The sequence below is a fragment of the Pituophis catenifer genome, unplaced genomic scaffold (assembly GCF_029215685.1).
Source record: "Pituophis catenifer annectens isolate HBS135680 unplaced genomic scaffold, rPitCat1.0.hap2 SCAF_1, whole genome shotgun sequence".
NCBI lineage: Eukaryota > Metazoa > Chordata > Lepidosauria > Squamata > Colubridae > Pituophis > Pituophis catenifer.
The window spans coordinates 124883670-125027848 of NW_027256881.1; the positions used below are offsets into that span (position 1 = coordinate 124883670).

At 38.5% G+C, this 144179-nt stretch overlaps 2 protein-coding genes across 6 annotated transcripts in view; one reads left to right on the plus strand and one right to left on the minus strand.

The window, feature by feature from the left end:
- Positions 1–3308: 3308 nt before the first annotated feature.
- On the minus strand, positions 3309–84603 carry LRRC1 (leucine rich repeat containing 1). The gene is made up of 14 exons (XM_070954801.1): positions 84236–84603; positions 58789–58906; positions 52152–52230; positions 49386–49475; positions 40757–40813; positions 39922–39985; positions 34801–34875; positions 33241–33385; positions 25767–25885; positions 23590–23673; positions 12514–12629; positions 9953–10125; positions 8659–8795; positions 3309–4477 (listed from the first exon to the last, which is right to left on the minus strand). The coding sequence occupies exons 1-14, from the start codon at positions 84392–84394 to the stop codon at positions 4319–4321; spliced, it is 1575 nt and encodes a 524-aa protein (XP_070810902.1). The 5' UTR covers positions 84395–84603; the 3' UTR covers positions 3309–4318.
- A 48571-nt stretch (positions 84604–133174) lies between these two features.
- KLHL31 (kelch like family member 31) overlaps positions 133175–144179 on the plus strand; it is a 19550-nt gene continuing 8545 nt past the window's right edge. For 4 of the 5 annotated variants that reach the window (XM_070932938.1, XM_070932940.1, XM_070932937.1 and 1 more), the window contains exons 1-2: positions 133175–133320; positions 137733–138936. In XM_070932938.1, coding sequence (XP_070789039.1) covers positions 137765–138936 — 1172 coding nt within the window. In that variant the 5' untranslated portion in view covers positions 133175–133320; positions 137733–137764. Of the gene's footprint in view, positions 133321–134188; positions 134325–137732; positions 138937–144179 lie in introns of those variants that run through there. The other variant, XM_070932939.1, reaches the window with a different exon arrangement.

Consider the following 144179-nt stretch of genomic DNA (forward strand, 5'->3'; position numbering starts at 1 on the left):
TGTGTATTATATTGTTTTGTGTTTTTAACTTTGTACACAACTCAGGGTCCGACACCCATGTCTATGTGAAATGGGTGGCAATATAAATTTACCAAATAAATAATTAATACCCTAGTACTTTCTAAAATAATAGTGGGAACTATGATCTGAATATGTCAGACATGGCTAGATTTATGTATTATACTAAGCCAAAGGTAAGCAAAATTTTTTTTAAAAAACTTTAGAGCTTAGACTTAATTCCTTTTTTTGGTATGGTTTCTAAAACAGGGGTCCCTAAACTTTCTGCCATCAAGTCTCCCTTTAGTGTAATCTTATTGTGCACATGTCCCTTACAAATCCAAACACTACAATGAACACAAATGAACAATGAAAACAATGCAATGAAAATTTAGGAAAGGTGGGTTTATTGCAACAATGTAACTAAAAGGATATTGACAACTCTCCTGGACTCCGCACTTCCCCAAGGATGCACCTCAACTTTGGGAAACTCTGATCTAGATCTCCTGAATCACAAAAATGTGTGTGTGTATGTGTGTGTGTGGATGTGGATGTGGATGTGGGGCCCAAGGACACAAGACATATCTTGTTCATACAAAGTCTTTCAAAAATTGCTTGGAACAGGGGTGAAATCTACTTACCTTCTCTACCGGTTTGGAAGTGCGCGTCACATGCGATTTTGGACCCTCTGCACATGTGCAAAGCCTTCTGCACATGTGCAGAAGGTAAAAAACAAGTTACTTCCTGGTTAAAACCAGGAAGTAACGATGTCCGGGCAGGTGGGCGGAGCCTCGCGCTGCCACTGCTACCGGTTCTCCAAACCACCCGTGACTACCAATTTGGCCGAAACGGTCCAAACCGGTAGCATTTCACCCCTGGCTTGGAAAAGGGTGGGTGATGGCCTGAGAATGCAGCATGGAATTACAGTAGGACCATATGTTCTCAGAGCAATTCTCCATTAGACAAATACTTGCTCCAACCCAGGCCTATTTTTAAGGAAACAGAATATACAATGTTGAATTCTTTTAAAAGAAATGCTTTTTAACCACTTGGATTCTGTTTGACCCTATATTTTCAATTTAATCTTTGTTAACTTGATTAAAAATACACATAATTTAAAGATATACAGTATATCATCCTAGATATGTGATTGAATAAGAAACTGGAATCTTGCTAGCACAGGAGCTACATATGAAAATTCTGACATTTGAGAACTGAGCTAAGTTCATAATCTTCTGAAGTAAATAGGTAAATAACCATCCAAATTAGTAAATAAGTCCCATAAAGCTGTATTTGGGAGTACTAGCATTAAGTAATATGAACCAAGTATTTCTTTTATAGAAAGAAAAATCAGTTCCTGTAATGAGCCTGTTGAACAGAAGCAGCGAAATATATATTTAAGCAACACCTCTAGTAGCAGAGGACTTAATATACAGGGTTAGTGACCATAATTGCACCTGGCAACTCAATCAATTAAGAAAAGCAGTTGGCAAGTGAAATAAATTGTGTTTATGATCAAACTTCAGCTTTCCTTTGCTTTACAGACCAAACATTCGGCTCGCGCATCCCTCCTGGCCAGCACCAGTGCCACAGCAGCAAGGGGAAGATGCACGCCCTGCCTGCTCTGCTGTCGCTGGTCAGAGGTGGGGCTTCACGCCACCGCCTCCTAGCCAGAGCACCACATTTGTTTGCTTGCTGGTCGCCTCTGAGAAGGGAGCTGTGCTCAGGCTCTCTAATTATGGTCATAAATTGAAGAGTACTTGTATATCCATCCCAAGAAAGAAAAGTTTGTATTTAATCACTAATTAAACTTTCTGTGAATCAAATAGCAAACTATGTTACTAATTCTTCAGGAATACATATTTGATATATTTCAAACCTAATGAGCATGATTTATACTTCAGGTGCAAGTTCTTAGAAAGCAAGTGTTTCATCTCCTTCTTGTAAGTTCCAAAGTGGCTTTCCTGAACAATGAAGAATAGCCATAATGGTGTCCTAAAGATGCACCTTTTGATATCAGGTAGTAGCTATAAGCAAACCAAGTGCAACGTGTAAATTGGTTTATAGTGAGGTTCTTCTGGCCACTTGTTTCTAACCCAGTTATGTCCTTTTCTTAAAACTTTTAAATGATGCCCCAATTTGCTTTTATCTGGCTTGATCATTTATTTAAATTCCTGCTTTTGAGGATGACCACACAGGAGTCCATTTAAATGAAGAAACTGATCACACAACTCAAAAATGTGCATTCATGGATTTTAGTCTCATTAAAATCAGCAAAGTATGAAGAAAAAACTGCTATATATGATTCATACTTATTAACAGGGAAGTCGCAAGTATTTGCAGCAAGCTCTTAAAACATCAAAAGACGCTTCTGCTCAAGAACATATGGAGCACTAAGCATATGCAGACCTGTTTATAGCTGTCTTGGTAAGTATATTTTTAATTCATCTAAATATTTTTAATTCATCTCTACTGGTCTCACAATGTTTTATAGACAAGATACCTCTACAGAAAAAAATGCATTTTGGTTTCCCTTAAGCAATTTGATAATATTTCTTTTACAATGAGGAAATTAAAGAAGAGGGAAGGAAAAAACCTGGAGCCATGTTCAGTTATTGGGATTTTTCTGTGTATTTTCCCTAAACTAAATTTACACTCAAGTACTACATTCACATACATACACACACACTCAAACACACACATTTTCCAGATACACTTCGTATATTGATGAATATTCACCTATTAAATAGGAGTTTGAGAATCAGATCATCTTTTATAATCTTTTGTAAAGTACCGTATACTATCTAGAGTTTTAGTGTATTGGGAACTGCATAGATTTACAAAAGCTATTCGGTTGCTTGTGGAATTTTCCATTCTTTTGGCCAATTCAGTAATTCAATAGTAAGCCAGTATTCACATGTCACAACCAAGCTATGAATCAAAATACAGTCACAAACTGAATTGTCAACTTATTCATTCTTTTTCCAAGTTATTAGACAATGAAAAATAACTTTATAGAAAACATTTATTCTATTTATGCCTGAAAATGTCAGTGTCTAGTAAGTTAAATGTAAACAACAAATTCCTAACTTCCCTAGGAACTTGTTGCTTACATTTTCAAACAAATTTGAGCCATGATTATAAACTTTATAACATAGGAGTTAGCCAAGAGCTTTGGTTCATTGAAACTCAAATGAATCAACATCCAACATAATATATTTTTTTCCCTAGTAAAATGAGAGTTATTGAGTCATATATGTTTCTTAAGGTATTTATTAGGTCTTATGTGTCTATAAAACCTTCAAATGTATGAGAATATCATGTCTGTATAGAAGATAACATTTGTTTCCACAACATAGGCACTAGTTGCTGTGTATTTTGTTCACTTTTTAAAACTTGTTTACAGATGGTATAGTTAAAGATGGGCAATGAAATTGTACTGACTGCAATGCTTTTGCAGCCAAAATTATTTTTCATAATTGTCAATGAATCATATTTATTATTTTATTTATTTATATCATAGGGAAGGCAGAGTTTGAGGATCTAGCATCATCACAATAGTAGGAAAAAAGATGCCTTTGACAACTTTTGTAAAGGAGAGTAAAAGTTAATTATTTGCAAGATAACACATTGAAAGAGACACCCTGGTTTTAACTGATCTCATTACATTTTCTGTTTAGCTTGATTTAGGCTGCATTAAGGCACATGCAATAGGACAATCATGTACATCTTTGGAATTAATCCAATAGAAATAGCAAAATCCACTTTTTTAAATTTTTCTTTCAAAAACATATTTGTTTTTTTGTTACGAAACTCCTATACAAAATTATAAAATTTACATCATCTGAGCTGCCCAGGAGGTAAAAGTATAACTTTTCCATATAACTAGTTCTTTTCATGATAAGTCAAACAGCCATATAAATAGTTCAGCCATGAAGGGATTTGAGGAGAATATCTTAGTAGAAAACCGACCGAGGTTCTATAATAGTGTATTTCCCTTATCCAAAACCCCAGAAACCAACAGCTTAACATTTATGGAAATGACAACAGTGGAAAGTCACTGACAGACAAATGGGAGACATGACAGCAAAGAACTTTGCTCAGTGCACTTGCGCTGCGTTCAAATGCTTGGAATGAAGTCAGGCACTTTTCTTCCTCCGAGAAGCACCTTCCCAAGAAATGACACAAGGATAAAGCGAGTTGGATCTCCGGTCAAAGACATATGAGGAGGGTTGAATGGATGGCATTTCCAGGATGCAACAGTAAATGTTTCGACAGCGGAGAGAAGACACAGGAGCAACAACCTGGAGGATGTGAGGCTCTACACAGAAGTGGTCACTCTGTCATTGGCATTATTGACCTCATTTTTGTTTGAATCCAGTCCTTTAGCAGCATTCAGATCATTCCGTAAATTCTCCACTGTCTTTTTCATGTTCTTTAATTCCCCAGGGTGTGGAGTGGCTCGCCTTAGGAGTGTCGGCTAAAAACAAACAGTGGAGTAAATGATTCCTTGTGTCTGCCTTCTTAAAACTGTATTTCTCTATTCATTAAAATGTTCACGTTTTAACAGCTAAAAGATCTATTAGTTAGGTGTATTGTGAAATAGAAACATAAGCAATCACCATTTTCATGCTGTAATAGCTGGGGTGAGAAATAAGAAGAAAAGTGTTACAGAGAAAACATCCAGCAAAGGTGCCTTGTAGTCTGCAAAGGTATTTGTGAGGCACCTGTCTGCAATTCCTTTAAGCAGCTGGAAAGGACAGGTGGTGTTTAAGGAGTTGCCTACAGATTCAACATGAACATCAAAGCAAGCTCAGAGGACCTTTGCCATGTCAAATCTGATGGGCTGCACAAACTTAGTATACAAAAAGCTGAAGTGCTGCTTTCTCGTCTACTAAGTTCATGAACTTCCTGTCATACAAATGCACAGGACTAACTTGTTATCACCACTGGTTATGGAGATTAATATTAACTTAATTGTTCTTAGATTAAATGTCTTGACTAGTTACTATCACTGAGTCCACCATTCCCAGTTTAAGTATTTATAAAGATGACAGTACTGCCACAGCTTTTTTTTCTAGCATATGGATTTCATACAGTTACCTATACTGTTTTCAAAAGAATATTCATATTCTCACCAAGAAGAAATAGAAAACTTCTTTTCTTGAACAACAGATTCTGCCACAAAAAAGATTGCAAACTCATTTGAAATATAAAAGTTTCAAAAAGAAATTGATGCCATAATATGGGAATCTGATGCTCCAGGAAAGTATATGAAGAGAAGAAGAAAACGGTGGTTCTTAATAACATTGCCCAACAGTGTATTATCCCATTGTAAAGCATTACTGGTCATCAGAAGGGAGCACAATCTGATATTCTGATTATTTTATTTAGGCTCTTTTAACAATAATTTGAGATCTGGGTCTCCAAAAATTATAGAGGATTATTCAATTCTATTCATGCTTAATCTGCCAATTATGCCAATGATATTTAAATCTGAAAAAGTGATGTGCATATAAATGTTGTGGATATATACTTAAGATGCTATGTACAATATTTCAAGATGCATCTGCTCTTCAGAACTCTATAACATGGCCTCTGGGAAATAAACCAGACATGTCAGTACCCATAGTTCCAAATTGTCATATGTGAATAGCCAGATCTACAGGCATACAAGAAATATACTGTAATATTTTGTCTCGGGCTTCAGGGCGGGTTACAGCACAGAAACGGCATTGATCACATTGGTTGCTGATCTCTGGAGGGCCCAGAACAGGGGACAGGGGTTGCTCCTCTGTCCTGGTCCTCCTAGATCTCTCAGCGGCTTTTGATACCATCGATCATGGTATCATGCTGTGTCGGCTAGAGGGGGTAGGAGTGGGGGGCACCGTGCTATGGTGGTTCTCCTCCTTCCTCTCTGACCGTACGCAGTTTGTGTTAACGGGGGGGGCAGAGGTCGACCTCGAGGTTCCTCACTTGTGGGGTGCCACAAGGGTCGGTCCTCTCGCCCCTTCTGTTCAACATTTATGTGAAGCCGCTGGGTGAGATCATCCGTGGCTTTGGGGTAAAGTGTCAATGACAGTATGCCAATGACACGCAGTTGTACATTTCAACCCCAGGCCACCCCAATGATGCCTTTGACGTGATGTCCTGCTGCCTGGAGGCCGTGCGGACCTGGATGGGGAGGAACAGGCTCAGATTCAACCCCTCCAAGACTGAGTGGCTGTAGCTCCTGACGGCCCGATATAGCCAGCTGACACCATCGCTGGCTATTGGGGATGAGATCTTACCCCCCTCAGAGAGGGCTCGCAACTTGGGCGTCCTCCTGGATTCACGGCTGTCCTTGGAGGATCATATGACGGCTGTGGCCAGGGGGGCTTTTTATCAGGTTCGCCTGATCTCCCAGTTGCATCCCTTTCTGGATCCATCCCGGCTGGGCTATTGTAATGCTCTCTATATGGGGGTCCCCTTGAGGAGCACCCGGAGACTCCAGCTGGTCCAGAATGCAGCCGCGCGAGTAATAATGGGGGCGACTCGTCGCTCCCATTTAACACCCATCTTGCACGAGCTGCACTGGCTCCCGGTGGTCTTCCGAGTGTGCTTCAAGGTGTTGATTACCACCTTTAAAGCGCTCCATGGCTTAGGACCTGGTTACTCCCACAGAGAGGGCCTCCTCAGGGTGCCGTCAGCCAAACAGTGTAGGCTGGTGACCCCCAGGGGGAGAGCCTTCTCTGTGGGGATCCCAGCCCTATGGAATGAACCGCCCCCGGACATACGAAGGATCCCTTCCATTGCGCTCTGAAGACCCTATTATTCTAGCAAGCTGGTCTGACAGGATAAAGGTTTTTTAAATTGGGTTTTGATAGGGGTTTTTAAATGATTTTAGTTGGATGTTTTAAATTTGGCCGAATGATTGAATTATTTTAATAAGCTTTTAATTTTTGTTGTATATTGTTTTTACCATGGCTGTTCACCGCCCTGAGTCCCTCGGGAGAAGGGCGGTATATAAATATAATAAACTAACTAACTACATAACTCTCGTAAGCCACCATAATTATGTAACCAAAAGATAAGACAACAACCTTATATTATTGTAAAATCCCTGAGATTACTGAAATACAAAATAATTTTCAGTGCCCCACAACATTATATGGTAGCAAATATTATATTTTTATCCATGTTTAAAAGAAAACCACCAAAAGAAAACCTGTTCTACCATTAATAGTCTTTTTATAATGCTAGTTAAAATTGCCCTGAAATGATTATGTGATTTCAGCAACCACTTGTTATAATTATACAAACAACAAAGATTGTTGTAAGTTGTATGTCTAAACAGCTTAGTGTTAATTATATATTGCTAATATATTTCATAAACTCTAAACATAGTGGTAATCTATATGGTGCTTAAAATTTTGACAAGTTTTAATGAAATTAAATGAATAAATTCTACAAACACTGATTGACAAGAGGATAGTATTTATATGAAAATGCACATTTTTAGTCAGCCTTATTGAATAGGGGTAAAGACTGAAGTAGGCAGAAATTGTTTTAAACAATTAATTTTCCTTTTTTATTATTTATGGTTTTATCATAAAAAGTAAAATACAAAACAGAAAATTTTTTTTTCTTTTTTGTTGTTTCAGGGTTGCTTGTTTTGTTTTGTTTTGTTTGTTTTTCTGTTTTGTATTTTACTTTTAATTTTTCAAATATTAATTAATCAGGGTAAGTATGTGTAGAATAATTTTTGACCTTTAATTAATTATAAAATTAAAATCATATCTCTAACTGAAAATATGGTGAATTTTCAAAGCAGGAACATTCCTATGTATATTTAAATTTATTTTAGGCTCATACTAGACTTTATTTCAGATGCTAGCTTGGTTTATACATTATGCTAAATTGTTTTCTTAACCATTGGTTGTGTTCCTATGACCGAGCTACATATGTTACAATTTTATAAACCATAAAGCCTGGTTCACACAACAAGATAAGCCAAAGTTTTGGCTTGGGTTTAGACCTAACAATATCTTATGTCTGTATGCCACAGAAACTCTTCTATCACCCAGTTTCATTTTGGAAGCATGATTGGTTGCTGCTTGACATTTGAACTTCCTTCAGAACAACTCTGAATGTGAGGGTGCACTGTTTGTGTTTCAACAGAGGTCTCATAAGAACAGTGACAGATGCTCCCACCGCACTCTCCTTCATTTAAACAGGATACCAAATTCTTCCTGGTAGCTCAAAGGTTCCAGGCATCAGTGCAAATGGTTATGAAATGAAGGAAGGACAATGGCAGGGACAGCAGAGAGGTGGATGGAATGGTGGTGGTGATGGTAGCCAATAGACCAGTGGAATTCTCCAAAAGGTGATTGCCTAAAACACAAAACTTTGCATCTTTCATAAGAATCCTCACCTCTCTTTTCGCTTTAGGAAAAATCAGATCCGCCTCCTCATCAAAGAAGCAAAAAGAAGAGAAAACTAGCACAAAGTCATGTGTTTAAAACAAAATGGCTTTGATTTTTAAAAAAAAAACAAAACCAGATTGGGATCACAAATTGTATGTCATGCAGTCTACTGCTGTTGTGAACATTATTCCAAGACTATCATCAGCCTATTATTCCAGCACCCATAATTTTGCATTTGCTTCCCGAGAAAACTCACCATCTCATTGTCTTCTTCATCTTTTTCATCATCCAAAAAGCGAATTGCACTGACTCTGTTTACTGCCCGTTCATTCCACGTTTCATCTGACATTTCATTTACCAAGTTCTCCAATGCGCCGCACCGGGGAAGGTTATCTGTTATGACAGCAGACAAGTAGAGACAGCAGATGTGTATGTCACAGATGTTAATGTCACTGTGTATTCAAGCTTGGATGCCAAGTTTTTATTGAAAACTATTTGAAAATAACATTCAACACTCACTTGAGATGCCAAGTCTATTAGATTATTTTTTCATTGGCTAAACTCTCCATGTTTAGTAACCTTTCGTTTCGCAAAACTTATTTTTAGTGAAATAAAAAAACATACATTTTCATGTTAATAAGCTCATTTTCTTTTGTTCAAATTATGCATATTTTCAGTGTAAGAAATGGTTAAAACTGATTAACCATCCAGTTCAAGGCATATATGTTTTGAACACTGAAACATTAAAAGATGGAAGCTAAACCATATGATGAACAATTGAGAGAACTAGATATGTCTAACGAAGAAAAGGACTAGGGGTGACATGTTAGCTGTACCAATACATGAGGGACAGCCACAGAGAATTAATTCTCCAAGGCACCTGGGGGTAGGACAAGAAGCAATGGGTGGATGCTCATTAAAGAGAAATCCCAACTAGAACTAAGCAGAAATTTCTTGACACTGAGAACAATCAATCAGTGGAATGACTGGACAGCCATTTGTCTAGAATGGTATAGGGTCTCCTACTTGAGCAGAGGTTGGACTAGAAGTCCTACAAAGTCCCTTACAACTCTTGTTATTCCGTATTCTGTATTCTAGTAGTAGTAGTAGTAGTAGTAGTAGTAGTAGTAGTAGTAGTAAAATGGCACCTGTATGTGGAATGTAGGTCAATGGAAAGGGGTTTAGGGGTGTTCGATAGATATACATCTCATTTCTTCAAAACCAAGTAATTTACCAGTTTGATGTTAACAAACAAAGAACAAAGAATATAATGAAGAAAATATATTCGTACTCTTGCTTAAAGGAAGTAGGAGAGATCTGAGGCCTTTGTTCCTTTAATAAAAGAACCTCCTCTTTATTTGTTGGTGTCTTCAATACTATGTAATTATACCTAATATTTTCCACAACATTAGCACCTTTCATAATTTGTACATTTAATTTTTTGTACATATGTCCACACTGCTTGTTACCAAGGGGGACTGACTCCCCCACCCCCCTCCTTAGGCAGACAAAAGCCATCTTTGCTTCCCATGTTCTCAAAGAATGTTTACCTTGGCAACTAGGCTCAGAAGGCATTTGAGGAAGTAAAACACATGTTAAGATTTTTTCTCCCATTTCAGGGTCTGTGTCTGTCTGGAAGGTAAGCAAAGGCTGAGACTGGTTATCAGACAACCACAAAGCTTTCAGTTTCAAGCTAGTCAGCGACATGGGAAGGTGTATCAACCTAGCAAAGAAAACAAGGAATTGGTTGAAGATTTCTTATCCAACTCTGCAGAACAAAGCAAAGCATTAAAGAAGTTTGCAGCATATTTATTGTTTGTGCTACAAAGAAAATAACCCACTATCCCCCTTTGGAAAGAAAAGAGAATATATTTCAAGGTTCATGTTATAATATACACAATAGAGTCCCCTGGCAAATATACCCCTTGCAGTGTCATAGAAATTTAGCTACATAGTGATGCTAATGTCTATAAGGTATCAGGTGTTCCAAGTTAAATACAGATGTACTACATTGTTCAGAATAAATAAGAAACATACTGTGTGCCCAGGAAAGAACTTGGCATTTAGATATCACATTGTTTAGCCCCAAACATTGTATTTCTTTAGATGCAGGATTATTTTTCTACCCCTTAATTGGCCCCCAATTCATATTTCATGCATTTTGTACATTGTTATTGCAAGAATTTGAATTAGTGGAGAATAGAAAAAAGTAAAAGTATGTATTAAATGCTGTTTGATTAGACCCAAACAGTGCAGGTGCAAAGAACTGAACTGCTTCAAGCCCAATGACTAAAGCTTATCCTATTCTTATAACAGTAGAACATCCCACTATCTATCACAATCAAAAGGCAAAGACTCCCTCAAGTCAAGCTCAACTTCTGGCCACTATATGGTCATGTCAGTGAAGTTCTCTTGGCAGAAAAGAAGAGCTTTGCCTTTGTTTTCTTCTGGGATGTCTTCCTCCCCAACTTTCAAATCTCATCTAGGGCCTTGGCATTTGTAACAAAAATGTCTTCTAAGTACTAAGCAAATTCAACCATTCTTAAATTTTCCAAACTCCATCCAGATCTACTGGATACTGCTATGTTTTATCTGTTTCAATGTACAGACCTCCAAATAGTTGTTGTGACAAAACCTAGACCCACTTAGCTGATGTCAAAAGCTAAACCCAGGTGGAGTAGTGGTTAAAGTATAGTATTGCAGGCAAACTCTGCCCACAGCCTAGAATTTGATCCTGATGGGACTCAAGGTTGACTCCTACCTTCCATCATTCTGAGGTTGGTAAAATGTGGAGCCAGTTTGTTGGGGGCAACATACATCGTAAACAGACATGGTATTCAGCAGGTTCTGACCAGTTCTGGAGAACCGGTAGCAGAAATTTTGAGTAATGTGGAGAACTGGTAAATACGCTCTGACTGGCCCCGCCCCCATCTATTCTCTGCCTCCCGAGTCCCACCTGATCAGGAGGAAATGGGGATTTTGCAGTAACCTTCCCCTGGAGTGGGGAGGGAATGGAGATTTTACAGTATCCTTCCCCTGCCACGCCCACCAAGCCATGCCCACAGAACCGGTAGTAAAAAATTTTGAATCCCACCACTGATCGTAAACCACCCAGAGAGTGTTATAAAGCACTATGGGGCGGTATATAAGTCTAAATGCTATTGCTAATACTAAATGTTAAACCGGTTAATACTTGGGGCCGAGAATACCACAAAATATTAGAGCCTTGGTGGCGCAGCAGACTAAAGTGCTATTAAGTAGCATCAGCTGCCTGCAATTACTGCAAGTTCAAATCTCACCAGGCTCAAGGTTGACTCAGCCTTCCATCCTTCCGAGGTAGGTAAAATGAGGACCCGGATTGTGGGGGCAATAAGCTGACTTTGTATAAACAAGAACACCACTTAGGGGGGGCCGAAAGAACCTACTAAGCAGGTATATACCAAAGTATGAAGGCTATTGCTTAACGCACTGTAAGCCACCCTGAGTCTCCGGAGAAGGGCGGCATATAAATCAAATCAATAAATAAATAAATAAGTAAAATGCTAGAGCTGTACACTAGATTTAGGGGTTTTGTTTTTTTTTAAAAAAAAATTGAAGACATTTGGTCACATGAGGTCCCTGATATTACTGCAATAGTTATGGTTTTTAAAACTTGGAATACTTATTTTTCTTCTCCATAGGAAAAATGTGCATCTGTTTTTAAAAATACAATTAGAACAGAACCCTTGGAAGGTACAGAAGGGAGCCTCAGAAGGAATTTATCTGAACAGGAAAGGTGATGGACTGAACAGCTAAGGACCATAACTTCTTTTCCATTGGCAGTGAATAAGAGAGAGACTCACTACATCCCTAGTCTAAAAGATTTCCCCAGGGATAAAAGGAGTTATGCTTTTCTGTGTTTTTGAGAATACAATTTTTATTACCATTCTGCGTGGCTATCAATAATCCAGTGAATTTGATTCACCAGTCAACATTGCTTTGACTTAACTGGGACCAGCCTTTAACACCAGATTACAAAGTATTTGCCCCCCAACCCACCATTTCCCAAGTAAGAATATTAAGAAATCTGTCGGTTCAAATCCACTACAAAATGAATTCAGAGCAAACTTGCCTGTTTCCAGCTACATCAAGAACATGAAGCTCTGTGGCATGTGATATCTCCGGTGGAATCCTAGATAATTGATTGTCCCGTACTGAAAATACATTTAAGCTGCAACACCCACCAATCTGTTTTATATAAAGAAAAGGAGATTGAATTACTGCTGCAGTTTGAAGTATCAGGTAAATCATGTAAACTGAGTACATACTGTAGTAAATTATTACAAATGAAAGCAATACTTGGTAATTAGGATTATTATGTTTGTGCAACATTTTACTTAACAAGAATCTTAGGAGACCTTAAAACAAGAATCGCAAGATCAAGTTGCAGATATGGAGAAGAATGGACCACATTATAATGAGTAACAAAAGGATTTAAAAACACAAATTAGGCAGTGTGGTATAGCAATTAAAGGGGTTATACTAGGACTGGAAAGGTTCTTAATTCTTAGTCAGGATAGCTCAAGGGGGAAAATGGGTTATCATCCTCTCTCAGCTCAGATTATTAAATAAATGTTGTTGTTATAAGGATAAAATTAAGGAAGATCCTTTTGTACACTGATCTGAGCTCAAAGAAAAGTAGGAAATGAATCTAGCAAATAAGTAAATACATATTATGGTTCCACTGCTTACATTCAAGTAAGAAAAGATGCTATGTATTAGTATCATTAAGTTGGTCTGATATAATTGTAAAATAATTACAATGAGGCGGTAACCCTATACATTTAGTCAGAAAAAAGCTATTGAACTCAATATACTTCTAACATACTGTACATAATATTGTACTCTAAAAGTATTATTTATTAGAGCTCTGAGGCAATCTGGACTTAAATGGGGAAAGGTGACTTAGGAGGTGGGGGAGCATATTATCAGTTAGGAACTTTAAAAAAAACACCCCTGCTTATTTTTGTGGAAGAACTATGATGGCACTTAGATGAGATTCCCCTCTCAGTGGTTTTCAGGTTAATATTACACTTTCTGAGTTGCCTCTGAGGGGTGAGGTTAGGGGAAACCATATTGTGACCATTCCACTGTTTCCTAACTGGGCAATTCTAATTAGTTATTATGAAGGGGGTGGCATGTGAATTTTGCTTCTCAAGTTGGCAAAAGGGCTGAAAGTTATTAAAATAGGGCAGAGATGAAGAGAGTCCCACCTTCACAAAGGAATCAAGCATTCCTCCCTTCTTAGTTTAATATGTACATGAAGCCACTAAGAGAGGTCATCTACTAGCATACTATAAAGTATCATTAGTGTGTAGGTAACATCTAGTTGAATATTTCTACTTGAAGCTGAATTGGAGTTGCAGTAGCAGACCTGACCAGTGCTTGGAAGATGTAGAGTTCAGTAAGGGGGGGGGGACACAGGCTTAAATTGAATGCAAGTAAGATGGACAGCCTGTTAATTCAGAAGTGAGCTCGTTCCAGGATGTTAACTACTTCCATTTGGATGAAGATGTAATCCCCCTGAGAGAGCAGCCCTACAATCCAGTCATGTCCCTAGACTCACACTTGGAAGAACAGGTGGGAATTGTTGCCAGATAGGCTTTCATCTATTTATTATAATTGGTGCACCAGGTGTGACCTTCTCTAGAACAGGAGATATTACTTTGACCCTGTCTTCTCTTAGCCGGAGTACTATAATTCACTACAGATTAATTTGATAACAGGTCAGACCCATGATTTTCCTAATATATTTTTGTTATGGAGGTTGCACCAGCTACTGGTCTGTTTCCAATTCAAGGTGCTAATTATTAATAAAATGCTTTATGACTTTAGATCTAATTATCTTCAAGACCACTTGTGGGTAAACTCTGCCTGCCCCATAAGAATAAACAGAAGGTGACTGATGGAAGCCTCTGCCTATCCTGAAATTTAAGAGGAGGTTCTTGGAGGTTACTACATATAGGTTGAAAAACATTTAATTTTAATTTATTGTGATAAATCAATGTCTTCAGCTTGAAATTTAATGTAGCTAACATTAGGCATGTTGAACTCATAACAACATAAACTCCTAATTCCACAGCTGAAAATTTACAAAACGGCTCACCCCTGGTGGTGAGATTGTCCCTTTTTTTTTTTTTTTAGAATTTTAGAAGCTTGCTTTTTTTTTTTAAGTGGATTTCAGAACAGAAGAAATTTGTCCCCAGAACAAGAGGGTGTCCTAGGAATATATTAGAGATAGTGACACAATTCATTTTGTTTCATTTGTAAGTTGATTAGAGCCAATTAGACTAAAGCAATGTGGAAATCAGTAATAAATGTCTTGGCATGTGTAAGCTCAGGAAAAAAAAATTGCTTCTTTAAGGCAAATTTTCTGCACATTCCAGATTCTCTTTTCCCTTTACAATCCAGGTCACTGCACTGCTCTAATAATTGTAGATCTTGTAATAATTATTCTGCCATTGTTTCATATTCAGCTCCCAAATCCCATTTTTCTTCCCATGTGTAAATGTAGATCAAATGTTAAGAGGTGCCACTTCAGTATTAAAATACAATAGACAAACCTATTCACCCAAGGCAAAGCCTTTGCCTCTTCAGTTCACTCTGCTCATAGTATAAGTATTTAAAATACAAAGACATACATTTCCTGCATGTTTGCCATCTGCATTGTGCTTTAATTGAAGACACTTCAATTAATGATTTAAGGCAAACGGAGTTCTTGGACTTTTATATAATACTTAATACCCCAAATCTCCAACCTAACTGCAAACAACAGTCTTTTTTTTTTTTTTTTAAGAGAAGGGGGAAAAATACCTAACTTACTAGGTCTGGTCTAAATTGTACCAAATCAAATTGATCTATTAATAAGTCAGCAATTCTAAAGTTTTATTTTAACAAGTAATTCTTTTAGAAAATCACTACCAAAATACAAAAATTGTGTTTATTCTAGGTTACTATGTATAGATTGAAGAATATTTTTAATTTATCGTGATGTCTTCTGTCTTCTGTTTGAAATTTAAGATAGCTAATAATATGCATGTTGAATGGAGAACCACAGAATTTCCTAAATCCACAGCTGAAAATCTAATTTAAGATGACTAGCATGCTATGACAAATGTAATCACATTTCCCCTTATAAGATGCACAATATGGATGACATTTCTATCAAATGCCCACTTGAATGGATAAAGAAATTCTACCATTATTTGCCACAAATGGTAAATATCAGTTTAAAAAGGAACTGAACTCCTTAAAATTGGGCACAATTCTTTTATCAGCAAGCCATTTTAAAGTCACCTTTAAGTTGTGATTATCAAAATAAAAATACATTGCTGTAGTTAAATCCAATTAAATCCAATTCTAAATTCCTGAATAAATCCTAGCTCTTGAAGACAATTCAACTAAACCTATTTTGAGCTATTACCTTTATAAATGAAATTCTTTTCAATAGCCATTCTAAGCACTACACTTTTCATCACAGTTTAACATTTATGTAAAATGTTACCAACAAATATTTTCATATTTCCTTCCATTATGAAAGCGTATACTTTCCTATTTTCATGCAAGGAGTCAATAATGGGAGCAACAGCAAGATCATTGTATACTTTTAAAGTCATAGACTACTATTAAAAGTGAGAAACCATGCACTAAATTTCTGGAAGTGCTCTGTCGGTTTGCAGGAGCTAAAGTGCTGCAACAAAAATATTGTACTAGTCTAACTAAAATACATGTAAAAAATGTTTAAAAACTGCACACAATTATCGTGGTTAGTGAATGTTAGATGATTCCTTGTTGTGCACAAGGAGTGGTTTGCTTTGAATAGCTGTGCCTGAGGGACATAAGCAGAATGAACTTGGCCATGCAGCCTCTTTGAAAGCATCCTCTCTCTTAAGCTGGGAAATTCAAGATTTGGGGGCAATGAAAGTGCAGTGGTGGAGCCAGCCAGTTTGAATCATCATGCATTGAAAGCAGTCAGATGAAGGGAGCTGGTGAAACTGTGGGCTGAACAGTACTTACAGTGACAAGAATTACCTGACTCAAATTTCCAAGCAGCTAACAATTAAGAAAAACACAAGATACAATTGTTTGATTTAACAAAGAGCACTGTACTGTAAACACAGACTGCACAATGCCATTCACACACGCACACACACACACAACGACAAGAGAACACAGCATTTTCAGTAATTTAAGTTTTACAAAATGAAGTGAAGGTGTACCTCCCCTAATGCTATAAAGATGCCAGCCACGTATCATTCAGTAATTCTCAATATATTAAAAGTTAGTCTTGACACAATTATATACCAATCCAAAATGCTATACTGTTACCTAACTTTGGGTCAGACTCGGCCAGTTCCCCAAATTAAGTCTGCATGCATTCTGCAGAGTTTCTAAGTACTTACCACTTGCTTACAGTAAGTAGCTGTTTGGCACCCTTTTTTTACAAATGGATATAATAAAGTGACATACAGACATGGCTTAAGGATTTTTTAATATTATATGAAATTTAGCTAAATAGAGCAGAACAATCACCAGATATTTAGTACCTGCATACACCTGGTGCATTCTGAACATCAGCAAATTGACATACTAAAATCCTAACTGTTAAGTATGGGTACAAACTAAATGATACATTATTATGCAGTTCTGCCTAGTTACTGTATTATTAAAGTCCCAAAAGTAAAGCTTCAACATTGGACTGTAAGCCTCTGTTGTAACATATTTCTCTCTCTTTTTACAAAACAAATTTTAATTGTTAATATATTTACAGAACACTTGGCAGGACAAATAAATGCCAAGTGCAACAAAATTTTGATCCCAATATGCAAGAAATTTACTTGGCGCTATGAGGTGAAGAGTTAGGATTTTGAAAATGGGCGAAACAATTCTTTTAAATTCATTTTGTAACTTTGAATTCGAAATGGTTCTGAAAATAATTCATCTAATTGCAAGAATAGTTTGAGCTCTGTGACAATCACAATTAGGGCAAAGAGAAGAACCAGCTTGGTCTAGTGGTGAAGACATCAGACTAGAAACCAGGAGACTGTGAGTTCTAATCCCACCTTAGCCATGAAAGCCCGCTAGATGACTTCGGGACAGTCACTCTCTCTCAGCCCAGTTCACCCAGGTTTTGGTTGTAGGGAAAGTAGGAGATTAGATATGTTTGCTGCCTTCAGTTACTTACAAAAATAATAAAGGCAGGATAAAAAAAATCTAATACATCAGGAGAGGGAGCAAGAATATATAAAGCGAGCCATTAAGGGAAACAGAAAACAAACTTGTAGACATAAAGCAGAAATCAAAGACCAAGCATTATGACTTTCATTATCACTGTACAGCACATCAGAAAGTATCTTATGAAAAGCAATTCCGACTCTTATCAACTGCTCAGCAGAGTGATAAAATAAGGAACTGCACATTTGTATGAAATGAAATGAAATCACTTTCTACTGAGATTTCAAACAGGCAGAAATAAAATAAATTGATATTCCTTTATGGAATGTAACTGCCTGCCTGAATTCTACCCCAAAGTCAGTGCTCATCATTTCTAGTTAGAGCAGAGGTGGGGAACTATGGCCCTTTTATGACTTGTGGATTTCAACTCCCGGAATTCCATAGTTGGCCCAGGAATTCTGGGAATTGAAGATCACAAGTCATAAAAGGGCCATAGTTCCCCACCCCTGAGTTAGAACAACCTAAACATGCCATATACTGGATCTCTTTGGTCTGGAGTTTTACCAGATGTCTATCTCAATACTTTTACAGTTGCAAAAATTCACATTTGTTATTTTGTCTTATTTTTGAAAATAGCACTGATGACTATGATTAAGAATAAAAAAGCCTGAATAGCTGGTTTATATAACACCAGACATATAAATGGGATTTCAAACTCTGAGACAGCCAGTTATGACATAAAATTATATTTAGAATAGCATTTTAAAAGGGATCTGTCTAGTGAATAAAATTTGACTTTTAACACAATTAGTGAAGCATTTGCAGTGACCAAACGAATAACATAATGTCACATGGGGTGGGTGTTTGTGACATCCCATGACAAAGCCGAAAGGCTCACAAATGGAATAGGCTTATATTATTACCAGCTGCTGCAATGCTTCCTTGGTGCCTGTTCTGGAGCCCAGCAGATTAGGTAAAAAAAAAAAATCACCTATGGGTCACGTTTTCAGGTAGTCCTTGACTTACGATGACAATTGAGCCTGAAATTTCTGTTGCTAAGTGAGACAGTTAAGTGAAGGGCGGCATATAAATCAAATTAAAAAAAAAAGTGAATTTTCTCTCATTTTACAACTTTCCTTGCCACAGCTATCAAGTCAGAAGATGACAAAAGATGATCATATATTACCCCCCCAGACGCTGCAACTATCATAAACATATGCCAGTTACCAAGCATCTGGATTTTGATCATGTGACCATGGGGATGCTGCACTAGGGGATGCTTTTTCGAAAGATGGTCATAGGTCACTTTTTTCAGTGCCATTTGAACAGTCACTAAATGAATGGTTGTAAATCAAGGACTACCTGTAAATAAAACCAACTTATCAGATACAAAGTGGTGTATAGCATATGTACATAAGGTTGGTATTACTCATTATTTTGTATACTCCTTTTTCAACAAAACAATTATCTGACTCCTCATACAGTTATCCTTTGCATTATAAGATATCAACCAATCTCATCTATCTAGTTATTCTGTAAGTTTTGGTGTGAATGTTTTATCTTTGGCTACTCCAGAAAAGTATCAGTGGGAGCCTATTTTTCTGATAGTTTCATAAATATACAAGAAAGGAAAAAGTGGAAAAAATCCATTCAGTCTGGCTTGATCATCTATATGGTGCTCATCTTTTATGTCAAAGATTATTCTAGTTCTGTTATATTCTAACACTTTTGATACAACTGATCTTGGAAGAACAGGAAATATTACTTCCATCTTCCCAAACATTTTTTTTTTACCCATGATGTATTGTGGAATAAGGCACATCTCATCAAATCATACCATATGCTTTATTGATGAGTGGATCTTCTACCATTTTTGCGTATGTAAATGTTTACTAATGTTATATTCTTCTCTTTCTGTCACTTAAGTATGAGCCAGCAATGTGCTGAAGCTGCCAAAAAGACCAATGTAGTCCTAGACTTCATCAACAGAGGGATATTATCAAGATCATGTAAAGTTTTAGTGCCGCTTTATAAATCCTTGGTAAGATCACACTTGGAATACTGTGTCCAGTTCTAGTTACTACGATACCCAAAAAAATGTTGAGACTCTGGAAAGAGTGCAGAGAAGAACAACAAAGATTTTTAGGGACTGGAGGCTAAACCATATGGTTGTGGGGAACTGGGTATGTCTAGTCTAACAAAGGGAAGGACTAAAGGTGACATGATAGCAGTCTCCCAATATCTGAAGGGCTGTCACAGGAGGAAGGGTCAACCTATTCTCCAAATCACCTGAGGGCAAGAAATAACAGATGAAAGCTTATCAAAGAGAGATCCAACCTAGAACTAAACAGAAATTTCCTGACAGTTAGAATAATTAACCAGTGGAACAGCTTGCCTCCAGAAGTTGTGGGTGCTCCATCACTGGAGGTTTTTAAGAAGAGATTGGACAACATTTGTCTGAAATAGTATAGCTTCCTGTTTGAGCAGTGGGGAGGACTAGAAGATCTCCAAGTTCCTTCCCAGCTCTGTTATTCTATTACTTCTCCCTCCATGATGTTTCTCAGTTAACAACTAAAGGCATTCATTGTGTCAACAAAAGACTAAAACTACTTAAACTAGACAGACTTCTATAATCATGTCTCATCTGTGTTCAGCTAAGAGGACAATTTGTTTTGCTCTATCTAATTAAAAGAAAATATTGTTCTGCTTTCAGTAAATTATTCTCTTGTAATAGAATCATTGCTGGTGTATTTATAGGATTATATCCTACTGGTCAGATTCTCAGATTTATTCCACATTATTAACACTTCGTTTTGCCGGAATAAATTATCCAGGCAGATCAGATATAGATTACTGTCTAAATTATGAGAGAAATGGAATTACTACACTATATAGAGTAAAAATTTATTTATAAAAGCCAAGATAAAAGTATGGGTCCTTAATACATAAAACTGTTTAATATTCTTACCAACTCAGAGGTTTCTCTGATCAGTATATGTTCATTGCCTCATACCTATGCTGGATCTTAGACAGTTAAGAGATGGAAGGGCATACAAAACCCTCACACAAGAGTAATACATAGCAAATCTTACAATGTCTCAACCTTCAAATGGAACAACTTCTGACTCTCCTTTCACCTTGAAAGGCAAGCAGAGACTATAAAAGAGTTTTAGGGAACATATACAGCAATATCGCATCCACCCAAATAATAATTATATACTGCTTTAAGCCTTTTAAGTAGGACAAAACTGATTTCCAAAACCAACATCCTTGCTGCTATTGGTTTACAGAGTTTATATTCCTGCCTGTTGCTGATTACCCACCATCCCTTCTCTTTTCCCTGAATAAGTCTTTCTTCCCTGAAAGCAATACATTAAATCTTTTCTGATCGTTTGACTTTCACACCATGTGCTGCTTTTCTTATTTATAGCACATGCTCATATTTTGTTTCAAGCAAGTGACAGAAATCAAACAACCACATCAGAAACAACATTCACCAGCAGAAGTATTTCTATTTGATGTTTTTATCCTTCAGTCGCTTGAGGCTGTAACCAAGAGAACCAAGTTGGCCAAATGCATGTGGGGGAAATGCTTCTTGGACTGAAGAATGGCAACTATTTTAGGAGACCAACTGGATTCAATTGAGAAGTACTGTAGTTTTTACGAATTCATCCTTCACCCTGAAGTCCTCAGCTCTCCTCTAAGGATGGACTGAAGACTTCAAGCTTGAACACTGCTTTGAGTGATTCATTGTCAAAATAAAAATGCATATTTAGTGAGTTTTGGTCCAATTATGAAACAAGCTAGGCTGGTTTGGTCTAAGTATGAAAGAGCACCCTGAGTGGAATTGTTTTTAAGTGTTCTGTGATTTGATTGGAAGGTTCCTTGTTTCTTGCAAGTGAATGTTTTTTTACTTTTTTTCCCCCGGGCTATTACAGTAAGGATAGGACATGTCTTTGTTGTTACTGGCTTAGGCTGGAGAGAGGAGGGGAAATGTTCTGGAGTTAAGCAGAAGGCATTTAAGGAATGCCTGATACAATGAAGGAGACTTTTTAGATCTGATTTTTTTCCCTACCTATCATGTCATTGTTTTGACTACCTAGCAAGGTAAGTCTCTGTTTCTCTGCTGAAGCTGGACTTCACATGTGTCAACACAGCTGCTTTGCCATATCAAAGCCAGGAGGAAATCATATCAGCATAAATTGTGCTACCCGCAAAGTGGCCCTCAACACACTTTGCTATGTTGTGCTTCTGCCCCATGCAGTTCCATCACATAACCCTGTAAAAACAGTGGTTGGTAGCTTTTTAAGGAAAAATGTGAACATTACCAACTGGAAAAAGTCACCATTAACAGTCATACAGAGTATGGGCTAGGATAGTCTTGTTAGATCCAGGTGCTCCATCCAATCAATTTTTATTTCTATTGTTTTGCTCTTCAAAGACTGTTGACCTGTCAACCTAATGCCTGTAGAGAGCAGCAGAGTGTTTGTCTCTCTTAAAAGCCATGTATGCGTGCCTAGATTTCCATAAATGATTTTAGAAGTGGGAGTTCAAGAAACAAGATTGCCAAGATATATATATATAATGGTAAATTTGCAATGAGCCTGTAAAAACAAAGGTAGATGGAGGCAGTCTATATTCCCGACTGCCCTCAGGGTTAGGATTAGGCTGACATGATGCTAAGAAGAGGTTTACTTTAAAAACATTTCTGAAAGAAGCCCCAATTGTGTGAATAAGCCGACTTCAATTCATTTTATTTACCAGGATGCATCTTGTCCTGTAGATAATTAACTTGAAAGAGGTGTGTGAGAAAGTGAGGTCTCTGTGTTCTTTCTTTCAAGCCAGATTAGTAACCTCTCCTTAGTGTTCCTTTCAATTAGCAAACCTCTCAGGCAAAGCAGAAGGCTACACTTTTGAGTTTTTAAATTGGGGGATGGCACAATAGGTGGAGAATGATCCTAATCATTCCATGATCATTCCAATGAATGATCATAAACTTCAAAAAAGTTATTTTTTCTCTATTTTTTCCACAAACACTACACTAGTAGTCACACTTTTCATGAGCTACTGTGCCGTCTATTCTTCTGATCATAGGGTGATACGAAAGAAGCAAGATATTTTGAGGGGGTGATCCCATTGTTTCCTATGGCTCAAACACTCAAAACATTTCAAGATGTCTTTCCATAAAATAAGAAACTGGGTCAGGTTGTGTTCTGGAAAAATACAGACAGTTCAATGTGTTTAAGCCATTAGTATTTATATTCCTGTGTAATGTTCAGTTAATCTTAGCGCTGGTTATGCTTAATGAGTTCGAACTTAGTACAGAAACTATAACTTCCATGATATCAACTTAAAACTTAAGAAAAAATCTTGTGCTGATTCATTTTCAGCAGTGTATCCTTACTGAATTAAAAATCAAGCAGTTTCAGACATCTAAGAGGTAATATTATTAACACGATTTGCTATAATTATCTAAGAACCTGCAGTCTTGAGTTATACTTCTACATAGTAATTTTAGTTTTAATAAGCTAAATACTCCTAATAGCTAGAGACATTCAACAGTATTTTGACAAAGCATCCCAAATTTAACTGCAGATTATCTTTTAGAACATTGCTGTGGGAGAATGACCTGGCCTTCAATTATTCTTAAAACTTGAGATAATATTTCAGATTTCCACCTACAGGGTGAAAAGATGTTGACACAAATAACAGCTGTCCTCCTCTTTTATCTGAGAAGCCCAAGGCTAGGAGGTAAAGTCTTAATTATTTTGGTTAATCTCCAAACAAATATCAGTCACAGTACATTCACCAGTAAATGGAAAGGTCTAGTTTCAGTCCAATGTGATCACTATTCCACACACAAATTTATTTACATCTATATTCTTTGATTATTCATAGCTCTGATTCTATTCTTTCTGAATAAAAAATACATACTTCATTTCTCCCAGTGTAAATAGTAATAAACATTAATTACCTCTTTAGGTAAAGATATAAGTTTGTTTCGGTCAACATTCAATATATTCAGCTTCTTTAGTTTTCCAATGCTCTTTGGCAAAGTCTGAAATGAAACAATGTCAGCAATTAATATTATTGGCATTTCAAAGTAAATTGTGGAAAGCAAGCAATGAGCTAATTAATATGCTAAAACTTTTTAAGAATTCATCTTTAAACAGAATGATGAACAGATGATGGCCAGAAACTTTACTAAGAGAAGTTCTAACAAAATAACAATGAATTTCAGATGTCTGAGATTTTAAAAGTTCAAAGGATGTATGATCAGTATTCTCATCTGTACCGATCTACACCTCAGGATTTTTGGTACAATTGCAAAACCCTAGTGAGTAACCGAGATAAGAAATATTTATTTTAAAAGAGGGTCACATCTAGTTTGGGGCAATTTCTCACTATTTCAGAAGCCTCTTATTCTAGATGGTGATGATCCTCATTGTCCAATTAATATTTTTGATGTTTCAGAGATCGATGGTGAAGGCTACCTATGCTTTTTCTCCACTCGCAGGAAACAAGAAAAATTAAGGCAATTCACATAGTAAGAAAGAGATCCATGGTTATTGTACTCATAAAAACATATTATGGCAGATTACATAGGATTACTACTGTGGTTCTTTCCCTCTCTTAAAGTATTTGCTTATTCTGGAACAGTGGCTAGCAAATTAGTCTCAAGCTGGAGCAATGTATAATAGAGAGAGAACAAACTACAGCCTTTATTTTACTATTACATCTTGTTCTAGCACACTGCAAAGCAAACATCTGGTGTTCCATTCTTACTCCTCCCATTCCTCACCTTTGCAGGTTTTCATTCCTTCTTCCCCATTTGTTAGACAAATTATTCCATAACCCTATCCTACAAAGGGGATAAAATTACTTCTTAACTCTATCACTGACCTGGAACCAGCAAAATCTGCTGCAGCAAATGAAAAGCCAATTTGCTGATATGGTTAGGAAAGGTCCATCAATATTAAACAAAAAAAAAATAGGGAACATACACAGGTGCAAATGACAATCTGGCAATTGACAGAAAGACTTCTGATGAATAAGAATAATTGAAAGCCACTCAAGCAAACTGAGAGCCCAAAATTGAAACTCAATCTCTGCATCTCCCACTATTACTTCAAATCAAATATTATAGCTTTATTGTTCCTATTAGAACTGAATTATACTTTTTTGAAATAATTTTAAAATATAGAAAAGAATTTTACCATATCTTGGACAAGACAGATGAGTTTATGATACACACACATACACATATCTGTCCCTTAAACCTCTGTAAATTGGAGAATCCTACAAAATCATTCAGGTTGACTAAACTTCAGTGCTGGCATGTAAGAAACCAGGAATGTGAAATTCACTGAGATTGGAATGTTTGATTCCCATTCCAGCTCATGCTGTTTGACCACAGCCAGTAAATTACTTCTATCAAGATTTTTTTTTTATTTTAGATTAATTTTTCTTCAATCCCAATGCTTCTGAAACCAGTCAGTTTTTAAAACATATTGTCAATTTTAATTAAGGTCTTTTTCATTTCCCTCCAAAATCAGCTGGCACAAATTTTTCCTCTCTTCAGTTATTTTTTCCTATCAGCTTAATGGGATTTCCTCCTGGAAAAGCTGTTGCAAAACTCAGCTAATCTTTATTATTTAAATTACTAAATATTTATTAAATTTCATAAATTACATTAAAAAGCACTAGAATATTTGGGTTTGAGAGAGGTGATTGGAGAAAGCCAAAACATAATTTAGCATGTCAGCATCCTACTACATTCTGTACAAGATCATCCTCTATTAGATCTTATACTTAATTATTGCGTTTTTCATAAATTTGGTTTCTCCTCTACAATGCTAATCTTTGCTGAATAATTTGTTATTACAACCAAATTCAAGTGAAACTTGTTTTGAAATGGATGTCATGCTTGTCTCTCTGTCTCATTCACTGTTCAGCTGATGTTTTGCTAGACTATAACTTCATGGTATTCAACACTGTACTTAAAATGAATCCTGATGAATAGCAATTCAGTTATTTTGTACTTCACTGTAATTGTCATAAGGTCTTAAAATAAAGATTCTGCAGTTAAAGTAAATCAAGCATGCCATCCTCATTTAATGTCAACATTTGAAGAGCTAACAGCATACTTACCAACAGCTGATTTTCTGTAAGAACTAATTCTGTAAGACATTCACAGTTTCCAACAGCTTCTGTTAATTGAGTAAGCCTGTTCTGGTCAACCTTCAAGATGGATAGCTTTTTTAACTTTCCTGTGGACACAAAAATGAGCCTTTTAAAAAGCTGTAGACAAAACAAAACTAGTGGTCCTAATTGCAGCAAATATCAATTATTTAAGGAGAAAACAATCTTAACTAATTATCCAGAATATTCAGATATCCTTGAAAAACTGAGTTTTTAAAAACCTTTTTAGCTAGCTATTCAGAAGTCTGAATATCTTTCAAAAGATATTCAAAAGATAACCTTTCAAATAGATTTTTACAAGTTAAAAAACATCGAAGTTTCTATGAATTTTAAAGTTTTTATAGGCCACCAGTCATCCTGATTGGAAATTGTAGAAACTGTAACCAAATATTGTCCAAAAGTCATAAGCTTATGAAAAGCCTGCCCAACTGGTATTTTAGCTGAAAGATTAAAGACAAAAGTGATTATTTGAGACATTATACCCATACCCTTTGAGTTCATCTTGGTGAAAGTCTTCTGATAAAGCTATGAGGTAGATGCAGTAAGACAACTGTAGCCCTTCAAGGCAGATGTGGCTAGGAAACCATTGCCATATAGGTCAGTATTACTTTTATTGAAAAGCTATATAGTCTGAATATACTTCCCTCTTCTCTCCCTTTTATTTTTATGACAACTAGAAAGGGTTTAGTCTGAGATGTTTACTCAAGGTACATTCCTGCCCTGGACTCAGTCCTCTTTTATCTGATTATTGACTTCCTCCTGTCCCTCCAGGCTAGTCCCTTTGTCTACAGACAATATTGTCTACAGACAATAACTACTTTCCTCAAGGAGCCTCATCTAGTGTTCTCTTTGGGTTCTTTTAGACACCAGTCAAAAATAAGGTTATTCAACCAGGCTTTTAAATTTGAAATGTGCCTTCTCTTCTGGTTAACCAAAAGGCAACACATGGACATCCAGATGCTGTTAGAGCAGAATTCCTATCATATTTCAACATTGATTCTGCTGGCTAGATTGATGGGAGGGTTCAACCATCTTTGGGAAGGATCTCTGGGAAGGTAGCACCTGCCTACTATAAAAAGAAAGCCATGCTCTAACAAGTGGACAACAGAAGTACATTTCTGACAGAAAAGCAAGGAAGACATCCTTAAGCAAGTAATCTATGGCTACTTAAGAGGAGAAATTTCAGGGGCATACTGCAAAAGATGTCAAAAATGATCATAAATACCAAAAGATTGCTCAATTTTGGCTACCAATACGTATTCAACAATTCAATATTCAAAAGCAATATTCACAAAATATTATTTGTTGCACATTTTATCACTGATCCACGTACTAAAGAAGAATGTATTTTCAGGAGCAACAGTGATAGCATCAAGTGAGAACTCCAGATAAAACCTCTTTGTCTCTCTTGGGGTTTGCAAAACAGTATGATGCCTAGATAATTGTATGGCCACATTACCTTCTTGAGAGGAAGGGTGGGATCAAAACACAAAATCCAAAATGGATTAGGATCTGAGTTCTTATGGGCAATGACCCCCAAGTAGTTGCAAACAAAGTGGGAGAAGGTGAAAATAATTAGAAGCTTGCTCATACAAAACCCAGAGCTACAATTCACTGGTGAGAACTTTAGCTAAGCCTGAATTCTTTTTATCATCTTCCTCTTATTCTAGAATCTGCTGCTGGATTCTGTGGGCAAGTTTGGATAAGGGTGATGCCAACAAATCAGGGCAAAGAAGCTCCATAGAACTAAGTGACCAGGAATCATTCTTCTTGCCCTGTGCCCACAAGCAAAAGCTTCTTAAAGCCAAGAGGAGTTTCAGCTGGCAGGGACAGCTGCTCTTCCCTCCTGTTTAGGCCGACTCACTGCCTGGAATCACACCTGTTGCAAAAACCATCCTAGGGTTTTGGGTTATTGTTTCCCAGGGCACAGGCTTATCTGGAGCAGGAACCCAGAAAAAGCTATACTGCAAAGCTCAGAAGAGTGACCTCCATCCTCATAAGGTTGGATCCGTGGCTGAGTTATCCACAGTTGCTCCATCCAGCAGGCTCCTGCTGGGCCAGCAGCCCCGAAAATCAGGGGACAGTACATAGTACTTGGACAAAAGGATGTTTCCCAGGTTTCCCTCCGCACTCAGCAAAATAGGGGTGTATTCACATCAGCATACCATCATGAGTGGATGTTGGACCAATAGGTGACAGCCATACTTAACTATGAGCAACAGCAAATGGGGACTGCTGATTCATCTTCCCCCATTCCAATTTTGCAGAGAGTCGTCACAATCCAAATACTCTTGACTGCAGTTTCATATCCTGAGGTCAAGTACAGCTCTTTTGGAGTCCACACCACGTTGTGTGGACACAACAAATCTTTCAGGTTGCCATCAGCAGTACAGGTAGTTCTCGACTTACGACCACAATTGGGACGGGAATCCCATCGTAAGTTGTTGTGGTCACAAGTTGAGTCAAACCCATTTTTAAAAAACATTTTTACCACAATCGTTAAGCAAATCACCATACTCATAAAGCGAACCCAGTTCGGTACTTTTGGTGGAAATCAGCACAAAAAGCTGCAAATCGTGATTACATGGCTCAGGACACTGAACCTGTCATAAATGCAAGCTGGGCACCAAGCTCCCGAATTGTGATCATGTGACACTCTCTCTCTCTCTCTCTCTCTCTCTCTCTCTCTCTCTCTCTCTCTGTGTGTGTGTGTGTGTGTGTGTGTGTGTGTGTGTGTGTGATGGCCATAAGTGCGAGGATGGATCGCAAGTTATTTTTTTCTGAGACTGTTTTAACTTTGAATTATTAAATGAACAGTTTTAAGTCCAGAACTACCTATCTAGAGGAAATCCATCTGCTGAGCTGGCTGGAAACATAAATAATGACTCGGGATGCAAAAGAGGGGAACCACCAGATTTCGTCACAAGGAAAGCCACGATAACCTTAGGATAGGATGGAGGGAGTCTCACGTTCATCTCTCTGCTTTGCACTTCCCTGCAATAAGCTAGTTCTCAGATCTTTTCCTCTCTTGCAACTGTAGCTAACGCCAGATCACACTGGGAAATCTCCTCATCCCATCACAGGACTTGCTTGTTTTTACTCCCAGACCAAGTATTGATTAATCTGATTCTGATCCTTCCTTGATGAAACCAACAGGTATGAAAATCCGTGGCATTTTTCAGGGAGAACTGGTCAGAGAACTGTTTCAGAGTGTCATCAGAGTTGAATGGGAACTTGTAATCATATTCCCTTCCCTGAGGTCAAGAGTAATGTAAGCAGTTTTGATGGTTGGAATACGCAAGGTATACTTTTGGACAGACACTAACAATCACAGGTTTGAAAATAGGGGCAGACTGACCTTGAAGATAAGGAGCTGGTTAGCAAGGCATGACAGATGCAGGATGCAGGCTACAGTCCAGGCAGCCCTATTTATATACGGTGTGCTTTTTAAACACACAGTAAAAGCTCTATTGTGTCTGCTGCCTTCCAAAGGTTGAGGGAGGAGGCATACCAATGGCTACAAAGACATTCACTTAAGAACAGAGATGACTCATAGCCAGGGTAATGGTAAGGGGGTAAGGTACAGAGTGAGGAACCCACACTAAGTCAATAATGGCCATCTCACTACTATCAAGAAGAAGCTCATTTGTTGTTTTTTTAGGTGAGGAGGAATCACAAAAATCCATTTATCATTTTACGGGATAAAGCATCCACAAAATTTGAGAACTCCCAGGTAAGGATAATAATAACTGAATGACAACCCCCAAGGATATGAATCTAGTAAGGCAATTGGACTAGAGTCACTAGACCCTTTTCAGTTCTCTAAAAATCCATATCCAGTATCAGAGTTCTCTCTGGTGCTGGATATGGGTATGAACAAGAGGGAAGATTTTAATGTCATCCCACCAAAATACAAGCTTCCTGCTGAAAACAAATCACATGTCTTCTCTTTGCAAGTGATCCAATTCAATGCTAAAAATTGGGGAACATTTGCATGGGCATATTTAATTTACCTGTGCTTTATTGTGTAATTTATTTACACAAGCCTTGATGCATTTGTTATTGTCTTTATTCCTGTTTTACTAACTTCCTGTAGGAAAGCACTTCATATTTCTCATGCGTTGCTGTGTCAGACCTGCTTCCAATGCAGTTGCTGCTTGAAATGCATGTATTAATAAATGTAATATAGTATTTCCATATGTATAACATAGCCAAATTGTATATACATTTATGCAAAGTATAACTGTAGTAGGCAGAAATTGAAATACCATGTATATTTAATAATTTGTATTTACAGCACAAGTGGATGTCGCAAGCATTACAGTGCTGTAATCTGGAGATAACTGGGAAATCACACTATTTCAAATTGTTTGTAGTGTCTTTTTTAAAAAAATTCTACTAATGTACATGTATTTGCACAGCTGTGCAGGAATACAGTATATAAATAGTGTGGTGGTTCGCAACTGCTCAGCTAGAGAAAAAAAATAGCCTTAAAATAAAATATTTAAAAATATTCTCTGTCTGCAAACATCAATAAGACATTTGGAATCAAAGGAGTAAAATAGGAAAAAAAATGCAAAACTGATTTTAAGCTTTTAAAACGATTCACCTGGGTGAAAGTTATACTGTCGTTCGGCTGGAACATATATAACGTGCAATCCATGGAAACAACAAATAGTAGTGGGTGGGTGCATATTTAAAGTATTCTATCAAGGGAACAATAGCATCAGGAGAATGTGTTTGGAAGTACTATTTGAGAAAATCAAACCCCACAGTTCTAGGATAAAATATTTGTGTCAATTACTTCATTATTTATTTTTGCTTTTAGCTGTAAGACACTTTACAGAGTTCCACTGTGGAAATGAAAAACATGATGCACAAAAGGCCACAAATGCCAAATCTAAGCCCAAACAGAAAATCAAAACTTTCTCTGCAAGATTTCTAAAGAAATGAATAGGAAATGTAAGAAAGCAACCAGCAAAAAATTAAACCTGCAATTGAACTGGCATGCATTAATATAAGCTTATTGAAGACTATACAATACATCTAAGATCCTGGAGTTGCCCAGATACAGTAAGATTGCAACTCTTAGAATGTCTGTGAATTTTTATGGAATATCTAAAAGGATATTATTTCTACAGAGGAGACAGGTTTGTGTACATTCCAGTGGAAATTTCTGTTCCTATATGTACATTTCCATTTGTATGGAAATCTCTGTAGAATGCTGCAGTCGGTGGCTTCATCACAAAAATATCTCCAAGCAAACCTAAGAACATTTATTAAACATTGCAGGGCAGGTAAAACATTGATCTTCTGCACCGAAGGACATTATCTATTATTTCTGACAGATAATCATATCTGTCAGATCTGATTCATACATTCACAGAATCATCTGATTTTTACGGTCACCAATCACTGAGAGATATACTAATAAAAATGCAGGTGTCCCTATTACCTTCATAATAAACATTTGAAAATCAAATCTAAGTCTAAGTATATTGATACCATCCATCAATATATCATACACATGGGTACTACACTCAGAAGGACACAATTAAGGTGGCAGTTTTTTTTTAATGCTGTGAATAACTCAGAGAACCATGTGGAGCTTAATTAATGGAACCTAACTTATTCATGCATCTCAAGTTGTCCCCTCAGCAATGGGCAATGTATTTAAGCTAATTTCAACATGTAACCAGTTGCAGTAAAACTGCTGATTAGCTGCTTGTAAGTCATATCAAGAGCAGGAAAACAAGCAACCAGGATGTTTAGCAAGTGGGAGGGAAAATAAGGATAAAGAGGAAGAGATTTGAGCAGGATAGACAGGATAAAACAATCAAAATAATGTGTGCAATGTATGTAAATAGAGATGTTTCTGTTGGGAAAATCACATGTCAGCAATCTCCTGTTTAATTATTATTATTATTATTAATATACATATACAGTACACTGCTGCTCCATGAAGCTTAGATTCAACACATTAAGAGTGGGGAATTAAGTATCTTTAACCCTGGTTGACATTTTGAAAATAACATCAATATTTCTTTGTACAAAGAATGACCATCTATAAATATTCATTTGGGAAAATGCCAAAAATGTGCTTGATTACTCTGTGGTATGCCAGCATAAAAATGAAATGAATTGCTAAAGTCTGGGATTCAATAATAGTGGAAGTGTGCCTCTGTGTGTGAGTGTGTGTGGTGAGAGAGATGGGGGAGGCGGGAAAGGCCTGTATAAAACACTTAAAAAGACATTTTGCAGGGAGTGTTAAGGTGAATAAAGAACCTCACATGAAGCAGCCATAGGACTTGCAAAGCTCAGAAAATTGCTCAGAAAGCTGCCTCTAGATGTCTCAGTTTGTGTGGGTATGCACAGAACGTATCTGAGACCACCAGTGAAGCAATGTGGCACTGTGTACATATAGAGGCAGCAAAAGCGTTTGGAGCACTCCACTCTTGCTAATGATGCTGTTATTTCAACCATTAAACTTAAGAGGTGCTTCCTGGGTGCCAAAGTGAGTTGAAAAGCCCGTGTTTCAAATGCCTTCTACAGCCCTAGTAATATATATGTCATCTGGAGAGTAGGTATGAGAATGATATAATCAGCAGATTTAAGATCACACTGTGGATGGGGGAAAGCCTGAGGAAAACACATGGGCAGAACCAGACATCACTGCAAATATCAGGTTGTCTCATGTCAATATCTTCCCACTCTGTAAATGTGCAATGCAATCTACTTCATGATACATCACCGTCATCATAGAGTGAACATTTTTCACTCTTGCCCTTGGCAAGCCATAATGTGTTGAAACAGTGTAATTAACATCTGTAGGCAAATGAAATGATATTGCAAAGTGGCACGCAACTGCTTTCAGATTCATTTTTAATTATGGCTTCATTCAGGTGTAATACCAAATGTGTGTGAGCTTCAGACTCGTGTTCTTTTTTCACTGGCCATAAAATGACCCCAAACAAACCAATATGAACTTGGGATTGTTTTTCATCAATTATACCTTATTAACCGCAATGTATTGGGTTCAGACCCAACTGCCAAACTGTGATCATAAACAGAGGAGAAATCTCTGATAGACAAAGGCATTCATGACTCCTGTGCTGAGACTTTCATAAGCTAATTCACAATTAAATCATGATCTAATAGAGGAATAGCAGTCACAGATCCCTAAAGGAGGCTCCGATGCTGCATATAACAATCCAGGATCATAGGTTGCCCAATGATGCCTCAATGTTATGTACAAATACAACCAATATTTGCCCTTATTTGCACTAGCATCAAAAAAGCAAAACATGTTCCTAACAAAAATAGTAATAATGCACATTAGACAACATGCATTTGGTGTCAATCAACTTCATACTTGGATTAAATATTCTAATGTTTATTGTTGAAAAGAAAAGATTTCACGCACCTACACCATCTGGTAACATTTCAAGGATATTCTGAGAGATGAGGAGGTCAGTTAAAGAGGCCAGGCCATTTATCTCTTCAGGTAGCTTTTCCAGTTTGTTTTCAGAGATATCCAGACACAGCAGGTTTTTCAGGTTTCCTATTTCCTACAAAACAAAAGACAAAGTCATGCCGCAACATGCCAATGCCCAGAGATCTGACATTTGTCCAATTACAACATTCCTAAGGACAAGACTACAAATCCTCCCTGCTGGATGATAGCACACTTGTGATGATATCACAAGTAAATCACCAGTAAAATCTGTATATGTGACACCTAGCATGGGCCAATAATCTGTTAGTATATTTTCAGACTTTGAGAGTACATTAAACCGACACCCAACTCTTAGTACTGGCTCAAGGTTCAACAGTTCAATCTAAAAAGGTGAAGTACATGAATTCAATGTCTGCTTTCTATTGACCTGAACAAATGTCAGGACTCATTCAAGGATAGCATACATATATTATGCTTTCATTTGTTTTACAAGTTTTATCCAAGCAACATTTTAAATATTTATTTCCCTGATTTATATACAAATCCTGCTACTAGATCATTGAAACATGTTTTGACTGCAGTTAGCAGTCATCTGTCTCAGCACTCCTTCTGCTAAATCAACACAGAGGAAGGCGCCACTCTGCACCTGCTCTGTTGAACATTTAATCCCTTTGTAGGACAAGGTTAAAAACAAGTAACCAAACCTACCCCTTTATGACAGAGGCTAACGAATAGGTTGTGGACAACTATGTCCCCTTTACAACCTGCGGACTGAACATTTGTCTGAAATAGTATAGAGTTTCCTGCCTGAGCCAGGGGTTGGACTAGAAGATGGTGAAGGTCCCTTCCAACTCTATTATTCTGTTAACTTCTGGGAGTTGAAATCCACAGGTTGTAAAGTTGCCATTTGTTGCCTACCCCTGCTAAAGAAAGTAAGTTTCTGCATGCTCCCTTTCTAATTTCCAAGGCAGAAAACTCCTAGAGTTGGGCACTCTGTTTCATTATTATCAGTTCTTCAAAATATCTGTTTATAAACCTTCCCTGAGGTATTTCAAAGGTGCTAAGTCAGGAGGGCAATCTTATCAGTACAAATCTGTATGCTCACAAATCTTCCCCTAAAATTGGATGCATTCTGAAGAAACTTTTTGGCATTCAATCATATATTTAATTCTGTGAATATTTCACAGACACAGACCTTAATATTTAGCTGTTCCACTGTCGCCAAGTTCTCTACTGCTCAGGGAAAAATATGTTATCTTACTTCCAAGTAAACAAGCGTGTTGCTTTCATAAACAATACTTTGCCAGAGGAAGAACCAGCATAATGTCCTTGCCCCAAAACAACTTCGTCAGCTTCAAAATGGAGACACAGATAATAAAGATGAAGAGGTGCTAACATACTGAGAATAAACATATAATGAAAAAAAATTTTTTTTTTCTAAAATAACAGCATACTAAGTTTAAAATGTTTTTATTTCATTAAGCAGGTGAGTTTAGTTGCAAAAATCCAGGAAGTATCTATTCTTACCTGAGGTATTTCTGCCAACTGATTTCCATCTAACCAGAGGTCTTTAAGGTTATAAAGTGCACCTATAGTTCCTGGCTGCAATATATAAAAAATAGGATTAGCATTAAACAATATAGCAGAATTACCCATAAAGAAATCCAACTTCATTTTATTTCATCCTAAATAGCCAATTTTTTTTTCTGCAAATAAATAAAGTTAAGCACAAAAAATGATCATTGCCATTCCCCGTTAGCTATCCCCTGGGTCCTTATTAGATTAGGGACAGGAAACGTGATGCCTTTTGGAATACTGAATGACATTCCTGAGTGTTAGCCTAATTAATCTAAGGTAATCAATTGTACAAATCCTTCCATGCTGCTGGCAGTTCAAAACTTCAAGGAGGTGAAGGAAAGGTGTGGCGTAGCCTACTATGGTTTCTTGACTTCTGTGTTGACTTCTGATAACTTTACACCTACTATGGCTTCGTTCAATCAGAAAAGTCAGCTATTTCCCATAACTACAACATACTTAGCCCAAACTATGGAAAGAATCCTTGTCCCTTTTTCAAACGGTAAGATAATTTAAGCAGGATATTAAGGAAAGAGACCCTCTGCAAGGAAAAGGGAATTAAAGCTTATTTGGAAAACCTAAAGGAGGTTGAGGAGGCAGCTCTTCCCAGTAATGAAGAAGCAGCAATGGAGGAAGAAAGCACTGTCCACTGTCCACAAACATGATATGGACACAATTAATGAAACAACTTTAAAAAGAATTGGAGACAGACTGGGATAAACACACCGTGGAAGTAACTAAAGACATAGCAGATATATCTGAGCAAAAAAATAAACAATTTATGGAAATGTCACAGCAAGTAGCAGATATAGTTTAAGTAATCAACAAAGCTTATGATATGGCTTCAAGTAATAATCTAGAGATAAGCAAGGCTTAAAAGAGTATTTCTGAAATAAAGACTGAATTAGCAGATTTACAGGATTGTTAACAGGAGACATAATTTAAGGATCAAAGGAGTGTCAAAGAAAACTGGAACAACCCTTTTGGCTGCTTATCTCATTTCTAAAATTAATGACCTGAGCTCTGGCTTGAACCTAAGGGATAAAGCTATTGAATGTGCTCGTTGGGTTTATTCTCTTAGGAACACACAAAAACCTAGAGACATCTTGGTCATATTTGTAAATTCAACATAGAAGATAAAATTATAAGAAAATCACATGAACTGGAGGAGATTAAATGGGACAATGAGAAAACATCCTTCTTCCAAGACATCAATGAAGAAAGGAGTTTAAACTACTGATAGAAAAAAGTATGCAGGACAAGTTTCATTATGAGTTGGGGATTTCCTTTTATGTTACATAATTATTTTAAAGTCATAAAGAAGAAACATTATTTATTTTCCATTGATTATGCTATAATCATGCAGAAAATTATACACATGGAAAAAAATTAATTAAAATATTATCTTTGAAGTCTTAAAAAATTGTTTTTACAGATTTGGTTTAGAACAAAGTATCTTCTTAACTGAAGAAACACCTATTTTATTTCAAATGTTTGCAGAACTCAGAGGGAAAACTGCAGATATGGAGAAAGAGTTGGGTATCATTTATTTTTTTTCTTTTCAGTTCTTTTAATTTTCAAATCTACAGAGTAAATTGAACTACTGTTATTAGGAAACTAACCTAAGTATATATTTAGTTGCCAGCTACATTTTGTGGATATTAAGGACCAGCCTCTATTCTTTTTCATTCTTGTACAGGTTGATTTCCAGTGGTACAGTGGTGGGAGGGAATGAGAAACCTGGATATTTCCTGCCCAGATTTTTTTTTAAATTAACCTCTTCCTTGGGCGTTTCTTTTTTAAAATGTTAATTTATAAGGGTTTATTTATAGCACTACTCATTAACCATCTTGAAACCCTGTCTTGGAGGATAGGCAAGATACATAGCAATATTAGTTGCTTGTACACATTGAACTGTAAAATATTTGTATTTGCTTTTTTAAAAAAATTGCCTAACCTATATTGTGCTGTGTCAAAGCTAGGTAAAAATCGAAGCCAATGGCAGCACTATCTCAAGCTATATGGCACCAAAGCTATAGCAATAAGAACTTAGAGAGAAATAATTTAAAAGGTAAAGTCTCATTTGAGTCAAACTTGACCCTTGGTGACTTCATGAATATGACTATATAATTTTCTTGGCAGCAATGCAGAAGCAATTTACCACTGCATTCTTCCAGGATGTTTTTTTATTTCCTGGTCTAGTATACAACTCTGATAATACCCCAGAAGCTCTTTCAAATATTAACCATGCCTGACCCTGTTTAGTATCCGTAAATATTTGCAAGAGGAATTTTTCTTGTACATAGTTCCTTTGCTCTTACCACTGAAGATAACAAGGAGCAAAAACTCCAAAGCGCAAGTGGTTTAAAGTTGATTTTAAAGTGAAGTATCACATATGACAACACCCAGCAACCTTGGCTGATATAGACTAGAAAGTTAAAAAAATAGCAATAGAACACAGTGAAAAACAACTTCCATAACATTGCCAAAAAAAAAAAAAAAAAAAACTCAACAACCCTATATGGTTATTCTATGTATAGTTGTGGCCAGAAACCAAGAACAAGTCAAAGGAACTTTTTGCAAGTGTTCATAAACAGAAAAAGTGGAAATACAGTATTGGACAACAAAAACTCAATATATATGTGAAGGGTATTTTCAAAAGTGTAACGGTAGTCCTCAACTTACAACCAATAGTTTAGAGACTGTTCGAAGTTACAACAGCACTGAAAAAAATGACTTAAACTGTTTTTGTCACTTAATGACTATTGTAGCATCCCCATAGTCTCATGATCAAAATTTGGACACTTGGCAGCTGGCTCATATTTATGACGGTTGCAGTGTCCTGGGCTCATGTGATCACCTTTTGCTACTTTCTGACAAGCAAAGTCAATGGGGAAGCCAGATTCACTTAACAACAGTGTAACTAAGTTAACAACTGCAGTGATCCACTTAACAACTCTCCCAAGAAAGATCAAAAAATGGGGCAAAACTCACTTAACAACTGTCTCACTTAAGCAACAGAAATTTTGGACTCAGATGTGGTCGTAAATTGAGGAGTGAGTTGCTCTTCCAGTGTTCAATTTAACAAACTAGCAACAATGACCTTTTCTTCAACTCTCCTAGTTTTGTTGGTGAAATAAGCAAAAGCTCTTTTATTGTGCAATTGTAGAACAAGAACTCACCAGCACAAACAAGTTACTGGAATTGTTTCAATATGAACTGACATGACAATGGAAGCATACATGGGTACAGGAATGTTTCCTGCTGCGATCACATTATAAGAATGGAGAGTATTTTTTTTTTCATTCACAACACTAGTGTGAATTACCAGTGTGGAGAAGCAGCTCACTACTATCCTTGCTGAACATGGGAATTTATTGGCTGAACAAGAGCAAAGCGATGACTTCATCAAGAAGAAACTATATAAAAAGTATTTACAAGAATGGCTATTTTAATAAAAGACATGAATTATTATTCTTCCAGAGTTTCTACATACTTGGGTCAATTACACCCTATCTGTATAACAAAAGTTTCAAAAGCAGTATAAGCAATGTTAATTGCACATTCTTTCAAATTGGGTTTAACTTTTTTTTCTCTTTTCCAAAGAAAATAAAGGATCACACATATAAGGGAAAAAATACATAAAAGAATTTCAGAAAAATTGCTCCAGAGTATAATTTTAAAGCAACACATCCAACTATGTTTCTTTTCAATTTAGGAAAGATGTCTGGTGACATTCCTTGCTTCAGAGAGAGGCAGAATGCAAATGCCTTTCCCAAAAAGAAGGGATGGCTCTTTGGAAGCCCTGGTCTGCCTTATTCATAAAAGCTGCTGACTCATGGCCTAGTGAATCAGAGTTTTTACCCAGGCCAAATAACAGCATAAAGAACTACACCCATGTGATCCAGGTAATTCCAAGGAAGTCTTCCCTCTCCTGCCTCAAGAGGTTCCTTCTTTCTCTTCGTTTGAAGCGAAGTCAGTTCTCCATCTGGCTCTTCCAGCAAAGTAACCCCAAATCAGCTATTTGGCACATTTAAATACATAGCATATTAACATCCCTTATGGTTTTTTTCCCCTTAACTCAAAAGCAAGCACCCCAAATGGACCTGGGATCAAGTGGAAACATGGGATTTAATCCTTCCCTTTGACACATGGAAGGACGTCAGACATGTCCTATGGGTCAATAAAAGTCATTTTTCTACCACGGGCATTAATGGAACTTTTTAAAAAATTAATTATCTCTGAGTCCATACAAGGAAAAGGCACGATTGCATTGATGGCTGGAAGGAATAATCCTAATTTGTTCATGTTGCAATCCCAATCTAGATCAAAATCCTCAGCCTTTCCTGGAGAAAAACAAGGGAGTGAGATCCATGGGAATTGGCAGAAATGACAAAAACTGACTAATTGGGGAAAGACAAAAGCCTATCTGGTTTTGTTTTCATTTGGAGACCACTTGTGGACTTCTTTCTTGAGAAACATAAAAATGAAATTTTGATTTTAGGATTTGATTACTAGATTTGTTATTATAAAAATGTCACATTTTTATGTTCTTATTGTTACATATTTTCTGTATTTTTTATGCTTATGTTTAAACTTAGAGTAAGAGATTTTTCATTGAATAATTTTTAATGTCTTGATTGTTTAATCTGTATATTTTGTGTTTTTGGTTTAATTTCAATTAAGAGTTTACTGTGCTAAAGAAAGTCATCTCCCTTTTCATTCTTCCCCTTTTTCCCCCTTTTATCCTCTCCTTCCTAGTTTTTCTTTTTATTATTTTGTATAACTTTTTGAGATTATTTAAATACATTTTAAAAAGCAACAAAATCCTCAGTCTTTCCTTTTGAATTAAAAAAAGAAAAAAAACAGTAACAAAAATATACACACAGAAAGCTGCATGCTGTAACTTAACATGTTTAAGGTAGCCAAGAAACAAGCCAAGATAGTTTTGATGAACTGCTAGAAAAAAACAAATTACACACAATCAAGTCAACTCTGCAGCCTACTTTTGATATCTTACAACTGAGAGTTTAGGAAGTTGTGTACTGAATTTTCAACATGTGCAGTGCTTACCAAATTATAAAGTTCATTATTTCCTAAATCTAGTTCTTCTAGTCTCTGCAACTGGGCAACTGACCTGAAAAACCAAGAACAATATAATTTTAAAAGATCATAAAGACAAAGTTTAGCATTGGAATTAGATTAGGACATTCTTAATATGATCTAAATACTATTAAAACACTTGTGTCTGTAACCTTTAATTGGGAGAAATGGTGCATCATAGGGAAAAATCTCTTGAACCAAGGTACTTCAATCAAATGAGCTAACTTACAGAATGTGTCCAAAATCTAGGACCCATGACTCTCATGGAACTGAAATTCAGGAAATTTTATAAAACATATTATGACATAAAATTATCATAAAGTATTTTATGACATAACCAAAATGTCAAAAATCATTTCCTGTGACCAACTCCTGATGCTTGACTGTGCTATACAGATCAATGTGGGTTATTTTCAAGGCAGATACATCTCTAAATATCTCCCTGAATTTCTAAGGGCTTTTCAAATGCATTAGAAGCTCTGCCATTGTTGAAGCCATTGAGGAATCTAGTAAGGAAAGAATGACCCAAGAGGTCATGGGTTGTCTAGTTTTCCCTAGCATTACATCAATTAGTGTTAATAAAGACATTCATTGAGTGATTGATCTTGTGTCATCAAGTCATTTTTTACTCCTAACAAACCACATAGATTTTCTCCATGATGAAATAAAGACATTACTCTTCAGTAATATCTATTTCCTGCTAAAAGATTTATTCTATTCTTTAATTTCATTTCCATATTCAGGGAACAAGAGATTCTCAATTCATGCTGTCCATGCATACAAAACAAACAGAAGAAATACTTACTCAGGTAAATATGTTAACAGATTCTCCCTTAATTCCAGTGACGCCAGGTTATAGAGGCTAGAGAGACAGAATAAATATGATTAACCTTTTGTGACTTTAAAAAGTGCTACAAAAGGAAACAAAAAGTAGGTGTTGTAAATAGAACGTCCCAAGCATTTCCTTAAAGTCTAAGTAAGCAAGTAAATATATTACCTAAGCTGATTTTCGCATAAATTGAAACCTGCACCAAGCAATATTTCTGATCAGGTAAGCCAAGCAGCAAGAAGCAGAAATGATGGGAACAATATGCTCAGAGACACCAGAATTTTTAGATGGTAGAAGACGGTCCTCCACTTTGTTCTTCTGGACTGACAAATTACAACCCTATGGGTTAGATCAGACAAACAAGCTCTACATGGGCCTAAAACTACATTTATTAACATTGGCAACAGAATCTTGCAAGTATGACTGTGCTTCCCCTCTTCCTTCTTTTAAATTAATGTAAATGGGGTGGTGGTGCCTGTTTGAGACATTTTCAGAATTCTCCCTTCTCATTTGGGATTAAGCAATGTTCATCTACTTGTTGCTTTGATAACAGATCTCCCTTCTTTCCATCAATGTCATTCTCTTTACCCTCTACAGATCACTTAGCGGGGCTGTGCCACTATGCTTTCATCACTCCAAGTGCCCTACCTGCCATGAAAGAGGCCAGATCACTACGCTCCTCGGAAGTGCCCAATTTTCTTTATTCAAAAAAATTGCTGTAAAATTAGCTAAAAGTCAAGTTTCACACATCCCAGGAAGCACGTGTAAAAGAAGGTGAATCAGTGCAAGAAAGCAGGAAGTTTGTGTGTCTCATTCTCAAAGCAGTAAATACAGTGAAAGAGATGAATCTGTATGTTAACTGAGAGGATAGCTAAAATCCGGGGAATTCATATATAAAGGGTGTGTGTGTGTGTGTGTGTGCGCGTGTGCACGCGCGCGAATGCACGTGCCTCTGTGTCTGCGTAGAGTCCTCACATTTACATACTGTACATTACAGTATCCCCACACTCATATGTTAAAAATTCAGGAGCATGGCAACCAATGTGTATTCATGACGGTTGCAGCATCCCAAGATCATGTAATCACCAGTTCTAGCCGGCTTACAACAAGCAAAGTCAATGGGGGAAGGCTGGATTGAATTAATGACCACGTGATTCATTCAACGACAACAGTGATTTACCTAACTAACATGGCACAAAAGTTGTAAAATAGAGTGCAACAGATTGAACAACCACCTCACTTAATGATGGAAGATCCAATCTCAACTGTGGTAGTTAAGTCATGGACTACCTGTATGTTATCAAACGTATTCCACATACCTGTACATTTTGTGGTGTTTAAGTGTATATCAAATAATTACATACATATATGCATAATAAAAAAGAGTGCTTCTACAGAAGATAAATTATATGCTTTTTTTACCTAATACTTTCAAGACAATATAAACTATTTTCCTCAGTAGTATGTTCACTGCAATCTGAATGTATAGTAATTTTATTTATTGGCTTGATCGTTAATATTTCAGGGATTAGTCACAGAACGATCAATTAAAAGGATTCTATTCATAGCATTTCATAATGGAGTTCTCACTGTAAATGACCTTATATGGGTAAGTTTTTCATTGTCACCTCTTCATAATACAGTAAAAGTCTATATCACCATAGTAACATTTTCCCTCTCTGGGCTTTATTTAGGACTAAATGGAGCACAAAGAATTGGATATTTTCCCCAATGCTATAATCTGCTTTAATCCTTCAATTTCAAAATAAAAATAGCAATATATCCGCATTTTCTAAAACATAGCTGCTTTTGCCTTGGTAATGGATTCCAGAAAAAAATGCCACAGTAATCATTTGTAAAAAGTTCTAGAGAACTTAAAAGAATAGCCATATGCTAGAGCCACATTTGTCAGGTGACAAAATTTTGCTTTAGTTGGCAGATATGTATATACAGGGGGGAAAAAAATACTAGCATTAAACTGTAGCTAGTGAAGTATAAAATGAAAGAAAAATGAGCTTATCTGTCACAGTGCATGTGTTTGAACTCTTGGATAAGTATTAGCAAGCATACTAGTTTCTTACTATGCAAAATTGAATTATAAACTTTTAACACAGTAATTGCAACTTGCTAATAAAATCTAACTTAGCCATTTTGGTCAGGGTCTCCCTTTGGCGCTTTTATCATTTAAAATGCCAAATTGTTTAGACCTGTCATTTTCTGAGTGGTTCCCTGTTGATTTTATTTCACTTACTCTAATACAGGCATTCCTCAGGTTAAGAATGCTGTATTTAAGGATAACCCCTAGATATGAACCAGGCTGCAAATTACTAAAAATGGCGGATGGCCCATTTGTAAATAAGGGTTCCAACTTTAATACAAATTTGAGTTAAATACTGAGTTAGGAACAGAACTTGTTCTTAATCTAGGGATTGATACATTGCTATCTGCATTATTACCAAGCAAACTGCAGGTTGGTAGGTGACATTTTGCCCCAGTCCTGCTCCAGTGCTACCCTTCTTTAATAGTTGGGTAAAGAATACTCTTTTCTCTTTTCTCAATTCTCTGAGTCAGTATGCAACACTTTTAAGCAGATCCACCTTCTTACTCACCAAGTAAAATAACTCGGAGGGTTTTGGCTATGAAATTCCTTCTCTTATAGAACCTCCCAGAATTCAGATATGCGAGATCTCAATCTTAATCAATGCAACTACAGGTTGTCCTCACCTTAGGACCACAATTGAGCCCAAAATTTATATTGCTAAAAAAAGATATTTGTTAAATGAGTTTTGCCCTATTTTATTATCTTTCTTGCCATATCACTGCAGTTATTTAGTAACATGGATGTTAGGTGAATCTGGTTTCCCCATTAACTTTGCTAGTCAGAGGGTTGCAAAAGGGGATCACATGATCTTGGGACGCTGCAACTATCATTTAATATGAGTCAGTTGCCAACAATCTGAATGTTGATCGCAGGGCCACAGGGATGCTGCAACTTTCATAAGTGGGAAAAATGGTCATAAATCACTTTTTTCAGTGAGGTCGTAACTTTGAACTGTCACTAAATGAACTGTAGTAAATTGAAGACCACCTGTATTGCCTATTGATTGGGCTGTAGAATTATGGATTTATAATCCTGGCCTATTCTAGAAATGTATCAGGTCAGAAATAAGACCAATATATGTGCACTATCGTGGAAAAAGAGTTTTTCAGCCAAATCTCAGAAACCATATGTTTTAGGAATGTTTAAATATTCCATACAAGCTAATAGCCACATCAACATAAAGAGAAGATGCAATTTCTTAAATAAATAAGTTTGTTGCTTTCTTCCTTGAGTATTCCAGATGTCACTTCTGGTTTGAAGTAAAGAACCTATCAGGAGCCTTAGGGAATACATTCCAAAGCAAGTTGGCTCAGTTTTAAATTAGAGCCATGCTTAAACACAGCAGTTTTTCATTCACATGTGAATTTGTAAAGTAATTTTGGCTATGCATTAGAGCTGTTAACTAGTAATTACACATGTTATGTATACATCTAATTGAACAGCCATTTCCAGGTTCTGGAAAATGTTGCAGTTGCAAAATGCAATTTGGTTTCTCAGCATTCCAAAAACAGATTAAGCAATAAAATAAATATATTAAATCACAGATCTCACACTAACAGTAAAATGTGGATAGTGCTCAGACGGCCATATCAGGAATTCTAAATATGTGTTCTCCTTATTCATGCAGAGGAAATGGGTTGCTTTTGGGTTGTCCCTTTCTGTATGTACATAGAAAGTAATTCAGCTGAGGCTCCTTGTGATTTAGAATCCTGAAAACTAGGCTTCTAAGTTACACACAAAGCACCTAGAGCAGGGGTGTCAAACTCGCGGACCGCAGGCTGGTTGTGCCATGTGCTGGTCCCGTCCCTGCCCTGTTTAGCGAAGGGGGGGGAGTCCTGATATGTCTTGTGACAACGCCGTGACAATCAAGTTTGACACCCCTGACCTAGAGTAAGAAGAAGAAAAAATCAATCCTGCTGCCGTGTGCCCTCTACAAATGGAAGGCAACAGAGAGAGGGTGATAGAGGAATAAAGTTAGCACATTTATCCCAGCTCTGCTTCCTTCTATGTCAAGACTTTATCACCCTGGTAAATTCTTTTTTGGCTATAAGTCCTATAGTTTGGCTGTATTCATTTAGGATTGCAGTATTGTTGGGTCATGTGATCACTTTCTTGCTGATTTTCGACAAGTAAAGTCAATGGGGGAAGCCAGAATCATTTAATGGCTAGGTAATTCATTTAACAACTGCAGTGGTTACTAACCAACTATTGGGGAAAAAAGTAGTAAAATCGGCTACACTTCACTTACTGTAACAACCACCCTGCTTAGCGATGGAAATTCTGGTCCCAATTGTGGTCGTAAGTCAAGGACTACCTGTACAGTATACGATCAGAGAGTATCCTTGAAACTAGAATCTTGGTGGCACAATGGTTAGAATGCAGTAATGTAGTACTACTTCTGCTGATTGCCAGCAGTTCGGCAATTCGATTCTCACCGGCTCAAGGTTGACTCAGCTTTCCATCCTTCCAAGGTCGGTAAAATGAGGACCCAGACTGTTGGGGACAATATGCTGACTCTGTAAACTGCTTAGAGAAGGCTGTAAAGTACTTTGGAGTGGTATATAAGTCTAAGTGCGATTGCTATTGCTATCCAGAGAGAACACCACAATCTTGTGGAGTTCTTTATATTAATAGCAATTTTATACTACAGGATGAGGAGAGACAGTACCTCTTATTTACAGTATAAGAAAGACGAACTTGAGCACACTGCAATTCTGGGGAAGCTGCAAAAGCCTGCCTGCAGACCGACCTTCTTCAAACATCAGCAGTATTTTTTACTGATTATTGGAGAAGACCACCAAAAGAGTCTCTCGCGATAGGTAGTCCTCAACCTACAACTACAAGTGATGCAATGAAATGAGCTGTGCCCAATTTGAACAACCCTTTTGCTGCCAAGTATTAAGCAAATCACTCTGGTCACTAAGCATACCATGCAATTGTTAAGCAAATCTGGCTTCCTCTATTGGTTTATTTGTTAGAAACCCCCTAGCAAAGGTTATAATGGTGATCACGTAACCCCAGGATGCTGCAACCATCGTAAAATACATGCCGGTTGCCAAAATGTCTAGATTTTCACTATCTGACTGCAAGGATGCTGCAATGGTTGTTAAGAGCAAGAACCGACACCATCATAACTTTCAATGGTTGTGAGAGAAATAGAATTATTTCTGTAAAGAATAAACCAAGACAAACCATCAGACAAACAAACCAGATCTCAACGTTTAATTTTCCCACTTTTAAACACCTTGAAATCTGATTATGCAAGCAGTTTCAAGATGTTAAATGATTGGGGGAGTGGGGGTTGAAAACAGATCCTTCTCATTTAATTTTAATTCAATTTTCTTAGTGAATGGATAGGAACTATAGCTATACAACTTAAATATTATACTATATGAAATGTATTTTGAGTACATGCCATAAAGAATTATTCTGCCTTTTCAGGACTGAGTACTTACTTATATGTTTGTTTTCAGCTATAAACTGTATTGCTCCATGAATATATTTCAAGCATAATTTTATACCTGATGACCAACCAAAATGTTACTTCCCTAGGTAATGACATACACAGGCAACACTAAGTGATAGCAAAATTGCAAAGTAAACTTGAAGAAAAGAGGGGAAAATACTTTTTTTTCAATCTGAGATTGAATATCAAAACTCTTGAGCTAGTACGTGGGCTTAACAGATTGCATATTATAAAAAAAGAGAACATTTAGAAAAGAGAAAAACAAGTGTGGGTATTTTTTCAAGTATGATTTTATATTCTTTTCTTCTCACCTATGAAGTCTAATTTTACAGCGGTACATCCTGTTCAATAATCTACAAGCTCCATGCAATAAAAATTGAAAATTGAAGAAAATTATCTTGACTTTAAAAAAAAAAATGCCACTTTTATTTCTGAAAGATATATTGATTTTAAATGGTAGCTAGCTGTATTTCACCCTGCAGATCCTCATTTCTATTCCAGTCAAAAGGTGGTTTAACTTCAAACAAATCCTCACCAGGAATTATAGAATGAAATGCTTAGGAAAAGATTCCATCCTCCGGGATTTTCAGTTTTCTTTTAAAACCAAAGTCTATCAATGTGAATTAGAAATAAACTGGGGGATTGAAAAGTATTTATGCCAAATGAAGAGAACCTTGTTTTGTACCTTGTTGTTATCTGCATATCTGCCCATCAGATATGCGAGAAACAGTTTCATATGTTCAATTTTTGGCATGCAGTTTTGATCACTCCACCATCTTGTGCGGAAGTGTTTATTAACCCGCCCAACCCCAATTTCACAGAAATCCTAATTTGTCACATTCTTACTCTGTAGGTTATCCTCTCACTTCAGCAGTGAAAATGAAGAATACATGAGAGTGAGAAAGAGGAAGGTCTGAGATAACCAAGATAAGGTAAAGGTAAAGGTTCCCCTCACATACATGTGCTAGTTGTTCCTGACTCTAGGGGATGGTGCTCATCTCTGTTTCTAAACCAAAAAGCCAGCGTTGTCCGAAGACGTCTCCACGGTCATGTGGCCGGCATGACTAAATGCCAAAAGTTCACGGAATACTGTTACCTTCCCACCAAAGGTGGTCCCTATTTTTATACTTGCATTTTTTACATGCTTTCGAACTGCTAGGTTGGCAGAAGCTGGGACAAGTAATGGGAGCTCACTCCATTACGCGGCGCTAGGGATTCAAACCACTGAACTGCCAACCTTTCCATCGACAAGCTCAGTGTCTTAGCAACCGAGCCACCGCGTCCCTGTATAACCAAGATACAGTATCCTTGTTTTTGCTTTTTCCTTCTTTTTTTTAATTATTCTCTGGATCTCAAAATTTAACCACTCATCTCATTCAATGGATTAGGCAGCATAAAATAATTGTACTAAAGAAACAAACAAACAAACAAACAAACAAACAAACAAACAAACAAACATGCTTTCCCTGGGTTCACAGTCTCATTATCCAATGAACTATAACCCCTGCAATTAAAAAATGTCACTCTGAGTACATCCAAATTATTGGAGATTAGGAATTTTAACACAGAACAGTAAAACTGACAGCAAAATTGAACAAAATCATCATCAAAAGTTTAATAAAAGTTTAATATTATTGTTAAGAAACACTAAGGTTCAGAGATACACATTTAACAGACTGGCATATCAGAGTTTTTTGTTTTTTTTTAATGAGCCAGACGTCTTTGGTGTCAATTTGTAAAGCATCTGTCGGAATCCTGACATTTGGGATATATTAGACATTTATTAATCACACGTTGAGTTCTATCTTGCTCCTGCCCCTCAAACTGGAATACCGAAGACGTTACTATATTCAGTTGGACAATGTTATATTTCCCTGTCTATACTGGATTCTCAAATGTTGAATTTGGTACTTTCAAAACTGCTCAAGTGATGTCAAATATTCTGTCCATCAGAAACAATCACAATTTGGAAGGAGACCCTGCTTTTATGTCTCATAAGGAATAGTATTGCAAGAATAAGTGAATAGAAATTCATGCTCCACACAAGCTCGAGAAATTCATGCTGACTGCTACAAGTTATCTAACTTCAAACATATTGGCCAAAAGAAAGAGCTCTGCAAAATGTTAGAAAGATGTTCTCCACAAAGAAAGTTGCACTATCTTAGCAATATGGCATTGTCTGGAATACTTGCAGAGACTGTCTTTGGTTGGCACTACTTCAGTTAGTACCACCAGCAAATGAAATAGCTATGCATGCACCTACATGCTGACAAAGTCTGAAGCAGCCACATATGTGTTAATATTATATGGAAAAGTTATTTGCATGTACTAACATACTTTGCAAAGTGTCCATTCTGAATGCTATTTAAGGTACAATTTAAAATTTTCAAAAGGAAACAGCTGAAACAGCAAGGAAAAATCGGTGACGGAACTATTTCTACCAAGCATCAACAAACATGAACATACAGAAAGAGACCAACATGTAAATTGAGGACCCAGATTGTGGGGGCAATTAGCTGACTTTGTATAAATATACCAAAGTATGAAGGCTATTGCTTAACGCACTGTAAGCCACCCTGAGTCTCCGGAGAAGGGTGGCATATAAATCAAATAAATAAATAAATAAATAAATTATATGCAGAAGAATTGTAAGTTTATATTTTCATGCAAGACATGTTATCTGCATCATGTCATTTTGACATTTCCCATATTTTACTGTTTATGCTTATATGTTTTACATATGTTTATTAAAGGGCAGTATTCTTTCATTAAATATATAGAAAAGAATAGATTTAAAACCATCCTCGGGCAAAAGGAAAAGGATTCTAGACTGAAATAGTGTTTGATGCCATTCATAAGTTGAAGCTGAAATGGAGATTCCTTGTGACATTTTTAGTAGACCCACTACTCCAGTTGCAAGTGATCCAGGATATTAATAATGCCCTTGGTCTGGATATTCATGAGGATCTAAATTTATATCTAAAGTCCATCTGTGACACATTTTAGGTTTCAAACATTCTGTAAGTAAAAAAGCTTACTTTCCAATATTTTCAGGTAATGCTTGAAGAGAGATGTCATTCGCAGAGAGACATGTTAAATTCTGTAATTCAGGAAAGCTTTCAGGCAACCTATAGAGAAAAAGTAAAACTTATCCTTGAGAATGACAAAGGGTAAATTCAGTTCTCCAGAAGGAAAGCTGGCATTATTAACATTTCAAGTTTATTTACTGGAAATAGTATATTTGGTTTTACAAAGCAGGAAGCAAACACTCCTGGAGACATGAATAGAATAAAAACCATGTATCCACAGCAAGCCTTAATACTCTAGATTGTATTCATAATATGAAAGAACATGCTTCGTTTATCAATAATACTTGTGGATATATGATTTTAGAATTAACTGGGTCTTTGGAAAGCTATTGTTGTTTCCAACGTTCCATTCCTTCCCTTCTCTTCCCTTTATCCTGCCTTTATTATTTTTATAAATAACTCAAGGCATTAAACATGAATAATATTCGTTCCTCCTCCTTTTCCCCTCACAATAACAACCCTGTGACATGAGTTGGCCCACAGTCACGCAGGTAGCTTGCATGCCTAAGGTGAGATTAGAACCTGAGGTCAGCTTAGACCAGACCAAAGAAGAGAGTCACTCTTCTTTATAACTATTTTTCCAAAACAATATAACAGTGATGGCTAACCTTTCCTCTTCGGGTGCCAAAAATGTGCATCTGTGCGATAGCGTGTGCCAGCATCCATAATGCAATGCGCATGCCCCCGCACATGTGCGCGCACACACACACACACACACACATGCCCCCCTGCGACTCCCACCCCCCACATGGGCCCGTTTCCGCACTTCCGGAACACACTCCTCCCCCCCACGCATGCGCATGTGACCCACCACATGTGCATGTGACATGAGCTGGGCAGCGGCTCGCGTGCCAGCAGAGAGGGATCCGCGTGCCAGCTGTGGCACGCGTGCCATAGGTTTGCCATCCCGGCAATATAAGCAAGGATATTGATGGAATCTGGAGCTTATTTGAGGGGAGGAGTGAAAAGGCTGGCTAGCCTTGAATTGCTGATGGGAAGGAAGTGACTGAAAGGTGATCTGCCCTAAAGCCTTGCTGTATTTATCTAGTAATTTCTGCAGTGCTTGCATCATTCTAGTGAGATTGCTGTCAATATACAAGTAGCCATGAAACACATCGCTCTGATCAATTCCTGGTCTCATTTCTGGTTCTTCATGCCTGGCAGATATTCTCTCCAAACCTATATAGTAAAGGTTGGTAAGACACTATACAGAACAAGTTATTTTTTTAAAGTAAATCACTACTTCACTGAAATACAGCAGAGCTATGGCAGTGAATCTCAACAGACTAACCCAAGTCAATAAATTAAACATTTATTGGTCTTTCGTGTGATGACAGTGGTCACTCTATGTAAGAGCTCATTTTAAAACAGGGACTCCTGCATATTAAATACCAACTTTCAGAGCAAAGATGGACAACTATTTGATGACCAGGATTTGCAATTCAAGATGGCAGAGAGAAAAGTAAGCCAAATAGATGGGGCAATTATGCAAAATGTACTGAGCCACCTCAGGCTTTAAAAACATTTCTATTAAAGTTCTCAGAGAAAGAACTTTGATTTAAGTATGCTAAACCTTTTTTCAAAGGCACATAACTATTTTAGTGAGTGTCCTACCTAAAACATTGAAATGGGTTTTTGGTAAGTATACCCTGAAACTGACAGTGTGATCAGAAGGGGGTTCGGAGACGGTGAAAAAAACAAGGAATTGGTGGCCACAGGTTGTCTGCATTGGCTATAACATCTTATGAAACAGTGAATTGCAACTGCTTTCTTTCCACATGAGATATTATCTCCAAGGAGCCAATTTATCAGCCCTGTTCTTGGTACTTAACAGGAAGCAATTAACTGGTTAAGATGGATAGAATAGGAAACATTTTAACTTGTCTGGGCTACACCGTTTGTCTCAATCAGAAAACTTTTAATGAGTGGGAGGCAATGAAGCACCACATTGAATCAGTGCTACAGTGGCATCTGCCAGCCAATTTTCTTTTCTGAGTTTGCTCTCCAGGACAATTAGCAAGTATAGTCATCTCTCATATCCATTCAAAGCAGCAAATGTAGCATTTCATATGGGGTTGGGTTTTTGGTTGGGTTTTGTTGTTGTTGTTGTTGTTGTTGTTGTTGTTGTTGTTGTTGTTGTTGTTGTTTTGGAAACTGCATGGTCAAATTAATAATTAAATACTGAGGCATCTTATTATCTTTTGCTCAGAAGTATCCCCCAGAACTACCGTACAATTATATAAATGTGCTAATCAGGTATTAAATAATAGTCCTGAGACATCTATCAAGCTTCCCTACAACATCTGAAGCTGCTTAAGAATTTTTCCGGATTCTATATCATTGGTGAGTTCCAACCAGCTACTGCAGATCGCAGGTATCTGTTTGTAAGTCATATGTGTCCTCAGATGTGAGTAGTGTGAAATTTCCCCCTTTTTTTCTTTATTGCTATGCTTATCAAAGTTGAGGTTATATTGATCCCTTAATTCATGTTTTCCTTTTGTTGTTGAGTTTAGTACCAACACAATTTTTAACATGTCTGTATACCTTTTAATTCTTCTTGGGGCAACGGCAATTTCATTTAACTATAAACACCAATTTTTCTTTAGTAGAATCAAATCTATTATTTGAAGAAGATATATAAAATTGAAAAAGACAATTTTACACTTTTAAAAAAGTTTGGAAAGGATTCACAGATCTATAAATTACAAAAATTACCTTGTAAGAGGGTTTCCACTGAAGTCTGCTACCTGTAATGATTTGCAAAACGAGATGCTTTCAGGGATTTCAGGAATATCTGTAGAAGAGAAAATCAGATATTAATTATCTGATTAATATTAATTATCTCCTGCAATCAGAAAATCAAATGTTTAAGGGCCATATTCGTGGATCCAAAAAGAGTCCCTACCACAATGCTTAAGCTCAAGACCGGCATGCCCAAAGTAGAAATTGTTTCAACTCCTACCCTCAAAACAATGCTATAGAGCACTGCACACCAGAACAACTAGACACAAGAACAGTTTTTTCCTGAACACCATCAATCTGCTAAACAAATAATCCCCTCAACACTGTCAAACTAGTTACTAAGTCTGCATTAATATTAATCTTCTCATCGTTCCCATCATCCATCTCCTTCCACTTATGACTGTATGAATGTAACTTTGTTGCTTGTATCCTTACAATTTATATTGATATTGTTTCCTGATTGCTTATTTGTACCCTATGACTATCATTAAGTGTTATACCTTATGATTCTTGATGAACGTATCTTTTCTTTTATGTACACTGAGAGCATATGCACCAAGTCAAATTCCTTGTGTGTCCAATCACACTTGGCCAATAAAAAATTCTATTCTATTCTATTCTAGAAGTAAGAGCATGGCAGTTAGTAATTATACTATATATTGGTTGAAGACAACTCTCTTTCTTAATAGCCTGGTTCCACTGATTCTGAAACATGATTACTTGTCACTATGGGTGTTAGCAGTGAATCAGAGATTAAGATGCTCCAAGTTTACTATAGACCTATTTCTCTCTTCTGCTTTTGACCAGGGAAAAAAAGGCAGTCCCGCAAAAAAGTTGAATGATACTAAATACCAAATTAAGGTCTTTCCTGTAAGAGTACAATGCTAATACCAAAAAGCAATCCACAAGCTACCTACAGGTACTAACTTTTCCCAGGTTGAATAAGGACTTTTTGGAAGCCAGTAATAAATAGGCTTACCTTTGGAGGGCAAATTCACCAAATGCTCACTAACACAGGAGTCCCAACCCCCAATCCGTGGACTGGCACCGGTTCACAGCATGCCAGAAACCAGTTCACACAAACAAGCTAAGCCCCAACTAAGGGATGCAGGCAGCACATGAAACCATACCCCCTCCGGTCCATGGAAAAATCTCTCTCCATGGAACTGGACCCTAGTACCCAAAAGGTTGGAGGCCGCTTCACTAACAGAACAGAACCTACCCATGTGATTCTGGGGAAATAGAAAACACCTAACATTTATTGTTTCATGGCAACTGTATAGGGATCTGGACCTAAATTACATACTACCTCTGCTTTGATGTCTCTCAGGAAGGAGAGAAGAACATTATATGAACTATCTTCTTTCAGTCTCCAACCTTCCTTTCACCCACAGAGTAGCCAAATTCCGTGAGACCACAGTGAAAGCGCAGCAACACTTAAATTGCCAGACTTTTATTAATTCTATTTCATTAATTTTATCCTTCTGGTTTTATTTTCTTTACTACGCTGTTCTTTAATTGTAATAATAAACTTGACTTAATAATGACAAATTAATCATGACTTTTACAAAATAGCATTTATAGGAAAGAGATGAAATAGGCTTGATAAATGGAAGTCAAGCTTTAACCAAAAAAAAGCATACTATTGTCTTTAGGATTTGGCAGTATAGGGTAGTCCACCTCAGGAGTCATTAAGCAGTCCCAACTGGTCATTAAGTGAACCAATGGTTTGCTATGGGTATAATTTTGCCAAAAACCAAAAGTGCCAGTTTTTGCAAAACCTCTGTAAAACATGGTCACATGACCATGCAAACAGCTGTAAATGTGGCTGTGTAGCTGAGTGCCCAAGCTTTGGTCATGTGAGCATGGAAGGGGTCCAATTGTCAGAACTTTGAATCTGGGTCGTATGGATCAAAGTTATGATCTGGGTTAATCATAATCATAACTTCAAACATTTACCAGTTGTAAGTCAAAGACTAGCTGTATCAGGTTTAATATATGAGTATTACGAATTCCATACATCAATCATAGAGGAACATAGCTAGTTTATTTGTATGACATTAGTCATAGGCCTGATTCACATATCACATTAAGCTGAGGTTGCTTTAATCATGATTTATTGAATGAACTGAGTTGGTTTAGGCAGTGTCTTAAATCATGAGTGGCTTGTTACATATGGTATGGATCTAGCCATAGTGAGCACATACAAGTGGTATTAAGAAAAAAATCAGCTTTTACATGGGTCTAAAACAGTGGTGTCAAACTCACATCGTCCCAGCAGTGTTGCATGATGTATCAGGACTTTTTTCCCCTTCGCTAAACTGGGCATGGGCAGCGTGTGACGCATCCGGCCCGTGGGCCACAAGTTTGACAGCCCTGGTCTAAAGTATTCCAAGAATTTCATATGTATTAATTTGACAATCTTTTGACAACCTTATAGTAACGTATCCTATTACCAACACTGCAGCAAAGAAATCAGGGTCTATGTTGTGACCACAAAGAAAGAAATCCCCCACAACATAGTTTCATTTATATCATTTGCATCCTGATTACTTATTTTTATATTTAAAAAAAAAACAATTATATAAGCCAATATAATATATAATAAATATATATTATTATTATTATAATAATATAATTATATTATAATATAATATATTATATTATATATTATAATAAATAAATATATATAATAAATATATATTTGGGTTTTCTGATTTGGTGGTCATATAAATCTAATAAAGAAATAAAATAAATGAATTTAAAACTCTTCATCTGTATTTAGAATTTTCACTCCCAGAGAACACAGATTCTGAACACTGTCAACTTGTCCTAACAAGAATTTTTAACACCTTATTCTCAATTAACAACTATAATTTTAAGGAAAATAAACGTATCAGGATTGAATTTTTGGCAAACTCTTCCAAAAGCCAATAGTTGGGGATGATAGTGGTACTAAGTAGAGTAATAGGGGAAATGTCCTCTTTAATATGGATCAAATAGTCTGATGTGCACCTGTTTATAAAATTCTGTTCTACAGCTAACCAGGTCAAAGAACATTTATTTAATGGTGCTAGTTAATCGATCTCTTGAATGTACAGGACCCTTTCTGTCCTACACACCACAGAATGCTCTTATTTATACATGTGACCGACCAGATGCTTTGGCAGTGGATACCCTGGCACTGCTAAACCGTAAGGCTATAAAGCATAAGCTCTATGACGCAGGATGGTGTAAACAGGCACTCCATCAACTGAAAGTTAGCATAGCTAACAGGAAAAATGCCATGCAAGCAGGATTATAAATACGAGGACACACATTTCTCTCCATACACTTAATGCTAAAAGAATCACAGCTAAAATGTGAACTGCAATCAGAGCTGAAAACCTACCTATAGTGCAGCATGGGAGTCAAATAAGACAGTCAGTCTGACATTACTACCTCATGCTACCTCACAAAAATCCCACAAAATTGAATATGGCATGTGAAACCCCCGTTATCTGAACCAAAGTAGGGAAGAACATGGTTGGAACAATTCCACTGTGTTTTATCCAACATGCTTTCTTGACTTCCTGTGAAGTTTCTGTAAGCAAAACCTAAACCATACCGTACCCAGGTGGAAATTCCATTTTTTTCCCCTCTCGCATAGATTTAACCCCGGCATAAATTTATACTTAAGGCTTTAGATAACTTGTAAAGTAAAATTGCATGATGGCTCACCAGGAGTGTTGTAATTCTTTATCATCCTAACCAATGAAAGCAGAGAATGGGAACAGGAAAAAGAAGGGAAGAAAAATTCCCTTTGCTATTATCAGCAGAGATAGTGTTCTATCTCTAGATGGTACAAGCTTGTAGAATTATTAGTAATTACTAATATCCGCTATTAAAAAGTGCTGTTTCATGGTATTCTGCACAAAACATTTAGTTAATGCTTTGATTGTTTTCAAAATGAGTGTGCCTGTATGTATATATAGTTAGATCTGTATCTTCACATACATATTCTATTAAGATATATTCCACACCCTTAATTATGCTACCTGAAATACCTGTAAATGAAGAAGTAGTTTTAATTAAATACAAATAACTTAGAAGTAAAGAAAGTTCCTAAGAAATATCATATACTTTGATATTTCCAACATTTACACTGAAAAATAAAACTATGAAGCTTGATTGCATTTTAGCAATCAAGAAACTTAGGTAATTCTAAGTACTAAGACAGCAAGCAACACACAAAGAAGTTCATAATGAAATAGCTGATAAGTGAAATATTACACTATAGCCACAATTTAAAAATGCCTAAAATAGGAAAAACTTACAGCAGAAAAAACAAGAATAACAATTATAGCAAATGCTCAACACAAAGCACATTACTCATCAATGTTTAAAATGTCCTCCTTTAGCCTCTTCAGTAAAATATCTACAATACTTTTTTAAAAAAAAATGGCAGTGGGATCACCCAATTGGATCGTTTCATTATAACTAGAATACACATATCACTATATCCACAACAGCTAGCAAAACCTACTTCCAGCTCTTATAAAACCAGAATTTTGGTCAGGTAGTTTCCAAATTTAGACCCTTGAAAAGAAAAGGACCTAAAGAAAGTGTCAGATTAGTTATAAAGATCAAAGCTAATTATTTTATTGATCAGGAAAGGATATGCAATAGCTATCCTTATATAATGGGTATAGGAAGGATTGTTCATGTTAGGCCTAAGGAAGACAACTTCTTTTAAAATAAACATTTTTTTCTCACGGTTCTAATTGTTGCCTGCTACTCTTTGGGCAGGGCTAAATTGAGCAAATGATGGAAAACTAATTCTTAAGAGTCTTCTTCCTTTAACTGCATCGTCTCTTCTATCTTCCCTATGCAGCAGACTGCAGGGAAAGAGCTAATGTTTATCAAGTTACTGAATGATCGAAGTTTTTTTTTTTTCAAATTAAGCCAAGAAAGACAGTTAGATGTAGCGGCTGAAGTCCTGGAATAGGACTTGAAAGAATACAAGTTTACGTCTGTCTTCTGCCAGGGAAATTCTCTGGGTGACTTTAAGCCAGCCAATTACACTCAAGCTCATCTGCCCTATGAAGTTGTTACTATGGGGATCAAATAAAGAGAGAATTCTGCATGAGAGCAGAATTCCATGAGCTCCTGGACAAAAGGTGGGAAAGAAATCTAATAAACAAATGACAATAAGAGGCACATGTGATCTAGGACCACAGTTTGTATGCCCAAGTGATGAATAAATACTTCTGAACTCAAAGTGCAAAGGAGAACATTGAAGCAAAATAAAAACAGGCATGTAAAATTTGGTGGGTACATGTCAGGACAAAAGAGCAAAGATGCTGGGTCACAGTAAAGAATTTTAAAAGCAGTTTCTTCCTTTCAGAGATTTCCAAGAGGTAGGCCTTCATTTATAACTTTTATGCTTGTGACAACAAGGTTGTGGAGGGCACCAATATCAAATGAAATGCTAATCGTTAGCTTGTAGATTGCAATTGTTATTTAAAAAAATAGGAGAAGGTTACTAGCTTCCATTGTTGCTTTAAATTATCATGTTCTAATCTTACACCCTCTAAATATACGAGATATCAGCCTTTAATGTGGAAGTACTATATGAAGGGGAAATCTGGTTTAAATAATACCTGGCTAGGCTTTTGGTTATACAATTCTCAGGAATATATTTAGCAACTGTGAATGTTTTAAAATGATCCCAACAAAATTTATCGGCCAATTTTTTTCTCAAAAGTATTCATGGAAAACATACTGTTTGTACAACTTTCTTAGACATGATGCTCTGGGGGAACATGACAATGAAAATAATATTAATTAACGTCTTTTGGGATCAAGGTATGTTCAACAGCATATTTCTTCCATTTGCTGGTTCTTAACCTCATATCAAGCTTTAATTAAAAAAAACCCTTTCAAACTATGAGTTCCCCTATCCCATACTGTCTACAAAAATCAATTAAAATAAGCTTTCCCCCTTTCTTATACAATAATATGCAAAATAATGCAAAATCTAGACAATGACTGGGTTTATGCATCATGCTTGGCAGTGTTTACTAAATAATTCACAGGTGGCTGAGTTGTAACAAGATACTATTCCCCCCTTCCCCCCCCCAAAAAAAAAAACCCACAACGGCCTTGTTAATACCATACACCAAGTAAAAACTAAAAAAATCCCATTATGCAAAGTGTGAATCCAGGCATTTGATGAAAACACTGCATGAAGCTTGTCCAGTCCTGCAAAGTAACTGCTGTTGCTCAAATAACGTGGATATGTTGCAAACTCTGCATGCCGCAGTTAGGCCAGCATAAAAAAGGCAATCATAATGCAGAGCTTGGGCCAGTCTTAAGATCTATTCAAACAAAGGAAGGATGGACAGAACCAATTTCATGCCAAGCTAACATGGGACCTTATTACGTTAGGCAGGCCCTTCATTTGCTTTTCATTTGGACATTAATATTTTGTTTTTCCAAGTCAGTCATGAAGAGTAAGAAGAGATACATAATTGCCAACTAATTCTACAGTGCAATAATTAAGGCTGACTCATTTTCAACCGTGCTGTAAAAAAAGCCCTAATAGAGATTTACACATATTCATGCTTACCATTTCGAGACAAATCAAGTTCTACCAGCTGCATGAAGTTTGCTATCTCTGGCGGAAGTCGCTGGATTTCATTATCGCTAAGCCCAAGTTTTCGTAATTTTATAAGTTGAAAAAAAGGCTGAAAAAGAGAACAATTTTCCATTCAATACATGCAAAAAAAATAATAGGTAATTTTGGTGCTTTGTACAAAGAAGGGGTTTTTTAATAAGGATGGAGAAGAGTGTCCAACACTGATGAACATTTAGCATTATCCTGTTACTTGAGTTTGTCATAATCAGCCCATGTTTCAGCATGAGAGGAAACAAATCAATTCAAGATCAATGTGAGACAATATTATAGATTTTACTTTGGTATCATTATCCCATGACCTTTTGTATAGTCGCATATATCATTGAAATCTGATGGACCCCAGGGAATTTTTTAAAAATTTTGCCAGGGACCTAGCTAACGTGTGCGTTCATATCATCATTTATTTTCATCTCTCTGTATGCATATGTTCTCACAGATGAGCTTCAGGATAATTAAAGTCCACCTCCATAAAGCAATGGATTTCCTACAGTATATGTTTAAAACGGAAGGTAATGTTCATAGTTCTTCCATAATGAATATATGGCATTGAAAAAGTACTCAGCAAAGTGAGAAAACAAAACTAAAGAGAAGTTAGTTAAATAGCAGTCTAAACAGGGATAAACGTGTACTCTGCTTCACTACCCATACCTGTCAAGATACCATTTATACATCTATCTCCCTATCATCTTGTTCTGTTCGATCTGATAAGTCAGCAGTCTTTGGTCCAGGGGTGAAATGCTCCCAGTTCGGACCGGATCACCTGATCCAGTAGCAATGGCAATGGGTGGTTCAGAGAACCGGTAGCAAAAATCCCTGCCCCCTATCATGCCCAGTTGAGCCGCGCAATCATCAAGAGGCTTTTTTTTATTATTTTTAAAAGCATTTTTCTACAACCTCTTCAGCCAAAGAGGTTGTAGAAATAATGTTTTTAAAGGAAAAAAAGCCTCTGATGATCAGGCAACACAGCTGGGATTGTCAAAGGCTTTTAAAAGAAAAAAAAGCCTCTGACGATCAGGCAACTCAGCTAGGATCGTCAGAGGCTTTTAAAAGCATTTTTTATAACCTCTTCGGCCAAAGTGGTTGTAGAAAAAATGGTTTTAAAAGTAAAAAAAAAAAAAAGTTGGCCATGTCCACCCAGTCACATTACCCACCATCGCCACCAAGCCACGCCCACAGAATCAGTAGTAACAAATTTTACATTTCACCACTGCTTTGGTCCCATCATTAAAACAGGGTCATCATCTAATGGGATCCAAGAAGAATGCCTCCTCTGTCGCTATTCCTCACCTTTGGAACGGCATTCCCCATAATACTCACATGTCTGCCACTCTTGCCTTAATTTAAAAAGTCTTTAAAATTTGGCCTTTCACCCACAACCTACTGGAGTTCTTGAAGGGCTCTGATCCTATGGGAGACCATTTGCATTCTCCGTTATCACCTGATGGCTTTATCTCTTTTTATACCAATACTTTATACTGCCCAGAATATATTTTTTTAATTGGGCCTCTTTACAACTCAATAAATACATTAAATAAAGTAAATGGCACTTACACTATCTCAAGTTGCCAAAAAAAAAAACAAAAAAACTGGCAAACTGATCTAGAAGCAGATGTTATATTGCCTGCCTTTCTTAAAGCCTTCCCACAGTCAATTCAGTATGTCTGTGTTGCTTACACAATTTTATGACATTCATATTTAGACTATCATTGAGATAAGGTATTTTATCTGTGCATTGTGTGAGCGCACACATGCACAATAAAATCTAACAAAGATACAGATCACACAGTTGATCTCTGGATTTTATTCAAGTGATTCAGGTCTACTTTCACCACCTATTGCTTGAAATTATATGGTACATTGTTCAAGTATTACAGCCCACACAGGGAGCACCATGTAGCTTTAATAATACAAGCGTGAGCTCATCTACCCACAATGAATAGGGTACTCATCACACAGAGTGTAAGAATCACAGAACCAGACGGTAGACCTTTATTTGTCATTTTTCTCATGCATCATTTGTCTTAAAGAATTTCCTGTACAGGGTGCTAATAGGGACCAGTTGAGTTCTCTATTAATGAAAAACAAACCACACTAACCTAAAGAGCACTTTTAGACAGAAGCATTATATCTGTTAATATTAGTATTTCTACAAAATTATGACTCTCATAGCCTGATTTTAGGAGTACCCAATGGCATGAAGAAAAGCATTAGTGCACAACCAACAATCTGCAAACTTAAAGCTCATCAAGAGTTTACAACTAAAATTATAGTACCTGCCAACAGCAAATCCCATGTTGCCTCTGCGTAAAAGACATATTCTTGTCTCTCTATGAATGTCTCTCTTAGAGAGATAGAGAAAGATAACATAATGTGGGACAGGTCGCCAAATTTTATTTCAAATAAGCTGAGACATAAAGGGAAAAAAATAGTAAAGATAAAAAGATAGAAAAAAGAATATAATAAAAAAGAAAATATGTAAAGAAGTGACTTCCCCCTTCATCACACGTATAAGCAATTTTAGTCACTTATCACCTTTTCTTAAAATGCAATAAATGATATCTTCTTCCCATATCCTATTTCTTATCTATAAACAAACCATTGTCATTTCAGTCCTGATGTCAGCAAAAGTCCATTAAGGGTTACCAATGATAACACTATGTATATTTTACCTCTGATCAAATAAAGCAACTTTATATTTCTTCCTTCTACTTCTTCTTTTTTAGTTCCTTCAAATAATGTTCGAAAAACCTCCCAACTTTGATTTGGAGCCACCCAGAGTTTGTTATAAGATGGGTATCTATATAAATGTTTTCCAGATCACTCTCTTGGTTTATTATTTGTATATCCTTTTAATTATTAAGACTTTTGTAGATCACTCTTGTGGCCTGTCATTTTTCCATTATTATAATCTTTAGTTCTTTCTAGTATCCAATTCTTAAGTCTTATCTTATTATGTTTGCTTAAAAAAGGAATTCAAAATAAAATAATTTTTGCATTCTTGCAATTAATTCCAAAATCTTATTTCAAATTTATTTCAACCCTTCGTCCATTTGTAACTTTCTAAAATCAAAGTTTTAATCAACACAGACCATTTAAAATTGTCCGCAAAATTTTAAAAAGATATTCTCAAGTCTTATAACAGTATCATTATTGCATCTACCAGTTATCTGTTAATCATGGAATTTTCCCCCTATTTGCTAAAAGAGACATTTCAGGATCTTCATACCATTCAGTAAACTTTAGTAAATACAATGCATTACCAAACTCTGAACCCAAAGATATTGTTTTAAATAATATCTCAACCTTTAATTTTAGAGAGTTAAAAAATCAGTATGAAACAGTGCTGTAATTATTAATAAAAAGGACAATAATTATAAAAGAAAAAAACAGCTCAACAGTTGAATCATCTATCAGTCTACAAGGGAAGGATGGAAACACTTGAACTACCAATTATATATTCTTACAGTACAAACAAAACTTAATTCTAGTACTAACCAAAGGAACAAGTCACTACTAATCTTAATAAGACAAGAAAAACATCCTGTCAATCATTTGCTATCTGTATTCTCAAGTATGAGATCCAACATCAGTTTATGGCTTCATATAAGCAAGCAAACTAGAGCCTTGGTTCAAATGTGCTTTTTCCCTCCTTAAATGTGCTAAATCCTTGCCTCTAACCTGATTTGCGGCAAAATATAATTTCAATCTTGGATTGCAGGTTAAATTGATGTAATTATCAGAAACAGAAACTAGATAACTGGCATCCATGAAAGAAAATAAAGTATACAATATGTGGCTTAATGCTACCTGTTTCATAGCTTGATACTACCTCAGAAATTTTCTAGATTTGCCTAGTAGTAAGTAAAAGTTTTTGTGAATTATAATTTTATTGTTGCAGTTGGAATTGTTAGAAAGAGGTCAGTCAAGAAAGGAAAACAATGTGCATTTATTTTCAAATGTGCCTAAATGTAACGCAGGTATGCAATATCCTAAAATCATCAGCCCTACTAGCTCCGCAATTTCCTTATGCAGAATTTTAGGGATGCTTCAACACCACCACAGTTTCCAGTTTCAGTCCTTCAAGGGGGCTCAGCTATCCTGTGATTGTCTTTGCTGCTGATCCTTTAATTGCTGATGGCATTATGAGCTGATCAGTGTTCCCTCTAGCTGAGAAATCAAGGAATCAAGGAACTACTGCGCCACCAGAACTCTTATTCTATTCAATTTGTTCCCAGCAATAAAACAGGCATAGCAAAATAGGCATTTTTAAAAGTTGAGGATTAATTTAATTTTTCACTTATCAGAAATTAAACAAGCCGTGCCCCATTGGATTATCTTTTCAAATGATTTTATCTGAACAGAGAAACACAATGACAGGGGGGAGAAGGGGCGCAAAAAAGCAGTGGGAGCAGGAGTGACCTCTGACCTTCCTACTGGCTTCACATTGAGTTTCCTTGTGGGAAACTGGCAAGGAGTATCAGAAAACTCCCTCACTCCCTCGAATTCCTGCCAGCTTCCCCATTCACTGCTGGGAAGGCATTAGGAAGTTGCAAGTGCAAGGCCAGCAGACAGGTAACTGGCTACCGTCAGGTGGGAGAGTGAATGAAGGGGTGCTTGATGGTGCAGGCCATGAATGGTATGTGCAAATATGTGAGAGATGCTGCATGGGTTAGGAAAGTATGCATCAGAGATGCTGTGCAGGTCAGGGAGGGCCTTATTACTCTATTTTCAATTCTATGTAACTGAATGAAAGTTTTGTAATATGTTAGAAATTCATTAATGCAAACATATATTTATTCTTACTACACAATAGAGAAATCTTCCTCTTGATAGTTCTTTAAAGTAGGGGGGGAAAGTCCTAATTCTTAGAAATATTTCCTATGTTTTTTGTCTCTTGGCTCAAAGCTCAAACTATTTTTGTTTCTTTAATCTCAAGTGGTTGAAACCACAAAATACAGACCAGTCACAGCAGTATTCTCAGCATGCCAGTCTGAAGACTGATCAGCACAACTCCCTAAAATTGAAGGTCTTGGAAGATGGAAATTTCTTGTCTTGGGCTGATCCTGTTTCTGATCTGTAAACCCAGACAACTGAATTATTTAAGAAATTATGGTTAGCTGTGTGAGCCAGGTTAAAGGAAGCATGATTAGCTTCTTGACAGAATAGTTACGAAATGAGATTTTTGTAGATATAATTGTGGAAAAACTGTAATTTAAGACTTTACATTAACCATTGCACAAAACTCTGCTCATTGCCCAAATGCTTAGGCATTAACACTGCATAATAACAATGAATTGCATATTACAATTCAGCTATAAATACATGCTCAAAGAAAAAACTTGGCAAGAATTAAGCCAAAAAGGCAATTCCCAACTACAAAATCAGATTAAGCCTCCATCAAGTAAAGCTCAGATCCTGGTGACTTCATAGTTATAGCCCTCCAGTTTGTTTAACAAAAATGCAAAAGTAGTTTCCTAACTTTTAAACTTTCCATCCTAGTAATTCCCAGTCACATCTTCCATAAAAGTACAAGTCAGATCTATTTTTGCTTTCCAAAATTAATTGTGTCTAGATATTCTAACCCAATCTCAAAAATTATATCTAAATAAAGAAAACAATACTGTTATTCAAGGAGTAAAGAGAAGAAAACAATGAAATAGGAATTTCTCAGAGACGTTTAAAGGGAAAGAAGGGAGGGAGGGAAGGAGGGAGGGAGGAAGGAAGGAAGGAAGGAAGGAAGGAAGGAAGGAATTCCAAATATTCCTATCTTGAAAATAGAATCAACAAAAGTCAGCTAGATGCTAAAACCTAAACACCTTTGCACCAGCAATAAACATTAGGACAACTATTAATATAAGGCTGAACAATAGCTTAATTGATTTATATGATTTAAAAGGCCTTCCATTAAAAGTCTTCCAGTGACTCTGGGCAGTGCATGCAGTCAAAACCATCACCACCGTGTAACTATGATGCTTAAGGTTGAAACAATAAACTCCCAAACTGCATTCCCAGGAGAGCTACCCTAACTTCCTTGCCCAAATGCCTAGGGCAGGGACCTCCAATCTTGGCAACTTTAAGACTTGTGGACTTCAACTCCCACAATTCCTCAGCCAGCTTTGCTAACAGAATCAGGTCCATCTAGATTTCAGGAGGGATGCTGTTGCACAGGGCAAGTGCTGCACCAAAAAAGGCACAATTCATGGGTTCTTCAGGATGGCCCTGTTTGATGGAAAGGGCCTGAAATATGCCTCCCTGCTAAGTCTGGTGGGATGAGCAGAAACAATGAGAGATCAGCAGCCCCTTCAATCATTCTTGGATGCCTTTAGGGAGCCAGTGAAGTTTGCAAAGCATCAATTACCCTGGTGCTGCATTTTTGGACCAAGGCTTCCCAATCCAGAAACAGGCAGACATAGTGCACAGGACAAACCTATGCAACTGCCACAGCTGTCACCTGCTCTTCGAGTGAGTTCAGGAGAACCTCAAAATTGCACACCAACTCTCACCCAAATGCAGGAAAAAGCTAAAGCAGTTTGACATTTTAGCCATTCTAAAACCATCTACTGCAATATTAGGCAGGGAATGCACTTGTTTCAGTACTTATGAAATTTTTCCATATCTTTTTCAGGGATCTTTTCTTTTGTGTTACAAAACTAAAAGTACAGGTAGTCTTCGACTTACAACAGTTCACTTAGTGACTGTTTGAAGTTACAACGGCACTGAAAAAGTGACTTATGACCATTTTTCACACTTATGACTACTGCAGTATCCCCATGGTCATGTGATCAAAATTCAGCCGCTTGGGAACTAACTCACATTTATGAACATTGCAGTGTCCCAGGGTCATGTGATCACATTTTGTGATGACGAAAACCAGATTCACTTAACAGCCGTGTCACTAATTTAACAACCGGTGATTCAGTTAACAACTGTGGCAAGAAAGGTCGTAAAATGGGACAAAATTTACTTAACAAATGTTTCATTTAGCAACAAAAATTTTGGGCTCAATTGTGGTTGTAAATTGAGGACTACCTGTACAGTATTGTTGTGGTCCGCCAGCAGCCTGCGGAGCTGGCAGCGGAATTGGACAGTGAGGAGGCTGGGGAGGAACATGGGCCAGTCCTGGAGTCTGGGGAAGGCCCAGACAAGGGCTCTGCATCGGAGGCAGAGATGGGGCCAGGGCCATCTGGGAGTGATGTGCGGACTCCGGAGCCTCCAGAGTCAGAGAGCAGAGAGGCAGAGGAACAGGAGAAGCCTGTTCCTAGTGCGCACATGCACAGAGCTGCCAGAAGGCACAAATAGTTAAAACAAAGGGCCTGGAGATGATTAGCCCATCCCATAAGGCTTAAAAGAGGAGCAAAGGCACGTGGGCACTTTGCAGGAAAGCAACATTGTTAATTCTGTTCCCAGTCGGCATCTCTGTTTGATTCTGGAATCCGTGTGGCTTTGCCAAGTAGGTCTTTGGCAGAATGTCAAGGGAGATAAAGGTTGGTGATTATCCCGAAAGACTTCTCCCAAAGGACTTTTTGCAACTAATTGGGACTCAGCTGTGAATGTACGTAATTCACAGCTGTTGCAATAAAAGAGGTTTTTGGGACTACTCGTGTGTTTTAATAACTCAGGAAGCCTAGGTCACAACAAGTATACTGATTTCAAGCATTAACTTTTTCATTGCAAGGAAAAGTATTGTCCATACTTTTTAGTATAATATAGTTTTCTTTAAAATGAATATCTGCAGCGTAAACAGAAATCTTCTTTTTCACTATTTTCTGTTTAGGGATGGGAAAAGTTGGGAAATGTATGAAAAGCCTCCTTTCACTGGAGCTAAGAAAGAAAAAGTTCAATAATGTTCTTTTCCTGAGGATGAGGATATGTTCCCATTACCAAGAAATTGAGAGCAGAAAAACAGAGATTCTAACATGAAAGCTCAGGAACAGCAGAAGAGGTGAAAATGGTATTTCTATCACTAGAGCCGAGTGCAGAAAATGCCTTTTCTTGGCCCAGATCCCATGTATTTCCTGTAGAAACAAACTACTGAGGTTATTGGTGCTTTCTGAGCTTGGTTGTTTTCTTGCAGACATTTCATTACCCAACTAGGTAATATCATCAGTGGAGCTTGCACTCTTAGGACCCTGCAGTTCAACCCTGAGCCACAAATGTTCTTTTCTATGGTCTAAACTACTTGGCATCTCACCCTGATGCTTTTGGAAGTGGTGCTATAAATTGGATATTTCCAAAATTACTCCAGCATATAAATTTTCTGGAATTTATCACAACAACAAAAATCCACTATGAGATAGAAGGAGCGCTCTCAAATAATCTTTAACATTCACAAAATTTGATGCAAACAGTTGTCTTATTGTGGAGATTCTTTTACACTTACACACACACACAAAATGTGTATTTTTTATTTATTAATTAATCAAATTTATACGACCACCATCTCACAAAAGGTGACCCTGAGCAGCATTCAATAAATCTATATCTATATGATCCTGATCTAAAGTATCTGGAACTTCTCTTAGGGATATTTGCCTCCCCTGTTTCCAAATCCCATGCACAGCTCTATCAAGAAGCAGATATTCTTGTCCAAACCCAAAGAATTCCCTGTTTCTTCCCTAGAACTGGTTATTCTCCAAGGGTTCTGTACTGCTACATTGGAATATTTTGTCTGATCCAGAATAGTATTTTATTTGGCTTCAGCAGGCTATGAATGATCCATTTCACGCTTCCTTACAGCTCTATGGAGCATCTAGTCAACTTTTTGAGCTATCAGTTGGGACTTGTAAAATGTCATTTGTTCAGTCATCCAAATAGATTTTGAGATGTAAACTACTGTTAAAAAGGGATTTGAGCCACTTAGAGAAATACATAATATGAACATTTTACTGGTAGGTTATTTGATCAAAATAACCGCATTTCTGAAGCAGAAATGATGATACTGTGTACTGTATCAGATACGAACATAAATGAGGTATTTCTCCTATGTGAGAGTATGGAACATGTTTTAAAATGCTGGCTGTATCTGCAGCTTTTATAAAAGACACTGTTGTAAATAAACTAATCGGGAATCTCGTTCAAATTAATCACTTCTTTTTAAAAAAACATCGATTAAATTAAGTGATTATTGCAAAACACTGCAGCCTTACTGTCAATTTATTAGGACTTGAATTAAACTGTCTTAACTATATAGTTTATACACAAAACTAAAACTCAGTGGGGGGAATCTAGTATAAACCAAAATCTGCTCCAGAAGGTCTGTCAATTTTACAGAATAATTTATTGGTATATAGAGAGCAGGAAGGAAACAGAGCCATCAATTACCTAACAGAACAGTGGTGGGTTGCTCCCAGTGCGCACCAGTTCGCAAGAACCGGTAGTAAAAAAATTTAGTAGTTCGGAGAACCGGTAATAAGATTGGCTGGCCATGCCCCCGAACTGGCCCCTGGCCCAGTCGCCGCTTGCTTACCCCGCCCACCTCATCAGAGGCTTTTTTTTTTAACTTTTAAAAGCATTTTTTCTACAGCTGAAAAAATGCTTTTAAAAGTTTTTTAAAAAGCCTCTGATGATCGCGCAGCCCAGCTGGGATCGCCAGAGGCTTTTAAAAGGATTTTTTTTTCCTACAAGAGATTGTAGGGAAAAAAATCCCTTTAAAAGCCTCTGGCGATCCCAGCAGATTTGGCTGATCGTCAGAGGCTTCTAAAAGCAACTTTTTTCTGCAACCTCTTAAGGTTGTAGAAAAAATGCTTTTAAAAGTAAAAGTAAAAAAAAAAAAAAAAAGTTGGCCATGCCCACCGTCACATTACCCCCCAAGCCACGCCCACAAAATAAGCCATGCCCACAGAACCGGTAGTAAAATATTTTAAAACCCACCCCTGTAACAGAAGCTCTTCTTACTTTGAAAAACAAATCAGTAACTTGGGAACTGTAGACATATTCTTAATAAGGTAAGGAGGGTAAATGTGGAGCTAGTCCATTTTAAAAAGGAAATCAAGTCATTTTCTTTAGCTTTGTGTTTGGATTCACCATGCTAGTTGGCTCCCATTTAAATAAAGGAAAAATAAAGGGCTATTTCTATTTTTGATGGACATAAAAAGAAAATTTCAAAAACCACCCCTAACAATACAAAATGTTTGAACTTTTCTATTCTCTATATCAAGCTGTTGGGTTAGAATTCACCAGCTCATTGAACAGAAATAATCTACAGCGGGTTAGATGTGAGATTTGGTTATGCCTCACAAAGGAAGCTGGTGCGTTTAATACATATGTGTGACGAAAATATATTTTTGCTTCTTAGGAGCCAGCTAATTCTTTATAGAACTAAACAAAATATTACAGCAGAGTTTTTCCATCCACATCCAAGCATCCAATGTATACACAAAGAGAGTTCACAAGGTCAAATCAACTTATCCTTTAGCACACATAGAAACAAAAAGATTGTTTTATCAACTTTTTCCACTCAGACAAAGAACACTAAGGTGGAGTAAAGATTTTTCACCCTGTCATTATTGCAACATTCCAAGATAATCAGTGCAAAATCTTTTTTTAAAAAGCTTAGACTGATAAAAGCTTATGGGAAAACTTACCAATGTAAGTGTCTCCTTAGGGAAAAATAAAAGGAAGAATCCCTTCTTCCTTCACATTTTCTATTTATTAAACTAAATTGACACTGTACCAGTGCAGTGGTTAACACACCAAGCTAAAAACTGGGAGAGTGTGGGTTCCAGTCCCATTTTAGGCATGAAAGTCGGCTGGGTGACTTTGGGCCAGTCACACTCTCTCAGCACATCCCACCTCATAGAGTGGTTGTTATGAGGAAAATAGGAGGAGGGAGGAGTATTAGGTATGTTCATCACCTTGAGTTACCTAAAAAGTAATAAACAAAAAATATTTAAAAATCTAAATAAGATACAATATGGTTTATTTGGCTATGGCTTAGGTGTGAAACAGCTAACTCCTGAAGGAGCTAACGTGATTCAACAAACCATGGCCAAACCATGATTTAGAAATATGAAACCATACCATTTAAACATACCAATGTGGGCTATTCCAGTACCACTCAGCATATTTTTTTTCCTATCATTTTCATATTTCTCTTTGCTACAACTCTTACACTATAGTAAAGGTGACTGGACTCATCCTTTACAGCAAGTAAATCTCGTTTGTTTAACTTTGACTTAGCATCCTGTGTGAACCTATCTAATTGTGGTTTATTTAATGAATCATTTCCTACCATGATCCATAAATCAGATCTGTCTGAAACCATTTCATAAAACAGTTCCCTAATAACAAAAGAAGGTCTGATAATACTTTACACTGACATGAAACAAACATTGCCTACATAATTTGAAGATACTCTAAGAACTTCTACATCAGGGGTGTCAAACTCACATTGTCACGGCGGCATCATCTGATGTATTGGGACTGTTTTCCCCTGCGCTAAACTGGGTGTGCGTGTGGCCAGCGTGTGACTCATCCGGCCCATGGGCCGGGAGTTTGACAACCCTGTTCTACATCAAAAGATTTTGCATAATAGCTATATAATCTTATACAACAGCTTATACCAGCTGCCATACATGGCAATTTAAAGGGATTCCTACATGTAGACTAGCCTTTGGATATGGGGGGTTCACATTGGACTCTTGGTTGTATTTGGTATCAACAATTATGGTACCCTTCTAAATGTATGGTGATTGGTGGGGGCAGCATAGTGTTGCAGTGGTTATCCTTTTTTCTCCATGATTACTTTTTCCATCAGTTCAGGGGCCGGGGAAGGCCAAATCCAAAAGTCCCTCAGGACTTGACACTCTCACCTCTCCTGGGTAAGATCATCCAACCACACAGGTCAGGCTGATGACACACTGTTACATATCTCATCCCTGTCCTGAACAAGCAATGTATCTGTAAGGTTACTTCAGTGCCTGGAGCCCATTAGGGGTTGGAAGGAGAGAAGTTCAACCCTAGTTGAAGACCAAGTGCATGGTTTTCATGGACGACCAATCCCAAAGTTTTTTTTAACCTTAGTTCTTGAGGGGATATCACTTCCCTAGACTGAACTGCTTTGCAACTCAGGGGTTTTTCTGGACTCACTCAAGGAGCTGGTGGAAAACCACTGTGCCGATTCATGTCGTGTGGCAGTTGTACTCTTTCCTGGATCAAGATGCCCTATTTATAGTCAGTGATGTCTTGGTTACCTTATGTATGGGCTACCATAATGTGCTCTATATGATTGCCCTTAAAGACAAGTCAGAAGGTACAGCTGTTCCAGAATGCAGCTGCACAAGCAGTAATGGGCATACCTCAGTACACCCATTTAACCTTTCTGCTACAGAAGCTGTGCCCTTGACTTATTGATGCAAATCAAAGTGTTGGTCATCATGTATAAAGCCATATATCAGTGATGGCTAACCTTTTTGTTGTCGTGTGCCAAAATCAGGGGGAGCCGGGGGGTTGCGCACACACATGCCCACACCCATAATTCAATGTGCCCCACTTGCCACGCATGCGTGCACAAACCACCCATGCTCCCCACGCTTTTGGCATATGATGGCATGTTGGGCACGGTAGGCCCGTTTTGCACCCTCCCCAGGCTCCAGAGGCTTTCTTGGAGCCTGAAGAGGGTGAAAATGGCTTTCCCCACCCCCCTGGAGGCCCTCCGGTGGCCGGAAACAGCCTATTTCCTGACTTCCAGTGGGTCTGGAAGGCCCGAAAATCAGCTGGCCAGCATGCTCATGCTCACTGCAGCTGAGCTAGAGCAACACTTGCATGCCCACCAATATGGCTCCGCGTGCCACCTGTGGCACGCGTGCCATAGGTTCACCATCATGGCCATATGTGACATAGGATCTGGATATTTGCAGGACTGTCTATCTCCAATTATTTCTTCCCATTAAAAAGTTGCAAAAGAGTTTGGCATGCCCTTAGATCCCAACTTAAAGAGTGTCCTCTGGGTAAGACCAAGAAGTTATACCTTCTCTGCTATTGCACATACCTTTTGGAACATTTGATCTGAGATCCACACAGCCCTGACCTTGCCAACTTTCAAAAAAGCCCTGACTGGCTCTTTCATCAGGCAATGTGCCAGGGCATTATATAAACCCATTACTAAATCTATGTGGATTGTTCTTAATGATTGTGGTTCTCCACCCCCACAATGGCACAGATGTGTCCACATTGTATTATTGTGTATATTGTTGTCTTAATCCTTGTAAGCAGCCCACAGTCTTGCACAAGTGAGTAGCTGGAGAAACTGAAATAATAAGAGTAAACAAACTTAAAGCGCAGACTACGATTATAAAAACAAAGCAAATTATCCCAGGTTAAACCATAAAATAATAATAAAATATACTTCAAAAGTGAACACAACAACAACATAGAAAGAGTTCAGTTTTAATATCACTAGACAACCTGTGCACCATGGGTTTATCATTTCAGAGTTATTTCCTTACCTAACAGAAAAACCAAATGACCACAGGTGGACAAAAAAGCAGTGGGAGCAGAAGCATTTTTCAATTTCTTGCCAGCTTCCCCACTGAATTTCCTTGTGGGAAGCTGGCATGAAGTTTCAGAAACCTTCCTTCCCTCCTTCCTTCCTTCCTTCCCTCCTTCCCTCCCTCCCTCCCTCCATATGTGGGGTGCATAGGAGAGGGAGTACAAATTGGGAGTGTGTGCAGGGGGAAGTATGGACCAGGAGAGGTAACCTGAGTTCCTTCCTCCCTATTCCATCTTCTCTTCCCTTTCCTTCTCAGCAGTCAGGCAAGTGGCTGCTGTTGGGTGGGGATCAGACCAGAATGAGGAACTGCGAGACTGCAAAATTGCTATGGGTCATTCAAATTGAGTATCCCGTGACTGCAATAGCAGCCATTAACACTGAAGCAGCCACAACTTTCCCAAATTTCCTTTCCTCAGAGTCATGGGTTCTGGATTTTGAGCACAATCTGAAAGTTAGGCCATTTGAGATTCCGTGGTTGAAAAACTGTTGTCCTAATGTGCATCATTTTGCCCAGTTGAAGGTCATGATTTGGTAATGCATAAATTCTGAACACTTAAGTACTTTTAATGAAATCTTACTAGCCACCCTATTTAGCAACAATCATTCCATATCTTTAACAGCAACATGATCTAGAAGTGTTGTAGTTTGGATATGGGTATCGGGTAACCTGAGGTAACAGTTCACATGCAGCCTTTGGATTCACATTCTGTGGGTCTCAGAAAACTTTAGCAACTTATGACTTGCTAAAAATGGGGGGGGGCGTACATTTCTGCCATTTTGTAAAGGAAAAAAATGCAAGATATAGCAAATTTGATATGGGCAAATTTGCATTTAAAACAAAGGGGGGGTTCTAACTCAAACTATTCTTAGAAAATAGAAATGTGGTGTGGATGATTAGAGCCCAATAATTTTTGGAAATGTACCCTCAAACGGAGAATGTAACTTTGAGTGGCAGAAAAACATCTTAGCAATTTGCTTTTTGACAAATCACTCTTGGTTGACTGACCATGCCGATCACAATACGGATTTGTGAGCAGGTAGGCTCATCCCGCCCCCTCCCCCCAGAGCACATATTTTGTACTTGTGCTCAAATTCCTAAAGATGTTTTCTGCCCCTGTATACGAATTCCTGTAGCTAAAATTTCTTACTATTACAACTACCTTTGTTGCAGTAGGCTTTAGTTGGTGAACCTCATGACTTAAGTTTTAAGAACAATAGATCTTCCAAGATGGAACTCACCTCATCCTTGACATTAAAAGAGCACAAATAAAGCATTCACGATATTGAGGTGTATCCCATCTGTCTTCAGACAGATCTTCTGATAAGGTTAGCAAAGTACAAAGTGGAAAGAAGAGTGAAATAAACAGCACCTAACAGAATGAACCCAGCTAATGCCAGCCTCAGTTCTGTTGTCATCAAATTAGTTTCTGCAACTATCCCCACAAAAGCTTTTCAGCATTGTGACCTAAAACTCCCCCAAGAGGCCTATTTTGAATTATTCTTCATTGCTACTGCAAAGTAGAAAAAGAAAGAAGGAAGAAGTCAGCAAAAACAAGGTGCTTATGTTGCAGACACTTTAAAATAACAGCAAGGTCTTCTTTTCATGCAATGAATAATGTATTACAACGATGTTTTTTTTATTATTTTTCTCTGGATAGGGATTTGTTTCCCCTCCATTTTATGTAGAATGAGCAGAAGAACAGGAAAGATTAAAGAACATCTGCTGTGAAAATCTCGTCAGATCACAGCAGAGAAAAGCTTTCACTTCCAGCTGCTGCAGTGAAAACCTATAATCAGACATTACTGGATGTTACTGTATCTCAGGCTAATTTAACTGCAAACAGGGGAGCACAGTTCTTTGACTGTGACTGGAGATGTGTTAAACAAGACATGCTCCACATAACCAGATTTACACAGATAAAATATCTATCTTGTATTAGAAACAGTTGCCACTGGGTTTGGGGCATGATTAATACAGTGTGTATTGCAGCCCAGTGGATTCATTTAACCTCTATATCTGAATTTACTGCCCAATTCTAAATTCCTCAGAAGAGAGATTTACTGTCTTTTCTGAGGAACTTTACTATTCAGAGAAAGCAGATTTGTGTTGGACCTCATGAAAAACTACTGTATTTCACCCAAGCAACTAAAAACCTTGAGTAAAAAAATGGGAGTGTTCCTTGAATCCCTGCAGATATTAGCCATACGTGCTGGAGAGTAAGGAAATAGTATTCCAGTATATTAGGATTGCACCAAGTTCATAATGTTGCAATCCAGCCTGCTACCCTTCCCATTTTTTAATGTTTTTCTACTGGCAAATAACGTAGTCAAAAAAGCACCAGCAGTACAACTTCTAGGATAGAAAATATTGAACAATGTCATTTAAAATGAAAGTACCGGTATATCTTTTAAATAATGTAAATCACATTGAGAAAGTGCGCTGTTTATTTAAAAAAAAAAATCTGAAAGGTTTTTTTAAACTTCATTTGTAACAGATAAATATAGAGATATTCAATGAGAATGTGGTTTCCTAATCATGGTATTTTGTAGGAAGACATGTTTCAAATTATGTCTTCAATAATAAGCCACCAAAACATGCATTAAAATGTAGGATTAAGCAGATGTTTTGCCTTAAGTAGCAAGTAATCATAAAAAATGGGCAATAATGAGTAGTATTTGTCATTAAGCAATTACAGTTAAGCAGAGAGAGGCAGTAACTGTGATAGTTACTGTTGCTATTTTAAAGCCAATTCAATCAAGCTCTTCTAAGATTAAACTTGAACAGAATATGAGATCCAAATTGCTGCCAAAAAGGGGAAAACAAGAGGCCAGCACTGATTCTTTTTCCATAACACTAAACTCCCTGCTGTTGTTGATAAAAATTTGATTTGAATGTGGTAAACCTGTGCCCCAAGTACAAGTTTACCACATAGATGAAACCAGGGCATGATTTGCCTATTTTATAAATTATCATGTTATATGCATCTATATCATGATTCATAGCTTAGTGTGTTATGAATATAATCAACAAACTTTTTTTAATAAATTTTAGTTTAACATACTACTTGTTATAAAAGAATAGACTAGATTCTCAGAGATCACACCACAAAAATGCTGTTCAACTTATACAACCTGCCTATAGATTTATGTTATTGTATTATAACTTGTAGTAATGCTCCTTAACTCATTATCTTAGTATGCCAAAGACTTTCCATGTTATAACAATTTATTGTGGGAAATGCACAGAATAGCTACCGTATTTTTCGGACTATAAGATTTTGAAGAGGTAAGCAAGAAAAAAAAGTTTTTGCCTTCCCCAGCTCCCAGGGGCACTTTGCAGGCCTCCCAAAGCCTCTGCATGCCCCGTTTTTTAAAAAAATGGGCCCGTTTTCGCAAAAACTGGGGCATTTTTGCCCTCCCCAGCCCACAAGAGCACTCTGCAGGCCTCCCAAGGACTCTGTGCACCCTGTTTTTGTGAAAAAGGGGACACACGGGGTGGGGCTTCAGGAGGCCAAAAATGGCTGTATTCAGTGTATAAGACACACCAACATTTCCACCCTCTTTTGTGGGGAGGAGTGTGTCTTATACTCCAAAAAGTACAGTAACTAGTTCAGTACTGTTTCTGAAAGGAGCTTGCACCTATTGATGTTTTCCTATTGATTGTAGTCTTCCAATATTTGAAAGGCTGTCACAAAGAAGAGAGGGGCAACCTATTCTCCAAAGCACCTGAGAGCAAGGCAAGAAATAATGGATGGAAACTTATCAACCTAGAATTAAGGAGAAATTTCCTGACAGTAAGAACAATTAATCAATAGAATGACTTGTGGGAACTCCAATGCTGGAGGTTTTAAAGAACAGCCATTTACACAAAATGATATAGGGCCATGATGGCGAACCTATGGCATGCGTGTCACAGGTGGCATGCAGAGCCCTTTCTGCAGGCACGCCAGCCGTTGGCCCAGCCCAGCTCCATCGCAAATGCGTGCACCTCCCATTGGCCAGCTGGTCTTCGGGTCTCTGCTGAGCATGCACGGGGGCAGGGCCTTCCCCAATCTCTGCAGGTTCCACCCTCTGCAGATGCTTCTCCATGGCAGGAAAGCAGGAGAAAGCTAGGATGCGATAGGGGGAGAAAAGATCAGAGGAGGCACGGAAGGCAGGAAGGGAGGAGGCACTCAGTGGGGGGAGAAACTCTGGAGATTGTGGAAGGCAGGAGGCAGCTAGGATTCAATGTGGGGAGAAATTTGGAGATCGTGGAAGGCAGGAGGCAGTTACGATTTGATGGAGGAGAAACTTTATTATATTATAGGGTCTCCTGCTTGGGCAGGGGGTTGGACTAGAAGACCTCTAAGGTCCCTTCCAACTCTGTTATTCTGTAGTTGGAGAACTGCAGTAGTAGTAGTAACCACTCTTAAGACACTAGTTTCACAGTGAAAAGCTATCATAAAAAATTGAAAATTAATAATAGGACAGCAAAATCCAAAGGTTAATCAAATTTCTGAAGACCTCAATTTCTATCTGGCTTAATGTCAGAAGTGCATTCATACTGTTTTGATAATGTTAGAAAAACTACCTATTATTAAACATTTTTTCTCCTTTAAATGACATGTTTCAGGAAAGCCTAAAAAACAATCTGTTACAAATAATGCATAGTTAATCCATAATTGCTTTGCCACTGCAGTGTAAAACTCAGTTTTAAATAATGTAGCAATATCAAATACCTACATTAATTATCTTTAAGATAACTTAGTTCAAAAATAACAGACTATGGTAGAAAGTTATTGCTAAATGGAATTTATTTTAGGGTGCTGCAATTGAGAAACAGATCTATATTAAAATACAAACATTAAAACAAAATATTTAAGAAGACTTAAATTTGTTAATCTTACAGAAATTCAAAAGTTCCCATGAAAGTTTACTATTTTATCATCACAAAATCTCTTCAGATATAATGTGACACAGAGGCATTCAAAACTCTAGATTAAAATGGAAAGTATTTGTTGTGCACTTATTCCCACATAAAGACCTGTGCGGGGTATACTAAGTGTGCTTTCCACAGTAATAGCAGCACATTATTTTATCACAATAGTAACAAATTACCTCATGTTTATGATGGGAGCAAAGCTGAACATGCTAACATCCTGTAAGATGAACAGAAGCCAAAAGGTGATTAATCACCTGTAAAAACATAAAATAACTGGCCAAATTTCCTTTATCACATGACCCTGTTTCCGGGACTGAGAAGTATCTCACAAACTAATTTGGCAGTATTCTGATTTACACATCACTGATTTTCAGAAAAAAACATTATAGGCTGGATTGATTCCACCTAAGCCAACCTATGCTTCAAATTGGGCTTGTTGTGTTCCTAAATTACACTAGTTCAAAGGCAAAGCAACCATAATAAGCTGATATATATATATATATATATATATATATATATATATATATATATATATATATGAACCTACTCAATAATCTCCATGGAAATGTCTATTGCCAAAAAGTGTGTGAGATGGTGGGAATTGTTGTAAATGTCTCTAGAAGATGTGAGGTGGGGACTAGCTGGTCTAGAATATTGACCAAAGCTATCAGATCTATCCTTACAAGCTGGCTGAATATCCAGGAAAAATACAACAGATACTGAGCTCTTTAGAGGAAATTATTTATCTATTACAGTACATAATTAATTATAATACTCTAGTTTCACATAAGTAAGGCCTTAGTCATAACTCATAGTACAGTATCTGTTACATATTTTAGTGGCTTGAAGTCTTGCCATGACTTAAACCTGCTGTTCCAGAGAATCTAGATATTTCAAAAGAGACTGCTGAAACAACAAGGTAGTCACTCCATTAATAAAACCTGCTCAGCAAAAGTGCATTCTGCCTTTATTAATTAGAAAATATAAAGAAGAAGAAATTGTTAAAAAATAAGCATAAGAGAAAATTTTGGTGGTGGTGTTTAATATTTTAAGTCACTGGCCTGCTTTGCATTTCACACTAAGCTATGGTTTAATCGTGTTTTAACAATCCACAGTTGGTTAGATTCATTAAACTGAAACTAAAACTAGATTATAGCTATAATCAGTTGTATAACTCCAACACAAAGTAGGAGAGCCAAACAAATTCAATTCATATTCAATATCTAAGAAAAGTTGGAAGAACTGGCTTACTAAATCAGGGGTGTCAAAGTCATGGCCTGCGGGCCAGATGCATCACGCACTGGCCACGCCTACCCCCGTTTAGCGAAGGGGGGGAAAGTTGTGATATGTCATGTGACGATAACGTGACATGAGTTTGATACCCCTGTTCTAAATGATCCTGAATTATATATGATCCTTAGGAACTCAGCTAATGGCTAGTGAAGAGGATTGCTGTAAGGAATGCTTCAAAAGCTTCTTCTTTTACATTTTTGCCAAAGAGTTCATAGGTATTGTACTGTTTCCAAATGCAATACTGTAAAATCTCAATTCAAGGGAGATCCCTTGACTCTATGGGTTTTTATTGTACTTCATTAGAAAATACAAAATTAATGGATTTGGGTTATAATACAAAATTTGCTCTTAGGGACTTGTTATGGTGGGACATCAAAGAGAACTATTACTATATTATTGCTAATTTGTTAACAAGGAAAGAATGAATGGGTTCATGATACATACATAAATAAATAAGTAAAGTATTATTTGTTAAATTTGTTTGCTGCCTATATCACTGTAGGGCTACTCTAGGCAGCTTTTAACAATAAAAATGTAGAAATAAACAGAAGTATAAACATAACAATAGCAAAGTAATGGAACAATAGAATAAGCAATGAAAAAGAAAACCATGAGAATATAGTGATATGAGAATAAAAGATGGACAGGTGGAGAGTAGAGAGCAAGGGAGGGGAAGGGAGAGGAAGAGTCTGCCATCAATCCAGCAGTCACCTCTGCTGTGGTACTCCCTGACTGGATCCTCAATTGGTCCCTTCTGCCAGGCCAATTGGCAGAGTCAGGTCTTCAAGCTCTTACAGAAGGATAGGAGGTTTTGAGGCAGATCTCACCTTGAAGGGGATGTTACAAAGGGCGGGAACTAACACAGAGAAGACTCTAATGAATAATGGATGCATTAATGACAACCACCTGCTCTATGCTAGTTTTCAGTTTACACACTGAAGACGACATAAAAAGATCATACCAGGAAGACAAGATCAAGAACACAATTTCAAAAGAAATTACTATCCCCAACAGATGCTTAGTTAACTGAACAAATTATTGTTTTACTCCACCAGAATAGAGAAAAGTGTTGGCAGAGGAGATGAAACGCAAACTGTGACAAACCAAAATGAAGGTGTAACAGCAACAGTTATCACAGTATGCAAATCCCCTGTGCCGGTGCTTAGAATGTTTTATGAATACTTTTTAAATGGAATTACACTGATTGGGTTTTTTTAAAATATTTTCCAGATGGATAATGTGTTTGGATTAAGAGTTGGAATGTGATTTAGATTCAATTATCTCCACCACTCTGGAATCACTTTCAATTTTTGACAATTTATCATAAATGTCTGCAAGAAGGGAATAATAGTGAACTGGGCAAGGTGACTTTTGATAAGAGAAATAAAAATAAGGAATGTATCACATTTCTAGGGTCAATCAAGCTATTTACTAAAACTGCATTTTGTGGTAACTATAATGAAGAGGAGCTACCGTGCTATGTTTCCCTTCTCTAAGCATCCATAAAGGTCAAGAATGGTTTATCTTTGCTTTCTGCCTGTTTAGCATTCAGTTCTCAAGTTCACTCCCAACTTTGTTTCTATGAAGGATGGAGTACTTAAAAAAAAAACCAATCTAGACTTCACATTAAAGTCTGCTTTATTTATTTTTGTTAAATTGTCAGCATAGGTGATACCTACATGTGTAGATTTCTACATACATCAGTTTCCGCTTGTTTCAGATGCCTTTATTATTAGGATTTCATAAATGGTGGAAGTTTATTTAAATAGTTTTTTTGAGAAAGAGAGAGCTTTCAACATACATGCATCTCTACACAAAATCTCGCTGCCTCACTTAATATATTTTTTTCTTGCCTCATGAACAACATATTAATAGAATCCACATCAGAGTTAGCACAAATACACATTTCCAGGCATGGAACCTTATTCTAATTTGCTATCCAACTGCAAAACACAATCAATTCAGAATATTAAGTGCAATGTTTGCACATCCCCCTTCTCATATTGCAAGGGAAAAAAACTTGAGTAAAAATTTGGTAACTATATATTTTAATTGCTAGTTGTCCTCTTGCAGAAATAGATCCACAGAATAAATCACCACAAATCACTAAACCCCTGCCAAAGTGCTGTAAAAATAGCAAGGGGGAAAAAAACCTCAACATCCAACATATTATTTTTGATTTGTCAGATTTGTTTCTGCTTTTATTCTAGTAAATATGTATCCAGATACCCTCAATGTTTTGATAAAACTAGCCATGTCTAAGTAATTTTTTTTTCCTAAGTATAATGGTAGCTGCATAAAGATGAGAAGGTTTTAGGAGTGCTGATTCAGCATGTGTATCTGTAAATGACAATGTCTGGACAAAATTCCTAATGGCACATACTAGCTAAAAGAACAAGTATAGGACTACAATGTAGGGTACCTGTTCTTTAAGTTACATTTAATTTTTGCCGGTCAAATGGCAATTTTGCCCTCAAAAAGTTGCTGTTTGGACATTGACCAGACAAATATCATTATTCCCCTGATCATTTGATTTGTCTGTTTAGAAGTCAGGCCACATTTGAGCTAACATGGTCTGCTTCATAACTGGCTTAACCTAATATAATACTGATTTTTATTTTGTTTTTTGCCAAAATTAAGTTACTGAAATAACTCTAGCACTGCCTTATAAAAACTATCTGCTCATCTATAGTTCACAAAATCTATAGGCCACAAAACTGTGGATACAATACATTAAATCTTCTATTAGAAGGAATAATTTTAAAAATACAACACAAAATTGGAAAGACAAACAATAGCTAAGCTGCAATTTTATTTTCAGACCCCTTATCTAATAAACAGTTCATTTTCACACTTAAGATGGAAATAAATTTATATCATTTGCCATTTTTTCCTATAGATGGTAATGGATCTGGATATTCCTGCTTTCACAGATAACCCTTTGGGAAACTGATTTAATGTGATTCTATTAAATGAGCTGTAGTTAAAAGCAATGTTTTTTTTTCTCTTTTAATTACATTTAAAATGTGTATTCCATGGGTAGCTTAGGAATCATGCTAAGTCCAAAACACATACACTATATTATTAGCATACAGCTGTGCCCAGGCCAGCAAAATGACAGAAGTACCTAATAGATAATTCAAAAGTTAGGTCTAGTGTTCAGTATTCGCCTAAGGCAGTAATACAAATAAACAGGAAAGAAAAAACACAAATAAACAGAAAAGAAAATACACAGATAGGATAGCCTTCCCAAACCGATTTTATTTTACTACGGAAGTGAGAAGATGTCTCCTCAATTCCTTGGATTTTTTTTTCTTAAAGTCCAGGTTTCTATTATCCAAAGTATCCTTGCATTCCCAGGGGTCTGCTACCTTTTTTACTTCATTCCCAATTTAATCTTTTCACTATTTTTTTTACCAGTTTAAGTAATGTAAAGTTTTTAATTGCCTCAATAGCCATTTTTGTTCAAGTTTTATTATCCACCTGTGCTTTCTTTAGCCTTGTCTATGATGCTGGACACTTGTACTTTTCCTTCACTATATGTGCTGCAGATTTCACCCTAGCCATTAACCATGATCTGTGTTGGACTTTAATCCAACTATACCAAGAACTTTTCCTTTTCTCATAGAAACCACACTGCAAACTGCTTAGCTGCCTAAGCAACTAATCATTCTATCCTGCCACACCAGTTTGCCCAATTTGTGTCAGAGGTTTTAAAAACAGAAATGCAAGACAACATAGCTGCGCTGGCATTCACTTTCCAAATTTCTATAAAGAACATGGGAAGTAACTATAATAATGAAAGCCATTAGCTGTGGGAGGAAGTAGGCTTGAGGTCATAAAGAATGTTTTGTGGGCACATCTAAAGACCAGTTTAATAACTATGGAATAATTAGTGAAGCACCACCTCATTGTACATGCTACACTGCTCACACATCCAAAGCAGGATTTGATACTCATCTCCCCACAAAATGCTGTTTGAGCTGCTATATGGAAAATACAAGCTATGGGATCTGCGCATTTAAAACATGACATAACCCCTCCCCCAAGCCTCCTGGACTGGGTGCCCCACTCAAATCCAAGTAAAGCACTGGAAAGGAATATAAATAGTGTTTGCTATGTCCCATGCATAAAATAATAGTTTGCACGCCCATTTTCTTCTCCATACACGTGCAAAGTATTCAAGGAAAAAGAATGGACAGACCAATGAAATTATATATATATATAAAATATATAATTTTATATCACGGCCCTAAGCATCCATGTCAGGCCTACATTTGGCTGACATCCTGACCCAGCAGTCACTGGAGTAGACAAACCCATAAATACCCTGATTCCCTTTGTCCATAGGACACTGAATCCGTTTGGTCTCTAGTGGTTCAGGCATCATGCTAGAAAATGGGAGTTTATGAGTTCAAGTGTTGCTTTAGCCAGGAAATCCAGCTGAGTGACTTTGGGCCAGTCACTCTCTCTCAGCCCAACCCACCTCACAGGATGGTTGTTGTGGGGCAACCAGGAGGGAGAAGGTGTGTTGGATATGTTCGACACCTTGAGTGATAGGTGATAGGGATAGGGATAGGGATAGGGATAGGGATAGGGATAGGGATAGGGATAGGGATAGGGAGGAAGGAAGGAAGGAAGGAAGGAAGGAAGGAAGGAAGGAAGGAAGGGGAGGAGGGGGGAGGGAGGGAGGGAGGGAGGGAGGAAGGAAGGAAGGAAGGAAGGAAGGAAGGAAGGAAGGAAGGAAGGAAGGAAGGAAGGAAGGAAAGGAGGGAGGGAGGAAAGGAGGGAGGGAGGGAAAAGATAGATCTCAGTGGGAATCGTCCAAAACAGCCCGCTTCCCTTCACAGATACTCCGGGAAGAGAGGCCTCCGGAACAGCTCAGGTGCACCACACTCGAGGCCCGACCCCACGTACCCTCCTCCCCTACAGGAGCCCTGATGCACAGGGCTGTTTTGGGCTGCACAGCTGTTTTGAGGCTGCCCAGGGCTCCGAAGCCTCACGGTTTTCCCAAGGCAAAGCAGGCTGCCAAACTCAGGGAAAACTCAGGTCTTGTAAGCCCCGAAGATTCGGGGACGTCGTCAGGAAGACTGGAGCCAAAATAGACTTTTCCCTACCGCTTCACCCACACACACCCCCAAATACTCCACACGCACGCACGGACTCGCTTCTGCCAACTGGTCGAGTGAACGGGGGGGGGGTTGGTTTGGCTTTTCCAGTGGGGCTGATCGAAGTTTCTACGTCAGACAAGAGCGTGTGTCTCCGGGGGTTGGGATAGATAGCCCGAAGAGCGACTTAAGGACACGTAAAGGCACGGGGTTCCCTAAACGCTAAAAGTGAAAGAAAAAAGAAAAGGGGGTGGGCGGGAGTAAGCAGCCTGAGGGAGAGGGAGAGGCGGAAAAGTGCTCCAGGGTGGTCAGCTTCATCCCACCCCGCCCCACCCAGGAACAAAACTTCTCAAGAGGCCCCGAGGGAGCTTCGGTTGCCAGGGTCGCACTCGCTCCCGCCACGAAGGAGCAGCCCGTGTGGGCTGCCTCCTTCCCAGTTGGGAAAGGGAGAAAGGCGGCTGAGCGGCGACTTTCGCGAGGAAAGTTCGCTTTTCTTCCCCTCTCCACTCCGCTCCCCCCCCCCCGCCACACACACCCCCACACACCATCCTCTTCCTCCTCCCTCACCTTAGGCAGCTCTCGAAGCTGGTTGGCGTCCAGCAGGAGTTCTTCTAAGCTGCGGCTGTAGCGGTAGATTTCCTCCGGCACGGCGGCCAGCGAGCAGTGGCGCTTATCGATCATCTCCACATGACGGTTGCACCGCCACAGCGGGATGCAATGGAACATAGCGGCGGCGGCGGCGGCGGCGAAGCGGCGGCGGTGGCAGAGCAACAACGCCCGCCCGCTCGCCCGCCTCCCTCCGCCTGCCAGACACCCGCCGAAGCCGCGCAGGGCAGGGGAGGCGCGCGCCGCCGGGTCCTTCGGCTGCCCCCGCCTGTCCTCGCCGCTCTCCTCCTCGTCTGAAAGGCGCGTTCCGCAGCCACCCGAGCGTCTGCCTTGGGAGACCCACGGGGCGAAGGGGTGGCTGGCCGAGCCCGCCCCTTAGCAACCTCGCCGACGCCGTCTCCCCACGGCCGCCCTTCCCTGGCGCCCTCTCCTCCGCCTTGTCCTCGCAACTCGTCCCCGAGAGGCAGAAAGAAGCGGCGGCGACGACGGCGGCTTCTGAAATCGATCCGGGGAGGACGGGCGGCTGAGGAGGCACTTTCTCCCCTTTCAGCGCCTTGTGCGGTCGCCGAAAGAGCCAAGTGCTCGGGGGAGCAAAGAAGACAAGGGGCTGAAGAAAATCTTTCTCCGGTTGCTTCTTACGGGGAGTTGCTGGTTGCACCGGTCGCAGCGCGAAGTCGCAAGTCCCGGGATGGCTTCCGAAGGCGCTGGGCTGGCTGCTGGCTAGAGCTGAGGCACCTTTGGGAAGGGTGTTTTTTTTTCCCTCCCATTCCAGTGTCTGACCCGGAACAGCCGCTCTCCCTCCTCCTCCTCCTCGTCCTCCTCCTCCTCCTGCGTACTCGCTCGCTCCCTTTCTCTTCCCAAGCTGACATCATCAGCGCCTGGGCCCGCCCCTTCTTTCCTCGCTCCGATGCTGGTATTTGACCCCAGGTCGGGTGACACCGGCGGCGGCGGAGGAGGGCGCCTTCTTGCCAGTCTTCGCGGCTGGGAACTTCGGACGAAATCGGCCCGGGAGCGGACATGGAGCGACGAGGGAAGTCTTCTCTAAAAGTTTCGCCTTTGTTAGAAACGCGGCCGTCGGCACGCCGTCTCCCCCGCGCGCTACTTTTGCAAAACACAAGTTTTCGGAAAGCGAGGTTTTTCTGTCAAGGTGCCTCGCGCGGTCTCTCGCATCTTTTAACTCGGAAGGAAGTTTTGGGGCGTGAGATGAAGGTCGCCACCCTCGAGTCTTCAAAGGATCAAGCGGGCCCGCTACTTTCTCTAGAGTTCTGCAGTCGAAGGTTATATGGAAGGAAAGTGGGTGTGATATAGGAGAAAAGTGTTTCCATATGGCCATTTAAAAAAAAAAAATGAACTTGAACAAATGGCAAGTCCTCGGTAAACTTCGTTGTTTTTGTTTAAGTGAGCAGAGAGTTAAGAGTTTGCACACAGCTATAATGTGAAATCCTTTTGGCTTCAATTACTTTGTTGAACTATCAGATTCTTCTGTTTTGTCTGGTGAATTATGGTGATGGTCCTCAATTTACAACCACAATTGAGCCCAACATTTCTGTTGCTAAACCAGACAGTTGACAAGTGAGTTTGCCCCATTTTACGACCTTTCTTGCCTCTGTTGTTAAGTGAATCACTGCAGCTAAGTTAGCAACATGGTTGTAAAGTGAATATGGCTTTCCCATTCACTTTGCTTGTCAGAAGGCGCAAAAGGTGATCGATCCCATGACCCTAAGACACTGCAACTGTCATGAATATGAGTCATTTCCCAAGGATTTGAATTCTGATCATGTGACACGGAGATGCTGCAATGGTCATAAGTGTGAAAAACTATCATAAAATACTTTTCAGTGTCGTAACTTCAAATGGTCACTGTTGTAAGTCAAAAACTACCTGTACTACAATCCTGCAAGGTAAATTAGAATTAGAAATGATATGAGGCCAGGAATCCACAAATTATATCCAGTATTGATCACTAAAAATGTTTCTAGTAGTCACCAGAAATACAATATAATATTTCTGGGCTGATAGTAAGTACCTTTCCTTTCCATTGAATAAGTGTAGCCTCTATCCAAAGTCAAGGAGAACAGATAATTGTAAAGGTGTTGCTTTTGCAAAACTCTGAAATTGTTTGTTCCTTTTTTGAAGTTAAATACTCTCCCAATTTCCTAGCAAATTAAACCTACACATATACCTTCTCTCTTCTGTAAAATACAGCCTCCTGGATTCCCAGTTAAACTAATAATACCCACGTCCATAAATGAAAAACACATTTTTCAACTACTTGTTCTTTAAGCTCTTTTTAGTAATAGCAAAGATTTCCAGTTTTGCAGTTGGAGCAAAAAAAATGACCCTGGATTTCCATAAGCTAAATAAAACAATTGAATGGACATGGAGAAGGATTTGTGAAAAGGATTTATTTGCAAATGTAACTAGAAGACACGGGTTCCAGTCCTTATCATTCTCTTAAACCCATCCTTTTCCCAATACAATTCACACACTCTTCTTTAGATATTTTGTAGCCAATGTCCTTTATAGCTGATACAGTGGTCAACATAACTGCTACTTGAATGCATTGATAGGCATTTTATGAGTGCCTTCACAGAAAAACAAAAGCATTAGTCCACTTCAACAGTGCCGTGTGGTCTATGAGCCATGGGTTTTGAAACTCATGCCAAAAGATTGCACAAGAGGCCTTTAAGTTCAAATGTCATGGATAGGATTAGTGTTCAGGGTTTTTTTTTTCATTCTCCCACATTAACAGCTGCTTACATTTGACTCATGCAGGACATCAGCCATATTGCACCATCCAGAATCTATTATTTAGGGTGCATTCCACAGTGTTTGTACCCCTGATCCTCTGGGTTTGCCTATTGCAATAATGTGGAATATCCAGGCCCTCAAATAAATAACAGCAGTGCCAATTTTGAGAGGAAAGAGAGAAAGCTATCAGTTCAGTTGGAGTTCAAGTTCATTTAAGGCAAAGGTGGACTACCTGCAAATCTAAAGACCACCAACCTGAACTGTTGGAAATTGCTAGTGTTTTTTCCCTGCCATTTTGAAGCAAGAAATACATAAGATAGTGCTGCCTTCTTGCCATTACTAGGCATGGGTTAATATTATATAAATAAAATAATGCAGGCTTTAACATCATTTTAAAAGCAAACAAAGATGTCAACATTCTCATATAGTCAGAAGTAAAATAAATAAAAATAGCCATTTCTATTTTGCTTTACCACTAAGCCAATTATTATTCCCGGTTTATTCTCCTCTGACCCCAATGAAGTATGACTCTGAACACTAGTAGTTGTCAATTGGGGGGGAGGGTTTGTCATCTAATGGGAGTTGTAATGGCACAACATGAACTCTGCCCCACATATACTTAACTATAGCATTGTGACACAAAGGAAGTGCAAAGAGTTAGAACTTGCATCATGACATCAAAGCACAGATTTCATCTTTTTTGCATCATTGTGCTTAGAAACGGATGCCTACAGCACTGAACCCCCAAAGCTTATTTTTTGAAAAAATTACTGCAGTGTTCAAATTACAAAGGAAAATAGGTGCTCCTTTAGTAAAATCCTCTTGCACCTGATTTTCTCATACATATCTATATTGTATCTCACAGATACCTTTTTTGTAGCTAAGAAAATCACCAAAAGTGGAACTAGAATTCTCCCGTCTCCCTGCTGTAATTTGAGTGTGTTTATGTTGTGGGGGAGGGGGAGCCTTCAAGTACTAAAAATCAGTAAGGGCTGAAATAATTAAATCAAGAGTACGACTAGGACTCAAAGTAAGCTAAGGCATTACACTAGTAGAAGACTGAAGACAAACAGATGAACAAGGAAACATTAGGCGTTAGATGTTAAGTCTGGAATAAGTCTGTTATGTCCATAGTTTCTAAAGGTTAGTGGCTACATACATACTTGGTATGCTTAACGAGAACCAAATAAACCACATTAGAGTGAACATGTTAACAACAGAAAAAGGATATGTATATAAGTGTTGTATGTTTTGTGTTTTGTGTTTATTTTAATGTGTTTATAATAAAAAACTTTTTTTAAAAAAAAAAGAGTGAACATAGCCACTTGTGGTTTCAGCAAATCTAAACTTAGTGTGATGTTTGAATATTGATTAGAATTAACCTTAGCCGGGCCAACAGGTTCCCATTCTTGCTTATGCTGTCATAGCAATGCAGGAAAGAATCTTACATTTTTAGTATAAACATTTTTAGTATAAACAGTCTTGCACCTGGCCCAATGCACATTCTTTAAATGCTTTTTGCAAAAAACAGTGATATCCTGGAAAACATACAAATTTGAGTATAACACTGATAAAGAAACATAGTGATATGTGCATTTTAGCAACTAGTAAATAATCATTCTTAGTAACGTACGAACGACAATCATAAGAACACACTTATCAACAAGACATTTCCAAATGACTATGCCCAGAGTTTTACTGTACCTCTTTTATGAGCTATATAGTATTAATAGCTAATATAATCATTTTAACATTTGTGACCCAGTGATGTACAGATTGAGTAGCAGGAAGTCCCAAGTTCAAGTCCATTTTCAGCAAAATCTATAAATATTTACCATATATTTTGGAGTATAAGACACACTTTTTCCCTTCTAAAAGAAGGTGAAAATGTTGGTATGTCTTATACACCAAATACAGCCATTTGTTGCCTCCCGAAGCCCCACCCTGCAAAAATGGGGTGCGCAGAGGGTTTGGGAGGGCAAAAATGGGCATTTTTGCCCTCCCCAAGCCCCCAGGAGAACTCTGCAGGCCTCCCAAACCCTCTGCGCGCCCTGTTTTTCGCAAAGTGCTCCTAGGGGCTAGGGAGGGCAAAAAACTTTTTTTCTTACTTACCTCTTCGAAATCTTGGTGCATTTTATAATCTGAAAAATATGATATATTGTTCTTCCTGTTAGCTTTCAGTTTAACCCTAATGGTAAAATGTGTTTATAGTAAACTGTCTAGGACATTTTCTTGTTAATATATTAAGATGCAATAAAACCTTGTTGGTTTTGTGCGTGCATGTGTTTGTGCTAATGTTGGCTATTTTCTAGAAATGGATCTGGTGGTAGTTCAAGCCTTCAATATACTTTATTATTTGCTATCACAACAGTTTCACTCCATTATGCTATGGTACTTCTTAAATATATAAATCTGTGAAATCCTATTGAGCTCCTCTGGGCTTCCAACTTTTACTGAATGAAACCACAATCTCCATGTATCAGTCAGATATTAACTGATTTTCATCCACTGGATCTAAATTCTACATCTTTTTAATAAAGGTATATTCTTTATTAAGTGTTTTAAATAATGAAAAGTGTTACCAAAGGAAAGAGTAATTTTTTATGGTTAGTGCTCCTGCACTTTTTATGTTCTCTCCAAGCATTCCAGAAACCACTAATCAGAAATTTCAATATGTTGAACAGAGCTTAGGGTAGATTAGACTGATGCTTATTTGCTATTTGAAAGCTGTGGGAGATAACCAGCAAAACTATCACCTCCCCTTGGGGAGGTATGCATGGAGGTGGGGAGTGAAATCTGGAGAATCCTTTTCCATGTCAGGAATGCAGTTGTTTGCTTTATAAAACTGGTGCCATGAAATCAGGAGATCTTCAAAAGTTGGTTGGTGAATAAGAAACAATATATCAATAAACTTCATAATTACAGAAGTCTCTTATTCAATCAATTATTTATGCCCAGAAGCCCCCAAAGCAAGTTATAGATGTTGGATAAAACAATTTTAAGAAATAAAATATGTAATAAATACTAAATGATAGACTTAAAAGCTCAACCCACTGAGTTGTTACTAAAAGCCTTGTGAAATCAAGCTGGAATAATTACAATTGGAAGAGTAATCAACCCCTATTGCTCCTTAAAGGCCTTTGTGCAGGTCTACACACAAAAGTATTAAGAGATATTTTTCACCTCTCTTAGCTTTTAGTTCATATATTGTATTTCTTGAATTAAATAAAATGATGTAAATCACAGTTTACAAATCCTAGTGGCTGGTTTGACATATTACACCAAATTAAACAAAGCAGGACATGTTTATATGGTATTCTAATCCATTCTATGCAGTGGTGAGTTGCCCCCGGTTCAGACCGGTTCGCTACTTGTAATAGTAGTAATAATTATACATTTTAATATATAAATAATATATAATATAAAATAACGAGTGCAGTTTACAATCAGATGAAATGCAGATATATGGGTGCAGGTATGTGGATAAAAAAAATAAGTGATTTCTATCTACATTGGCATTATAGGAGAGCTGAAGGGAGAGAGATGGATTTGAGAACTTGGTCTGTGATACCTAATTTTCTCCCATCCCCAGTAACAATACAAACTATCATTTGACGATGTATAAAAGGATTGACACTGTTTATAAGGGTTGACACTGTTTATATCGACATTGAAATTTTTGCTCTTTCTCTATTTAATTTTTTAAAAAAGGGTTGACACAGGGTTTTGAGGAGGGTGCAAGTCAGGTCTAAGATAATATAAATTTTTCAGTTTCAAAGAAATCTTTGTAGGATAACAAGGGTAATTTTTCAACGGGAAAGGGTATCTCCAGCAGTGTCAATTCACCGCAGTGCCTGTTTATTTGACCACCCAATAACTAAAGCTCAGTATGGTTCTCTAAGCAAAATTTTAATAAACTTACAGCTGTCACAGGAGCTAGTAAAACCAAAATATAGAACTGTTTTCAAGGAATACTGTTTTTCTTTGCCCAGAGGAGAGTAATGCATCAGTTTAGCTAAATGAATTGTTTTCTGTAACCCAGCAGCATGTATTTCCATATACAGATAGTGATTGACTAACAACCACAACTGAGTCCAAATTTTATGTTGCTAAGTGAAACATTTCTTAAGTGAGTTTGCCCATTTTATGACCTTTCTTGCCACAGTGGTTAAGTGACTCACTGCAGTTATTAAGTTAGTAACATGGTTGTTAAGTAAATCTGGCTTCCCCATTGACTTTGCTTGTAGGAAGGTCGCAAAAGGTGATCACATGACCCCAGGATATTGCAACCGTCATAAATATGAGTCAGTTGCCAAACATCTGAATTTTGATCACGTCACCATAAGGATGCTGCAACAGTTGTAAGTGTGAAAAATAGAAATAAGTCACTTTTTTTAGTGCCATTGTAATTTTGAACCGTCACTAAATGAACTGTCATACATCGAAGACTACCTGGACCAGGTGAGACTAATGGCTCAAAGGCATGGTATTTACTGATTTTTTTATTTCAAGTAACTGTGTTGGTGGTGGTACTATACGTGCATTATTTCCAAGCTTGTCAAACCTCAGCACTAAACTCATGCAAAATGACTAACATTCCACCCATAAGAATTTATCCAATGTTCTCTTCATCCTTGAAAGTTACTTTAAAAGGAAATTTTCTATCTTTAAATCTAAATACAACAGAACAGAATACAACAGAATTCTGTGTGGCAATAAGCTGCTTAGATACAAAGACATATTGGTTAACCTTCTAAAATCGAAAAAGCTCCAGCTGGATGATTTCCAGTGGTCCAAGGAAAGAATTTCATTGTACCCTAAAATTTCTTGGCCTCCCCTCTCACCCCAACATAGACTGAGAAAAACAAGAGGAAATCAAATCAAAGGAAAACTTTCACAAGCAGGAGGTGGGTAGGGAATACTGTAGCCAGTGAAGAGCTTCTTTAATCAATTAAAAATGATCTGCAGATTATCTAAATAGAAAGAATCTCACTGTGGAAATACCAGCTCATTCCAACCCATCAAATTAACGTATTTACCAAAGAAACTTGGCGAAAGCTTTAGAAGTAATTGGAGACCAAGCCTGGCAGGCTTCCAGAGTTAATTATCATGCACAATAATCTCCTTTCTTTACTTTTCTTGCTGACCACTGCAAACAAGGTCATTCCCAAACCACATCCACCACTTTTGTTTGCCTCTTTGTGTAATACATTTCACTTCAAACATGCCATTTCAGTTCCTAATTTGGCTGAATTTTCAGGACTACATAACCTTCCCCTCCCCATGGCAATTTCTGCACCAGATTGATCGTTCTTCAGTGTCAAGCCCTTACTTTATTTTATTCGTTTACATGACAGAAAAGGATTATAGTAGGCTGCTCTAGCTCTCCGTTCTTCGTTGCAGTGATTTGTGTGAGGAGCAAGTAACCAAGAACAGAAGTTTAGTTCCAAGTACTACAAATTTATTTCATGCAACCTATACACAAGAATCTGATCTACTATCAGTTCAGGACAAATTGCCATCAGATAAGAGTCAACAGAATTTAGGAATTTACGGAGGGTTGAACCTAGATATCTTGTGGGAGCAGAGCGATTCCAAACTAATGAGGACACATTTGACCTGTCCTCAGGCTCAGCCTGGTCATGTCCTACCTGTGGTATAGGAACTTCACACATCCTTGATTCCATAAGGGAAAGAGAGGCTTGTACTGACACTTTCTAAGCATATTTACTTACAGCTAAATAATAAAATACCATATTTTTCAGAGTATAAGACGGACCTTTTTCCCCCCAAAAAGAGGGTGAAAATCTGGGTGCGTCTTATACTCCAAATGTAGCCATGCCTAGCTTCTCAAACAGAGGTTTCAGAGGCTGAAAAAATCATCAGAAACAAAGCTTCAGAAAAGAAGCCCCCAAACAGAGCTTCAGAGGCTTTTTTTTTTCTGAAGCTGTTTTGGAGGCTTTCAGAGGCAGAAAACAAAGTTTTTTCTGAAACGGAGTTTCAGAAGTTTCAGAGGCAGAAAAAAAGCAAGGCACAGAGCTCACAGAGCTCAGGAAGTTGCTAAAATTCACCTCTGGGAACAGCTGATTGGGGGCCGATCCACCTGCCAATCAGCTTATTTTCCTCCCCAAAAACTAAGGTGTGTCTTATACTCCGGTGCCAAAAAATATGGTAGCTATGCTCATACAGTACCTTGTTTAGTCTGCATTGCTTATCCATGATATCCATGTTATCCATGACCAGTTGACCCCACTGAGGCTTTATTTGATTGGAAGCAGGTGCGGTTAATAATACATTTATAAATATCCAGAAAAACTACTCCATTAGATATCAATAAAAAGTTATGTTTTTCTCTATAGTTCTATATAATTCTCTTTTGAATTTTTGAAGCCAGAGATGGTAGCCCTATTTTAATGATCTCCCAGCTACCTTTAAATCGGCTGCCTTGCTGTCACTTTACTTTTCTTCAATTAGAATAAAAATAAAAACACAGGGATAATTCATTAGCTTCAGTATCCATCACCTCAATTCTTTTTCTGGGTCCATTTCTCCCTTTCACCCTCCGTGCAACTAAAGTTATTATTCAAAGGGAAATCTGGGGAGCGGGTAGAAGCTGGCATTCTACAGTGCAATATTTTGTGAGTTTACAAGAAATAAGTGTCACTGCAAAATGAGACTTTCTCCCAAGTCGCAATGGAACAGTAGAAGTCTATTCAGACATAAGCCCCATTCAGTTCAATGGTACAAGATTGGCTGTCAACCTGTAGCCTTGAGCTACAGTATTCATACAGCAGTGTAGGTGTGTCGAAACCTAGTGTTCACAGAGCAGGGAAAGAAAGAAGGTGGGAAGACTGAAATCTGCCATTTCCGCTTGAACCAAAAATGAAGCAACTGTTGATGAGTTGCAGAACCAAGAACAAGGGGCTTATGATGTTATGATCAGATATAGTCTGTGGTTCAATAAATTACAATGAGTTGAGTTAGTACAACTTGCTGAGCAACAGCAATAGCACTTAGACTTATATACTGCTTCACAGTGCTTTACAGCCCTGTCTAAGTAATTTGCAGAGTCACCCCAACAACTGGGTCCTCATTTTATGACCTCAGAAAGATTGAAGGCTGAGTCAACCTTAAGCCAGTGAGACTCGAACTGCCAAACTGCTGGCAATCAGCATTAAACATAATTATCCTGCAGTACTGTATTCTGTGCCACCACGGCTCTTAAGTCAGTCTTAAGCCACAATGACTTGAGACTGACACAACACATTAGGCACATGAACTATGATATAGCTAAGTACAATATGAAGTAGGGATGCTTATGATAGGCCCTCAGTTTTGATCTGCCTGAGCCTTCAAGACTTATACAGTAGACATAAAGCCAACAGATTATTTAGCAGTTACTGAATAACTATTGCCCATTAAAAGCTGCTGAAGAAAAAGCAGAGGCTCAGCCAGAAACCACATAAGCTGTAGGGCATGTATGATAAGATAACCTTTATTGTCACTTTTTTCTGTGAACACACAGGCACACATTAAAAAATGAAATTCTGATGCCCGTTCTCAAAAGATATATATACACACACATATGTACATACATACACACACACACACATACATACACACACACACACACACACATACATACCATGTTTCCACAAAAATAAGACCCTGTTTTATATTTTTTTGAACCCTGAAATAAGCGCTTGGCCTTATTACCATGCTCTCAAAAGCCCGATTGGGCTTATTATCAGTCTTATTTTGGGGGAAAACAAGGTATACATACATAATACATACATACATACATACATACATACATACATACAGTATATATATATATATATATATATATATATATATATATATATATATATATATATATATATATACAGTGTGTATGTATGTGTATATATATATATATATATATATATATATATATATATATATATATACACACACACACACACGTACATACATACATATACATACATACACATATACATATGTATATATTAATCACAGATGATTTAGAATACATAGTGGAAATAGAGACTTGAGAGTTAACAAGATTGATACTATATGGTATAAAGTTATTACAGAATCCAGTTGTTCTGCTTCGGATGCTGCGAAGCCTCCTCCCAGAAGGTAACAAAGAAAACAGGTCATGGAAAGGATATGTAGCATCCCAGACAATACTATGCACCCTGGTCAAGCATCACTTATATGTTACGTCCTGGATAGAAATAACTGAACTTCCAATAATCTTTTCTGATATCCTTACCACTTTCTGCACCACCTTCCTGTCCGAAGCAGTAACACTTCCAAACCACACATTACAACAGGATGTTTTCAATTGTCCCTCTGTAGAAAGTGGTAAGGCTAGGAGAAGGAAGATACGCTCTTCTCATACAATAGGCTACCCATTTGGTTGTCTTTTGTCCTTCGCTGTTAAATAGAACAAATGGCAATGCTTTGGTGTATATTTGCACTAAATATATCCTCTTTGTCTTTGGAATTGAAAAATCTAAAACTAGTTTCAAATCAGATGCATGGAACCTTGTGGTCATCCTGTAGTTTTGAACTGTGTCTCCATGTATTCTTCTGTACTGGCTAGGCTGGGTCCAGCTCTGGGAATTTTGTGATCCAGCAAGATCCACAGAAGCAAAGCTCCAAGCACATAAGAGGTTCAGGCTCATCTTCAACTAAAAAAAAAAAACCCTGACTCATAAAAAGAAGGGTTGGCATAAGGAAAACCAAAAAATCTGCAAGATCTACAAATAGCAATACTATTATTTGTCCAATTCAATTATCACAAGAGATACCAAGGATTCTCCTCCCTTCCTTTTCATATGACCATTGAGCTGATATAGCAGAATTAGCACAGAAGAGGTTGCTGATTTTCGTAAGAGAGGTCAAAAAGAGTTGCCAGCTGACCAAGGAAAAACCCAGCTGTCTCCACCATTAGCAACAGCTGATTTGCAAAAAGCTTTTCACAACACAGAGGTGAGCCAACCACATCTCCTGCAAATACAACAAAGAAACCTGCGGCATCTAAAGACTAACCCTTTCGTGATTGCATAAGTTGTCATAGGTCACAGTCCATTTCAGCAGAAGCGTGGACTGCAGGCCCTGCCCCTTTGGCTCCTGCTAACGTCAACTGATAACACAACGGTTATAACTGCCAGTAAAAACATCAGCCACTTGAATAAGGAGGCTTGTTCACCTTGCATCAATCAAAAGAGAATAACAAACCTACATTGGCAGAGTTCAGCCTGCCCACACCTAGTATTCTGAGCATAACCTGAGGTATTCAACCAGGAGGTGTGAATCACTAACCTGAGATATCCTGCTCTGTATACAAATGAAGTTGATTAATGACGCTGAAATAATTTCTGGCATTCCAACTGTGTGAGAATTCAGTTAGCAGTTTCTGTTAAGTCCTTTTAAAAAGGTCACATGCGCACAAAAACAGGTAATGCTTAATTGGGCAGTTTGGGTAAAAATTAGTGTTTCCAGATGTCCACTATTTGAGCAGACAGTCCGCTTTTTTCACATTATGTTCACTATTTTTTTTCACAAAATAGTGGACATTTTTTTTATCCAAAAGCTTTATGATGAAATTAAAATGTAATTTAATATTTTACATATTATTATAATATATTTGATGTTTTGAATTTTAAGTAAAGTTTTGAAGTGATTATTTTAATACGTGTTAAAATGTTTGTAAGAAAATATATAATTTAATTGTAAATTTTTTTTTAATTTTTTTACTACTTAACACCCCCCCCCCCCCCCCGCTTGTCCGCTATTTTTTGGAAGCAGTCCTGGCAACCCTAGTAAAAATACACTTGTTGATACCTAGTTTCAAAATCTCTTTTGTAGTAATCAACACCTTAGCAAGAGAGGAATGGCTAACACTGATAACTATTGTATTTCAGGTTAAGAAGAAAAAAAACCACCGAAGAGCTGCAAGATGTTTCTTTTCAGACCTCACCAAGTAGGCACCCAGGCCTTTGCACAACAGTAAAGAAAAATCTCATGTAGCAATCTTGGTTTTTAGTCTACCTAAAATGTCTTTTTGTGGAAGAGCCAAGTCTTTCTGAGGAGGGTTATATGTTTCTTTATACACTGTGAAACAGTAAGATTCCTTCACTTCAACTTGACAAAGAAAAACGTCCACATTTCTGTTTTCTTTTCAGAAATCCAAAAATATCATCTCCGCAATTCCAGTCTTCCTAAATAAACAAAGAGATGACAAAATGCAGGGCTTGAGGTATTGTTTGTTTTGTCCATTTCCCAGGTAAGCTATAAATGGTTGAGCCATAGTTTATAAGGCATCTTTGGCTTAATTTCCACAATAAGCTGAGCCAAAACCAACAGAAACTTATTTTGGCTAAGCCTGATGAGAGAATCCAGCCAAAGAGTCAAACTGTGGGTGTGCCCTTTATCTAGAACAAAGTCTCCCTGAAGCCAGTGGGGTTAGAAGCTAAAGGGAGATGTCTAGAATGATAGTGTCAGAAGCTGTACATGGGCAGGGAGGTGATTCCTTTCAGCCAATCGGGCCTTCTGGGATTTGGAAAGCCTGTCTGGGTGCCCTGAAGAGGGCTTCACATTTGCTGCATGTTTGCCAAGGAAAGATTACCAAATATCCTTTTAATAGAAGACAAAATGATTGTTTCCCTTCCTGTTCTCTCTATCCAAACTTTTTCTTTCTTTCTCTTATTTTTCTGGAAAGGGAGGCACCACCCTTCCAAACAAAGACCTGGCAGGCAGATGCCTACTATTTTTATTTCCTCGTAATATCTAAGAAGCCTCAAGGCATTCTTGTCAATCCAGGTGCTTTGAAGCTCCTCATATGTTTTGCTTTAAAAGAACCTGAAATAAAATTAATCATCAAAACTTTAGCCATGTGGAGCCAGCGGTTTACTAGGTACCAAAGCTGGTGTCTTCAGGGACATGGGTGTTCCCAGACAAGTTGCCTGCCTGTTTGTGTTTGTGGTTTCCTAACCCAGCTAATAAGTGGTTCTTGTTAAAACAAAAAGCATTGGAGAACCATTTGTCTGAAATTTTATAGGGTCTCCTGCTTGAGGAGGGGATTGGACTAGAAAACCTCCAAAGTCCCTCCCAACTCTTCCCTCCATAAAATTCCATGAACAAGGAAAGGCAATTGCAAGTTAAGAGTCTTTCTCAGAAGAAGGTTGTGTCTACTAAAAAATAATGGATCTCTCCTGTGGAAGACAGAGAGTTCACAAAAGATTCTTCACCTAATGGATAAATCGTAGCTACCTATTCATGCCATATTATACAATCAATAATCTAATTATTAACTAGGGTTTTCATACTTGGTGGAAAATTGTCCTTTCCATCTCTAATTTTTATGGTTTGCCTTTCCAAAGGAAGGAACAGAAAATTAATTATTGAAATTAAATTAAATTACTGGCTGCATATTTCGTCTTGAGGATTTCCTTGTGCAATTATTCTGCAAGTCCTAACCCACCCTCATTTTGCTTCATTGTGGCGCTGAGCTTGCTGTCCAGATCATGTGACAATTTAAAGTTTTCTGCTTCTATTTGTGTGCTGGATGATTTTAAAAATTTCTCTCAACCTGATGCCCTCCAGGAACATTCCAATAGAAAAGAATAACTGCAGCTCAAGGTTGAATTGTGGAGTCCTTGGTGCTCTCTTTGCAGATGTTTGCTTGCAGATGTTTGTTTTGTTGTCCAACTAACACCATCAACACACAAGCAAATAACCAAGCTCAGCAAGCACCAAGGATTTCACCATAACATTCCTATCTACAATAAGGTCCATGAATCTGGAGACCTCTAGTTTGAACCCATCCGGAGATCAGAAGGCTGGGGGAAAGTGCTTTTTAGTGTAACACTAGAATCTCTCATATGTCACAAAGAAACAGTGATGTTTGTATTGATTTGGAGAATTTTTCATTAACTGTGCATACCACAGGAAACTACAAACCATTTTTCCAAATGTTGCTTCTGACAGATTCATGTAGTATGTTCTTTCTTATTTGGATGTAATGATGGAAGTAATAGTAGAGCTTTGGGAGATTTTACCTCTATTTAGAGGTAAATATTACTGCAGTATTAAATATTACTGCCATAAAACCTCTTCATTTTCTTGTAGGAATACTGTTGTATGAGTGTGCCCATGACATGCAAATAATATTGTTTTCAAAAGAGCACAGTGTCAAACTCAAGGGCCGGGGGCTGGATCCGGCCTGTGGGTGCTTAGAACTGACCTGCAGGGCTGCCCTGGAAACAGCGAAGGACCGGCCCACAGTGCCTCTACCAAAGAAAACGGAGCTCGGAAGGGCCGCATGTGGCCCTCCCAAGCTCCATTTTCACTAGCAGAGTGTTGCAGGAGGCCATCACAGCTGAAAATGGGTCTCAGGAGCCTGTTTTCGCTGGCAGAGCGCTCAGGCTACCACAGGGACTCCCAACACAAATGACGTTGAGCTGGCCACACCCACCCTGGTCACGCCCACCCCGGCCCCAGAGATCAAACACAAGCCTGATGCGGCCCTCAATTAAATTGAGTTTGACACCCCTGCTCTATAGCAATGAACAAAGCTTCTAGACAGGTCAATTCATCAATGGCCACCAGAAGTGTCTCTTAGAAGTAGAGAGGTCATCTCTGAAGCCAGCAGATACAGAACAAAAAGTAGGCTCAGAATGTAACTGGAAGTCCCAAAATCCAATCAAGTCACCTCCAAGGGAAGATTTTGAAATTCTGACCATGTCTGATGATTGTGATGTGGTTTATTACTAGCTGTCACATGGCTGTAAGAAAGTTATTTGTCATATAGACCGACACAGTTGATTGTCACAGAAAAGTATGACATAAGAAGTGAGAAAGAAGAAAATCAGAAGTGTATTTCACAATTCACACACAAAAAAGGGATGTGGTCATATGACCACATTAGTTGATATGAAATAAATTTGGGATATTTTTATTCTCTTCAGAATTCAAACTTGAGTCATGAATAGAAGCTATTATGAGTTTTGATTTACACAAATCAAGAGATAACAAGCTGGCTTTAGAAACCAAGCCTGTGTTTATAACCCATTTCTTTTTTAGTACATTTACCTAGATATACTCATTTTTTTATAATAGGGAGCAAGGATACACTTTCTCTTTTGATTCACCTGTTACAAATATTCACATTTTCCCATGCCTATCATTAACCCACTACAAATAAACATGAATTATACAAATACACATTGTTCTGTTCTCTAACTCTAGTGCAGAGAATTTCTGCATTTGTTCTGATATATCATATATATAATATCAGGTTTTAGGAGCACTGTGTTTGTTCAGACATTAAATCCCTTTGTAAATGTTCGGTGATACTCTAAGTACAATAGACAAATTGGGCGCAGAAGAAGGGGGGATCATTCATTCCCTCCCCCAAACATGCAATGCAATAGATCCCACTATGAATATTGTCTTTATCAGCCCTACAACTACTACAATCTTAGATTAGTGTTAAAGTCAGTGATTATGATAGAGCCATCACCCCTAAGAGACAATGTGGTGTGGTAGTTAAAATGCTGGATTAGAAACAGTGAGCTTCAGATTCTAGTCTGCCTCTAGCCATGTAAGCTCCACCAAGTGTCTTTGAATCAGTCATTCGCTTAGTCCAACCTTCCTTAAAGGGGCATTGTTGTGCAGGAAAATGAATATTGCATTGCCCTTTGATCACGGGTGTCCAATATTGGTACTTTAAGACCTATGGATTTCAATTCCTAGAATTCCTCAGCCACCTCTACTGACTGGGGAATTCTGGGAATTGAAGTCCACAACTCTTAAAGTTCCCAAGGTTGAACACCCTGCCTCAGACATAAGCTCATACCAAAGAGAAATACTATTAAATAGTTGTAAGTTCCCTTTGTATGAAAAAAATGCTATTGCTTACCTATTGAGGCAGTTGATTCAATAGTTGGAACTGCAATGCTTAAGCAGCTATATTTGTTTTGCTCTTGTCTATCTAAACAACAGGCTTATAAAAGGAGAATGCTTAAAAGGTTAAATATATTTAGGGGCTTTGCAAGTATATATTTCTTTTTCAAAACAAAGATTCAAATTAATTAATCTTTTGAGCATTCAACAGAAATAAATACCATAGTATTGTATTCAGCAAACAGACTGGTCTTGGGGGACTTTATGAAGTCTCTTTAGGGCCGTGTTGGTGAACCTATGGCATATGTGTCAGAAATAGCACACAGAGCCATCTCTCCAGGCACGCAAACCATCACCCGTTGCTCTTCTGGGTTCTGGTGCACCTGCCAGCTGGTCTTCATGTGTGTGGGAGTGCCGGAAATTGGAAAAGCAGCCTCCCGTGTGCATGTGCACGACGGGAAGATGATCTTCCAGTTTCTGGTGCATGCATGCACGCTGGCCATCTGGTCTTCCGGTTTCTGGCACGCATATGCGCATGAAGACTGGGTGACCAGCGTGCTGGAGCCCAGAAAAATAAGAGGCAATGGCTCGCGTGCCCAAAGACACGGAGAGGGGATCCCAGACGTCGCTTCCTAAGGGAGCAGAGCAGCAAGGACGGGTGGGCTGAGGCTTCCCTCTCTTCCCACCCAAGCGTGGCCCCAGCCCTCCAGCCCACGGCACCGATGTCACCACCACTGCTTTAGGGTTTTAATGTTTTAAATATATGAATATGGAAGATATTAACAGTATTTCTGTAATCATTTACAAGCCCATCACTCTAAGATCTATTGACTATTCACCTAAAGTTCTGCCACGGTATTCATCCTCTTCTCTATACTATAGAATATAAATATAAATGAATAGCATTAGGAACAATATGAATAACTGAACTCCTTTTCTTGTAACATGAACTTAGAGCCCTTTTGGTATCTCAGCTGCACTTGAGAAAGGTAACTCTCAGCCTTGACCATCGGGGACAATCAGTTCACTTAAATATTTCATCAAGAACTACTCTCCAGTAAAAAAAAAACAAACCCTACTTTATAGCTCCACATTCTTCTCCAGAAAGCAAGTTTACTTTGACCCTTGTCACTTCTTCCAATATGGACTTTCAGCTTTCAGTCTTCTGAATCATCCTGGTTATTTCTCTCCCACCCATCCTGTGTATATATGGCTAGGATTTTATGCCTGTTCACTTTCTGGGTGTTGCAATCATCTCTCGCTAGAGAAACTTCAAGATAAAGCTATCAGATCTGACTTTCAAAAGTCCTAGTGACCATTAGATGGGATTACAGAGTACAAGTTTTCTGTATCCTTTTGTTGCCATTTAATTATTATTTTTTTCCATCACAGAAATGGTAGCATTTCTTACCCCCAATACAGTATATGCAATCTAAATTTCAATAAAGTCCTCCATATGGGAACCCAACAGCTTGTTCAATACAGAAATCAATAAAGTTTTAAGATCATCGTACGATTGGTGGAAAGGGGCATCCTTCTAACTTCTTAATTATTCCTCAAGTAAAATTGACAGTTTTCAGTTATAATAGATGTGGAGAAAAGGGATCAATAGAATGTGTAGATTTCTTCACGTTAACTTGTTTGATCAGGATATTTAGACATGTGAGGGCAGTAGACTTTACAACACATTACTTGTTGTAATGTAATAGCAATGTAATCCTAAATTTATTTAATCAAAGGTTGACTTTAATGATTGATTATCTTGCTGTTCCTCCAGAAAAGATAATATCTTTTACAAGGTACTCTTACAGGTAATCTGGATTTAGAGATGGCAACTAGTTCATTCTTCCTTGGTATTACTATGATCTGAATCTGTTCTGTTCCAACACTATTATTATTAAGCCCACACCAGCTTTCAAATGGTGTTACATGGTGTTCTTCGACCAATCAAATGGACACTACTGAGAAGTCAGATTCATCTCTCGTCACACTTCCATCTAAATATTTAAAGGTTTTTCCAAAGACCAAACCCTAGAGAGAATTAAGAAGAGGAATTTTGGAAAACCTATTACAACGTGAGCGGAGGTCCATTGGCACGGAGTATTTCCTTCCAAAATAACTCTCACTAAGTTCAGTGAGTCAGAAGCTTAATGAGTTTCCTCCCAGGAAACTGATACAATTGTTAGTGGTGCAACTTTTTTTTTTAAAGAAAAAACAAAGATTTTGCCTGCTGAATTTGCTGAGAAAGTCGTAATTTATTTTCTTTGGGTATCAAAACTTGAATGGATGGAACAGGATGATGGCATAATGTTTTGCTGCCCTGATCACCTACTCTACCTCTGTAATGAGGCCGGGGTAGAATTATTGTTTCAACGAGACACAGTTTTAGGGATGTTTTGGGTGGCTTGCCCTGATTTCATTTCCCCTTAACACCAAGCATAGCCTGAAGTTGGAAAATCATCACCAATGACCAAGGAAATGGCTCCCTTCACCTCTCAAGTTGCCCAACTAATAGATTGTGAGTGCAAGTCATCCACATCTATGACATTGCAGGCTAGATCCAAACAAAGAGCTAGTGCTCTTCTGAAAAAGGACTAAGGCCATGTCCAAAAATAATCCACCTAGCAGGCTCAGAGGAAGGACACAGGATGAAATGCAAGAAAGAAAATCAATAATGGACAAGTTCCATTCTCAGCCAGTGTTGAAAAGGAACAGCAGAGCTGGCAATGAGCCAGTCTCTGCCTTTGTGTCTGGCAGAAAAAATGAGAGTAGCATGCAGAAGATTACAAAGCAGGCAAAGAGAACTTGCCCAGGTAATTTAAAAAAGTAAAAGTAAAGTAAATATTCACCAGATTCAGAAGGTTGATGATGTTCCTTGCTATAATCACTCACAACTGGTCCGATCAAAAGTGTGTTGTTTATAAATATTTTGAAATAATAAATGTTTTTGGTCTTCCAGTTTTCAAACAGCCTTTTCTCTCTTGTCTTTGGAGTTTCTCAGTCATCTAGGTCAGGGGTCACCAACCTTTTGGACCTCAGAGACCACTAAATTCATAATTTTAAATCCCACGGACCCTAATATGATCTGCCTAATGACCAGCTGGGTGGATGTGGCTAGGTGGTCATGTGTCTGGGTGGGCGTGGCCAACTCGATGGCAAACTCAAGGTCACTTACATCAAGGGGCACCTTGCCAGCCTCAACTCACCCCTCTCCTGCCAGCCACTCCTCGCCTCCCCGCCTGGGCTCCTTAGGGCCCTAACAGGAGCAGTTGTTGGAGCTAAGCAGCCACCATGAGAAAGAGTTGGCGAAACAGCTGGCTCAGTTCAAATTGGATCTGACTGAGGAGGCTCAGCAGAAACACCTCACTTGCACTCACCTGCGGGAGTGCAAGGCCAGATACCGGCGCCTGGAGGTTCAGCGGGCTGAGATGGTCAGTCAGTTCCAGGCCATGAGGCAGTCCCACTGGAACAACGGCCTCCAGCTCCTTGCCATCAGCAGCACTTCCCTCCAGCCTTCGCCCAAAGCCCCGGCACCAGGAGGCTGAAGCAGATCCCAAGTCGGAATTTCTGCCCCCCTCCAACCAGCACAAAAAGACCCCGAAGGGGGAGACTCTCTGCAGCAACACAAATGTTCATTGCACGTATCTGGCCCAGGGGCCATAGTTTGAGGACCCCTGATTTAGTGCAGTATAAAAAAATGCAAATAATTTTTCTGCGGACCACCAAAATTTTCTTGCGGACCATCAGTGGTCCACGGACCACCAGTTGGTGATCGCTGATCTAGGTCACGGTTGTCCGAAAGGTGTTTTTTTTTTCCCAAAAAGGCAACTGGAGTTTCTTGGAGGGTTTTTTCCTTTTGAAAACATTTCATTTCCAAGGTGGATTTGATTTAAACCAAGTCGATTTAAATCATGATTTAAATCACTAGTAAAATGGCTTGATTTAAATCAACTTGAGTCATAATTTTTAAAGAGCAACTGTCATCTCTGTCCCCCAGTGGCTCTTTCTCTGACCCACTGCTGACTCACTGACAATCCCAATATTGTAGAATATACAGCCTCATGCTACATAACTAAGCTCCATTTCATGCTGAATAAACTAAATTATTAATGTATCTTAAGTAGAAAACTATCTTTAGACAGATTTTTACTCCAAAAGCATTTTATTAAAATAAATTTGATAAAAATAAAAAAATCCAATTTAAATTTTAAAAATCCAATTTAAATTTTAAAAATCTGACTTTTTTTTATTTATTTTTTTTAAAAAAAATCATTGATTTTTATCCACCCTGTTCATTTCTCATCCAGAAAGCTTCTTCAGTTCTAACTGACTGGTGGGAAATGGAAGGATTTATATTCCTTGCAGCCTTCTGATCGTTGAGGCCACTTAGGGATTTATCTGTATCCTCAGAGTCACCTGAATCAGAGGGTAAATGAGGGTAGAACCTTCTTGGGACTTGCATTGTAAATCCAGCCCCAAGAAGGTTCCACACCCATTTGCACTCTGCTTCAGGTGACTCTGAGGATACAGATAAATCTCCAAGTGGACTCAACAACTCTCGGAGAACTAACAACCAGATAACCGGAAAGAATATAAACCCTTCCATTCCCTTCCAGTCAGTTAGAACTAAAGAAGCTTCTCCCATCTATTCGCTATCTATTTTATCTCTATGTACTTATTCATATTTCTTTTCTAACCAATCATAAAATTTATCCCATGTCTTAAAATACAATTAGAAAATAGATACCCAGATGCCAAGTAAAAGGAGAAAGGGGAGGGGGGTAAAAGGGAAAAAAAATGAGATATTATAAAAATGTATGCAAATGATGAAATAAAAATAAATAATAGTTGAATAAGAAATTGAAATGAGAATAAAGATAATTAGGAAATCGGGGCTGCTCGAATACCACTTTAGATTGAACTGAAAAGGGAAACAACAGGAGAGAGGGGAAGGAGTAGAGAGAGAGGAAGGGAAAAGAGAGGAGAGGAGAGGAAAAAGGAGAAAGGGAAAAGGAGAGGAAGAAGAGGGAGGGGAAAGAGGAGTAGAGGAGAAGGTTAGAAGGGGGGAAGAAGAGAGGAGTGGGGGAAGGGAAGGGGAAGTAGGAAAGAGAAGGAGAGGAAGAACGAAGGAAGTAGGAGGAGAAACAGGGGAAGAGAAGGGGAGGAGAAGATGAAAGGTTGGAGTAAAGGTAAAGGGTAAAAGAGCAACCCCAAAAAATTAAAAATGAAAGTTAAAAGAAAAGATGAATGAAAAATGATGGAAATGACTATACATGTAAATGTGTGTATGAAAAATAAAAATAAAAAACTTTATTAAAAAAAAGAACTAAAGAAGCTTCTTGGATGAGAAATGAAACATTTTCAAAAGAAAAAAGAAAAAAACCAAGAAAGTCTAGTTGCCATTTGAAAAAAAGGGATTTTTTTCTCTCTCTCTTCTTCTTCATGCACAGTTTTAGTTAGTGAATACAAATACCAAATACAATTCGGTAGACTTCATGAATGATAAAGCTGATGCTGGATTCAAAGGTTGGGATCTGTCCAGTTCTTATTGGTTGTTTTTAGTTGCTTTCGGGTGACCCACGTCTCATCCTGTCTCTGGGCATGGCCTTCTGTGCCCATTTTTGCTTAGGCCGCAGGAGAGGCAGAGACACCTTCTTTAGCAAAGTCATCTGCTTATTGAAATGTTATGAAAACAGGTGGGCCTTGTTTAATGACCATTCATTGAGTGACCATTTGAACTTACGACGGCACTCAATAAGAGGTTCTTAGGGTTAGTCCTTGAACCCAGCACCTCTGTGGTCACACGCTCATGATCTGGGCTTTGACAACTGACTGGCACTTACAAGCACTGCAGCATCCTTCCTCCTCTGGGGGAAGGAACAAGATACAATTTGGAGATGAGAGAAAGTGGACACCATTAAGCCATGTCAGAAAAGGCATTGTGTTCTTCTTCAGACAGGAGAATGAGGCCTGCTTTCCTCCCTCCCTCCCTTCTTGATCAGTCAGTGTTGCTTCCAGCTGTTTGCAAAGGACACATAACTTATATCCCTGTATCTTCTTATTCTACAGTCTGCAAAATCTGAATATCCTGAACGAATGTGCATGTGGGGAGTCTATGTGTGTGTGTTTTTGTTTTGTTTTTTGCCTTACGGTAAACTCCTTGTCATTTATGTGAAATTGATTTTGTTTGTTTGAATCAAATTATGCCGAGTTTCCATTGTGGTATTTTATATAAATATTCTGTTGCATCTTTTATTCTTGGGATTTATCCTCTGAGTTTATGTTGCTCATCGAGGCTCCAAATGCAAATTGATATCCTCTCCTTTTTAGGTTTACTCTGGGGAAGCTAATCTGAAGTGGAATAACAGTGTTATCTAATCGCTGCTGGTTTTATTTTCAACTGATATTATTAGATTTCTTTTGTGGTTCATCATTGGTTAAGCCACGTAGACACCACTTTCATATACACATTGCATTAATGTATGATTTGTTTTAATCAAGGCTGGTTGAAAAATTCTTTACCCTGAGTGAGAAATATCACTATGTTGTGTGAACCCAGCCACCCACTGTGGTGTGTAAATCAAGGTTTACTTGTTTGATTTATTTATTTGTTAAATATATTTGATGCCTATCTTGCCTTGCGGCCACTCTAGGTGGTTTACAACAATAAAAAGGAAGAAACGAAAAGAATGTAAACAAAGCAGAAGTAAAATAATAGAACAATAAAATAAACAATAAAAAAAAACATATTGAGACTACATTAATATGATAACCAAAAAAAAAAAAAGACAGATGGGTGGGTGGGTGGGGAGCAGATAACAGAGGAAATAGGAGGTGGAGTCTGCCATCAATCCATCAGCGTGGAAATCCCCCATTTGACACAAATTTGACATTTATGACTCAGCATATTGCATGAACCCAGACATGGGCTCAGTCTTCTTTGTCATCTTTCTCAAAAAGGTGAGGGATGCAGACTGACCCCAAAAGGAGAGGAAGGCATATGAGTAGCAGTCACACAGAGTACAAACAAGAGAGCAGCGAGTTTGTTTGTCCCCAAAGCTCCCCAGATCAGCACTGTGGAAAGTGCATCACTGAAATAATAATAATCCTAGTGTACTGCTGCTATTCTTATGGACCAGTCTCTAGAGAAAAAGAACCCTCAAGGCAACCATATTCAGCCTGATTGTTTGTCTTGCTCTTGACATGATTTAAGGAGTTAATACATCGTGTTCTAAAAATATCCTAGCAGATTAGTGCATTTTCATTAATAGGACTTCTAGAAAGGAGTAGGGGACAGATATGATCGTGAATCAAGTCAACCCACAAAAAATAAAGCCACAACTGGATAGTGCTCTTGGATGCTAAGGCCAGGTGGTTTTTTTTGTTTGTTTGTTTGTTTTGTTTTGTTTTTGGCAAAAAGACAGCTCCCATTTGGGGTTGATGAATATTGCTGCATTGTGACCGTGTTTGGCAATTCTGTTATTCCTTTAGTAAAGTTAAAATTTATTGGAGAGAAGTCTGACTTGATCCCCTCCCCAGCTTCCTGACATTATTATTAGATGTCAGCATTACCTAAAAACTGTAAAGACAAACGCCAAAGCCATTCTTTAAAGAGAGGAAACCCTGTTTTCATAAAGAAAAGAATTTGTTTTATTTATGTTGTGAAACTAGGGATGTAAGACAAGGGATCCCTTGTTGGCTGGCATATGAGCAATCTCTGTGCTCATCAATTGGCCAGAAAAGGCAAGTTATGATTCATGGCTGATTCTCTCTTAGCACTACAGAATTGCAAAGAGAGAGGCATGCCAGTTGCATCCTGGGCATCATAAATCATCTAAAAGGCATCCTCAAACCCTATTTCATTTTTATTGTGAGATCCAATACTTGGACAACCATAAAAGCCAAGTCACCTCTAAGTGTCTAGAATTTCCCCCGGAAAAGGCAACTGTTGTGTTTCTTGCCATTAATAAGACAAATAGTCCTGACATTCGTTGCACAAAAAAGCACTATTATATATTTTTAAACAAAGTTACCTGCAGAGAAAAATACGTTACCCATTTGAAAAAAGGCAAGCCAGAAAATCTGATGGATTTAAGAGCCCTTAGTGGCTGATCAAGAGTTTTGCTAGAAAGTTGGTTAGATATTTAGGATAAAATCAGAGGAATAGGCTGATGTTATTGTAATCACTTCTTAATTGAAGTTCTGTATTAAGAGGCCCCCTTTGAGTGCTTTAGTAGAATGATAAATAACTATTGAAAATAATTCTGTAATATACATAGATAAGTTAGAATCAGTGTGATATAACACTAAGATAAGCAATGATTTCCAGATGTGGATTACAATTCCTATTATCTCAGCTACCATGGCTAGTGTTTACAGATCTCATTCCGAAGGTCAGCAACTAATAGGAAACTTCTTGTTAATTAAGATAGTGATGCTCAAGGACTTGGCAAGAGGCTGATTCAGCTTTTCTATCTGACTTGGAAAGGCCCCCTTTGCAGTGATAAGGTCATGCTGGCAAAGCTTCATATCTTCTCAACAGAACTTGGTTGTGGCTTTTTTGTTCTGAAAGACTTAAGCCTCTCTTTCAAAATTTAAAAGTAAGTTTTGATCCAAGTGACCATTCTCATTGGTTAATCAGAGTGCTGTGAGCTGATCTGACCTGCCAATTTTGGACTTGCACAGGAGGGTAAGCATTCATTAGCAGAAGAGGGAGCAAAACTGAGATGGTGGCTGGAGGCATTCAAGAAATTGAGCACTGAGAAAGTAAATGGATCCCAAGCAATATCTACAATACTTTGCTCCAATGTGAAAAAGTTCAAAAGATGATCAAAATCATTGGCCAACTATTCATTCAGAATCCACCATTCCACTTGCATCCTGACATTTTCCATATATGGAAGATGCAACACTTTGTATTATATTTAATTCTAGAAGCAGCAGTACCTGTTCTCAGGTATATCATAACACCTGAGGTTCAGCTGATCCACAACACTGCTCAACTTGCAAAGCCTTGAAGACCTGCCTGTTTTCATAGGCATTGGGCCAGGAGAATAATCAAGCCCATGCTCCTGGTTAATGGTGTATTAGGGAATCACGCTAGGTTAATTGGTTAGGAATGGTGCTTTCTCTAAAGCTAACCTAACCGGAGCCATATTGTATTTTGATTCTTGTTAGCTACCCCGAGTTGCATTAGTGAGATAGGTTGCTGTATAAATCAATAAAATGGTATGATAGAATCTAAGAAATCACATTTCATTGGGTTCACACGTTGTCTTATGCTTTGTTTTGGCTTCACATATATGACTCTAGAGACCCAGTTTGGTGTAATAGTTAATGCACTATGTTAGAAATTGGAAGATCATATAGCCAATTGGATGACTTATGGCCACTTGTTCTCTGTTAGCCATAGGAAGAAGGCAATGGCAAACCACAGCTCAAAATCTTAACAGTAAAATACCAGGAGACAAGACTGATTTGAAGGCACTACATAAATAAGTCTAACTTATTCTACATACCTAGGCTAATGTTAACTGCTCTCAGAATCTGCTGAATATTTTATCTGTTGATTTTCATTTATTCCTCTGCATTTTGCAATCATATAATCATAAACAGAACAGTGTAATATATTCAAGTATGTAGATGCAATGGTGTACTAAAGATCAACAGTCATAAGGCTGTGAAAAAAGTCATTTGGTGTTAACATTTGCACACACCTTCTTCCTAAATAAAATGAAAATGTATACCTTGAATTTTACTCTGGTGTAGTATTTGTGAAGCTGGGAGTCCTCTAGAAATGTACTATAATTCCTAGAATGATCCAGTCAGAATTTTCATTTTGTGGGTTAATATATAAGACATAATACGCCTATGATATTTCCCCCTTTTTTTATTCAATACATAATGCAACACAAACTTTTGGTTTGGATTCTTGGTAGCATTGCTTTACAGTTCACTTTTGCAGTACAGGTAGCAGCAATAAAGCATTCAAAAGCTCGAGTTAAAAAGCTTCTGTCCAGGCATTTTAGAATATTTTTTTCTTTTGACTAGTAAAGGAAAAACTTCCTGTTCCTGATTTGTCTCCCACAATTGAACGTGTGAATAAAGTCTCACATAATACTGGTATATTCTTGATGTTATAACCCAGAACAGAAAAACCAATCTTGAGAGTTTGTGCAATCGGTAAATAGTCATGGGAAACCATGACATCTACTGGCAAAATATAGCTTCTGCAAGCATATCAGCCAAAGGCCTTGTAAAAGCAGAAACTAGCAGAAATCGTCCATAAAGGTTTCTGCAGCTGATTTTTTTTCCCCTGCCTTCTTTCTATTGATTATATTATTCATTATTTCTTGATTTTTTTTTGCCAAATTAATCCAACTGACAGACAGAAAAAGTCTGTCTGGCCCCGCCCCTATCTATTCTCTGCCTCCCAAGTCCCAGGTGAAATGGCGATTTTGCAGTAATCTTCCCCTGGAGTGGGGTGGGAATGGAGATTTTACAGTATCCTTTCCCTACCATGCCCACCAAGCCACACCCACAGAACCGGTAGTAAAAAAAATTGAAACCCACCATTGCTCTGGAGGCCATCAGGCTATGGGAGGTTGCCAAAAAGTATGAGAAGCACTCAGCATCACTTAAGTTACTCAGCTTTTCATCAAATTATAACACATCTCTCTTCAGAAGAAGAATTAAATGTTGCAAGATGAGAAGGAAAACATACTGTAATATATGCTGCAATTGGATATCTGCTATGAAAATCTGAGTTATTTCATCCATAAACATGAGAATGAATTTCCTAATTATAGAAAATGCTAATTCAAGAGGAGGGAAAATGCAAAATAGAACATAGGCAAGCCACAAACTTTATTAAATTAGATTTGTCTTCTCACACTAAGAAACCTCAGATACTTAAGTCACTTTACCGGATATTAAAAATATATACTTCAGCAAAAATGAAAATAATTTTTTACAATCATCTAGCATGTGAATTTTAAACTGTCACACTGGAGAAAGGCATTTTCAGATCACATGGTCTACATCCATGCCCCTAGATTAGCTGATTATAGATGTCCGCTCCTGCTCTACACTGATGATGCCGCAATACTTTCATTTTCCCGGGTGGGCCTACTTAGAGCCTTAAAAATCCTTTCTGCCTATTGCTCTGCTAACCAACTGCATATAAACCACTCTAAGTCTAAAATCATGATTTTTGCAAGAAGCAGGAAAATCTATCAATGGAACCTTGATGGCATCCCAGTGGAACAGGTCCACAGATTCCAATATCTAGGTATCCTCTTTCAATCCAATACCAAGTGGCCTGCGCAGGTTAAGTCCCTCTGTAATAAGGCTAAGATCTCCACCCATGCCCTCCTGTACTTTTTTCATACTGAGGGAGCTCATCACATCCCCTCAGCATTAAAAGTCTACAGGGCAAAGGTGATAGCTGCTATCACCTATGGCGCATCCCTCTGGGTCCAATCCAACATTTCTTCTCTTGAGTCTGTTCACAGCCAGTTCCTACGCCGTCTGATGGGAGTCCCCCCCCTGCATAAGTAACGCCGCAATTCGTTTGAAACTGGGCATATCCTCACTTGCAACAATCTTGTGAAAATGTGCAATTGGCTATTGGTTGTCCCTGTGGACCAGACTCCCAGGCTATTACCTAGGCCAATGCCTATGGCGGGACCCTTTTCATAGTCCCTGGGCCCGTAATATCCATACAAAACTTTTGAAGATCGGAATTTCCTCCATTGAAGCTTTTATTCTAGGGCCTGATGCTGCCAAATCGTTGATCTTTCAACGGCTGGACGACATTGATAGACAACTAAATCTGGCACACGGATCGGGAACATGCTCACCGTTTTCCCTTGGTATTGTTCCCTTGTCTCACCCTCCGCCTTACCTCTCCACGTTACACTCTATCAAACACAGGCTCGCATTTATGAAGGCACGATTTAATGTGATCCCCTCGAATGTCCTCGACAGTAGGCTTTCGGGGGGGGGGGGGTAAAATCCATCCATTGTACATGTGACAGCCGATCCCTGGAATCCCTGTTCCATATTACATTCGTATGTCCCCACTACCGGGATATAAGATCAAGACTCATTTCTCCTATTTCCCAGAGATTCCCTGGTTAACCTGATATGTTCAGCCTTTATTTCCTACTCCAGGACGCAGACCCCAATATAACTCTAAAGGTGGCAACATTTTTTGTTGCAGTCGTGGCTGGAAAAAAATGGGAAAAGAGACGGGTAAGCCCGACGGCAGAGGATCACTAGTATTGACAGTACAGATTGTATTTGAGGCAGTAGATGGTGTACTGTCCCATGATCTATCCATATTTGTAAAATATGCTCCCTTTCTTTGTCTATTTTAATTTGGTTTCTGACCGCAATAAAGCTTACTTACTTACTTACTTACTAAACTGTCACATGATCTGGACAGCAGTGGTTGAACACTACAGCAAGGTGAGGCTGAGTTGGAATAATCGCACAAGGAAATCCTCAAAGGAAAATATGCAGTCAACAATTTAATTTGATTTAAAATATAAAATTGATTGTTTGTAAGGACAAACATACTGTAGACCAGTGGTTCTCAACATTTTCTTCACCACGGACACCCTTTAAATACCTTTTTGGCCACGGACTATGGCCACGGACCCTCAAGACTTACAGTAACTCAAGATTTAAATCATAACTGTGATTTCAAGTTGCCAATAACATTTCTTCAAGCCTTCACATTCCCCCCCCCAAGGGTCCACGGACCACAGGTTGAGAACCACTGCAGTAGACAATAAAGATCACCAATCCATTAGTATTCCCTGAATGTAGTCTGGCACTGATAAGCCTAATTATCTCAACATTGTCATCCAGTAAGTTGCCAATATTAAATGCAACACTAGTTTATATCAACTGCATTAAAAGCAACCCAAAATGCTAATGCTCTTTTCCCGATAATCATCAGATATCCTAGACCTAGATTATGACTAGATATCCTAGTTCTCTCTCAGTAGGTTCAGCTATAGTTCCCTCCATATCCAGAATATGCATTACAGTACCCATGGGCAAACGATACACATACACATTTATTTTTTATTTATTTATTTATTTTCATCAAGCATGTATTAGATAACAGATATAAGTATAAACATAATTATGAGTACATGAAATGGATACGAATAAAAGGGAACATTAGGACAGGGATGGTAGGCACTGGACGGTAGGTCTTTAAGGGCTTATGCACGCCCTTAAAGACCTCTTAGGAATGGGGTGAGGTTGACAGTAGACAGTCTAAGGGTAAAGTTTTGGGGGTTTGGGGAAGAAACCACAGTCAGGTATTGCATTCCAGGCATTGACCACTCTGTTAACATATAAATAAATGATTTAATAAATAAATTAATAAATATTAATATTAACATATCGAGCTTTATTAAAACAGGGAATAAATGCAGAAGTGGCTGAATCACAGGCATCAGAAGTTGAATTACTTAGGAGATTTGACCTCAGATATAAAATCATCAGGAACAAAAAATGTATTTCCTGCAGAGGGCAGCAATGACTGAATTTAGAATGAGTTAGTTAGAGTTTATTGCAGTGCAATGCTATAAAATGAATATCAATGTTTAGATGATCTTTAATAATAAGAAGGGGAAAGCATCCTAAGACTAAATTTGCTTAGAGTTGCATAACAACAAAGTTGCTCAAAAGTTCCCATAATTTTAATGCCTTTATAGATGCATTAAAGTAAAATATTTAATGTCATTTACCCGTATTACCTTGACAATTTTTCCATTTATATATTAGTAACTTTCCTAGAATTCCCAAATTGGGTGTTTTCAGAAATTGTTCACTCTTCTTTGGTCTCCTGGTTTAATAGGTTATTTTATTTCCTCATTATTGGAGTCATTGTCATATATTTTTATATTTATACCTTAATATATATATTATATTTATATGTACTTCTTGTAGAGATAAATCAATAGATAAATGCACTTTGTAGATTTTATACTGCTCTTTTCTGGCTTTATGGATATAATAAATGATTTGATTACCGTAGTTGACAAAAGAGAAGAGAAAACCACAACATGTCATTTTCTTTTAATTAGCCCCAAACACACTCTCCAATTTAAATTCCATGCAAGATGTTGCAAGTAAACATAAATAAACAACTTTTCACTGAAATATCACTCTGTCTTCATTTTGTCTTGGTCATCTGCTGAAATCACAAAACAGAAGCAGAAGCAGAAGAAACAGAAGAAACAAATTCTGTACATAAAGAGTTGTGATTTCTATCCATGGCTGCGGATAGAAAAAATATTTTATAGCCACAGAAAGATTGGAGAGTGCTCCAATCAGCTCCAATCAGCTCTAACACTGATAAACTATAATAGTAGAAAATGTGTATCTTTTTGAATAATCATATTAACATCAACTGGGGCAGTGGTGAAATCTAAAATTTGTTACTACCGGTTCTGTGGGCATGGCTTGGGGGTGGGGGGTAATATGACTGGATGAGCGTGGCCAATTTTTTTTTTTACTTTTAAAACCATTTTTTACATGTAAAACCATGTAAAAAAAATGCTTTCAAAAGGCTCTGACTGAGTTGCCTGATCGTCAGAGGGTTTTTAAAAAACCGGGAGCATTTCACCCCCTGAACTGGGGGAAAAACCCACTTGCATATCAGTATGATTCTCCCCTTTGATTCCAAAAATACATGCCCTTTCTAGAGAAAGCAGATTTTCTGTTGGAATTGGGGGGGCCTAATTCCATATAAAAACATACAGCTTAATTGCTGTAGTGGTTTAACATGCTGAAACCAGAATGGCAGACTGGATTAAGTGTCACGATTAAGACTGGAAATGCCCCCAGTCAAGAAGTTAACTGGAGGACTCTGAGCTAGTCACTTTCTAAGGCCAAACTATCTCATTGGAAAGGCTGTTTTTACACATAATAATAAAAAAGAAGAAATCCTACTGTTTTCCTCAAGAGGATGGAGAAACCTTATGGGGAGAGATTTGGAACTAAGAAATGATAAGGCAAGAAGACAGTTAGTTTTTGTCTTGCCTGCCACTTTCCTGCTATTTATAAAACACCATGTCATCAGAACTGAATCACACAGCCCAAATAGCAAGTAACAGTGCAAGCTTATTTAACAGTTTACCATCAGGATGTCTAGGAATGTTTCCAAATCAGGGAGTCATAATCTGAAACCAGAAATGATCCACGTTTTGCTAGTATAAAAAGCATTTCATAAGATTTTTTTTCCTACAAATCAATTTATTAGATAGGGAATGAGCGAACAGTGAGAAGCAAAGCCAAATGTCTGCTTCAAAGGAAAAAAAATAGTCTAGCATCTACAAGACTTAAGTCATCTTGAAAAACAACAAAAACAACAACTTTTCGACCTGTTTTTTCTCCCCATATCTCCAGCTATGGCAAAATATCAAAATTTCACAAGCAGAGAGTACTGGTTGATTTCCCAGACAGATTTCATGAGCTAGAAATAGCCATCAGCCATAAACATATATTGATAACTGCCAATCAGGGATTCTATAGTTTTCCTTTCTCTCCCAAAGTATATGTTCTGAATCATACTGTTTCTTTCCATCAGTGTTTATATTTGGCATCGGATATAGAAAAGAATAAGAAATACTCACCAAAGCATGATTTTTTGGGGGGGGGGGAGTCTTTAAAACTATAAGATTGATTCCTTACTATGATTAGTTGGATGCTATGATTAGTTGGATTAGACTTTCATTTTTCACAATTTAAAAGGAAAAATATTTAGGGCAGAATATTTATTAGGATATACCATTATTTCTGTTTCAAAAATCTGATATCCCTCACTTTTTTCTACCAGAAATAAATTCTGTGATCTCTAATAACTGTTTGTTCCTGGGAAATATGCCATTTATTTTGCCTTTTGGAGATTAATACATTTACTGGCTTAATAGGGTTTACTTCAAAGTAATATAAGAAACATAAAATTGCAACAGCAATTACTTTTTCTAGGAAAAAAACAGGAAATACACAGCGGTTCAGACTGACGCATTATTCTAATCAAATCTGGAACTTCACCAGTTGTACATGTTCAGCCTAAAAACAACTCACCTTGTTTTTGAAGTCATTAGAAGATAGGCTGCTATAGCAGAGAATAAGCTAAGTACAGCTTTCAGTGAGTATGGGAACAAAGGGAGATGATGGTTCATGCCATCACCTCTGACTTTAGGGCAGATTAGAGTAATTTGGTTGCCATTTTATGTTGGAAATAGTAGCGGACATGATCAAAGGAAATATCAGCAACTCGCATCCTTAAGAAGGATCCACACATTTTAACTTGGGGGTGGGTAGGCTGGATCCCAAACAGTAACTGGTTACCTTTGACATTTCCCATCATGCCTCTAACAAAGCTATCACCCACAGTTGGTGAAGGTGAATCAGTAGTGGTTTTCAATTTACTTTGCTACCAGTTCGCTCGTGTGTGTGATGCTTCTGCGCATGCGCAGAAGCGTCTGGGAGAGTGGGCGGAGCCTCCCACCACCACTGCTACCAGTTCGTCTGAACCAGGGTGAACCAGTAGAAACCCACCACTGAGGTGAATGGAAGACATGGGTGACCTTCAGGAACAAGGGTAAGAGACCCTGCCTAGGAAACAATCAGATAAAAGAGGCTTAATGGTCAGGGAAAGAAAGTTAGGAAGGACCTGCCCTAATGGATCTAGTAGTTAAAAGTGGAGGTGGGAAATTTGTATTTTCAGATTTGCAAGATTCTGTTAATGTATTTGAACTTCATGTCTAGTTTACACTGGAAAGCTGGCAAAGGAGGAGGAGGAGGAGGAGGAGGAGGAGGAGGAGGAGGAGGAGGAGGAGGAGGAGGAGGATTTTGTCAAAATAAGAGTTTCTCTATTGACCATGACCACATTCCAGGCAATTTGAAAAGAAAAGAAAACATTTCCTCTCTTGGAATAGCAATTTCCAAATGAAATATGAAGCAGTTTTTCTTTCTGTTGAGTAGTGCTTGCTTAACATTTCAATCAAATGTATTTTTGCATAGCTATTCTGAAACCTGCTAGTTGACCAAAGTGATAAAAATATTCTGGATATAGATTTATTTTTATAATCTATCAAGAATATATTGGGGGTGCCAAGATAATCTAACAACTTAAACATTCGTACAGTGAAATAGCCAAGCAGCTGTCTAGGACAGGTGCAATTGCCACCATTATTCTGAGGCCTCAATTGCTTTGTGCAATTGAAGAAACAAAGCTAAACTTCTAATCAGTTTCAACACCTAAGTATGATTTTACTGCAGTCATATTGTTGGTTATGTATGCCCTTTGCCCTCATCACTGGTTTCCTTCTCAGAGCCATCTTCATCACTCACAAGGAAATGAAATTGCAAATATTCCCTGAACATACATAAGACTAGAGGCAGGCAAAGTTATTAGATTACAATATTTGTGTTCTGCCTCTTATCAAGGTTCTGACTAAAACAGGCGTGGAGAATAAAAGCTCTCAGTAGGCCCAGGCTGCGTGATCAAGGGTGAATGACACTGAGCATTCTAGATCCATAACATAAACAACAGCATGGATTTCCCACTCATATATAGTTATAATGGACTAGTTATCAATTGAGATCTATATTTTGATGAAGAATACACTGAGCAAATCTTTAATCCCATGAAAATCTGGGCCTGTTATTTCTTCCTCTATCATCTCAACAGGCCAGGAAAGTTTTTCATACTCTCATTGCTAGTAACTCCTGTTACTTGCTATTACTTCATGTGACTAGTTACTTACTAGTAATTTATGTTACTTCCTGTTTTATTTGCTGAGGTGTGGGCTTGTGCTTGGTTAACTCAAATAACAAGTAACTGTTAGTTAGGCTAGGAAGCGCACACCCACTCCTCAGCAAATAAAACATGATTCTATATGCCTCCATTTATGGAAAGTAACGCCTGCTCCCTCACTCTCTCTTAACAGCATGGAGTAGCTGAGTCGGCAGTGAGATCAGCGCTATGTATGGGAATGCCATTGGACAGCTCCATTTACTTGGTACTATAAATGGGCAGTACAAATGCCAACAGACTGCGCAAAAGGGGGGAAAATTACAATAAAGGAATTGAAAAGAAGATATGGTTCACCTACGCAATCTACATTTGGATATCACATACAATAATATATTTAATTATACATGTGAATGCTGGAGAAAAGCCTCTAGGAACATAGCATATATAGAGTACTTACACATGAAATTCCCTGCATTTCTTCATCTACTGGGTATTTCCAAAGTGTGAAAACAGGTGATAGGTACTCTTGCAAAATGATTGGCCTGGTGAGCATGGCAATCACAATAGACTCATTTACCAGATGGTATACTAGGGGTTAGCCAGTTAGAATGCTCCTCATCACCCCAGCTTATCTTTACTTATTTATTTTTCTGGGAAGATGGGGATATTCTCAGAGTAAGCATTGATCTGCAGCCATTCATCATTTATATTTTCTAAAAATGCATGTGGTATTCATTTGGTGCTCAGAGCAAAGATAATTTTGGAGGGTAGTGCACTGCAACATGCCAATTTAGCATTTTAGTTAAGGAATACAGGGCAAGGCCAAGAGCAGGGGCCAAGGTTTGGGTGCTGAAGAATGGAGTTTAGTGGGATTCCAGAGACATCTTGTTACATAGGGACCTTATAACAAACAGAATGTCTTGTAATCATTCTATTTGACTTCTACACCCTATAGAGATTAACAGAGGGTTTCTATTTTAGGCAATAAGGTATTTATCCATTAATAGGATTGCCATTCAAATGTAATTTTAGTGAACTGTTTTTACTTTGTAAGCTTTGTTATTAGGAAATACGTATTTATAGTGCTTCTCTATACTTTATGAAGGCAAAATTGAATATACACCTCCACTTTAATCCATTTTGGCTATTTTAAAAAGATAAAAGAGAGGGGGGGAAGGGAGGAAGAGAGGGGGGGAATGAGTATTGGCCAATTAAGCCTGGTAAATTATATATTTTGAGTTGACATTTCTGTATATGTAAATAAACATTTATAACTCTTTGACTCTAAAGTGAAATGTTGCAAATGCTTTCATGGCACGGTGAAGAAGTTGGATGGAATTCTCTAGAAGCAAACATAGCAAGATCTGCACTGCTTAAGTTCCATCCTGTGAAACCGCTTCACAAATAGAAGTCTTCTGGCCCATTTAATGTTTGCCCCTCTGCTTCACTAATGGGAAGGGGGGGGAATCCACTCCACTCTCACATCTTCCTATGTTGAACAAAGAAATAATGCTTCCAGCTTGCTCAGCTAGGAAGACAACCCACCTACCATTTCTGGAAAACAGGAGGACATCTTTAACCTACTCATAGCCTGCTGGGAAAGCAACCCCCACCTATCTTTTCTTGCTCTGTGTCAAAAGCAGCGATTTCTGACATGTATCAAAGCAAGTAGGTTTGTGAGTCTGTATGCTGTATTTCATTTTGTCACAAGCAACTGGCTCTGCCCCAGTTGACTAATATGTCCTATGATGAACATGCCCCCTCCTCTCCCCCAGTCACTAGACACTCCCTCAGTGACATTTTTTATTCTAATTTTTATTTTTTATTATTGCAGGCACCTCTGGCTTTTCATCCATCCTCCCTTTCAGTCTTTCCCCAATGTCAAGTAACAACCTTGACACGGGGAGGGGAGATGTATGCTTGGGTGTGAGTGAGTGGTATGTTCTGTGGCCACTAGCAAACCCAGAACCGCAGCAGCCAAAAGAATGAAGGTGGGGTGTTTTTGTTTTTTGTTTTTTCTTCAGGAGTGAAGGAGGCCGGGCGGAGGGGTGGGGGAGCAAGGCAAAGCACAGCATGGAAACGTGCAAGTGCTCCACACGCTGGCCATTAGCAGAAGAGAAAAAAGTAGAAGAAACCCCAGAGAGAGACTCTAAGACAGAGCAGGCTTTCTAAGAAGAAAATATTGCCAGTGATAGTATAGAAGTAATAGTAATAAAGTATGGAGGCAACAGTAATTGTAATAGTCTAGGGAATAGTATAGAGCTGTGATGGCAAACCTATGGCACACGTGCCACAGGTGGCACGCATAGCCATATCGGTGGGCATGCGAGCTCAGCTCCAGCTGATTTTCAGGCCTTCTGAGCCCACCAGAAGTAGGGGGAACAGGCTGTTTCCTACCTCCAGAGGCCCTTGGGGTGGTGGTGGGGAAGGCCTGTTTTTCTCTCTGCCCAGCCTCCAGAGCCTTTCTAGGAGTCTGGGGAGGGCGAAAACAGCCTTTCCCCCCCCCCGAAAGCCCTTTTGCCAACTTCCATTCCCACTGAAAGTTGGCAAATGGGCTATTTTTGGCCTCCGGAGGGCCTCCTGGTGGTGGGGAAGGCCGTTTTCGCCCTCCCCAGACTCCTCAGAAAGGCTCTGGAGGCTGGGGAGAGCAAAAATTGTGCCGTCACATGCCAGGAGCGGTGGGGAGCATGGGGGGGTCACGCATGCATGCGCAGGGGCAGGGCACATAGAATTATGGGTGTGGGCAACGCGCAACCCACCCACCCCGCTCCTGGCACGTGATGGCAAAAAGTTTAGCCATCACCGGTATAGAGGAAGCACTGCAATGGTTAATAGGTAATATTATTAGTATTACCAGTGGTGGGATTTAAATAATTTAACAACCAGTTCTCTGCCCTAATGATTTCTTCCAACAACCAGTTTGCCAAACTGCTCAGAACGGTAACTACCGGTTCTCCCGAAGTGGTGCGAACTGGCTGAATCCCACCACTGAGTATTACTATAGTTATGTGTGAATATATGTAAGTTTCATACATCACTTTTATATCTTTGTTTACAAAGTAAAAAGTCTTCCGATCCCTTATAGCAGTGGCAGCTTGAAGACCTTTGGACTAGCTCCCAGAATTCCCCAGCCAACTTCTCTGGGAGTGAAGTCCACAAGTCTTAAAAATTCCTGTGCTTTTGTGTCTGGACCAATCTAATTGAGTATGCTTTTAAAAAGAACCTGTGACATCATCCAAAGAAAGGAACCAAATTGATGCTTGCTTTCCTGGCATGGCTAATAGGGAAAAAGAAGTAAGAGAATTAACCACTGGGGTCCACATTGCTCCCAAAAATAAGGAATGGATTGAAATCTGCACAGCGTTTCTTAAACTGGATTCAGCTCCAAATAGATTCAGCACAGGAGGTCAGCAACCTATGGCTATGTTAATGAGCCAAATTTTTTATTTCTACCATGTGCCATCTGAATATTACAGTTAACTGACGTAAAAGATAGCTGGTAAGACTCTCTAATTGGACCCAAGAATACTTTCCCATATGTTGTATTCCCAGCGAGAGCAAAGTACAAGCCTATTAAGCACATAAATAGAAACTAGTGTCAAACTAAATGGTCATACAGCTTTTAGGAATCCTAAATATAGCCAAAATATTTTTTCAGCTTTAAAGCTTTTTGTTTTAAAGTTTTAAGTCCACAGAGACTGTCACAAAAATAACATTTTCTGATTCTATAGAAGCTGTAGACTTACATGAATTATGTAGCTTAAGGGAAGTTCTATTTTATTTTATTTGTTTCAAGATTTATAAGGCAGCCCAATAGAGATAGTGTGACTCTGGGTGGCATACAATAATAATAACAACCCCTAAATGATACAATCCCCTGACTTGATTGTGGGGCTTGGATGCCCTGAGGAAGATGAGAGCTGTGCCAGAGGTTCAACCATATAGTATGGGTCTCACCAGAAGAGCCAGAGGAAGAGTGTCTCTCCCATAAAACATATAGTAAGATGTAAATTACAGAAACCCATACCACACTGGTCATCTCCTGAATCAACAAGGACCATCCTAGGTGTTGGAGTTCCTGGACATCTGGTGACAAATGGCCACCAAGACTCAGGACTTTTGGCTAAGCAACCAGGGCAAGCAGCTGCAGTATTACAGGAAGAAAAGTGTTTACCCATTCCAAATATGCAAAGATTGAAAACAAAGAAATAATGATCTGTTATTACAAATCAAGTCGAATGAGAAAAGGATCACTGAAAAGAATGCAAAAGTTCTGAAAAGAGTAACATCCAGAATCAGAAATAACAGAATAGGGGCTAGCAGATCAACATCAATTTATAATACAAAATAAAGTATTCACCTAAGCCAGTGATGGCAAAGCTATGGCATGCGTGCCGGAAGTGGCACACAGAGCCATCTTTCTGGGCAAGCAAGCTGTCGCCCGTTGCTCTTCTGGGTTCCGGCACGCTGGCCAGCTGGTCTTCACATGCGTGGGAGTGCTGGAAATTGGAAGAGCAGTCACCCGCTGTGCATGCATGCACCGGGAAGATGCGCACCGGCCACCTGGTCTTCCAGTTTCTGGCATGTCTGTGCACGCAAAGACCAGCTGGCCGGTCTGCCTGCATGCGCCAGAAATCGGAAGATCATCTTCCCAGAGTGTGCATGCACACCAGGCAGCTACTCTTCCGGTTTCCAGTGCTTTCACACGTGTGAAGACCAGCTAGCCGGTGCACTGGAACCCGGAATAGCAACGGGCAATGGCTCGCATGCCCAAAGACGTGGAGAAGGGATCCCACGATCGCTTCCTGGAGAGCAAAGCTGTCAGCAGGGTGGGTGGGCCAGGGCTTCCCTCCTTCCCTGCCTAAGCCGGCCTCTTGCACAGCCCCAGCCCTCCAGCCCGTGGCACCAATGCATGTCCGCAGTCTGGAGCGCCTGGGTGGCTCGAGTGCCTCAGAAGAGTGGCAGTGGCAGCCACAGGGCGAGGGGCAAGAGCAACCCACCAGCCCCCGCAGCCGCTACCCCACCGGCGAGCCAGGCCCTCAGTGGCATCTTCATGCGTGAGGAGCTGGGCTCCCCTCCAGCCCTCCTGGGGCAGCTCACCTCCCTGATGGCAGCTCCTCCTCCAGCATCCCGGCCGGAAGCGGCAGCATGAGAATCGCTGCCGCCCCCTCACTCATTGGCCCCAGCCTGCTGCCCCGTCCAATGCGCCAGCCACTAAATAATTGTTGCAGACAAGATTTTCTTATAGCTATATCTATCTAATAACAAAATAAGAGAGTTCAACCAGAATTTTGAGGTCTTCTAGTACAATCCTCCGCTCAGGCAGGAAACCCTATACTATTTCAGACAAATGGTTATCCAATCTCTTCTTAAAAACTTCCAGTGTTGGAACACCCAAAACTTCTGGAGACAAAACCATTCCACTGATTAATTGTTGGAGAATATTGGAGAATAGGTTGACCCCTCTTCTTTGTGGCAGCCCCTCAAATATTGGAATACTGCTATCATGTCACCCAGCCCTTCTTTTCATTAAACTAGACATACCCAGTTCCTGCAATTGTTCTTCATGTATTTTAGCTTGTACTCTTTCTAGAGTCTCATTGTCTTTTTTTATATTGTGGTCACCAAAACCTAAAATAGGTATAGTCCTTCTGATTACTTTTTTGAAGTTGGAGTGCTCTGTAAAACATTCTAAATATTAAATTAAATTAAATTCCTTCTGGCTAAGTAATAGCAGATTTGAGTAGGGAGAAACAACATAGATAAAATTACAGTAGTCCATCTTAATAACTAGTCTAAATATAGGTGAGTAAGAGAAATGTTACTCAGCCTCAGCCATGATGGACAGCAATGGTCTAAATGTCTAAGCCTTTGGGGAAATATGGGAGTGGGCTGAAGAAGATTTAGGATCTTGTAGAGCAGGATGTCCAACCCTGGCAACTTTAAGACCTATGGATTTCAACTCCCAGAATTCCTCAGTCAGCACGGTTGGACACCTCTGCTGTAGACTGAGGGCTTCTTAGGGCTATGTCTAGATACATAATAGTCAAAGCAAAAGATTAATTCTTGCAAAATTAGTCTCCAGGTGACTCTGGTTTTTTGTAGCAAACAACACATTTGGACCCTCTCCTATCTATTTTTTAGTTGAGTGGGGATTATGACTATTTAAACAGGTTGTGAGTTTCCCCATGGGGTCTATAACAACTTGCCATGGCCAACTCGCCATGATGAACTCACTGCAGGACAGACAACTCACTGCAGGACAAGACTTACACTAATATTAAGAAATAGTGGAATAGAATCATTAAAGAAAGAACGCAAAAGAAGGGACAAAATGAAATGTGAATGACAAAAATTAAAATATTTTTTTTATTTATTTTAAATAATTAAAAAGAATCGTTAAATTGTCCTGCAGCGAGTTGGCTCACAGTGAGTTGGCTGTGGTGAGTTGGCCAGGGCAAGTTGGTTGCAGCGAGTTGGCTGTGGCAAGTTGCCCCATTCCATTCCCCATGATATCTAAATAGTCACCAAGCAGAAGCAGAGAGGAATATGATTTGGTCATCATTGCTTATCTTTACGTTTCATACTACTCACTATTTTAAATAATATTTCCTTTTATTTCTTCTCAATCTCTTATCATTCAATTTCATGCTACCATTGTAACTTTTCCTGAAAGAAAGTAGTATCATCTCTCTAATCATCTATTTTGTTTTCAGCAGCACAGTAATAACTTTTTTGAGATGTGGCCAACAAAATTCTACCCAAAGTCCATGTGTAACACTTATTAAATGCCCTGGAGATTTTCAAAAGCAAACAAGAAAAGTGAACAAGTCCAATTCTAAGAAGGAAAACAAATTTATATCTCCCTATAGACACAAGAGGGTGATAAATATTGAAGCCAAATGGGCAGATCTTTGCCAAATAGTGTCATTCTCTTACTCTGAGGTTACATACAATAAAAGTTAGAGGACTGACTATCCCCTCAGTTTGTAACACAGCCAGTTAATGTTGACACTAAGGGTATTTTATTTGTATATCTTCAGGAATCACTTCCCATGGAAATTCAATTTAACTTGTAGTAGTGGCTGGGAGTAAACAATGCTGAGTTTCTCAGAACAACCATTGATTGAAGTCACAATGCACTTGACCTGCATTGCCCCATGAATGATGAAGTATTGCCAAGATCTCCTTAAGTGCCAGTACACATTCTTGGCTATCATGAAACCTCATGCTCATATCCCTGTGGTTTCTGTAGCCACTCAGTAGGCACTGGCATATGCCCGAAAAATTTCCAACAACATGATGGTAAACAAGTCCGTCTCTTTGACTGATTTCAGCAAAATATTTTCATAACTAGATACTAGATTGCAAAACAAGTGGAAGGTAGACACATTCCCTTCTGTTCAAAGAGAAATTGTTTGGAAAATTAAGATGGATCTTTTACAGTGTCATTAAGACTCTCTTCAAATATGCATACATAAATAATAAACACAACATTTACCAAAATGTTGGTGAATGAATCTACCTACTGTTGCATACATTTAAAGAAAACTGTGATAAGAGCATGGGCACATCATGCAGTCAAACACATATGCTAGCCTTCTTCAGGTTGAGGGATGGCACCCTCCAGTTGTCTCAACTCAAAGTTACAGAATTTTGTTACCATCCACTCTTGCTGAGAATTGTGGAAATCGAAGCTTCATGCATCTCAAAGGCATTCATTCACATGACAGATAGCAGACCTATGTACTCAGGGGGTTAACCACAAACAACACCCAAATTCATACTACTGATTATATATAGGCATTCCTTTTCTCCTCTCCTTATAATGTGCAAATATGGGCAGTGAGACATTATATAGCTTGCCTTTTATCCACTCATTGTATTGGTTGAGTAAATAAATATAGAAAGAGAATACATGATGCACCAGGTTTTTCTCCTGTTCCAATTCTTTTTTTTTTTTGAGAATTTTTTTTTTATTTTTTTAAACAAAACTTAAAACAAAACAATTATCATCCATTACAATTACAGAAAGTGTATTGATCGGTTACAAATCTTTTGTGCTTAATCCTCTATCCAACATTTTCTTATTTAACAGTTATTCTCATTTACCATTATTATTCTCATTTACCAATCCATTTCATATTTCATATTTCATTTCCATGCTTTCTTATCTAACCATTGATAAAATAAATCCCATATCAAATAATATTGTTTATCTTCTTGTTCCCTAATTTCAAATGTCAATTTACTCATTTCAGCACACTCCAAAATTTTCTTAATAACATCGTCATCCGTGGGTATCTTCTCTCCTTTCCAATTTTTAGCAAATACAATTCTAGCTGCCATTAAAACATTCACAATTAAATATCTCAATTCTCTATTGTATATTTCTGGTAAAATCCCTAATAAAAATATCTCTGGTTTAAAGCTTGTGTGTTTCTTTGTCATTTTTTCCAGCCATGTGTGGATTTTAGTCCAATATGCCCGCTGTCTTCAAGCAGTGACGTGCTCTGGTCCCCAATGCTCATCTCGTTCCCTGTGTTGTCCAAAGTCTCAGAGCCCTGGTCTTAGGCTGATGCTGTGCAACGCCAGGTCCATGGTTAATAAAGCCCCCTTCATTTGCGAGTTAATTCAGGAGGGGGGAGCGGACCTGGCGGGTATTACAGAGACCTGGTTGGGCCAAGAGGGGGGAGTCCCCCTCGTTGAGATGTGCCCACCAGGTTTCCGTGCATTTCATCAGCTGAGGGCTCAGGGTAGGGGTGGAGGAGTGGCGGTTATTGTAAAGGAAGGTGTCGATCCTAGGGAGGCCACTGTACCTCAGATTGCTGGATGTGAGTCTCTCCTTGTGAAGTGGGGCCATGGGATGCAAGTGGGCTTGCTGATTGCGTATCTGGTTCCTTGCTGCGTGGCAGCAGCCCTGCCCGAGCTCCTCAGCATCATAGCCGGGGTGGTGGTTGAGACCCCCAGGCTTATGGTCATGGGGGACTTCAACCTGCTGTCCATCGGTGAGATGTCTGAGGCGGCTCGGGAGTTCATGGCTTCCATGACAGCCATGGACCTGACCCAGTTAATATATGGCCCTACTCATATAGGAGGACACACTCTGGACTTGGTTTTTATCTCTGGACAGTGGTCGAATGGTCTAGATCAGTGGTCCCCAACCCCCGGTCCGCGGACCGGTGCCGGGCCGTGGAGTACCTGGCACAGGGCCGCGCAGCGGCCGGGAGACATAAACGCTGCAGCGCAAAGGCTCCTGGGCCGTGCGCAAAAGCTCCTAGGCCGTGCGCAATGGGCCATGCGCAAAAGCTCCTGGGCCGTGCCCTCACCCCTGCGCGCGCTCAGCGGGCCGCGGCGATAAAAAGGTTGGGGACCACTGGTCTAGATATAGGGGATATAGTCATTGAACCCCTGTCATGGTCAGACCATTCTCTCCTTAGACTTGACTTTCTGACCGCCACACCCTGCCGCAGGGAGGCAGAATCGACTAGGTGGTTCCGCCCCAGGCGCCTGATGGATCCTGATAGGTTCCAAATGGAGCTTGGGCCATTTCCTGAGACTCTGGCTCACGACTCGACGGAAGACCTGGTGGCCGCCTGGGATAGGGCGGCCACTGGTGCTTTAGATCGGGTCATGCCTTTGCGGCCTCTGACCCGGCGCCGAATTGGCCCAGCTCCTTGGTTCTCCGAGGAGCTGAGGGAGATGAAGCGCCGGAAAAGACGCCTAGAGAGTAGTTGGAGGGCTAGTCGTTCTGGATCTGACTGAGCACTAGTGAGGTCTTATATCAAGACCTACTTAGTGGCGATAAAAGCGGTGAAGTGTAATTACTTCTCCGCTCTTATCGCGTCGGCAGATAATCGCCCAGCCACCTTGTTTAGGGTGACCCACTCCCTTCTCCATCTGGGAGCGCGGGAAGACCCCTTGCAAGGGCGTGCTGAGAATTTTGCGTGTTATCTGCACGATAAAATCGCTCAGATTCGGGACGGCTTGGACTCTGACTGGGTGGGTTCAGGCGATGTGTCTGAGGCGGGTCTTGAGAATGTCATCTGGGAGGAGTTCGATCCTGTGAATCCCGAGGACGTGGACAGGATGCTGGGGAGATTGAATGCAACCACATGTTTATTGGACCCGTGTCCCTTCTGGCTGGTGCTGGCTACCCAGGAGGTTACACGAGGCTGGCTCCAGAGGATTATTAACGCTTCTTTGAGTGAGGGTGTCTTACCGCCCACCTTGAAAGAGGCGGTGGTGAGGCCCCTCCTCAAGAAGCCCTCTCTGGATTCGGCTGTTTTGGCAAACTACTGTCCTGTCTCCAATCTTCGCTTTGTGGTGAAGGTTGTGGAGAGTGTGGTTGCGCGACAGCTCCCACAGTACCTGGATGAAGCCGTCTATCTGGATCCGTTCCAGTCCGGCTTCAGGCCTGGGTACAGCATGTAAACGGCATTGGTCACGTTGGTCGATGATCTCTGGAGGGCTCGGGACAGAGGATGTTCCTCTGTCCTGGTCCTATTAGATCTCTCAGCGGCTTTTGATACCATTGACCATGGTATCATGCTGCGCCGGCTGGAGGGGTTGGGAGTGGGAGGCACCATTTTACGGTGGTTCTCCTCTTATCTCTCCGACCGGTCACAGTCTGTGTTGGCTGGGGAGCAGAGGTCGACCTCGAGGCACCTTGTTTGTGGGGTGCCGCAAGGGTCGGTCCTCTCGCCTCTCTTGTTCAACATTTATGTGAAGCTGCTGGGCGAGATCATCCGTGGATTTGGGGTGCAATGTCATTTGTACGCTGATGATACTCAGCTGTACATCTCCACCCCAGACCACCCCAACGATGCCCTTGAAGTGATGTCCCGGTGCCTGGAGGTCATGCGGGTCTGGATGGGGAGGAAAAGGCTTCGACTCAACCCTTCCAAGACCGAGTGGCTGTGGATGCTGGCGTCCTGATATAGCCAGCTGGTGCCATCTCTGGCTATTGGGGGCGAGTCATTGGCCCCCACAGAGAGGGCTCACAACTTGGGCCCTCCTGGATGCACGGCTGTCTTTAGAAGAGCATATGATGGCCGTGGCCAGGGGGGCTTTTTATCAGGTTCGCCTGATACGCCAGTTGTGTCCCTTTCTGGATCGGGACTCCCTATGCACGGTCACTCATGTCCTCGTCACCTCTCACCTGGACTACTGCAATGCTCTCTACATGGGGCTCCCCTTGAGGAGCACTCGGAAGCTCCAGCTGGTCCAGAACGCGGCCGCGCGGGTAATTATGGGGGGCGACATGGCGCTCCCATGTGACACCTTGCCTGCGCGAGCTGCACTGGCTTCCGGTGGTCTTCCGGGTGCGCTTCAAGGTATTGGTTCTCACCTTTAAAGCGCTCCATGGCTTAGGGCCCAGTTATTTGCGAGACCACCTTCTGCCACCGATAACCTCCCACCGGCCAACTCGGTCCCACAGAGAGGGCCTCCTTAGGGTGCCGTAGGTCAAGCAATGTCGACTGACGACCCCCAGGGGGAGAGCCTTCTCTGTGGGGGCACCCGCCCTCTGGAACGAGCTACCCCCAGGAATACAACTAATCCCGGACCTCCGGACCTTCCGTCGAGCTTTGAAGACCTTCCTATTCCAGTAAGCTGGGCTGGCTTAAAATTTTAATGGGTTATTTTAAGGGCAATGGGTTTTAATGTTTTGGGAAGCCAATTCGCTTTAATTCTGTTTTTAAAATATTTTAAATTTTGTATTGTATGTATTTTAATTTTGGCTGTGCACCGCTCTGAGTCCTTCGGGAGAAGGGTGGTATACAAATTTAATAAATAAATAAATAAATAAATAAATAAATAAATAAATAAATAAATAAATAAATAAATAAATAAATAAATAAATATCTTTTCTGTTCCAATTCTTATATCAAGGCGATTAATAATAATTTCCTTGGATTCACTGGCCTTTTCCATTCCCATCTTTCAATTTAACAATTTCAATAACATCTCCCCATCCCCCAAATCTGGCAGCAGAGACATGTTATGGATCCCATTTGCTAAGGAGTTTCATCTGATGGAATGGAGGAGGAGAGCCTTCTCTACCCTAGCACCTTGCCCTTTAGAACCTCATTCCACTGAGGTGAGATTGGCCCCAATCCCATTGACCTTCTGGGAATCTCTTAAAACTTAGTTTCATCAGCAGGCTTGAGAATCCTATAGAAATAGGGAGCTAATGAAATGTCCATAAAGTTTTGGATGCATTCTCCCAAGGTTTTGTCTATATTGATTGCTGATGCCAGGGGGTCTGGGGCAGTGGTGAAATTCAATTTTTTTTACTACCGGTTCTGTGGGCATGGCTTGGTGGGCGTGGTGTGGCTCGGTGGGCGTGGCAGGGGAAGGATACTGCAAAATCTCCATTCCCACCCCACTCCAGGGGAAGGATACTGCAAAATCCCCATTCCCTCCCCACTCAGGGCCAGACAGAGGTGGTGTTTGCCGGTTCTCTGAACTACTCAAAATTTCCGCTACCAGTTCTCCAGAACCTGTCAGAACCTGCTGAATTTCACCCCTGGTCCGGGATTATTGTTTTTATTATTTGTATGTTCTTTGCACCTTATTTTTATTTTTGTAAGCCACCCAGAGTCACTAACAATAAATGGGCAGCCGCATTAATTCTACAGTAATAGACAGATAGATAGACAGAGACAGATACATAAGATAGGTAGACAGTTTTTTTAGTAGTCTTCTTCTAATGATTTAGTTGTAGCTGGTTTGTTTAAATTGGGTCTGCTGCCCAAAGTCACATATATGAGATGTACAATAAGCTATGAAATGTGATAAATAAATAGATCATTTTTTTTAGCAAAAGAAGTTCATTTAACCACTACCGCAGTGATCTTCTACCAGGATGTGGAAACACTCCTCTTCCCACAGGTTTTTCTTGTGGGTAAACAACTTATCAATAGTTTAATTTCTGTGTATGATTATGAGAATTTTTCAAACTTCATATGTCATAGTTAAATGAATAAATATATAAAATAAGTCAGAACAAGAGAAAGCTCATCCAAATATATAGATAAGATTCTATATTAAATAAGTGTGCCTTTCTTAAATGACAAGGACAAATGACTTAAGAAGGTTGTGTCTATAGTAAGAAGAAGATGTGTGTGGAAATTAATGGAACACACATCCTGAAAAGGAGATGCTTGTATTGTTTTATATATTGTATTTTTATGCTGCTGCTACTATTAATGGGTTAGCAGCTGAAGAGGAAAATAAAACAGTTTGGTGTTTTTCATTTCATGCCAGCTGTCAGAGCAAGACCAGTCCTCTTCCCTATATATTTATAATTATAGACATTAATACAAATTTCAGCTTATATTGTAGGGTTTGTAAGAGTTTACATTCAAGTAGATGTCACTGAATTTACTGCTGAATTTACTGCTGAATAAATAGACATTAGGATGGCACTGCTGTTATCCACAAGGTGTGACTAGATTTTGTACTTTGTTGCATAGTCTGTTTGCCCAAGGCTGTTCATATTATGTAAGAGATTAAGGAAGGGATGCAAGAGTTTGCATCAGAATTTATGATGTTCTTCCTCTTTTATCTGGCTCTTCGTGACAAGGAAAATGTGGGTAACATTTTGTTTAGCAGGGAGATATAATAAAGCATCGCATACTGATTGTGCAAAATTTACAACATTTGTTCATGCATGGTTGTTATGAATTATATCCCAATGGGTTCAGTGGGACGGTACACCACTGTTTGATAGCAGACAATCAGCTCTGCAGAAAGAAGGTCTAGATCAGGGGTGTCAAACTTGCGTCTTCACGGCGGCGTCACATGATGTATTGTGACTTTTTTCCCTTTCACTAAACCAGGCATGAGCATGGCCAGCACATGACACATCTGGCCCACCAGCCATGAGTTTGACACCCCTGGTCTAGATTTAATCTCTGGCATTTCCAGTTAAAACAAGAGAATCAGGTGGTGCCAGACCAATTGGAAATTGAAGAGCCCCTGCCAGTCAGAATAGACATCCTCTGCTAGATGGATAAACCACAGCAAAGCAGCTTCTTTGTTCTCCTCTTGGGTGGGGCAGGGGAGAGAGTTTTTCCCAGCTGTTGCTCTTGCATGTATGAAGTTTGAAGAAAGGGAGAGAAAATGATGAATTTTCCAAATCCCATTTTTTTCAAAGGACAGGAAGAAGATTAAAGAAAAACTTAATGATCCTACAAGCTGGTTCACGATTGCAGGTGTGAAACAACTGCAATGGAAAGCCTAGCTTTCCTGTTGCTTATCTCTTATTCTGCTTCATTTGTCATGAAGAAGCCCAGTGAAATTTACTTGAGATTCAAAACCAGGCAGGCACAGGAAACATAAACTCCTCCGGGTGACAGGGAGGGATAGGAGGAGGGGTCATTTTTAAAGTGCCCCAAAGCGCAAACTCCAGTCTCTCTTCTCCTCGGTGGCAGCAGGTCACACTAGAATCTTCAATTGGTAGAACCGGGCAGATGACATCTGGACTTCCATTCCTTCTTCCCCCTCTTTTTTTTGCTTTTCACAAGATATTCTCATAGATACTGTGCTGGGACACCCCAGGAAGCCTCTTTCCTGAAAAAGGGTAAGGAGAACCTAATCCTATTCTTTTTGAGATTGGCTTTAATAAGCATTCATAAAGAGGGTTTTTCCTGCCTATGTTTATAGTCCAAATTTCATTTGACATGAATCTGACACGGAGCCCCAAGCTATGAGCAGAATACATCGGTTATAGGTGTGAAGTGTCCTTAGTCAATCAAGTTAGAGATATTTTTTCTGTAATTATCTTTCTTCCTACAGAGTGTGTGCAATTTAATTTGATGGATGAAACTCCTCTCCTTTGGCTGATTGATTTAAAAAAACCAGCACATTTCCCCAGGAACATGTCATGACTTAATCAATGAAAGGCTACCTTCTAAAAATATTATTAACTTGGGTTTTCTTTAAGTGAAGGTAATAGCCTCTTTGACATGTTGTTAAAGAAAATAAGATGGGGATATTTTAACATCTAAAAGAATAGATGTTTAGCAAATAGGAAATTTAAATGTACACTATCCAAGTATTTCATCCTATCAGGGTGACTTAATCTAATTTTTTTTAAAATTAAGCATAATCCCTATTATAAGTACCTGGGCAAGAAAAAGAATTCTGTTCTGAAGAAAGACAGACATTTTAAACTGAATGTGTCTTAAAATGGCAAGTCATTTGAAGGCCAGGGAGCATGGCTATTCTTGGAAATAGCCCTGACAGGTTTCAACAGATGCAGCCTGAAGAATGTGGCTGGGAAGGGGAGATAAGGGAGGGGGGAAGGAGCAGCTGACTCGCTGCTTTGGTAATGCTTGGGGAGGGGGATCTTAGATCCTTCTGGCATGCGAGCAACTTTGACACTTTGAACACAGATAGCTCTCTCCCTTGTGCCTGCATAGTTGTTCTTTGGGAGGAGTTATGAGAGCAGCTATGCTCCCCACAAGGAGTTTAGTTCTTCATTTGGATGCATAAAATGTTTAATGGGGCATATTTGAAGACTTAAGCGTGAAAGCCTTAACAAGAGAGAAATGCCGCATTAGAGATTGTTTTGCAGGAAATAAGGTAACAATTTTATATTTACCACTTTGGCACTATGCCATCTTGCAACATGTCAGTGCTTACTTAGGTACCTCGATCTATTTGCTTTTATGTTTCACCAGTTATTTATTTATTTATTTGGTGCTTATAGAACTCCGAGATTTCCTCAAGGAAGATATTTCTTATCCTTTCTCTAGAATAGGCTAGTCTGAGTGTGAGAATGATTGGTCTGTGACCATTCAGATTCATAGCTGAATGGAAATTTGAACTCAGTCCTGGCCCAAAACTTTGCAACTTCCCTGTAGGACATCACAGGCAGGTGTTCCAGTCTCTAACTGACTGAACACCAAAATGAAATATGAAGAAGAGCAGATTGTAGAGTCTGTATATTTGGATTCCTAAGATTTATACTATATACTGGATTGTCTGTTGGGGAGATGATGGCTGCTTACCGAGTGAAGGTTTTTGTGCTTCTCACTATGGGGTAGAAAACATTGGTCCGTTTAAAATAAAAATCCAATTAACATCCATCAAATGCATGAAAACACTATATTTTATACCAGTTAGGAATCATGTTTATATTTTTATTATTTTTATTATAATGTATTTCACAGTATTGCTCATAATAGCAATTAGAAATGAATGTAAATCAGTCTTCCTGAAACTGAGCGCCCTTCAAAAGTTTGGATCAACTCCCCAAATTCCCATGCCAGCATTTCCATTACTGAGAAATCTCAGTTTAATTTTATAATGTTGTTCCACTGCTGCTGGCATTTGAGTTAGTTAACAAAATATTTAGGGACAATGAAACAAAAAGGAGGTAAAAATGAGAAGTTTATTATGTTCACCTGAGAGCAAGATAAGAAGCAATGGATGAAAAATTATCAAAGAGACATCCAAACTAGAACTAAGGAGAAATTTCCTGACATTGAGAACAATTAATCAATGGAACAACTTGTCTCCAGAAGTTATGAGCGCTCTATCACTGGAGGTGTTTAAGAAGAGACCAGAGGTCCATTTTTTTGGAACAGTACTGGGTCTCTTACCTGAGCAGGAGATTGGACTAGAGGACCTCCAAGGTCCCTTCGACTCTATCATTCTGTATTCTGTAATTAAGTAGCCCTAAACACTGGAAAAGCAGTAGCTAATCATTAAAACTGATCAAAATAAGGAATCAGATCAAACCAATGGACATTTTAGGAAATTTATAGCTTACACACTAGCACCTTATAACATAAACCTAATTTAGCTTATCAGTTGCAGAAATAACTTTGAACATATTATACCCCAAACATTTTATTTCAGAGAATGCAAAATTAAAAATAATATTATTCATCTGTTAAAACAGAGTTCTGGGAGGCATTTAAGCTGTAGCTATATAAACCTGAACCTGTATTCCAGACAACTCAGGATTACATATATTATACACATTTCTAATATATGTAACCTCAGACATAGAATTCATCTATTAATGACTATTCTAACTTTCTGCTTAAAACAATGGTCATGTAGCAACCAAACAAAACGTTAACTAGATATGAGGGCATAGGATAGAAACATAAAAATGCCATTTGCACAAGAGCAAGACTTAATAATAGAATGACATCTACTCAGAAGATGCTTGTAATGGAATACAACACAATGGAAAATTAACTAGGTTATATTAGGACAAGTAACTCTTCTAACATGAAGAACTAACTCCTCCATTACTTCAAGTAGAATGATCCATTAAACTTTAAACATAGTCATCAGGGCCTGCTAACCAAACCCTTAACTAGTTTGATCTAGTTCTTCAAACCTAAGAATAGCCCTGTTGGTCAGATCAACATCCTTCCAATCAGCTTCACTGGATGAGCCTTGAGCCTAATATTTTGAGTAATAGACAAAAAAGCCTATATACAATTTTTCCATGCCTTCCATGGAATCCATATCTCATGGATATGGATATAATCATATGCTTTCTCAAACCATAGGAATTCTTCACCATTGGTTATGCTTTCCAGGGCCAATAGGAGTTGAAGTCCAAAGCAACTAAAATACCAATTTATCTTTCTCTCATCTGCTGCGAGGCCTTTATCCAAATATCAATGTTTTAAAGGAAAATAATTCCATTCCTGTAGGCTTCAATTAAGAAAGGAGTAGAGCCATCTGTCCTTTTATATGAAAGATAAGAATAGATTTTTAATGAACAAACATCCACATTGTTGTTATTAGCTTTTTATTATATCTTTTAAAAATATTTGATCAACTCAAGGTAACAAACATGCCTAATACTCCTTCTGCCAGGGGTGAAATCCAGCAGGTTCTGACAGGTTCTGGAGAACCGGTAGCAGAAATTTTGAGTAGTTCGGAGAACTGGCAAATACCACCTCTGACTGGCCCCAGAGTGGGGTGAGAATGGGGATTTTGCAATATCCTTCCCCCAGGAGTGGGGAGGGAATGGAGATTTTGCAGTATCCTTCTCCTGCTACGCCAACCAAGCCGCACCACCCCCACCAAGCCAAGCCCACAGAACCGGTAGTAAAAAAATTTGGATTTCACCACTGTCTTCCGCCTATTTTTTCAACAACTGCAGTTCTGTGAGGTAGGTTGGGCTAATATGAGACTAACTGGCCCAAGTCTCCCCACTGGCTTTTATGCCCAAGGTGATACAAGAACTCACAGTCTCCTGTTTGTAGGCCAGCACCTTCACTATAACCAAACTGGCTCTGGTAATTCAGAAAGAGTTGTAATTTAATTTAGTGGGTTTTGTTTTCAAACAAATTAGGACTGTATGGGAGTCACTGATCTGCTCATCCAATTTAATCTGAAGTGAAGATTAATCTGAAAAATATCCAGTCAAATTTGCAATTGAATAAATATTAGAAAATTAATATGAGACATTAGTCCTTTTCAACCCTTACAGCTGAAGAGGTAATGTAAACATGTGTGAAAGGCTCAGGATCAAGCGTCTCTGGCTTCACATTCCTCTGACTCAACCCACCTTTCTACTGTAACTTTTGTGGCAAAGGGAGGAAGCTCTGTACATGTTCCTTTTAACAGATTAATTCTATGGGATTTGAGGTTGGGTTATTGGTAAGGTTACTTGGATTAACAGCCAAGAGGACTTTTTTTATATACAAGTTAAATTGAATATAAATCCATTTCAGCATTCAGGATTGAGATCTGGGGAGACTGGGGTGACTCCTGCAAAAATGCTCTGCTTTCATCCCATCTGAAGAAGGATGCAAACTATGATTTACCAAGTGATCATTAACTGCGCAGGCATACCAACCAAATGCTGCAGATGTGTTAGTAGTTATTCTCCCGCTCTTTTATATTTCATTTCTTTGAGGTATGCTTATAGATTATAGCTTTTGGATCAACTGTAGAAAGATGTTTAAATATGGGTGTACAATTATTTATTTTTTCTTTGTTCTGGGTTTTTCATAGTAAGCTCTTGGCTGTGATACTGTATTGCAGTCATGGCGCCTAAGAAGAAGAACGTCAAAAAGAACAAGATGGATATCAACGAGTTGACCATCATAGTGGAGGATGGACCACTCAGCAAGCTCAATGGATTGAATACCCTCCTAGAAGGAGGCAACGGTTTCAGTTGTGTTTCCACAGAAGTTTCTGATGCTTTCTATAGTCCCAACCTCTTGGAAGGTTTGTGTAGGATGAGACTGGAAAATTTTCTCTGTGATTTAATAATTGGTACCAAAACCAAGTCCTTTGATGTTCACAAAGTGGTGATGGCATCATGTAGTGATTACTTCCATAATATCCTAAAGAAAGATCCATCAACTCAAAGAGTGGACCTTAATGATGTATCACCACTGGGCCTAGCCACTGTGATTGCATACGCCTATACTGGAAAACTTACACTATCCCTGTACACTATAGGTAGTATTATCTCCACAGCCATTTATCTTCAGATACATACCCTTGTGAAGATGTGCAGTGACTTTCTGATGCAAGAAATCAATGTGGAGAATTGTATGTATGTTGCCAACATTGCAGAGACATATGGACTGAAAACTGCTAAGGAAGCATCACAGAAATTCATTAGAGACAACTTCATTGAGTTTTCTGAATCAGATCATTTCTTAAAGCTTACTTTTGAACAGATCAATGAACTTCTTGCAGATGATGACTTGCAGTTGCCTTCTGAACTTATTGCATTCCAGATTGCAATGAGATGGCTGGAATTTGACCAAAAAAGAACTAAGTATGCTGCAGATCTTTTGAGCAACATTCGGTTTGCTACCATCTCTGCCCAGGACCTGGTGAATTATGTTCAGACTGTACCAAGAATGATGTTAGATACAGATTGCCACAGACTTCTGGTAGATGCCATGAATTACCACTTACTTCCTTACCACCAGAATACTCTACAGTCAAGAAGAACCAGGATTCGAGGAGGATTACGAGTCCTAGTTACAGTCGGGGGACGTCCAGCTTTAACTGAAAAATCCCTCAGCAGAGACATTTTATACAGAGATCCTGACAATGGATGGAAAAGACTTACAGAGATGCCTGCCAAGAGCTTCAACCAGTGTGTCGCCGTGATGGATGGGTTTCTCTATGTAGCAGGTGGTGAAGACCAGAATGATGCCAGAAATCAGGCAAAGCATGCAGTCAGCAATTTTTGCAGGTAACTGATTATATATAGCAGTGGAGACATAGCATGGACACAAGAGCTCCAGAAAAAGAAGGAGAAATATATGTATATATGTGGCGGGGGGGAGAAAGAAAGAGAAAATATATATTTCCGAGAGATAGAAAATTAATTTGGTTCTTTGCTTTAAAATTACTTTTCACAACCTGGCGACCTCCTAATGGATTGGATTACAACTATCATTAGCAATAGTCAGCAAAAGGGGAGGGGAATTATAATCCAATACATCTGGACACGACCAAGTCAGAGAAGTTATCCTGGAGTTGGATAAGAAGCCCCTTTTTTCTTTCTCTCTTCTTTTCTAGGATTACACATATTAAAATAGTGCTATTTTATGCTAAGAGGTATGATTTTGTATGTTACTTTTTCATGGAGAAGTCTGCAGGTCCTCTTTATGCTTTGGGGCAAAGCAGTCTGAGATCACATGCAGCTGCCCTATCTCACTTCGGCCTTGGAAGCAAATTCCTGAATGCTACAAAAATTCTTGCTATATTGTTACATTTGATCAATTCATAAAGTTGCCCAATAAATACGACCCAGGAGAGTGTATAGTATTAAAAACATCACATATTAACCAAAATACATTAAATTGTTATATATTACCAGTACTGCACAAAAGGCAATTTTCAAAATTGAAAAAAAATTAGAATTTTGATAGGTATAGAAACTCCCAAGCCAGTGTCTAAGAGGCAGAGCCTTTCAAAAGGAAAGTAGAGCCATCTGGATTTGGGGTGGTGGGCATGCAGGAGGATGTTGTTACATAAGACAGGTGCAGTAATAGAGAAGAGACATGTCCTGTTAACACTGCTTGCGTGTGAAGACCCAGAATATGCCCACCAGGTCAGATCTTATTGAGTAGGCAGAAATAATTAAAGACAGGCAGTCTTGCAAATAACTAAGCACTTTGCCAGGAACTTGAATTGCATCCAGGAGCCTACTGGTAACCAGTGCAACTAGTGAAGTAGCGGTCTATATAGCCACATAAAGGTAGAGATGATCATGAGTAGAACTCCCAATCCAGATTTTGTGCACAAGATGGATTTGTGCAAATTACATACTGGTTCTGTTAGGCATACTGGGACCATCTCTAGAAATGAAGATAGAAACTTTCTGGATCCAGATAATCCCAGTCACTCAGTCTTACTATGGCTTTCTGAGCCTGTTCTCCCCCACCCAGAATCTTACAACTTCCAGATACCAAGACAATTTCAACAATATCACTTGGATGGCAAGGATTAAGATACATCACTGGGTTTCATCAATGTACTGATGATACCTAACTCAATGATGACAGATATTAAGCAGGGTTAGGAAGAAAATCAAGCCCTGAGGCATTTTACAAAGCAAAGGCTCAGGACTAAGCTGTGACAGCCCCATCCCCTGCCTCAATTAACATGAAACCAACCCTAAAAGAAGGAAAACCACTGTATCCTGTGCCTCTCACTTTCAACCTGCCGAGCTAATCATGAAGAACATCACAATCAATGTTACCAGAGGCCATTGAGAGTTCGAACAGCACCAGGATGCTCCCATTCTGTCCTAAAATAAGTTATCAAAAACAAAATCAGTGCTGTTTTGGCATTCTATCCAGGCTTTAAAACTAATAGATTTAGATAATCTGTGACTTCCAGAGCCCTCAGAAACTGCAGCTCAATAATCTTCTCAACAAGGGAAGTTTATGGTTTCTGATATGGGTCAGAAATTGTCCAACACCACTGGGCCCAGCAATAGCTTCTTGAGAAGTGGGTAGGTCATTGCCTCCATAATTGCAAATAGAATCACCCCTCCCTCAAGGATGAATTCATCACCACTTGGCTCTATATATACCATATGTCACCTCCTTGGAAGCCTTGACCAATCAGGGCTGACATGGATCTAATATATAGGTGACTTATATGTGGTTACAGCTCTGAGGATCCTGTCCACTTTCTTGGGGCTAGAAAGTTCAAACGTTTCCCAGATAATAAAATATTAGTAATGTGAGAAACTCTTCCCTGTTTTTTTGCCAGTCAATACTACCAGACTTACACAACCAGAGTCCAATTCAAAGTAAATCCAAGTATCTTTGTTCAATATATGCCTGAAATAATCCTCTGCAGATGCAATAAGAGCAGGCCACACCTACCCCAGCTCTGTGAAGGGAGAAAATGTTGCTATACATCACGTGACGGCAATGTGACGGTGTAAGTTTGACACCTGTGCTAAAGGGTAATAAAGGCTCTTATCTATATTGAGTCACATTAGCTCTTTGTCTTTCTCCAGTGACATTCTAGCATCTCTTCTGGTGCTTCATCTCCTGGAGTTCCTTTGCGAATCAGAGGTCAATGACAGAATGCGACTGTAGGAAATTAATAAATTAATACATATTTGGAGAGCAATCATATTAAGTAGTTTATGTAATTAATGTTAATTCAATTTACATTAAATCAAATTATATTTTGTTCCACATATGCTAAAAAAAGAAAAATACATAAATATTCAGTTTCACTCATTTCCTCCCCTCCTCAAGTACAGTTGATGATTGAGGAGCATAGTTACCATTATAAGAGCTGTGGTGACACAGTGGTTAGAATACAATATTGCAGGCTAATTCTCTGACTGCCAGCAGTTCGATTCTGAGTGGCTCAAGGTTGATTCAGCCTTCCATCCTTCTGAGGTCGGTAAAATGAGGTCCCAGATTGTTGGGGGCAATATGCTGACTCTGTAAACCACTCAGAGAATGTTGTAAAGCACTGTGAAGCGGTATATAAGTCTAAGTGCTATTGCTATCATTCCCTGCAACAACAGAGTTCCATTATTTTAATCTGTTTCTTTTTAAATTAAAAACAAAGTATGAGTGATTCAGATTGCAATTTGAGGAAAGTAATTTTCATCTGCATAATTTTCTTGATAAAAATTATCCCATTTTACCAACACTATCCTTCTGTCTATCAGGGCAAAAGTGTGTGATTTATGTCCTGTTATGGAATTCTTAGAGACTCTTTCATTTGTTTGAAACACAAAAGAACTTTTTGTAGCCCTCCATGTTTTCTGGAACATCCAGAACAATTGGGCAACTTCCAGGACTCCTGTTTGGCAGTAACCTTGCATGCCAGTACTTCCTTTTTTTCCATGACTATCCTGATAAAGGAAGAAAAAAGATAAGAGAAAGGTATAATAGGGGATATATTTGCTGTGAAAGGATTTGTCAGAAGACCACTCAAGGGAGACGTTTCCATTTTAGAAGGAAGATATAAATATACAGTAATTAATACATTTTTCACTATGGACATCTGCATTTCCTCTCTAAACATTATTCTAAAGAGCTGAGGATGATACACACAATTTACCCTTTCAAGATTTTATCCTTACTTGATCCTGAGAAGCTGAATGATCAGCCCAGAGTATCATGAGCTTCATGAGAGCATCAGCATTTTAGCCCACTGTGTTAACTCATTACCACACATTCGTTATTATAATGCTCCATTCTTCTTCCAAATTGCTCACAATACTTTCTAGAGTCAGCCAAGATGACTTAGTTTCAATGCTAGAAATATATTATGCTGCTTACTTCTTATGGAATGGAAAGATGTATATGTTCCGTTTCCCACATATGTCTTGCAGCAAAGAAGACATGTACTATCCACCATGTATGTCAAATCATATATGGTTAGTTTTTCTCTTCACCACATCCTAATTATACACAGCCTGAAATCACATTTAAATTTGGGAAAGAATTATATCTCAGCACTAGAAGTTTAGATTTACATGCAGAACATTCAACGTCTGGTTTCTGGCATGTCTTGAGAAACTGCCAGTCTATGTACGTCATTCTGACTAGAGAGTAGATTGTCCACGCATAAGTAACTTTCTAAAAATAAATCTGTGCATCACAAAATCTGTAAGAAGCAAGATGTCACATTCTATAGAAGAATGGTGGAAAGCATTCCAAAATTTTGCTTTGTGATGCAAAGAACTGATTTGAAATTGGTTATACTTTAGGACCTCCTTCCTTCAGTATGCTGTAGCTGATTGATATCGCTGAAACTTTTCATTTATTAGCTTCACATCTTTTGAAAATTCCCATCTAATTTTCTAGAAGGGACTCTGTAAGAAGAGTGATAGTAAAGCTAGTACAAAAGTTCTCCTTTTGTAAGTTTGCGAAACAATTGGTAACGTTTTAGTAATTATTTATAAGCATTTAAAAAAGATTTTTCCTCTTCTGAACAAAGAATGCAGACGTTTTTTAAAAAAGCATTATACATTTCTGGAATAATGTTGAGATTATCTTATCCAGGCTGGTCTATTAGGACAGACCTGCAACTGATTCAATTGTTACTTTCAAAAATATCTGTCATTGTTGTTATGGTCCATCAAATCAATTCTGACCCTTGGTGACTACAGAAAGAAGTCTACAGTTTTCCTGGCCACATTTTTTAAAGAAATATATAAAGAAATAATTTCCTCCTTCATCCCAGCAAATACAAACAACATAAGTAATTTATGACCTTCTCTGAAAATACAACACTACCTTCCCATTATCTCATCTCTTATCTATAAACAATTTGTTAAAGCCTCATCATTTGATGCTAGTCAGGAAAAGTCCATTAAGGGTTCTCAGAAGTGTGTGTGTGTGTGTGTGTGTGTGTGTGTATCTTTGTATTTCTTCCCTTTACTTTGAACACCCTACCTTATCACTTACTCTGAAAATAGAAGAAAAGATCACTTCTTCCTATATCTCTTCTCTTTTCTATAAACAAATCTTTAAAGTCTCATCATTCAGTCCTGGTCAACAAGAGTCCATTAAGGGTTACCAGAAACAATAATGTACACATTTTAACCTAGATCAAATAAATCAACTTTATATTCCTTCCCTTTAGTTTAAACAATCTTGATTTTTAAGTAGAATCCCAGAACTTGGTTTCTTTTCATTTTCTCCTTCTCTCATCCAAGAAAATCCTTGAAAACTTAAAAAAAAACCTATTTTATAAATCAAAAATAAGGTTATCAAAGTCATTCTTCTGATTTCTTATTTGTATATCTCTTTTAATTATTAAGAATAAGTACAGAATTAATTGTCTAGAATGGGCATAGAATGGGCATATAATTAATGCAGTTGTGTGGCATTATAAATACAAATCTTCAGTCAAGGGATAGTGACTTCAGTCAGTCACTATCTCACATGTTCATATATAATGTGATAACTCGTACCCCTTAATAATTTTATAAAACCAGTGTCA

Excerpts from the sequence above, each read along its gene's own strand:
- LRRC1 (XM_070954801.1), bottom strand. The coding sequence starts at position 84,394 with ATGTTCCATTGCATCCCGCTGTGGCGGTGCAACCGTCATGTGGAGATG. Across the intron at positions 39,986-40,756 it reads CTGTTAACATATTTACCTGA|GTCAGTTGCCCAGTTGCAGA; the intron begins GTAAGTATTTCT and ends TTGGTTTTTCAG. Across the intron at positions 33,386-34,800 it reads AGTTGGCAGAAATACCTCAG|GAAATAGGAAACCTGAAAAA; the intron begins GTAAGAATAGAT and ends TTTGTTTTGTAG.